Source organism: Pipra filicauda, unplaced genomic scaffold (assembly GCF_003945595.2).
Source record: "Pipra filicauda isolate LSUMZ 115617 unplaced genomic scaffold, ASM394559v2 scaffold468_size503134_pilon, whole genome shotgun sequence".
NCBI lineage: Eukaryota > Metazoa > Chordata > Aves > Passeriformes > Pipridae > Pipra > Pipra filicauda.
Window position 1 is genome coordinate 344,790 of NW_024104607.1, and position 144,179 is coordinate 488,968.

At 39.1% G+C, this 144,179-nt stretch overlaps 1 protein-coding gene across 1 annotated transcript; it reads right to left on the reverse strand.

Moving 5' to 3' along the window:
* Nucleotides 1–54,716: 54,716 nt before the first annotated feature.
* On the reverse strand, nucleotides 54,717–91,551 carry LOC113991128 (gamma-aminobutyric acid receptor subunit beta-3). Its single transcript, XM_027727219.2, has 6 exons — nucleotides 91,331–91,551; nucleotides 85,391–85,473; nucleotides 84,238–84,375; nucleotides 75,352–75,504; nucleotides 70,320–70,564; nucleotides 54,717–58,705 (listed from the first exon to the last, which is right to left on the reverse strand). Exons 1-6 carry the CDS (start codon nucleotides 91,534–91,536, stop codon nucleotides 58,355–58,357), a joined length of 1,176 nt encoding a protein of 391 aa, XP_027583020.1. The 5' UTR covers nucleotides 91,537–91,551; the 3' UTR covers nucleotides 54,717–58,354.
* Between the last annotated feature and the right edge of the window lie 52,628 nt (nucleotides 91,552–144,179).

Here is a 144,179-nt window from a genome sequence, read left to right on the forward strand (position 1 = left end):
GTATAAAAAAAAGTGTAAAGTACTTGTATCACAGGAGAGAGTGCATGGGCTGGAAACAGAACGTTGGTGAAAACCCTGTGGCTCCACAGCCTCCACCCAGGCAGCCTCCCTGGGGGAGAGGGGATGGGAATGCAGACAGCACCCAGAGGGGGTGACTGTCTGGGTGCAGTGCAGAGGGATCAACACCTCAGGGTGTGCCAGTGGACCTGTGGGGGCTTCCTCACCATCATGGAGGTCTGCGGAGTGTTGGGATCAGCAGGGATGACATGTAGCCTCTTGTGTGTGCGCATGTGAGAACTTCTTAGGATCAGCTATAGAAGGGCAATTTTAGAAACTTGTAGGTGTTTATTAACATTTTCTAACTGTCTAGTATTTTGTTTTATCTGTTACATTACCAGTACTGATTCAGCATAAATGGTTCATGGATTGTGAGTCAACGATCTGTCATTAATAAATCAATAAACTATTTAAATTCTGAACTAATTCAAACCATGGGAAATGATGTTGATAGTTTTCCTAGTGGCATCAAGAAGGTATGCAAATAAACATTTCAGTCTACACTGTCATCCTTACAATGTCTTTGTGAGCTTTTCTAAAATAACACTCCTATCTTCACAGTAAATGAGGACCTTTTCTTAAAAATAAACAGAACCCCCCCAGAAAAACCACAAAAAACCACTCAAAATAAAACAAAACAAAATTATTAGAATTGCAAATGCACCAGCCCTGCATTAGACACCGTCTACAGAGGAAGACAGTGGGCTGCAGCTCCTGGAAGTGCAAGCATGCAAGAGCATATTTATGAATGACTGGAGGAAGGTAACTCTATCTTTTTGCTCTGTGCTTCTCTGTTGGTTTGCCAGGGAGCATTTAGTACAACTAGGCATTGCACAGATTCCCAAGGACTCCAGGAAGTATTTCACCCTGGACACATTTGGTGTCACCTTGAATGACTCCTACCACCAAGCCTGGTCTGCTATCATAGAGCCATTACAGCTGCACAGACTGTGACCTTGCCATCAAAATGATCAACAAAAGCAACAGAAAATGGCTGACAACAGTTTTTTTCCATATTAGAAGACTCTGATTTGGAGGACTCATGCATATTTGGGATAGGGAGGACCCAGACACAGAGCATTTCCGGCGCTTCTGTACAGTTGCAGCATTCTGGGCTGAATCAACTGCAAGCAGAATGTCTCTTACCTTCAGTAAAGCACCATGAACAGCCACTGCTTTAACATTCTAGTTATATTTTTTCATATTCTTCCTTTCTTTCATTTCTTTTGTGATAGTAATTGATTTTGAAAGAAAAACTTAATGACAGCAGGACTCACCTTGTCCTCCAGGTATCTATAATAGATGTAAGTGCACAGCCAGCAGCTAGTCCAGCACCTCACAGATACATTAACTGTTCCAGGAAATAGTTAATCTCGCTAATGGAGTACACACACACACACACACACACATATATATAGGAGTGTGTGTATGTGTGTGGAAATACAAGAAAATTATTGCAGAGAAGAAGCTCAGTACTATATAATTGTAATTTTCAGAGGGAAAGGCTTGTGTTTTGTCTGGCACTATTCTGACAGATCTAACCTCCAAGACTATGCAAGACCTGTTTGAAGAGACTTTTTTAGAGACAACCAGTGCAATGCCCGCTCATGATGTCCCTCTTCTTCAAGTGCAGCCCCAAGAGATAACTCCAGTCTTTCACAGCAGAGTAGCTGGTGGACAGTCCCTGCACACACAATATCTACCAAACAAACACAGTGATTAGTAACTGATCCCTGCATTTAGTCAATCAAATATAAGTAGTCACTCACTTCTCTGTGCTGAGCATGTTTCTTCCTTTTTGTCCCACAGGCATTTCCATTAAAGTAGTTGCAAGACCAAGACTGCCTCTCTCCTTTTGTAGATATAACCATACTGTTCCCAGCCTCCCTACTCCTGGAAATGAACTCCCAGGTTCATTTCAGCCAGTCTAGATTTCTTTATAGCAAAATGTCACCTATGTTGTCTCGGTTTGACTGGTATCATCCAGAGCAAAAATTTATGGGTTTGACTCTAGGTGTTCCCAGAGGAAAGAGGAGGCTTCTAGCTCTGCGCAGCACATAGTCTGTACAAGCACAATACACCAGCTTCTGTTCTGATGCAAACCAGCAAACTCTGTTTGTATCAGTGCAAACTGATTTGACAGAAATACACTGCACAGTTTGTAGCAATATTTGCTTTTGTGACTGCGTAGGTTTTCTGCTACAGGTAAAATTTGCAGATGATGACATCCTGACTTTCAAATCAGAGAGGAGAATGACTTTGGGGAAGGCTGTTGAGCTACATATCTACACCATGGAGAGCAGGAGGGGGACTAAGATATGCAAACTGGAGCAGTGATGTAAACTGAAGCCCAGCTTCAGGATGGTTGCGCATCAAGAGGTGCTTAGTATTCAGACGCTCAGCTACAAAGATGCAAGGCTCATGAGGGGAGATTAGGATGTCAAAACCTGACAATTCAAACAATCAAAAGCTTGGATTATTGGAGCCTATGAAGTAAGAGGGAGGTGAAAATGAGGAGAGAAAAGAGAGGAGGAACATTTAATGATTCCTTCAGGAAAATTAATTTCCATTTTTTTTTATTGTATTTTTACCAATTTCTGGTTGACAAGTGCATGCCTAGAAAGCAGGAATCTTTTAAAAAAATTAAAAATCTTTAAAAACATTCTCTTGAATTAATATAAATGTAATATGATTAACCTCTTGTGGGCCCTAGCAAAGGTTCTAAATCAATAACCTTTTGTAAGATTGTGAGGTAAAATAGCTGTGTCTGGAGTGGGAGAAAGAATGTAATGTCTGATAAATGAGAGGAGTCACAGTACTACTTCAATTATCACAGTGGCTGTCCAACAAACGCTTGCAAAAGGTTTCACCTTGAGACACATTTGCAAATTCTTTAAAATGAGGCCTGAGTGTCTACTAAAAGTTTGTGAAATTGAAATCTCTGCTCATTTTCCTTACTGCCATGAAACCCCCTTTGATCTGACAGGTATTCCAGTGCTGACTTAAATGGAAGCAAGATATTACTGAGATACTTCCCCACAGTGAAACCTTTTTCTTTTTCTTTGCATGTAGGGTTTTTTTGCCAAAACATATATGATTTTACTAATCTAATGTCGGGTTGGTGTTGCTTTTGCCGAACCATTTAATCTGGATTTCACTGTTTGATTTGAGGATGCTTTTCCAATGTCCTCAGAGTCCTGCAGATCACAGCTGGATGCCTCAGATCCTCCTCTCCGACCTTCCAGGAGAGCAGACTCAACATCATGGGGTATTTTTCCACAGCACCTTCCTCTCACCCTCTGATTGCAGCCTTTCCACTCTGTTCAAAGCACTTGAATATATGCAGGACCATTGCCTCATGTCATGGCAGCTCTCCAGCTGGCTGCTCAGGGCAGGGGACACTGGGGACAGAGACCACCTGGGTTTCAGTCTCAGTCTCCCTGAAGAGTTACAGATGTTGTGCATAACAGAAGGATTTCAGCAAAGTGAAAAGCATGCTCCATCCCATAGACTAAGTTGTCTGAGGATAGGGCTCTTTTCCTGGAGCGTGAGTTCAGGAGAAAGGAAGATTTGTGCAGGGGAGACTGAAGAGTTTCAGCTGAGCTGAAGTTGTTCTCCTGGTTCCCCTCCCACTTGGTGAATTATTTAACCTTGTGGGCTAATGAAAAATTCACTGCTTTGATTTAACTAACAGTGAGGCCTGACTCCTGTCCTACACCAGGATAACCATATTCAAAAGTTTATAGCTTTTTGCACTTAATTTCTCTCCATTTCTCATGTTTAAGAAAAGACAAAAAACAGAACAAGGATAAAAGACTCATCCAGCAACAATTACATTCCTCTGACAAATTTTACCATGTAGTAGCTATTGAAGTGATACCCATTGCAAACATTATGTAGGGAAAGAAAAAGCCAAACCAAATATATATCTGGGGGCTGGAAAAAGATTCTTTATATATTCTTTTTATTTATGTATTTATTTTAACAACCATTTATCCCCCAAAAGGCAAAAGTCCATTTTCTGAGACAGGGAGTTCTCACACAGAAGGGAGGAATAATTAAGGATGAGGGATTCTATAGTGGAAAATAATAACTTCTCAGTGAGACTTTTATGGATCACATTGCTTGGTCTACATCCACTGTGACTACTACTAGTGTTTCCTAGTCCAGGTTAGGGTCATCTAGCTGGGTGACAGGACAAAATCAGGCACATGTACGCCCACTTGCCTCATGATGTTGGTTCATACAAGGAGGAAAGCCTAGTGGGGGGGCTGAGTAGATGCAAAGGGGTGCTTCAGGAGATCTCTGGGAGGTGGAACATATATAAAATACACATATAAACTTTCTTGAATGGAGCAGAATATAACATGCTGTCAACAGTTAAATTCTAGCCATGGAAGAAGTAGGTCACAGCATTTTTAAGTATGGAATCCTTCCCCAAAGTATGAGTGGATTAGCTGCTTTAAGAACAAGTTTTACCCTTTCATTCAAGTCACACACCAGGAAGGGATCTGTGTGCACTTGACTGGTGCAGTGTCATAGCTGTGTTAAGTTACATGTTTCACTGTCACTGGTGTTGCTGAGATAGGGATGGAAAATAAGAGCCTGCAATGTGTCAGACTGAGGCAAAGAACGTGAGAATGGAAGACTGAAGTGGAAATGTTGGTGGGTGGCTTGCTTGTAGGAAGGCCTCAGGCCCATAGGAATCATCATAGCAGCCGTGGAGAAAACAATGGGGGAAAAAATTACAAGTTATATGAAACAAAACATGTTTTGGTACCAAGGTACTAGTGAAAGGAAAAAGGAAAAAAATATATAGAGCAAACAACCATTTTCTCAGTATGAGCCTGCCAATCTCAGCGTATAGCACACGTTGTGCTGCCTCGGCTGTTTCAGACCAGGTACCACAGGGGATAGAAATATCAATGGCCAGTGGCACACACTTTTTAATTGCTGCAAGTTTTGACTTTTTGAGATGGTCCTCATTCACTGGACATATTCATGCAAAAACTTGCTTTGCTAACATCTCCCCCTTCCTAAAAGTGTTTCAAAGTCTAAGGCATCAGAAGTTGTGCCATACACCTTGTGTGGTCACCAAAGTTGAGCCAGTGAGCAGTTGAATTGGGTGAGACTGAACAATCTGCCAACCTCCTCACTTCTGGCATCCCACTATTCTGCTGCAGAAAGGCTCAGCTTGGGCTGTCCTACCCAGGTGAATTCTGAATTCCTGCTTTCCTGTGGCACAACTTTAAAAAATAAATTAGATACCACAGAGGGATCTCAAAGCAGGTCTTTCCCAAAGGGACATTCTTCTCCACCCTGGTAGCCTGGCGCCATACTGCCATTGCACTACTGAGTTGTGGGTCCAGAATTAACTATGCCTGGTGAAGGAGCTGTTTCTCTTAATATGTTTTCTTGTTTTCAGTCTCAAGGGTCATGTACCTAAGTCACATGTACATAATTGTATTGCAGCACTTACTGTGGAATATAAATCCCTTTTTCAGGGTCAGATCTTAAGAGTTTAACTGTAATTGACTTACAAAGGTACTTAGGATCCCAACAGACTATTGAAAGCTTTAATCCAACACTTATAAACCCAAGTTGTTTAGATGTTATTGAAGATGTTACTCCCAAATGTGTCTGTTAAAGTCAACAGAATCTGCCAAGGCAACACAGGCCAAAAGTCAAACCAGAAACACAAGTGTTCAGTAGATTCTTATTCTATACTGTCTCCCTTGTACTATTTTGCATTTTACTTCCTTGTAAGGCTTGATATGCACACAGGTAACCCCAGGCACCAGGCTGTGGCTAAAGTTTTAAAGAAAATTTATTTTAACAGTTGAGAACACTGCAATATAGCTGACCAAGAAGGAGAAAGCAGAAACTCATTTTGGTGCTTTTATAACACCTTTCACATGCGCTATAAAACCCCAGGCTGAGTTCTCCCCCCTAGGCTTTATGGCCTGCCTGCTTCCCCCGTGGAGGCCTCCAGGCATGTCTGTGAGACTTTTATCACTTGTAGCAAGGGAGTTACCCCTCAGCAGACAGATAAGGGGAACATCCTGCATAATAACAGATTCCTTCCTATGTTAAAACTTTTCCTGGGCAACAAAAGTTTCCTTGAATTGGGTGCTAAGCTCTCCCTCCTCGATATTTCTTCTTAATGTCTTCTGCTCCTTCATTCCCTGAGGAGAAAAATATCAAAGAAAAGATGCTTGCAGTAGCTGTTATACAAGTATATTTTTTTTTTTTAACATCGCAATGGCATTCATTGGATCTTTTTCTTTTTGTGAATTTCTCACGGCTACACTTGAATGCTCTCAGTGAACTCAGGCAGTTAGGATCTCCTCACTGACTTACAGGTAAGTTGATATTGCCAGGCCCAGAAAAAATTATAGTTTTAATTGCAAAGAAATACCTTTAGTACAACATCGCTTCACTATGTCAACTCAGGTGCACTTCCACTTTAATTGTCAGAGTTAATTTTAATGGGCATCGGATGGCGTTTAAATGAAGGGAAAGAGAAAGAGAAAGAGAAAGAGAAAGAGAAAGAGAAAGAGAAAGAGAAAGAGAAAGAGAAAGAGAAAGAGAAAGAGAAAGAGAAAGAGAAAGAGAAGGGAAAGAGGAAGAGAAGGGGAAGGGAAGGGGAAGGCCAGCAAAAATTCATAGTTAGCAGGCAGCCCTCAGAGGGAATGAATGAAATCCAGACTTGGCAGTCTTAACCTTTCATAGTGCATCTTGCTGGCCAGCCTTGACTGAACATTTTTGTCTCCTGATGAAGAAAGCCTTCTTCACAGCTTCCCTTCAAATGCACAGTCACTGTACCCATCTCTCCAAACTGCAGCTGTGTGTGTGCAACTGTCTGTACCACCACAGCTTTTTTTTCCACGATCAGGATCCAGGAGGCATCAACTGGGAGGAAAGCAAAAACCTTTATAAGAAGCTGAATTTCCTAACCCTCAAAGTTTCAAACCTGACATGCAGTAAAGGCTATATGGCCAGAACTGGCTCTGCTGTCAAGTTAAAGCTTGCAGATTTTGCTCAGTGTTTTGCATTAATGAACAGGGATTAATTCTACTGATGAAAGTATCAGTGATACTTAGGAATCTTGTTCTCAGCAAAATTCCTTCATCATCTAGTTAATAACTTTAGTTTCCTACACTGTTGACCCAGAGATATCTTTGAGTAGAGGTAGATGATGAAATTAATTTTTCTTTTAATCTTTGATTAAACATGACAATGACATACTTGTACTGATAAACATATTATAAAGGCCATGAGAAAGGATGGCATATTTTTCAGTTACAAAGCTCTTCCTTATGTGTTCACAGTGATACAAATTTCTCATTGTGTTAAGTGGTTACCGCAGGCTCTTATTCTAAATTGAATGTTAGCTTCAAGACCAAGTTTAATCAATAAACTACTTTGTCAAAGAAGTAAAGTACAGTTAGTCCTCATAAGTTGGTTTTAGTAGTTTTCTGGACTTAATACAACATAGTGTAAGGAACTTGATGAAGTTATATGACAACAGGATAGTTGTCTTCTATGTTGTCTCTCTTTTGAGATTGCCAAGTGCTAAGTTTGAAAGTGATGTGAATTCTGCTCTCTATAAAGCAGAAACAAAAGCAATTTTCTCTGGAGACAAATTTTTGATGAGTTCTTAATCTGCAAAATGTCCGTCAGATGGTAAAAAAGTAGATCATTTTACTTCTCTATATGCACAAAAAATCCCTGCGCATCCGAAATACTAAGCAGGACACTGTGCAAAAACTCATGAGTAGCAGTTCCATCTATTTTCCATAGCTTACTCTGAAAATTTATATTAACTAAAGAGTACAAAGATCCGTGTGACTGATTTTTCCTTTGCTGTGTTAGAAGCTACTGAATACAGAAACATCTGCTTTGGAGAGACAGACCATGCTGGCCAGTCAAACACATTCATCCAATAAATTTGTCATAGGGAAGAGCTATAAAGGCTCTTCTTCTCAGGGAATTCTTGACCAATTATTATTTTTCATTTTGAAATACTAAGTTTATTATATTTGTACCCTTTTTCTTTGCAATGTGGAGGAGAACTGAAAGGATGCTACAAAATGTGTCCACTATGTTATAAATTAACAGTTTTCTGGTTAGCTTCTGAAGGCTCAGCCCTGCAAATATATATTGTTGATCATACAACTTGTAATGCAGAAAAAATTGAGACATAAATCATCCCTAAATTATCCCATTCCTGGCAGTATTCAAGGGCAGGTTGGATGGGGCTTTGAGCATCCTGGTCTGGTGGATGGTGTCCCTGCCCATGGTGGGAGGTTGAAACTAGATGATCTTTAAGGTCTCTTTCAACTTAAACCATTCAATGATTCTGTGATTTTATGAATGACCAATAGGATTTTAATAACCCTCTAAAATCCTCTCTGCTTAATATTAAGGTTTGATTACTCTCTATGTGGGGCCTCTGGTGGTCTAGTGGTTAGAGTGCCTGACTCTCACCTCTGCGACCCGGGTTCGATTCCCGGCCCCCTGGGCAGGTGGAGCTCGTCAGCCTTGATAGGCAATCCACCTAAGAGAAGGTCACTCTAAACAAACCTACATCCTGGGGACCTCACTGCCACTGTCCAAGCTTTGCTCGGCCCCGGCAGATGAACCTCAGGACTAAAGGGTGGGCTCAGTTCAGCGCACGCTGTGTCTCACCTAAAAAAAAAAAAAAATCCACTGCGCAGGCTGGAAGGGTTAATGACCTTTCCCAAAATCTTCGCTCGCGAAGACTGGCCATTATATTACTCTCTATTCAATGCTCATTCAGCTTCCATAAATCAATATTTTAGTGAGACACCTAAGTGTTCAGAATCAATCCCTCCCAAACACCCAAATTTTTCCAAAACTAAAATTAAACCACTCTCAAAAAATTCTATGATTTCTGAAAAAAGGATGATTAAAAGTCTTTTATTAAGATTATATCAATAAACTTATTGATCTTTCATAAACATAAAGGAATGCCTAAAAAACCTGAAGTTCTATTCCAAAAAATTTGTTATAAGTTGCATCAATGTTTCCTTTTCTTTCTTTAATTTCAGAAATAAACTCTCTCCTGTTCTCCTCAACATAATATTTGCTTTCTGAAAAGATTCACATTAATGTTTTGTGTTATCTTATTAGGCCTTTCTTACACATAAGATTAAATTGGAATAAAAAAATTATGTCAATTAAAACTAAGGATAAGGATATGCAGAAAAGAAAAAATGAGTTGCTGATAACTTCTTAAAACATGTCTTATTTTTGTTTACAAATCACTGGCCAACACATCCTGAGATAGATGTACAGTATACTTAAAGCTGTCAGGAAAGTCTATGTGAGATAACATTGGTACAGGAATATATATGATTTATGTCAGGTTTAATTTAAATCCTATTCTATTCTCTGCTCCTAGTTCGTCTAACTGTTGTAGATTTTTGGAAACCAAAACAATGATCCATGACTAACAACACAATTTATTGGATGAACTCTGTATTAACTGTAGCAATTTACAACCTAGAAAGATCAGGGGAACAAAACTAGGGCTTGTTGAATATTCAGCAGATGAAAGGCCAGGTGAATGAGGTAGCTGCATCTGTGAAAATGTTAAAACTATGTGTTTTAATATATATGATCAATTCTTACAGTAAAACTGGAGTCTAGGAGGAAGCTTGTGAAAAGTGGAAGTATTTCAGGCATAGGGAAAACGCGTACGAATGCGGCTGAGAAACCCATCTGTTTCTGTTTTCTCATTTGTTTCCTTTCAGTCACACAGAGTTCTGTGATGTCACCCAAACAGCATTACCACCATCAAAGCAAATAAAAGCAATTCCCTTATCTGATAATTGTGGCCTTTCTCATTCCCTGCTGTGTGTGCTTCTTAAATAACCAGTGTCATTGACATCAGCAGCTCCCAGTACATGTTGTCTCATTTGTACACCACAAGGAACAGAGCTGGTAAGAAATGTTCCCAATAACTAGAAGGCTATTCTTTGTCAATTAACAACATATTTTAATGGGTTTCTTAGCAACATCATTTGCTTTAAGCATAGGCCCCTAAGGGACGTGTTCTTTGTTGTCAGACAAACAGTAAATGAGGGCAGCTATTGATCCTTACACTGTTGGGTGCTGAATTACAATACACAAGAATAACTATGTCAAAATTACTTTTGGAGTCAAGATGCCTACAGTACAAGGTGTTTAGGTTAGATATTAGGAAGAAATTCTTTACAGAGCGGGTCATCAGGCATTAGAATGGGCTCCCCAGGGAAGTGGTGGATTCTCCATCCCTGGAGGTTTTTAAGATGAGACTGGATGTGGCACTTAGTGCCATGGTCTAGTAACCATGATGGTAGTGGATCAAGGGTTGGACTTGATGATCTTGGAGGTCCCTTCCAACCCAGCTGATTCTATGATTTTCCCTACATTGTATGATGCAGTTGGCTGTTTCAGGTGGAATGCTTTTCCCACATTTTCATTGACTAAATTCAAGATATGTCAGCTGATGTTGCTTCACAGTCTCTAGGACCACCGTAAAAGAAGGTAATTACACAGATTTACAGAGAGTTATTTTAAAAGAGAGCTGTTGTTATCTACAACCAAGGCACGCAATAGTCTTCAGTTAAATAAAATTTTCATTTTAGATAGTTGATGTTATTTGCTAGATGCTTAATCAGAGGGTGTTACTCATCTGTGACCAGTGATGCTTGCTGGATCTGCCTTGTTTTCTGGGCTCATTCTCAGCTGTCAACAATGTTAAGCCTCATTTCAAATATTTCTTAAAATAGCAGTAGTTCTTTGGGCACTATTTTTGTTATGTTTAAATTGTCCTTTTGCATGAATTCTTAAAGGTAATCGTCAAACAGCAGTGAAAATTAACCATATGTTAACTTCATGTAAGTTCTAAAACAAGTACCATGGGTAGACACGCGGTACTCTTTCTTCAAGAACTATTTCTCAAAAAACCCAAGAAAGTACAATACAATTTGTAAAAAAGCTGTACAATATATTGCAACTTCATTGAAAATATGTACAAGACTTTTCATTTTAAAGTTCTTTACATGTTTCCATTTTTGTCAAGTAGGCATTTTGCCCAGGGTGGAAAACTGAGATAAAATACAAGAAAGAAGGAGAACACAGCCAGTATCTGCCTTGCTTTCTTTTAGCATTGCATTTTCTGGGCCACTGCCAGGCCCCTGAGTCTTACCCCCACAGAGGTCACTGTCCCTTCTGGCCTTCCAGGACTTCCCCTGCCCTGCCCATGGTCCAGGATGCCATGTCATTCCACCAAGGCTGTCAGCCCTGCCTCAGAAATACCACACCAGGGCTGGTCTCCAGCTCCCTGCAGCCTTTCTTTGCTTGGCCAGTGGCCCTGCCAAATTGGGCCACTTGCAGGGCCATGATCCATCCCTGACCCCAGGGGGGTGCCCAAAGCCCAGGGCTGAAGCTGCACTGGTGGCTCACAGGGCCCTGCCCCTGGTTGGGAGTGAGATGGACTTTGACTACCAAGCATTTAGGGAATTAAATTGTGTTTCCTCTAAACAATGGGTATTGTGTGGACATTTCTGCTGCCCTTATTAGCTCTGTCCCAGCCCTTGAGGACAGGGAGAAGCCATTGTTCAGTATTTTGAAACCCTGTTTCTAAAAAGACCTCCTTGTAGTTTTAGAAACTTATCTTGTTGTTTCCTTGCTGTGCAATCTATGTATGTACATGACTCTAAGGGGAAAATGCAGCCCCATGCAGGATGCATCTTCAAGATGAAGAAGGTTTGCAACTCATACCCCACTGCCATATGAACCAGGTGCCAGAGCCTTTCCCTTCTTCAGGTTGTCCAAGGCTACAAGTAAGTGGTGGATTTAGCGGCCCTTACAGAGGTCTTTGGACCTTCTGCTTCTCAGTGTTGTCTTGGTAGCAAAGGAATGGTTGCGCCTGATTATATCCAGGGAGGCACTAGGACTATCTTTCCTAAGCCTGCTTACTGAAGTGTTCCCTTGTTTACTATAGGACTTGAAGTAGACAATTATCTTGCATAACTGGTTTTGCTTATTGGATAGTCATCAGTTTTCTACTTTGTTCTTCTTTATAAGGTCCTAGAACAAGGTTTCTGTCATGTCTCTTCCTTCCCTTTACCACATCCAGAAAAACAACAATGTAGGTGTAAAAGGCACTGCAAAAAGTTCAAGAGACAGAACAGTTCAGGAACTTGATTCCACTGCCCACCCCATATCCAGCCTTCAAAGAGGTTTATGGATAGACTAGACTGAAAATGCAAAATTAGATCAGTCAGAGTAAATTATATGGCATTTTCCTCATTGGATATTCTACTATACCTCTGTGTGTCTTGATTCCACTGCTCTTTTAAAGGAATTAGGGCCAAAATAGGGACAAGGAAATGACAATTTGAAGAGGATTTTTTTATTTAGAACAAATATGAAGCAATTGTTTGAAGGGGCAGAAAGAACATAAGCTTTACCAGCCTCACCTTCCTATTGACTTGACATACCAGTAAATTCTGAACATATGCAAATTCTTCATACCACTTATGTTAATGAGATAAACAGCCATTGATTACACTCAAGCAAATGATCTCATTCCTTTGACAGTTGCTGCATTTTAGTTATCCTTGGAAAGCTGTGATACTATCTGCTGACTTGTGCTCAATAATGGACCAAGCTGCAAATTCAGTGACAGTGTGAGAACCAGAGGACATTTTGTGTAGTAATTGATATTTTTCTCAAGTCTATTAATGCAAATCTGACTGGTTTAACCCTCACTGCAGTCACTTTTCTTCAGATAGTTAAGAACAGATACAACAAAAACCCTAGGTTTGTTCCAATAATAGCACTTATCGGGAGAGCTTTGAAAGTGTGCTCTCATGAAGAAACATGCTATCACTTCATGTGCTTACTTTTAATTTCCTTAAGTATATACTTTTCTTTTCACAGAATTTTTTTGAGAGTTAATAACTGCTGTCATCCTTCAAGAAGAACAACTCTATGGTAGCACTAAACATCAAGTGTTTCTTATTTTTGCAAACTTAAGTATTCTTACCAAGATTTGAGTATCCAGTAGGGAGAAACAAAAAGGATTTGAGTGCTACTATGGACTGAAGAAATGCCTGTTTGTTTTATAGTTAAGGTAAACCAATCCACTGAAACAAGGCTATAAAAGAATCTTTTAGAAGTTAAGCATCTTAACACCACACAGAAAAGTTATCGGATTGCTCCTAAACATGTCTGGGAGGGTTCTTGTGACCTAAAGTAAAAAACTGACTTTTGCAATTTGGCAAAGATTGCACAGTGGAATTGCCACTCTTTCTGTGCGTGGATGTCTACATTATTTCAAGTGACTTGGATGATATTAGCAAGCATCAGTACACAAAGTATTTATCTCCTCAGACTATCTGATAATCGTTCTTGAAGTCCCTTTCCAATGACGTTCTCTTTTGAAATTCAGTGCCCCTGCTACAGTTGTTTGCTTGAGAACAATTCTGGAACATGCCACTGAGTTATTATTTTCTTTTCAGTTAATGTAGAGATTCTTGATATACCCAATTCTGTCACTGTGCTATGAAAGGAAAAAAAAGAAGATTAAAAATTGCAGAATTCTTTCTTTTTTTTTTTTTAATGTTTTTTATTCTCTTGTTACAGGTCAGCAAATCTCATTTCGAACAAAAAAACCTCTGTAAAAAAAAAAAAGCTTTTTCTGAAAAATTTCTTCTAAATCTTGTCTTTTAAGAACCTTCCTCGAGTCATGAACAATATTTTCTTTTTATGAAGAGATAAAATTATTCATTCCCCACAAGTTTGGTTTACAAAATGACTCTGTTTCCTAGGGAAAAAAAGAAAAAACTTTCATCAGAGTCTGAAGAAAACTGATCTTGTTCTTTGGGTTATGAATCATTTCAGAAAGTTAGAAGCTTTTAAAATTCTGGTTTCTGCCTCTTGTTTTGGATTTGTATTGCTTCCAAAGTGAATCTATATTTCCCATTTATACAATGATTCAAAAGTCCCTCCATTCTGTGCCATAATGTTTTAGGGGCTGTAACGCATATCCTCAAGAAACAGAAGTCAACATAGTTCCAGGAATGAAATTCAAGATCTATTGATTTATGCCTGCTGAGGATATGCTCATGAATGAGATAAAAAAAGGGAATATACTCTTTGAAAACCAGGAAAATCCTGTAGGGAAAACAGTTGAAGTTGCTACCTGCCAACAAAGTCCTTTTCTAAAGCATTGATGGATAACAAGTATTTAAAAGACAAAGAAAATACCACCTGGGAGTACCAGACCCCTTGTCTTACCCTCAACTCGCCATACGTATTTTCAAATATTTTTTAAATGATCCTTTGTGCCATGTGCCACATAGATTTGTGCCTAACTGGAAACATCTCAAAGGGTTTATTTTCAGGAAACTAATCTTATAGCTTGAGCCCCCATCATAAAAATAAAAAATAAAAAAATATTTTCCAAGGGTATTTCTAGATTAAAAACCTGCCTTCAGAAAATCTCGGCCATGTACGTAACCATCAAGAAATAGAAGCCTGTTGGTTTATCCTCTTGTCAACTTTGCTGTTCCCCTGAGCTTAAGAATTACAAGGTCATGGAAAGAGAATTTGGTAGTCTTCCTCTTTCCCACCAAATCTGAAGGGATTCCCTAACTCCTTTAGACCTTCAGCCTCAGTGGAAAATACATCCCACCAGCTAACTGAGGGTGCCCATGTTCAGCTTTGCCCTGCTACCTTCACAGAAGTTGCTATATTCGATGAATACATATGAGAAAGCTGAACAGTAGGAAAAGAAAAGCTGAACACAGTACTAGCCTCCTTCTCAGATAAATATATATCTGTTTCATAAGCTATCCTTGAGACTGAATATGAAGGTGAAGAGAAACGACAGAGCCTCCTGGTCATGGGATAAAAAAGCTCATTCCAATTGGTGTATAGAGAATTGGGATTGAAGCAGTTTAATTTATGGCATGTATTTAACCGATAATCAGTGAGCTATACATTCAGGATAGATATCAGCGCTAGAACAAATATAAACTGTGCCTGACCATCAATGCAGTTGTGTACTAGGACAGGTAGAAGAACAGCACCTGTTTACCAACAGGGAAAACCTCAGGAGTCCCTGAAGTAAGATCTTACTCCACAGTACTGTGCTTTGACTTCTTTCCACATGCTGTTCTCTGCAGGGTTCCTCCTGATTGTCTCATATGTTTTCCTCAGAAACAAAGGAAACAGCATCTGAAATCTGCTCAGCATGTGGAAACAAGAGGCAGTGGTGATGCAGTACGGGAGTGGAGTATGGTGCCCTAAAAATAGGTATCCAGGGGCTATTTAAATGTCCAAAGTTACCTGACTGCCACTTCAGAGTGCCATGAATCTCTTCTAGGACAGACAACCTAGGAAGGGGTTGTGTCATATCTGACAGCCCACAAGATTTCTTTACCAAATGTCACCAAATTCCTTATGGTTACATGACAGCGCCAACTCCAGTTCAACACAGGTAGTGGAGTCTGGAGACCCATTCAGCTTTCTCTGAAGTCAATGCTTACACTTAAAAGCATAGAATCATAGAATTGTTTAGGTTGGAAAACACCTTTAATATCAATGAGTCCAACTGTTAACGCTACCAAGTCCACAACTAAACCATGTCCTTAAGTGCCACATCTACATGCCTTCTAAACACCTCCAGGGTTGATGATTCAGCCACTTCCCTGGGAAACCTGTTTCAGTGCTTGACAACCCTTTCTGGGAAGAAATGTTTTTGGTGAGCTTGGGAAGAAACCTCCTAGTAATGCTAAAATAAAGAGAATGGGTTTACTTTAAATAGCATAAGATAAAAAGTCAAAATAAAGTCTAAGATACGGTAGGTGCCTTATGGTGCTAGAAACATAGCAATACAATTCCATTTAGGAATCAAATTAGTCTGAGGAAGAGGGGGAAATTGGTAAAGGTTATTCAGTATTACTGGAAGGATTGTAGCTTCAAAAGCCCTTTTGTTCCCTTCCACACTCCAAGGTAAGGGTTCCCATTTGCTGGTATTACCAACATCTTGGATTAAGAGGGAAGTACTCCTACTTGGCACAAACCTACCTTATCCTGATATAACAACCTTATTTCATACTCAGATATTTGATTTAAGTGAGCTGAATCTTCAATGATATAAACTGAGTTGCTGAAAAAGTTAATTTACCCCAACTTTGACAGCTAAACATCTAAACTGGGTACCTGTAGTACTTTTACAGTTGGTTCAAAGAAAAAAGTGCCTCCAGAAATGACTCATCTTAAAATAGTTGTCCAAGACAGATCAAGTGAACCATCTCTGGAGGTGGCCATTTTTCTCTAATAACTGTAAAAGAAGTCTGCTGTGACTGGCCCAAACTTAGCCATCCAACTTCGACACCTCTAGGACAGATTAGATGCCACCTGCCCTCACTGGTGTTGTGGCCTCTGAGAATGTCAATGAATGTCAGAGGCAATGATGGAAAAATCAGGTTGCCAAGAAAAAAGGAGTGCCAGGTCCTTCCTCCCAGTTGTCAGAATTGTGAACAACACCACAGCCTTCATTTTTTTGGAGATATTTCTATTTTGAAAACAGAGTTTCTCTGAAAAGTTGTTCGTTTTCCATTTTTCTTTCTTCATCAAATCTTCAGATGTCTTATGCAAAAGTTCCAGATTTACAACATTGTGAAAGGAGAGGTAATCACTGCCAATCTTGTGTCTTAGTCCCAGGTAGCATACACACATCATCCACAAGAGAGTATTTATTCTTAGCCTCTTGCTTTGCTAGTCCTGAAGAAAAGTAGCTCTTAATCTATTTTAGCTCCAAGGATTATAACTCTAGTGTTTCAGACTTCCAGCCTTTAAACAGTCCAGAGAGCAGATACTCATACCTTGGATCATTCTCGAAAGCAGCATTTCTTAGCTTCCTATTCCCACAAGGCATAGGTTAATTTGCCACTTAGTTTTTCACCAAAAAGACTGCAAAAGCAGTGGAGACTTGACTCCGCTCCATAAACTATAGACTAAGGTTTATATATATATTTATAACCATGTAGAAAGCCATGTATATATATTTTTTTTCAAATTTTCTCAGTTACAATCCAGATTGGGTTTGGGTGTATGAGATATTTACATTCCCAGAGTCTACTTTGTTTACAAAAAAAAAAAGTAAATAAAAAAGGAAGCTGTAATTTTCTCAGTGAGATGTCTAAATCAATTAATCCTATTAGAAGAAAAACATCACAGCATTTTGGCACAAAAATTTTCCACAGGTTATTATTGCTTTGAAATGACATAAACACAGAGACCATCACTGAAGTGACAAAGTCTCATTCAGTAAGAATCCCATGCCAAATTACAGAGACTCAGCAGACAGACTGCTGCCATGAAATATTGATTTAACAGTACATCCATATCATAGTAACTAGACAAGCAGTGGTTTTCAGAGCAAGTATTTGCAGATTCATATCTCAGGTTTCATTCAGCCTTTAACCCAGCTGTGTATCCAGTGGAAAGATATCTCTGAGAGACTAAAGAGACAGGGTAGACTTGAAGAGGACATCCCCATGTTTCAATATCTCCAAATCTGTCTTCCCTTTGCAGAGAGTTCTCCTGCTCTTGGAACTCTCCACAGCAGTGCAGAAGGGGGCCGATCCTCTCTGCAACATCTGGTCCCTTCAGAGACCTTGCAGGGGGAGTAAACACTGCAAGGGTGTGCAAAAGGATGTACAAAAGTTGAATGTATGCATCCTCCAGTGAATGACAGATAATCTACTCCAGAGGACAGAGAGTAGAGAAAACTAGGAAGAAGAGGTTACTGTATAATGACTTTCTGCAGCTTGGAGATAACAAAATATTAAACAGATCTTTGATTTGTTTGCAACTACACCTGCAAGAGCACCTTAGAACCTCTGTTATGGGGAATCACAAGACTGCTTAGATTTGAAGTAGTTTATAAGCACATTAGGAAGGAATGCTTAGGAGGTTGTCTCAATAAGAGTATATGTCTTTTATAGTCAGTACTGAAATGTGATTTAAGATATCCACTAAAAACTTCGAATCAAAGGTAGCACAGTGAGTGGCAACTTGAAAACTAATTTCTACATTTGCATCTCTTCACTGTTAGGAATTTAGTGTTAAATGGCAATGTTTACAGTTTGCAGAACTGTAATTGTGTTAACGATGAGTTTATGTATGTAAGTTCAGGCTTAGTATGATTGATATTTTAAATAAATTTGTTTACATTCAATAAATTACAGGTTTTACTTGCCAACTTTATCAATAAAATAAAACCAAGATAAGTCATTTCCCTAAACTACAGTCTACAATATGATTAAATTAAAATTTTAGCACTTTGATTCCCATCAGTGTTTAGGAAATACTTTTAACCTTTTCCTTTTGTTTTTTTGCTGCTTCTTTAGGGAAATACCTTAGAGCTAAACAGTAAGGAAAAACCTAGGCATTGAATTCAGCATCATGCCTTAGAAAAGACTTTGTAGGCTGAGTGCAATTTATTGAAAATGCTGTTCTATCAAAAGAAAGGTAAAATGGAATGAAAACAGATATTTCCACCTCTTTGGAGTGATAGCAGAACAGACAACCTCATCAATTTGGACTCATCTGAGCATAACAGTTCTTGTTCTCATCAGATATAATCTGTAAATGTGAATTTTGTCTCTCCACCTGCTGTTTACCTGTTTAGGTGAGTTGGGAAAGTCTCAAAGCTGAAGAGCTACATGTCCTAAGACCATTTTGGTGGCAGAGACTGTCCTGGTGACCCCATGATCTCTTTAGATATATCACTGCCATTTAACTGGACATGCTGCAATCTCTTTCCAAGAGCATGCAAAGGCACTTTAGTCATATCTGTGTGGTTTCTTTTAGCCACAGCTCAGTGTGGATTTGAGTCAACAGTGCCTGCAGGAATGTGATTTAAGTCCAACCCTATGCACAAGCTTGTGTCGCATGTGGGTTGCTCATATCTCAATAAATTGAGTCATTGCCTAGGTACTAAGGGAGATCAGGACATTTAGATTCAATCTAAGAAAAAAGATTACATACATTTGCAGACCTGCCTTCCACTAACATACCTGGTGAGCATGACAGGTGTTAAGATTTATGACTCTGTGAGGAGGAAGAGTAGGGTGAAAAGGTAGCACATAGCCCTTCTACACCTTGCTCATCAATTGTAACTATTGAGGTGGAGATCTGGTCAAAAGGCCTTCAATTCTTAGCAACCCCTATTCTCCCAGAAGAGGGATTTTTTAACTGATCAGTGTGCTGACAGTGGTAATTGTACTAGTGTCATGGTTTGAGATAGCCCCAAAATCCAATTCCCTAGCTCCATCCCCCCTCCCACATCTCAACCTAATGTGAGGTGGGTTTTTCCAGACAAAAACACACCAGACTTAAAGTGGGGGAAAGGGAATATATTACAATGATTGTACAAATAAATACTATAACACATTATACACACGATCATAACTATCTCTACCATGACATATAGTATTTACAATGGATCAGATCTCTTCTCCCCTCCAAATAAAAGTCCAGGAGGGAAAGAAGGACAGATCCCTTCCAGTCCTTAAGCAGCAGCATCTTCTAAGGCAGCGATCTGTCTGTCTTCTCCACATGCAGCAGCTGATATCTGGCTTTCTGCCAGCACTCACGAGGGAGGTATCCAAGCTCCCTCGGCCCCCTTGACGCAGGCAAAGGGGTCTTCCGTGGGCTTCGTAACCCCAGACAAGGTCATTTCACCACGGTCATATCACGAAGACACAGGGGGGTCTTCGTGATGGTCTGGTATCTCCAGGAGACCCAAACTCCTTGCAGGGCCTCTGTGCCCTGCCTTCAGGCTGCCACCGTGGCAGCAGTGCGAGGGGGGGGAAGCCGAGGTCAACTCCCCCCGCATTCCATCTGGCCATCCCGGTCCAGCTCTGGGACGTCTCTTGAGCTTCTCAGCTCCTCTCTCTCTCTCCGGTGCTGCATGTCTAAAACTCTTCTCCTAAATAGGAGTCCATGTCCTCCTTCTCTCTCGGAGGTCTCAAAGGAGTTTGGGGGAATCTGATATAAGTCTTACCCCCAGAACTCTGTCTCTCAGCTGCTGGCTCTCTCTCTCTCCCTTTCAAGGAGTCTTCTCTGTGGTGCTGCATGTTGTTTCTGCTGCTCCTCCGGTTCAGGTCTTTATCTATCCTGGCTCTCTGCCACCATTTCTCTGGTCAGTGCCGGCTGCTGCTCTTCGCCCATGGAGAAAACATCTCCCGGCTTAACTACAGACACTTAGTCCAGTCTAGCACTGTTCCAGGTCTTTGCAGTCCCCCCCCAGCCAGCGGCTGGGGGGCCCCAGAGGGCCCAAGGGGCTCAGAGCCCCTTCCTCGTGGCTCTACAACATGGCCACCTCTCCCAACAACAACCAAACTACAACTCATCTCTTCCGGTGAGCTTGTGGAATGTTGGCATTTTTGCAGGAGTGCCCATTGGGCAGAACTTCAAAACTTCCAGGGGTTTCCACCCCTTGGAGTCTACCACTTTTCTTAGCCTCTGGGGGAAAACAAAGTCCAAACCACTACAACTAGTAACCACCAATTACAGTGTCATAGAAAGAGGCTTTGTCACAGCTCTTCACTGCTGTTCCCGAGTTGATAGTTTTCCTGTCCGTGAGTTAGTACTTTTCCCAGCTATATGTTTCAGGCTGCTCCTTAGATCATATTCTGGATGTTACACCTGCTTGCTATTCAGAGATTTGTATGCCCAAGCTCTTCTTGTTCTCTTCCCCTTGATGTCCGTTGCACTCACTTCGCTCTCTCTCCATTCCTACTTACTAACATATTCCTCAGGCCAGGATCAGCTGCAGAGTTTACTCTCCGCAGCACAATTTCCATGGGTGAGCAATGTGAGTTCCTCAACTGAGGCCAGTACTCTGGAGAGACTCTACCATATGCTGAATTGCTTCTTGATCTACTAATTACCTTTCTTCTACCTCACTCCATTAATACTACTGCAATAGCACTAATATGAACTCCATTTGAGGAAATTATTCTGCTTCAAATGCCCCTTTAATTTCTGTAGTTGGCCTGTTTGCTGTACTTCTGCACAGGGAAGTCCAAATCCACCCTTCACCAAACATTAGAATAATCAGATGTCTCAGCCTGCTTCTTTGTGAATAAGCTCTAATAAACATCCTGATAACATCCCAGGCACAAACACAGTGACAGGAATATGCACATACTTCATCGAAACCTAACCGTTCTTGTGCTGTTGTCTGTTACACAACATCTGGAATAAATGCCTTTACAGCTTATCAACAAGTGCACAGCTGGCCTCTTCTCTGTGGAAGGAGATGTGTGACACAGGTAGTTAGCACATTATTCACAGACTGAAGCTTTTATCTAGAACCTCCATCCACTGGGTTGTTTATTAGATTGAAAAAGATGTGGATCCACACCTCTTTCCTCCATGACAATCTTTCTCTGACTTATTAACATCACCCCTACTATCTCATGAGCTCATCGTTCAGTTGTAGTGTTTTCATTTTCTAGCTTTTTGCATTCTGGCCATGGCTCCATACTGTTGATTCCTTCTGCTAAAGTTCCTTTATGCAGTATGACTCATCCAGGCTTTCACTATCTTACATCTTTAATAGTACAAAATTGTTTTCTTCTGCTTTAGCAAATCCTTCTCTTTGCATATCCATTCAGACTGCTGCTGCAAAAATGTTGTTCTATGAGTCATTAATTTTGATCATAATACTCTTGTTTTGGAAACTTTTCACTGTTTTTTTTTCAGTTCTATTCTATCAGACACAGACCACTTGTGGTATCATTCAAGGATCTTAACATCTTTGACTTTTCATTTCAGTTCTATTCACTATCAAAATCATTTCTTGCAACTCTTTCCAGTCTATGGCACCACCTGCATTTTCCAGAGAGTCCTCTGTAAATCTTTGCAAAGTTAACATGAATATTGTCCTTCAGTTCCTCCTCTTTGCTGTGAAGATAGCAAAGACCTTGGCAACATCTAGCCTGCTAATGTGCTGGAGCCAATACTTCCAGTGCTTTTGCAGTACAGCACTCTCATTTACCTGTTATGCTTGCTGTTTTTCTACATGTAGTGTGAAAACTGGGGAAAGGATTATGTTTTTTGATTTGTGCTTGTATTTCCCAGTCTCTGTAGATGCAGTCCTCTTCCATGACTGGACTTTCTAACCATTGTGGATTACTGTCAGGTGGCTATGGGATTCTTTTAAATCAACATATAGATATGCTGACATAAGCACAAATGAGAATACAACTAGAGTAGTATACTTTCTTGAATGATATAAGCAATGCTGGGATAAGTACTTGGAAAAACTGAAAATGAATCTTTTATTACAGTTACTTAGTCCAAGCTGCAAAACATCCTTATTTAGACCATCCTCATTTAACTATCAAACACTGTAAGGGTGGAGATGGCAATATACTCCTGTGAGGGGCATCAATATTATGACAATGAGGGCTAGAAAGTACATAAACAGATATTTAGTATACATGATTATACGAGCAACATAGATGTCAAATCATCCAGCAGCACTAAGAACATTTGGGGGGGAGGGTAACACACAAGATCCTCAGTGATTGCATCACCATTCATTTTTGTCAGTTCTGCTAGGACTTATTAAGTTTATTTGATCATCTGCCCATCGCTTAAGTTTAATAAAATAGATCTGTTTAAAAAGCTGGAATTAGAGTTGTAACTAGCATGTTGGCAGTGGGAGATACAGTGTTTTGATCTCTTCTAAATGTCCTAGCTGAAAACAGTGAAGACTTGATGTATCTGAAAATAAATCCCTTCAGCAGATTTCAGCCTGGTGAACTGAACTGATGCAGCAATAGGATTTGGAAAGACCTCAGGTGTAGGTGAACTTGTGAGTCTTTGTTTTCACAGGGAGAGGTCCCACCATACATCCCTGCCTAGAAGTATAGGTGGGGCAATACTCCCTCTAGATTATATAAAGTAATCAAGAAGCTAAGGCTCTAATTCAGCAAATACTCTGTTCTGCTAAACACACGTTCAAGTTATAGGGCTCTGTCTTGCTCATGTCATGTCTTAATTAGTTACATGACAAGAAATGATATACAGCAGTGATTAAGGAAACTGAGAATTAGAGACTGTCATAGAAAATGATTGATAAAACCTTCTACAGGGGTTAGTGTAATGGGAAAAAGGGTTGGAATAAAATTCTATTTAGAGCAGCAGCTCCAAGCCCTCTAATTACTTCATGTCACTTACTCTAATAGTGACATGTTTGCTATAAAACTTGGCTAAATCACTGCAGCAAGAATTAAGCCTACAGAAGTGGATCCAGAGATTACTTTGATAGTAGGATGCCATTTTTTCCCCATATACATATGACCTGAGGTAGATTATTCCTGAATCCCAAACCTTTACATCAAGGTATGTCTGGATCATTTTTTTTACCAGTCTGAGTGAGCACTTGGATTTCTTTTCCATGGACAGGTGACAAGAAGTTGGACATAAGGTGTGATGTAGGCCAAGTCACACCTGCAGTGAATCCAAGACGCTGCTGAAATGCACACCTTCATGCAAGAATTCATTAATGCAGCCATCCCTCTGAATGGAAAATTACAGGCAGCGCATATTTGCTGTGGTCTGTGGTCCTGAGCCACAGGAACCGTCTCAGCTTGTTCTTGACTGTGGTCTATGAGAGCAAGAGACCAAACACCCCTGGGTTAGGTACAGTCCCGAACCCAGCTCAGACCTACATACTTCATTCCCTCTTCCTACCAGGAAATAGAAATATTGTGTCTCTGAATCTCAGAATGGGGGATGATGTGATAGAAACTCATCGCTTCCAATATGAACTTCCAACAAGCACTTAATCAGACAGGGCTAAGTAGATCACAAAATAAAGCAATATAAAGGCAGCAGATTTTTTAACTCTAGATAGAAGCATTTTGATAGTCACATAGTGAATGGAAACTGTCCAACCTTCTTTAAGGCAGGAAAAAAAGGTTGTTTGACAGCACTACATTATTTGTTTCCTTTTTAAAATGCTGTTGTGTAAATGCCACTTGCATTATGGTCATTCACAGGAAATGTCACTGCAGCTGAGCAAGCTTATGGTTGAGGTTCTGTCATTTCCCATCCAGTTTGCACAATGAATCAGGCACGATGATAAAGGGGAGCATAAGGCAGACAAGTGAGGTAAGTGGGGAGATGGCATGCTGAGAAAGCTTGGCAAGAAAATTTTCTCTCAGCTTTAACCAAACCGATAATTGCTAAGAGAATGCCATTTACATGAAAACCATGATCAGATTGCAAATAAAGTTTGGTGATTCACAACCTGCCTCTGTCCTTCTGAAACAATATATGTAGGTCTGTGCAATATTGTATTTTCAATAAAGTGACATTTAGGAAACAATAAAATGTGGGTTTTGTGTTAAAAAAAAGCCTTCGATTTACATTTGTCCAAGGACACCCAAAAATTAGTTTGTCACCACAGTTGCATCCGTATTTGATGCCATCATCCCCTTTCATCTCCTTCAACACTGTCCAAAGCCTGTCCAATGAAATTGAAGCTCCCAGAAACTGCTGAACCATCTTCTGTGAGCCTGACATTCTGCTGAGTGAAACAGGGACACGTACGTATCAGCAAAATTACTTCAGCCTTTGCAGCTAATAGCTAGCTTGAGCATGGTTCTGAAGTTAATGGTGAGCACAACAAATAAAAGAAGGATTATAGACTGTTTGCAGCCACCCAAAAGGAGTGAGAACTGAATAAAATAAAATGCTGGCTCAAGTCTTTTCCACCTCCCAATAGCTTAACTGATGTCTCTGTAAGAAAACAGAAAAGAGCATGTGGACAACTTTATCTTTCAAGACTCACCAAGCCAGCAGGTTGGTTGATGGCTTTAGGCTTCCTTCAGTATCAGGAATTTACTGCCCATGTGAGTTAAGCAGGCCTTCTGAGGTCATGTCAATCACATGCTATTCAGCCAAGCTTACAGAGTTCCCCTGGTTATGTAGGATGTTACTACATTTCTCCCTGCAATATTGTATTTCTATAAATAAACTCTGACTTGTGGGTGGACTTTGGGGACAAATAAAGATCCTGCCATCAGCTTCAGCAAGAACATAAATTCAAATGTATGTGACACTAAATCCCTTCTCTCACCCCTGCCTAGTTAAACCATCACCCTAAATGAGATGGTGTCTACATACAGGTGGCTGGATCATCGTCTAGGACTGTGTCAAGGGGCACAGTGATGCTGGAGCTATTGTATCAAAAGCTTGGATAACAACAGTCCTGTCCCTATTTGAATATTCCCTAACATGAATAACCTGTGGGGATAGCTTCTGACCCTCAAAAGACTGAAAAAAAAGCTAGAACCTATGTAGAAAAAATCCTACAAGCTGCAGTAAGAAGTTTAGATTGGTGAATGAGATGCTGGCTTTGCCATGAGCATTCTCTGGGCAATCAGTACAGTAGAAGCCAAATGCATTTTATTCATGACCTGAGGAAAATTTATCCCAAGTATGATGGCATTTCGCTGAATGTAGTCAGTCACTGATCAGAAGATGAGATCCCACAGTGCTAAAGAAATAGTCCATGAGAATGAAAATTATGTAGACATTAATGATGTAGAGATAATAAGGACCATTTGGATTTTTTAAGGACAATATATTCTATTTATCGCAATGACCTTTAGCTTGCTCTGTTAGATGGAAAAGAAAAAAAAAAGCTTCATAAGTGCTTTAATTCCAAGAAGTTTGTTTTGTATTTCTGTAGTAACTTTTCCTAATTTAAATTTGGAATCTAACAGTATCTATAAGCTTAATTTAGTGAACTCTCCAGATGGTGATATTGCCAGGGTGAATTCAGCATATTTGGAACATACGTAATACAGTCTGATCTTCAGGATATGTACATTATTATACAACATCTGAATAAACTAGCAACTCATCCAAAAATATTTTTACTAGTAAAATCATGCCATTTTAACATACTTCATTCTCTTAAGCCAACCAACACTAATATGGGGATTATTGTCATGCAACGTGGTTGAGTTCTAAATGAAATATTTTAAGAGTGGGTAAAACAACTGTTTTGAATTTCCCAGAAGTAGAGGGTGATTGAATCTACTTTTGTATTGTCTTCGTATTACTCTTGGTTTATTTTAATTTTTTTGTGTCCTAAAAGGTGGTTAGGAAACACATTTTGAAAAATTTCCAGGTGTGGATCACAAAATTAATTCATCCATTAGCAAAACAAGTTATTTCAACAGAATCAGATACTGTATTTAGTTGTACTTCATTATGAACAGCAAAATTAATCAACCTGGATTGCAAAGAAATGTACCACTTACCATGATGTATATGAAATGCTGCATTTTCATTGGAACTTCAGGTTTCAAGGAACCTTGAGCTGTTTTCAAACTACAAAAAATTCTTTTTCTTTTCTAAAGGCAAATGTGACAGTTATAAGCACAGCCTCACAAAAAGACCTCCAACAAAAACTTGAAATAGCATTCCTAATTGTAAACATTAGGTGTCTCCAGGCCTAGTAGAATGAGATTTGCATTGTGTTATAGAAGGAATCTGGGGTTCTTCACTCTATACCCTAGAAAGCCTAGTCACAGACCTGTTACTGGTCCCAGTCTAAGTGCTTCTTGTCTTGGGCCTTGGAATATTGTGTGTTTTCTGGAAGTAAACCTACATTAAAAATAACACGACAAAACTCAAACAAGAAAAACCCAGATGACTGGTATATTAAATAAATCTCTATTTCATATTGGCATTGAATTCCAGAAATATCCCTTACAGGACCAAATCAGTGTAAAGTATGGGACAACTTAAGCTCTCTCAGAATACCAGTTGCTGAACTTGTGTTCGTTCCACATACAGGCAGTTCCTTTTACATATTTAGTTCAAGTACATGATCTAAACAACCATAATAGCATATCACAGCATTTATTTCACTCTTAAGTCCATGGAAATTAAAAATAAAACAGTCACAACCAGACGGAAGGATCTTCTTTCCTACTCCCCATCAAACCAGAAGGGACATATAAAATTCCTGCCCCCACACAAGAGAAGTGCCAATGCTATTTGGTGTTTGGATTTCCCTTAACAAAGAGAAATTATCTCATCACTGCAGAAAGAGACAGGAGTTTAACTAATTAGTCACAGAGATATGCATTTGCCCAAGGGTACTCCGTTTACCACTGCAGATCTAAATTTTACTACAATATGCATTGACTGATAAATTTTATTGAGACACCAAGAAAGATTCAGAGCTGTTTTTATCAACACACTTGTCTAGTTTTCCTCCAGGATAACAGACAGAGAGAGGATTCAAGTCTGCAAGCAAATTACTAAGTAAATTCCTGCCTTCTTGTAGCAGACTGAAATGTTGAGGCATGAGAAATGTGGGCCAAAACTAACTAAAAGCGTATTTCATAACCCAGTAACCTTCTACCTTAGGGAGGATTGCATGGATTGGGTCTTTATATCACGTGTGGGAAGAGTCTTTTTCTGGTCTTGGGCAGGAGCACATCAATGTAAATTATCAGCAAAGCAGCTGCTCAATGTCAGCTTGGGTGTGTTTCCACAACACCTGCTTCTACAACACCTTTGTGCCTGACTGTCAAGTTTAAGATACTGCGTCTATCTGAGGAAATGTTGGAGCATATTATTGAGAAGTTATGAAAACCAAGTTTCTAGTTCCTGATAAGAGACTGAAAAATGGCGGGGGGAGAAGAAAATGCCTGGAAACAACTATATCAATCATATATCAACAATATACAATTGTTGGACTTAGATGATCTTGAAGGTCTCTTCCAACCTTGATGATTCTGTTATTCTGTAATAGCACAAGTAGTTCCCTGAGATGCATAAGCAGAGTTGGTCTGATCAGTGAGAATGTAGAGGACCAGACATCAGAAAACCATCAGGCTCACTTTTGACCATAAATATTATGTGTTTTCTTGTGACCAGAAGACTCGAGAAAAGGACTTAGAGTTACTCTAGGTAAATAGTGTGAAAATGCGATGCATTGTGCTGGCCCGGGAAGACAGCACTCAGCAGTGTAACAAAGGCACATTTGATTCACAAATTAGCCTGCTAGTCCTCAGCACTATTGAGGGAGAACAAGCTCCTATTCCTACTAAAAACCAAAGTGACTCCTTCTGTGATGTGTAAAGATATAAATACTGTTCTTTATTTATTCCTCTTTCTCCATCCTCCCAAACTGCTCAAACACACTTATCTTTGTTATAGTTTCAAATTTATACTCATCAGAGATTAAGCAAACCAAAAGAAATCTAGACTTGTGGAGCTTCAGATAAGTTGTGTGGTACTTTCCATGGAAGTGTAATGTTTTGAGGTAGAATTAAATGGATATACAATAACCTCACAGTTCTCCAGCTATAGGTCTTCTATAAGAACTCAGGCAATAAGAATTAATCATGTATGAAGAGATACACAAGATTTTCTTTGGGAGACAGATACAGAAAATACCTCTGCCTACCTCAGCTCTTTCCAGCAGTCATACAACCATCCTGGAAAAATATATGCTGGATAGACTGAAAACATCTCTAAACCCAAGTGTGTAGTCCTGTACCTAGGCAATCCCCAGGATCGATACAGGTTAGGAGATGAATGGATTGAAAGCAGCCCTGCAGAGAAGGACTTGGGGGTTCTAGTGGATGAAAAGGTGTTCATGACCTGGCAATATGTGCTTGCAGCCCAGAAAGTTGATCGTATCCTTGGATTCATCAAAAAGCAGTGTTACTAGCAGGTTGAGGGAGGGGATTCTGCCCCTTTACTCCATTCTTGTGAGACCTCATCTGGAGTACTGCATCCAGCCCTGGGATCCCCAACATAAGAAGGATGTGGACCTACTGGCGCAAGTCCAGAGGGTGCTATGCAGATGATCAGAAGGCTGGAACAGCTCTCTGATGAAGATAGGATGGGGTTGTTCAGCCTGGAGAAGAGAAGGCTCTAGGGAGACCCTAGAGCAGCTTTTCCATACTTATGAGGGGCTTATAAAAAAGATGGGGACAGACTTTTTAATAGGGTGTGTAGCGATAGGACAAGGGGTGATAGTTTTAAACTAAAAGAGGATAGATTCAGACTAGATACGGGGAAGAAATTCTTTTATGATGAGGGTGGTAAAACGCTGGCACAGGTTTCCCAGAGAGGTGAGAGATGCCCCATGACTGGAAAGATCAGATTGGACAGGGCTTTGAGTAAGCTGATCTATTTGAAGATATCCCTGCTTATTAAGGGGGGCTAGAAGAGATGAGCCTTAAAGGTCCCTTCCAATCCAAACTATTTTATGATTTTATTATAAATCCTTTAATATTACTTTGACCCTAAAAGCATCTGGAAAAAATCAGTGCTATAAAAGTCCTTAAAGTCTCTTGCACATACAGGCACCATCTCACTCAGGGTGGTTCCAACATGTCTCAGGTTGTTGGACATTCTTCTGGGAAGATGCCTGTCTGCATGCCTTGTTCTTCTGCATTTGAGTACCTGTGGAGTAATATTCCTGGACTCTTTGGACTTCAGACTGAGCCATGATAGTTCTTATTCCTTCTATATTTAGGCTGTGTCTTTGTTGATGTTCATGAACAAACCATTTTTAGTCCCCATGATGTCTCCTCCTCAGGACAGCATATGCTGCTGTACAGGGACATTCATTCTGCACTTCTGTGGTTTTCTAGGCCAAAACTTTGTCACCTCCTTCCATGTCTGCCTAAGTTCCCCTGCCACAAAAACAACACCATAACTGCCAGTCATATTTGTTTTGTTTGGTAAATGTAGTAAGGAGTAAGACAGCACATTTGGCGGATGGCTGCCTGAGCAATTAGCATTACAACCTAAGCCAGCAGATGCCAGGCTTCCAGATCTCCCAGGTCCGTGTTCTTTGCATAAAATACGTACTCTGCCCCACTGCTTCACACAGTGCTTTACTTCGTAAGCATTAAGCAGTTTCAAAGCTCAGTTATGTATTTGGCACACATGTGCACTCACCAGTTTGTCTCCTGACCATATACTTCACATGGACATCTTTCCCATATTTGCAGCTTTTCTGGCTTGTAGTGACACTGTGATTCAAACTGGGGATATCTGAGCACCTTCATGATGACAGGCATACCTAAACTACTACATACTTTATCCTCTTTCTGCATTTTCAGTAATTTTCTCTGTCTGTCCCTTTAAGCCTCCTATCAGAAGGGCCACCTTCATCCTTATCACACTGTTAACATACCAAAACCCAAGAAAACAGAGAAAGGTAATTAACATACAATATAGAAGTATGAGATCATTTGATCTTTTTGTTTTTCCTCTATGTTTGGCAACAATTAATTTGACATAATTCTTCATACAAAATTTTAGCACAACTCCCTTACTTCAAGATCTTAACAAGTATTCTGATGTGAATTCACCACATCAAGGCTGCATTGCTTGAGGGAGGAATTGTTTGTCACTGATCATTTTGATAGGGGCAAAATTTGCTGGACTCGGGGTCAACAAGTGTTTATTTTTAGACCAGTACTACGATCTCTTTGGAAGCAGCAATAGTGGACACCCCTCTAAAGCCCTCCCATCTAATTTATCATTAATACTTTGACCCTTCACTTACATTTATTTTACAGTTACAGAGCCTGAGACACAGACAAAAATGCAAAACCCTTCCTGCTCCCACACTCAGTGCCTAGAATTGCTTAAGGTTAATTAGTTCTGCAACTGACCTGGCCAGGGGTAATTTCTTGGGTTACCTGCCCCTGAACCCGGATCTCTTGCTGTCTCTTGTTTTTTATTTTGTGTCTTCCTGGCTCTGTGGCTTTCCTACAGACGGCTTGTTAAAAGCAACAGCAAAAGTCCCACTTGGGATGTGTTCCTGTTCTAGGTGACCCTGCCTTGGCAGGGGGCTTGGACTAGATGATCTCCAGAAGTCCCTTCCAACCTTGACTATTCTGTGACACTATGATTCTGTGAAAGTACACAGGCTGCTACTGAGCCAACGGGACACCTGTCATCTCCTCAGCTCCTGTAGCTCCCCACTTGTCAGTGCTCCCAGTTTTTTTTCCTCAGCTCCTGGAAGCAACACAGCCATGGCAGCTATGAATTCAACAATAAATGTTTTGTGTTTCAAAACCAAGTAAATTCTTTATTCTCCATCCTACCTTATAAGCTGCAGCCAAACCCAACCCAGGAGCTTAGCTGAGATTTGAAGTTAGATCATGGCATATAAGCATTTCTGGAACTAAGGAGACACCTATGAAGATTTCAAATGTTCAGGTTGCTGTTGCTTTGTGATTGCTGACTAAACAATGTGTATCCTCTGTGGCCACACAGTCACAGGCAACATTTTTGGCAGTTGTCCTAGTGTCGTCTAATTGGTGCCTGTCACATCAACATGTCAGGTAGTATGCTCCATGAGAAAATCTGTTTCAGTGAGTTAGAACAAACATGTCAAGGGACATGTTTTCAGTGGGTTCACAAGAGGTTTTATTACCGTGGCTTTAGGCATGCTGGGGGAGAGAGGAGCAGAGTCTTGCATTACCCAGGAGAATTAGGTGTTTTGCCAAAGCTGGAGGGTAGGATTCTTTTGGTCACAGGTATTTGAAACATGGATACAGAGAGGAGGGGTCAGTTTAAATTAATATTTTCTGAAGCTTTTTGTTTAACTATTAGCTCATTCCCTGTTCTGATGTCCTCAGACTGTGTGCCTTCAACACAAGTTTCCTTTAGAAACCTTCCATTTGGCTATGGCACCAGGCGTCAGTCTCTGTCCAGCTTTCATCTAGCTCTGCAGACATAGCCAGAGCGAGCTGGACTTTGAGACTAATTTCTCTACATTTCCACCAGTAACAGGTTTGGGTGGCTCAAATGTGTAGAGACATTGGAGAAGGAATTATGACCCTGAGATTAGCTCAGCTGGTTAGAGACTGGTGCCAATAACAACAAGGTTGTGGGTTCAACCACTTAAGAGTTGGATTCGATGATCCGTGTGGGTCCCTTCCAACTCAGAATATTCTTGTGTGGTTCTGTGAGTGGAAGAGGTTGTAGAGATATAATTGCTGAGAAACAGCACTTCACATTACACTTATGAGAGCAGCTGGCTTTTTATGCGCTATAACACTACTCGTGAGTTGCAACAGGTCATGGACTGATCTTGTCAGGCAGGCACACTGGGAAAGGTCAGAAGACTGTTTCAGTCCAATGTGGGGAACGGAGAGACCACATGACGTTTTGCCTTATACATAAATCAGCCAGGATGAGACTAAAGTTCAATTATTCATCAAGTCTCCACAGATTTTGAAAAAAAATCGGTTTCCAAATTTCCAACTGTTTCTAAACCTCACAGCAAACCGCAGTTGAACCTGGAGCATAACTGAGGGAAGAGAGGTTAGGCTCATAGTTCCCTGAAGAAAAAGTACAGGGGGTGAAAACTTGCTTGAAACGACCTCTGCAAGGCAAACTGCTGTGCTTAGCATGTTGGTAGCCTTGTGAGAACCCAGAGAAGCACATCCTCAGGGTCCCTCCTGCACCTCTAGCTGCTTGTGAAGCTTTGTGTCAACACTGATTATGAGAAGAATCTGTCCCATGTGGTCAGCTTCTGCCAGACCTGCTACAGAAACTACTGCGGTTCTCTCCATGTGCTCCAGAAATCACACCGATTTATGGAAGATTTTGTTCAGTCCTGACATGCAGTGAGGAAATCAGGAGTTAATATAGATCTATAAACATGCTCAGAGGGAGCAATTACTCCTGGCATGTGAGTGATAGGATCAATATGTACACATTCGGTATAGTCTTTGCCTGTCTACTCAGTGCATAGAGGAGATTATTTTTAGCAGTGCAAGTTGTTTGCTGAGGTAGACTTTTGTACCTTGGCTAAAGTTACTTCAGCCTGGGAAAGGCCAGGGAAGAGACATCTGGTGGAAGAGCATGGATGAAGAGCAAGTCTGCTTCTAAAAGAGAGATGATGTTCATGGAAACAAACCAAAATACTTAATAGTGCCCTTCAGGATCAGACCATGCTTTGCTTCACTTCACTTCTAGCTGACTCTCCCAGTCATTGTTAAGTGCAAGCCTCCAGCTCATAGGGACATCAAGCTCATTAATCAGATTTCAGATGAGACCACATTATATTGTCTGAGTTCTAGGACTATCAGGTGTTTTATGCTGAGGACTGAGTCTAATACTTTAGATTGATCATCCATTTCTGGGCATTCGGTGGAAACTTATCTACACTTATACTGATAAGGTTTCACCAAATGAAGTATATCGCAAGCTGAAAAAAATTAGCCATATTTCATATTAGCAGAAAACATTCTGGACTAAAACAGAAGCACACTGAAAGATGTAGCATGAAAAAGGAAATTCTTGAAATATACTGTTCCAATGTCCACAAGTTAGGAACAGGGAGACTGTAATGTGGGGATGCACTAAGCTTCTTCTGAATCTATAATATTTGAGCATTAATTTCTTCAGAGTCCTTAGAAAATCTTAAATTGAATCTCCCTGAAAAACCATACAACAAAGTGACAGAGGTTGAAGACTATACTTGTTGTGACTCAGAGCTGAAATGAGTACCATGATCTCAATGACATGAGAAAAGAAGAAAAAAAAAAAAAGAAAATAATTGAAAAAAAAAATACCATCATGTTGGAGAAAAAGACAAAACTAATTCCCAAAGCATTGCACATAATAGCCGGAGTGACACACACTCAGGAGCCCAGGCTGCTGCTCTATGTCTTCCCAACTAGGTTTTCCAAACAGTTCTGCCTTTACAATACTACTCCTTAGGCCAGAGAGTGATAGCAGGAGTGGCAGCCCCCAGTATATTTGTTCACATTTAACATGACCTCCGAGCCATTCTTGCTCTGGTATTGTTAGTAATAAGAAGAGCCAAGAACATCTAGATACTCTCAAGTAAGTGATGGCACTGGACAGTGGAACACAACCACATTGGTGAGCTGAGGTAAGCATGAAATTCAGTGTTGCACCATTCACAAGAAATAACCTTTAGGCAAAATCTCTGGAAATGGATATATATGCCAGTTCAAGGTTTCTTCAGGTTAAGGAGGAGATTGTATTTTTCCTGGAACAATCCAAGGAAGTATGCAAAAAAAAGATCTGACCTTCGACTGTCACAAGGTAAAAAGGTTAAAAACCCAAGGATAGCTTCCATTTCAAAAGGATAGATACTATCTCCTTTGCTGTCTCTCTCTATTCAGCCTCAGGACTCTTGTCTCATTCATGGAGTCTGACTGTAACTAGATTAGTCCTGAACACGTACTCTGTCTGCCCTGAAATTCAAAATCTGTCTCTCCTTATGTCTGAAAGACATGATTTCTGTCATGCTTCCAAGCTTTTCAGCCAAACAAAAGAAGGTAGACTCATTTCTGGACTGTTATTTCTTCCTGGCTTATCAGTTAGCACCAAGAGTCATGATCCTATGGCTCAGCTCTTCTCTAAGCCCCTGCTGGAGTCAACCTCATTTATCCCCTCTTTGTCTTCTATTTCAAATTCCTGTTCTCCTGTCAGTCCACCTCAAACACTATCAAGGCAGAGCAGTAATTCAACAGATGTACATCAGCAGGGCACCAGAACATATTTTTTTAAGAAAGAAGCAAGAGGACTTCACAAATCTTGTTTCTTTTAGTCCACAGCTCCTTCTGAAATGAAGGAGCATTATTCCCTATAATTATCTTCCTATTTTTTTCTTTCTTTCACCCCTATCACAAATTAAACTGGAAACTCTTTTCTTCCTCAGAAATTAATGAGGAAACAAGCAACAGATTAATGAATTATAGCTCTATTTTTACGACTTCACGTGTTTCAAAGGAATGAGAGCCCAGTTCTTCATCAATAGGATGAGTTACTGCTGGTGGCACAACAGACTCTGCTAAGGCTTTGCAAACACGACTAGAAACAAGAAATCAAATGTGAGCCCTTCCTCACATCATACTGAGTCCTCTAGAGTTATTGTAGCTCTTTTCCTCTTGGAGCAATTCCTTTCTTCTTCTTTGTCTCAGCTGGATGGTTATATGGTCTATAAAACTCTGTTCAAGGGGCAAGTAAAGTGTGGGGGAAGACGCTGCTGTCCTGTTTGCAAGGTGAGTTTTTTTCCTCTGATGAAGAGGGAGTGTACTTGATAGCTCACAAAATTCTTCAGTGTGGTCTGTTTTACTAAGTATTAGTGACTTTTGGAGGCCTTCAGCAATGTAGAATATTCCATGCTCTCATGAAATTCTCATGACTTGATCACATTGTTTGGAGACTTGTTTTCTGAGGGAAAATTATACATCCTGGTTTTCTTAAGCTTTCTCCGTAACGCACAAGGTGTAGAGCCCTCCGGGTGTATCTATAAACTCAGTTAAAGTTGGTCAGAGATATTAAGACTGATGAGAAAGTTGAGGTTTGAAGCCTAGGAGTTCCCAGAGCTGGTTAGAGGGTCTGGGGCAGAAAAGGCCAACTGCCCAGAGCAGGAGACAGGGTGTCTCAGAGTAAGAAGATGGGAAGAGGGAAGGGGAGCTTACAGAGATGGAGACCAATTCAGCATTGTGGCTGCTGAATGGACTGTGGCTGCTGTAGGGATGGGGAATACGAGGTAGTGAGGAGGAAGAGGAGGTAGAGATGAAGAGGTCAGTGCATAGAGAACCTGCTTTTGAAAACAAAAACATAGTTGATAGTTTTAGGTTATGGGTTGACATATGGAAGGAGATGGAGAATTATATTCCCAAACTCTGTGTGTCAGTCTTCTTCAGTTGTCAATATTCAGCTGTGAAATGCAACAGCAGAGTGCAGGACTGGTGAAGGTTCCTGTAGGTGGGCACATGGCACCTTTGCTGCTGTGGGGGTCCCTGCCAGACTCAGGCAAAACAATTAAGAGTGCCAACCCTGTGTATTGCCCAAACCTGTATCAAAAAGCATGGTGCCTAAGGATGGAGCCTTGGGTTTCTCTTCTATTTGTGGTTCTGTTTGTTTGTTTGTTTTTTAGTTTTTAAGCTATGAAGACTTTATGCAAAACTACTGTAAAAATAATTGAAATAATGCTGTTTGAGGACATAATGATTTCAAAGATAAGCAGTGTCAAAATCAGGTGCAAATCAATCTTTGATGACATGTATACTAAATGTTGCCAGTGTCATATGGAAAAGTAGTGTCAGAACATGTAAAGATGCTCTCATAAGGCATATACAGTAGAGGAGAGGTGTTACTTTTGATTATTCAAGAAAAATTTGAGTTTTCCCAGCTCATGAGTGCTTTTTTTGGCAACAATAGTAGTGTGATTTTAGCTTCACAGGTTCCATGTAAGCCAGTGCTGAAGTTAATGAGAGGCAGTATATACTGAGCTGCATAATGACATCTATTTTTACTGTGAGACTTTGGAGCACTAATGCCCTTTAAACAGTTTATAGATTTTGCTTTAACTGGGTGTTTATAGTTCAGTTTTTCACATGTGTGAATTCAATCTCTACAAAGTCTATACAGAGAGTTTGTGTATGTATGTAGGTAAACTTATGTAATGAAACATTGTTTCATCGGCTTTCTCTAGGAAACTATAAATGGAGCACTACTTGCTGATTTGTATAGAATATATGTGAATGGCACCTGGGTACCTATGCTAAAACCAGACATATGAAGAGGGAAGGCATAGAAATTTTTCTCAAAAAATATTGCTTTTGCATTCTACTGTCTGTGTTGCTCTACATTGGGAATGCATGAATGAGGTAACATTGGGAATGCATGAATGCAGTAACATTTCTTTTGTAGCTAGGTAACTCATTTATCTATTTCCACAGCATTTTGACTTCTAGGAACCCTAATTGGTGTTCCATTAGGCACAGTGCTAGCTTCACTTCAAATAAATATAGCAAACTCTTCCAGTATGCATCATTAATGACTGCATAGCACACAAAATCATTCTCCACGAAGAAAAGACAGATGGCTTCTTTATGTTTTTAATATTGCACACAGTCAAATCTTGCAATTGCTTTTATTCAATAAAAGCTTTTGTCTCCTCTGCAGTAAGATGTATTCTAGCCTTTATGGCCTCACAACTTATTAGATAAACAATTACTGGATTTCCATCTATGACTGCAGGCACAGATATTCTCTAGATACTGATGGGATTGGAGTGTGTTTATGAAACTGATAGATCATCTTTAATCAGTGGGTTCCTGAGGTGACCTTCAGAAACATAAATAGCTACCATCAGGTGTCCAAGTCTGAAGCCTAGATTCCTAGGAAGAAAATGGAGTAGATAAGGAATGTCTGGAGGGGAAAAAAAAAAAAAAAAAAAAAAAAAAAGAGAGAGAGAGAGAAGAGTCACTAATGTGCTTCAAATTGTTCTCTGAGAGGAAGTCTACCTCTGCAGATTAGGCACAGTGCCTAGAAAAGCAGCATAAGCACCTAAATAGTCCCAAGAAATACTAATTGAACCCTCCCCTTGTCCTTCCTTCTCTCCAAGGACAGTAGCAAGTATCAGGGGAGAGAGTATCTTGACAAGACTTTGGTTATAAAACATCTTGAGCCCCAGGGGAACCTGTGTATCCCCTTCATCTGAGTTAGCTAAGGAGCACCCAAGCAAGTGCTCAGCCTCTGTCTTGATCTGAGAGATAATGTACTACTGGCTGATTCTACGTTTTAATGAGAAATCCATTTTTAATAGACTTTTGGAAAGGTATTTACAGGAAGATTCTTGTACCTGAAGATGAGGCAGAACCAGGCTGTTTATAAGCCATTTTCCCATTCTGTACCAAGCACTGGGATGTGCTAACTACATGTTAGTGATCTGCTCTAAGCTGTTCACCTAAGAGTTCCTCTGTGAGTCAATGTAGGCAGAGAAGTGATTCCTTCCCCCCAAATCAGACACTGAGACACATTGGTGAGACAGCACATGTGACCTGAAACTGAGAATGGGCACATTATGTTTCACAAGTCTTGGGTAACCTATTGCAGTCAACAGTCCATTCTCCAGACTGTTGAAGAGTACAGCAAAAAATGAATAAAACACCTTACTCCTTGACAATACCAGCAATAGCAGGAAAATGAAAGGTAGAGGTGATTGGTATCCTAGCTGAGCAATTAGAAATTGAAGTAAGTCATAGTTACACAGCCCCACTTCACAGAGAAAAGAAAACCCTTGTGAGGGAAATCTTGTACAGTCTCTCCTTTAGGCACAGGTTTAGCTGTGAAACAAAAATAGTTATTCCAAAGGGACAAATGACTGAAAGCACAAGTGTTCTGCATTGATACTTGCATCATGAATGGCCCAACTTCAACCTCAACCAGTGCCTAGAATTTCCTTGGATATCATTGAGAATAAATAAGGGCATCAAATGCTCAGTCTGCAAAGTGTAACAAAGACGTTACAAAATTGGGCAATTTTTAAAATGTTGGAAAAGGTCACAAGGAATTCACACTACTATTTATGTACTGGATTAATTTTTTTTCTGTAATTTTCAAATTAAAACTCAGGCCATCTGTACTTTAGGGATAACCTGGACAACAGCTGTTTCTTTTACATCATGAATGTTTTGTACTCCTCTGTGATTTGTCATTTGTTTTTTACTGTTTTCGTTTTTTACTACCGTGTTCTTGCCCTACTGGGTCTAATTTTTCTCTGAGTTACAGGGGTGTAAATCTACAGCGAGTGCATGGAGACAGCATTTTCTCAGTGGAAAAGTCTTTGGACATTTCTTCCTGATGCTGTCACACACTCCTCTGCAACCATACAAGAGCTGTGGAAGCTAGTGATTTTCTGAACCAGCAATTTTAGTATCTAGTTGCAAAATGTAGCCATATGGTCATTTGTGTCTTGGTCCTAAGAGTCTCTATATATTTGCATGTTTCCTCTCCAGGGCCACCACAGATGAAGAGCACCTTGGGGACAGAAAACAACAATAGCAACAGTAACACTCACATCAGCTGGGTGGGCACAGATTTGTACCATTCCCATGGTATTGTTGGGATCTTCCATTTGTTGGGATGTTTATAATTATCAGGTTATGTAAGAAGCACATGTGTGCAAAAGGGAAAGAGACATACACAGAGGGAAAAATCTGTTCAATGCCTTTGTAAAAAATACATTAACTGGAAATCACAAAAAACTGCTATTTTGCCTCAGTGGTATACGATGTTTTCTTTATCTTTAATCTACAAGTACGTATTTAGGAGTCCAAAATTTATCCGAAAGTGGAGTTGTGGACAATTTTAAGGAACATCCATTTCTTTCTGTAAAAAAACCTAATGGTTTTCATTAGCCATTCAGTCACCCTGCTACTGGCTCATTAGCATGACCTGTACCTGTGTTGGAAGCCCATTCCAAAATCTTTCTTGAGGTCAGTATTGCCAGGCAGTGTCTTCTGACACTGTATGGGTAGTCATGGTGACTGCCTGTGACCAAGAGGACTATTTGTATCCAACTTTTCTCTTTATAGCACATCCCATCTTCTTCCTATCCCTCTTTTAGATTTGATTTCTCTTTATTTACAAGTTGGAATATCTCTGTATGCCAACAGGTAAAGGAAGGACATTTGTGACCCTACTGTTTAAATTCAAACAGTTTGGGCTGTCCATAAAATTGAAAATGAATGTACCTGCAGCTCTTAAAATTCAGAGAGGGAGATTAACGGTAGGTGATCGTCTCTATCATGCTTCTCAAGTAGTGCTGTTTGCATCTATGATCTTTACTTGCCTTTCAATTGCAAACAAAAACTCATTACTGTATTGTTCTTATTCCTCACATTTGCTTCCAAAACTGTCTTTGGGTGATGCTTGATGGTTGTTCACAGATACATAATTGAAGAAAGAGAACCTCTGAGGAAAAAAGCACTTAACCACTTTTAACTTTATGAATTAGATGTGCAGGAGTCTTTGACCCTGAGGATGATCTCAGATACATCCCAAACAAGATAAATATTCAGGAAGGCTCTTGAAAGGGTTGTTTTTCTATTCTCCAGCCTTCTTGAATTTCTCTGTGAGCTCAGAGTAGTCTGTGTCACATTTCTAGCAAGTTGTAATCTCCATGGGGAAAAAAAGCACTTAAGCAGGCTGTCAGGATCTTACTTCAGTCTCTCAACAATTTTCTGCTTTCTCTGAACACTAGTGTATATATATGAGACTTATAGATATTATCTGACCAAACAAATCAAACCACCAGCAATCTCATGGGAACTCCTGAGGTGGCTTTACTTCTCTGCTCTTTGAAATGTCAGGATTTCTTTTAAATATTATTGAAAGTCTGCTAGAAATGCCATCCAAGGTAAAGTAGCTTGAAAACAATCACATGAATGTAGGTAAACAAGTTTGATAACTTTGTCCTAATTATATAGGTTTTAGTAATAAGAATTTAGAAAGGTGTATATATATAAATTTGTGAAATAATAGATACACTCTCTACAACTACTTGAAAGGAGGTTGTAGCCAGATGGGCATTGGTCTCTTTTCCCAGGCAACAATCAGCAAGACAAGAGGGCATGGTCTCAAGTTGTGCCAGGGGAGGTTTAGGGTTAGATATTAGAAAGAATTTCTTTACAGAGAGGGTAATCAGACATTGGAACAGGCTGCCCAGGGAAGTAGTGGATTCTCCATCCCTGGAGATTTTTAAGATGAGACTGGATGTGGCACTTAGTGCCATGGTCTAGCAACCGCAGCAGTAGTGGATCAGGGGTTGGACTTGATGATCTCGAAGGTCCCTTCCAACCCAGCTGATTCTATGATTCTATGATTTTTATATTATGTACACAGTAAATAAGTATACAAATATTATAGTAATGTAACATAACAGCTTATATATAGTTAGAATACACTATTTCTGTTGGAAGGGACCGGCAACAATCATCTAGTCTGCCTGACCACTTCAGGGCTAACCAAAAGTTAAAGCACATTATTAAGGCATTGTCCAAATGCCTCTTAAACAGGCACTTAACACTTGGGGTGCTGAACACCAGAAAGCCTGTTCCAGGGTTTGACCACCCTCTCAGTAAAGAAATGCTTCCTGATTTCCAGTCTGAACCTGCCCTGATGCAGCTCTAAACCATTCCCAAGTTTCCTGTCACTGTATCCCAAGAAGAAGAGCTCAGCACCTCCCCTTCCATTTCCTCTCCACAGGAAGCTGCAGAGAGCAGTGAGTTCATCCCTCAGCCTCCTTCCCTCTAACTATGGCAGCCAGAAGTCCTCAGCTGCTACTCTCAGGACATGCTTTTCAGCCCCGTCACCAGCTTTGTTGCCCTCCTCTGGACATGTTCAAGGAATCATAGAATCAAAATCAACTCGGTTGGAAAAGACCTCTGAGATCATCAAGTCCAACCCTTGATTCAACACCACCGCGGTTACTAGACCATGGCACTAATTGCCACATGCAGTCTCATCTTAAAAACCTTTAGGGATGGTGAATCCACCATTTCTCTGGGCAGCCCATTCCAATGTCTGATTACTCTCTCTGTAAAAGGACTTTCATATCTTCTCAAATTGTGGGGCTGCACACAACACTCACTCCAGGTGAGGCTGCACCAATGCTGAATACAGCGGGATAATCACTGCCTTTGACTGTCTGACTGTGCTGTGTTTGATGCCCTCCAGGATGGGGTTTGCCCCCCTGGCTGCCTGGGTTCCCTGCTGACTCCTGTTGAATTGTTGCCCACCAGCTCCCCCAGATCCCTTTCTTCAGGGCTGCTCTCCAGCCACTCTTGTCCCTGTTTATACCTATGCCCGGTATCACTTGGTACCACGTGCAGTATCTGGCATTTGTTCTTGTTAAATTTCATACCACTGATGATTGCCCAGTGCTCCAATCTGTCTAGATCTCTCTGCAAACTTGCTAATGGTGCATTCAACTCCTGCATCCAGATCGTTTATAAATATTTTGAACAGAACTGGCCCTAGAACTGAACCCTGAAGAACGCCACTGGTGACTGGTTGTCAGACAGCTACCACAACCTTTGGGCTCTGCAGCTGATCCAGTTCTTCACCCAGTGCACTGTGAACGCACTCATCCCACAGTTGGACAGCTTGTCTAGAAGAATGTTGTGAGGGACAGTATCGAAACCTTTACTAAAATCCAGAAAAACTACATTCACTGCCTTCCCTTCCTCCACAAGACAGGTGACCTTATCATAGAAGATATCAAGCTAGTTAAAGAGGACTTTCTATTTGTCAATCCCTGTTGACTGTGCCTGATTTTCTATTGTTATGTAAGTCTAATTTCTAGGAACCCTGAGAAATCTGGGAACTCTAAAGGAAAAATCTATGTGTGACCAAGAATATATGAAGTCTATCCTAAATCACACTTGGAAAAATAACAGCAAGTTACTACGACTTAAAATATTGTTAATCTATACCTGAAGTAAACTCTAATTTAGTGGATAGTCCACAGACTGTCAGGGAAAATGATCCATAGAAGAATAAACTGTCTGAAAAAGTGTACATTGATGGATGGTACACAGAATGGATGGCTTATCAAATTAATGAAAACAGAAACCTTGTGTGGAAAAACCTGTTAACCTTCACATGAAGAATCATCAAAGCAGACCATAACTAGTATTTGGACCATAAGTAATATTTTAGGTTGTGTGTATCAGACTCCATCACACAGAGATGAGTTGTGCAGACGGTGCTTTTCGTCCATGCTGGGTGTGCAGAACTGTGCATTCTCATTGCCCCTATTGTAAACCTAGCTATGTCAGTATTAGTTTAGTCATTTTAAAGGGAAATACATTTCTATTACTAGTGTTTAGTTTCATATCCCTCCCTTGTGACATGTCTGTAATTTGCATATCACAGAGGGATTTCTTCTGCATTACTTTCACAGTTCTTGCAGACCCTATGGAACCATATGCAGCCCTACAGAAATATAAAGGAATAGTCCGAACCTATTTTTCTTCCTTTCTTTTTTTCACTTTCTTTTCTTCCATGTTTTCTAGCCACCACTGAAACACAGCACATGGTTCATGAAGAAATCTTAAACAGCCTAACAAATGGCATGAGAACAAGCTCTTGATACAGTACTCTTGTAGCCGACATCTCTGCACTGGCAAGTGCTTACAATTCCTCTTGGGTGTCTCTAATTATAATGTATCGTTCATGAAAAATGACAAGAGTTCATCGAGTCTGCATTCTTGTGATTAATTGCAATGTTCTCCTAATCACTTGTTGTTATTTATACCTCTGCCTTTATGCAACTGATTATACTGTATATTTGCCACCATTCAGAGAGTAAGAGAAATGACATGAAGGATGAGTTTACATGATGCAATGAAACATTATGTAGATATGTCTGAATTACTGGTGACCCAAACTGTGTGCCAGCACAGCACAGAGGTGTACAGCACTAAAGATTCTCATCTCAGAACTACAAGGAAGCCACGCCAGGCTCATAAGCTCTGCCTCTCAGAAGGATTTGCTAGAATCTGTAAAGAGCTGTGGAATCATGGTTTTTCTGCTTTCAGTTAAGCTCATGCTGTCTACAGTTGGTGAAAAATTACAGGCAACTCAGTGCACGTGTTTCTCAGGAACTCCCTTTGAGTGTTCCTGCCTGTATATGATGCCTCTACACTTATCAGATATCAGATTTCAGCAACCAGAAGCTAAATCCTTGTTTAAGCCTCTTTAAAATACCCTAGATCCACTGACTAAGCACTGCTGTGTATTAAAAAACCTACTGAGCAAAACCTAAAAAAAAAATCTCTGCAGCTCCCATCCATCAGGAGGAAAAGAAATTTCGAGGATGCAAAGCTCCATGATAACTTGCCAATAACAAGACTGTAGCTTGATCCACAGTGAGTTTACATTTGTCAGCAAATTATTTCTGATTCTTCATGATATCAGCTAAGGTAGCAAGCAATTTTAGGTGCCTACTATTAGATATCCCAACCTAAGACAGACATCAGTAATTTGATTTTTGGAGAAATTGCGGAGCAGCTATCTCTGAAAATAAGTTACTCCCTCAGGTACACTAAATGTGGATGACTTGGATGAGTGCACTCTTCTATTGGGTAAAAAAAAACCTGGCTGGCTGGCCAGGCCCAGAGAGTGGTGGTGAATGGAGTTACATTCAGCTGGTGGCCAGTCACTAGTGGCGTTCCCCATGGCTCAATATTGAGCCAGTCCTGTTTAATATCTTTATCAAAGATCTGGATAAGGTGATTGAGTGCACCCTCAGTCAGTTTGCAGATGACACCATGCTGGACAGGAATGTTGATCTGCTGGAGGGTAAGAAGGCTTTACAGAGGGATCTGGACAGGCTGGATTGATGAACCGAGGCCAATTGTAGGAAGTTTAACATGGCAAAGTAACAGGTCCTGCCTTGAGTCACACCAATCCCAGGCAGAACCACAGACCTGGGAAAGGGTGGATGTAAAGTAACCTGTTGAAAAAGATCCTGGGGTGTTGGTGAACAGCCAGCCAAACATGAGCCAGCAGTGTGTTCAGGTGGCCAAAAGGGTCAATGGCATCTTGACTTGTATCAGCAATAGTATGGTCAGCAGGACCACTAGCTGGAAGTGATTGTCCCCTTGTAGTCAGCACTGGTGAGGCTGCATGTAGAGTACTGTGTCCAGGACTGGTCCCCTTAATACAAGAAAGACATTCAGGCACTGGAGCATGTCCAGAGAAGGGCAATGGAGCTGGTGAAGGTTTTGGAGCCCAAGTCTTTCGAGAATCAGCTGAGGGAGCTGGAGCTGTTTAGACTGCAGAAAAGGAGTCTCAGAAGTGACCTTATCACTCAGGAAAATGACCTGAAAGAAGCCGGTGGCAAGCTGGGTGTCTACCTCTTCTTGAAAGCAACAAGAAATAAGACAAAACGAAATGACCTCAAGTTGAGTCAGAATCAAAGAATATTCTGAGTTGGAAGGGAAGTTGCATCAGGGGAGGTTTAGACTGGATATTAGGAAAAGTTTCTTCCCTGAAAGGGTGGTCAAACATTGGAACAGGCTGCCCAGGTAAGTGGTCACCATCCCTGTAAGTATTAAAAAAGCTTGTAGATGTGGTGCTTAGAGATAGGGTCTAGTGGTGGATCTGACAGAGTTAGGGTAATGGTTGGGCTTGAGTCTTTTACAGCCTTAATAATGCTATGATTTTATGATTCTATGGATGAACATACAAAAACTGTGGCACTGACGTGCCAGTTCTATTTTCAAGGCATTTTTTCAGAGAAGCTGAAAACTTTCTAAGTTGTTATAGATCTTTCTTATGTCTTCTTCTTCTTCTTCTATTAGTTTTCTGCTTGCTACACATCTGCTCTGGAATTCCCCTGTTCCTCAGTTTCAGGCTTTTAGTTGCAACCTAATGCTATTTGCACAGCATTATTGCCTGGAGGCCTAAGTCAATTCTGGCAAGGCTCCCACTGGCATGTTATGTTAATAACTGATTGGTTTTGTTCTCAGCAAGAACAATATTGTTCCAACAATTGGGATTCATCCTGCTTTTTTTTAGTGAGTACAGCTACACTCTAGCACAAATATTAAAGGCTAAGATCTTTAAAAATAGAAAGGGAGGAACCATCAGCATCACTGAATACAAGCCAACAGCTGCAGGAACCCACGGAGTAGCTGCATGGTCCAAACTGCACACTCACACCCAACCCTACCATCACAGACCCTTGCTCCTGAGGACAAGTTTACATTTTCAGACTTCTGACTGAAGTTTTTGAGCATCCAAACATCAAATATTCATATTTTTAGGCAGACAGTTGTTAAAATTTTGGCCCACCCTGGCATGGAAATACTACAGGAAAAACCATGCAGATAAGGACTTGCAATTTACTGCACTAATTCATACACTGTAATGGGAATGAAGGTTGCAGAGACTATGCTTGTCCGTAATGTATTTGTTCCTCAATATGTGCAAAATACATCACTAATATTACATGTGTTTATATTTGTCACTATAAGGATGCATCTCCATATTATAAGCTAGGCATTTTAACTGCCTGGAATGTTTCAAAAAAAATAGCCCCAGACAATCAAAAAATGCTCCTCACAAGCAACGAAAAGTAGTACGTTAAAATTTGTATTTTTAAAATGTGCCTGTGAAATTTTACAGTCATTTGCATTTCAAGTCTGCAATTAAATTAAAAAAAAAAGCCCACAACTGCAGCTGTGACAAGTACTCTGTTATGTGAAAATAACCCATAAATAATCCTCTTGTCCTCCAGTAATATCTCTGATGAGAATGATCTTTAATGTAGTGCTCAACAATTGCCTCCTTGAGGTTGTTTTCATGTTTGATATGATAGAGCTGGAAAACCTAAAAGAATTGGAGTCTAAACAAGGTATGTATTTAATTATACAAATTGCTTTTGGTATTACACATGACCCTTTACAGAGCATCTTCTCAGGTTTTTGGGATGAGCTGTAGAGTATCCCCAGAGCCACAGAGAGATTTTTCCTGGCACACAGGGTGATATGACATCCCATCAGCTCCATCATTATTCAGATGAAGGGGAGATGAAGGTTTCCATGGATGGACATCCATCAGCTCCTGTGGAACTAGGAGTACACACCCTCCCAGAAAGTGGAGCCAAGGCCAGACAATTTCTTCCCCATCTTCTTCTCCTGTCTTGTTGGTAAAGACAAAGACTTTGAGGCTCTTTTTGGCAAAAAGACACAAAAGAATGAGGCTGCAAATAAATCTCACTTCTTCCTCAGATTCTCCAGCCCTCAGTACCAAAACTGGTACCTTCCTTATGGAGCACTGGTATATCCAAAATCAGGTGTAGCAGTCAGTCCATGACACCTTTGGAGAGTAACAGGTACCAGTATAGAGGGGACTGGCACTGACAATTTCATTGTTCAACAACTGCTCATGAATCAGGTCTCTGTATTAAATGCCCTTTGTCCTTAGCTTTGTCTACAGGTTCTTTTTGTCCTGTCAAACAAGGCATCTCCCTATTTCACTTGAATCAGCAGATCGTGATGGCTGTGGGACAACAACTTGCCTTGCAGCTTGAGGGGGATCTGATTTTTGGCAGGGACATTCTGGAAATCAGGTCTCCACTGCAGCTCTGAAAGTGAAATACCAAAAAAAAAAGAAAAGGAAAGGGCAGGCATTTTTAGTCATTTTAGAAAATGTCAGCTTTTGTTCAGTGGTGGGTTTTAAAATATATCTCTGCATGAACAGGAAAGCTTGTTTGGCTTTCTGAAATGGCCCTGCTCCAATGGCTTCCCAGGTGTGCCTGCAGGGCACGACACGCTCTGGGTAGCCAAAGACACCAGCAATTTGTTAGATGTGCAGTGCACTTACTCTGCACTATGCTTGATTGTGGCCATTGCTAATGATTTTCCCTGGGTAGTCCTTAAGGGCAACGTTTGTGAGCAGTTTTTATGCTTAGCTGAGATGGCAAAAATAGGTCCTGAGGTCTGACAGCCTTGTCCTGAGCACCTTGCTTCACAGGTGGACAATGGTTTCATTTTTAAGCTCCAAGATAATTCAGTGTTTAAAGTCTCTTCCTGCCAGCACCAATGTGTATGTCGTAATAAAAGTGTGTTAAGTGTGAGCCCCAAGACCTCATGGAGGAAACATGGTACCTGGGAAAATATCCATCGCCTGTCAATGTCCAGTTTTCACTGTGCTTCAAAACCTATTCTTGTCAATGGAGTTAGATGAAAGAGGTAGAAGACTTGGTCTCTGTTATTCAATGAGATGAAATGCAAACTTTCCCTTCAGCTCTAATTCAGGGTTTCTCCTTCCCTGTAATATGTGTTGTTTAGCCTGGAGAAAAAGAGGCTCATGGGGGACCTTATTGCTCTCTACAACTACCTGAAAAGACATTGTAGTGAGGTGGAGGTCAGTCTTTTCTCTCAGGTAACAAGCGACAGAATGAGAGGAAATGGCCTCAAGTTGCATCAGGGGAGGAGTAGACTGGATATTAGGAAACATTTATTCACAGAAGAGATGGTCAGGCATCGGAACAGGCTGCCCAGGGAAGTTGTGGAATCACAGTCCCTGGAGGCATTCAAAAGGTGTGTGGAGGTGGCCCTCGGGGAAATGGCTTACTGGTAAACATGGCAGTGGTGGGTTCACAACTGCACTTGGATCTTGGAGGTTTTTTCCAACCTTAATAATTCTATATGTTAACATGAATTCCTCTTCTTACATCAGAAGGGGATAGCATGGGCAAAAGTGAATTAGAGACATAACAGGCAAATGAAAACAAATGATGAGCTAAGGACTGGGCAGAGGAAGAGGTTGACGATAGTTACTGGGAGAGTGTGTTGCAAATGACACAAGAGAGGACATGATCAAGAGGAATATAGACAGTAGGAACAGTATATAATAATTTTGTCATTTATGATCCAGAAAGAGGGTTATTATTTTTTTTATTCTGCAACAGGTGAGAGAAAGACAAAGATGGTGGTCAGGGGGAAAAGGGTACAATGTAACTTAAAATAGATGAATTTGTTTCAGCTTAGCAAAGGAAAGGTTGAGAAGGATGTAGTTTCTCTCTATAAATATATCAAAAGAGTAAATACCAGATGGAGAAGGGCTATTTGAGCTAAAGGGCAATTTTGGCAAAAGAAAAAAAGGAGGGGGAAAGTCATCCATAAATACTCTCAGCCTGGAGAGCTTTCTACCCACCTCAGTGGCAAGTCTGCAGGGTCCTCTCAGCTGGAGCCACTAGGGCAATCTCTGGGATTTAAAAGTAGAGTCTGATCACTGGAAAGGAGTCAGTGACAGGGCTGTCTAGATTTGACAAGGCAGGATGCTCCTAATGTTCAATTCTTTCTCTCAAAAAAACCCAGTGAAAATGGAAATGAATGGAGGATTTGCTGGCAGCCCTTTATTTAGCAAGCAGCTATCAATAGGACTTAGTGCTCTGAAAATTTCCATGGTTGGCTGGCAGACCTTCACGCAGCCAGTCCCCCGAAGCTCTTACCTTCATGTTTTACAAACTATTTATAATGGAGATAGATGTATATCCATGAAGATGGTGCTTCAGAGGTTATCAGTAGTTTTTCTTATTACAGGTGAAACTACTAAATATGTTTTTCAAGATCATTTGACATGCCAACCAGCACTGAACTCCAAATGAGCCACCTAAATATTAGACAGATACTCTTCCAAAATTGCTAAGTTATTGGCAACATGACGGTAGCCCCCCTTGCCTTCCTGCCTTTGAGGTTCTCCTCCTTTTCGGTTGTTGTGATTTCTCTGTCCTCATTTAAACCTGCATTAGCTCACCTTCAGACTGCCAGATGGGAGTCGCTGGACAGGAAGCAGCATGAAAGTTAAGCAATGCTTTTACTTTTATACATAGGAAAGCAGTTTCTGGACAAAAATTCTTCACTTCCTAATCAGAATTGTCTCATAACTTCAACATGTTTCAACATGGTCAGGTCTAGATAAGGTTTCTTTTTCGACAAAGTATGTAATATGTCTATAGTGTGATTAAACATCAATAATACTATTATGATAACAACATTGTTATTAATAAAGAATACTTAAAATACCTACCTGTTGCAGTAGGATGTCAGCCTACCTCTGAAGATGGTGAGAGCTGTCTGATCTGCCAGAGGTGCTCCACTTCCATCTTTTAGTGGTGGTTTGGAGGTTTTTTTTTCATTTGGTTTGGCATTTAGCTGCTCGCGGGGCAAACCTGGGTTTTGTGGACACCCATGGACAAACAAAAACTCAACCTGTCTGTTTTTCACCTCACTAGCAACAATGTACTTGATTAAACTAAAATAAAAAAAAAAATCTATCCCTTGTGTCTATTGCAATTTCAGGTTTCAGTCCACTACTGTATTTTGATCTTTACTACAGATGTCTTATATTCTGGTATTTTGTGTCTTGAACTTTGTATAGTCAATTAAGATTAAATTTTCCATCAGTCTTGTTAATATTAATTTCAAATGGTATGCAAAGCCTGTTGAAACCTCTGAGAGCTTTTCTTTCTCCTATAATGGGCTTTGGATCAGGACTCATAATAGCAGTCATTTGCTTGAATCTATTCTAGTTTAATGAGTGATTAGTAAATGTTTTTTCCACTCTTTACCTAACACTTGATAAACCAGAATCTGTGAGGAGCTATGTACTAAATAATGGTATGATTTTACAGCACTCAAATAGCTTTAGAAAATAGATTTATAAATCATGCACATAAAGGCAACAGATACTGACAAATTCTCTGCTATAAAAGAGGTGGCTTGCTGTGCTTTATGTGAATCTCTCAACAATAAAGTGTTACCTACCATGGGACATTGGGAAAAACTATCAGATTTTTATATATTTTGGTGTCTTGGGTACCTCTCCTTTCTGTTCTCCTTTATTTGAGGTGATTTACATGTCTTTGGTACTCCAGTTCAAATTTCCTCTTTTTTTAAAGACCAAATTCTTGTTTAAACAATGTTTAAACAATTCTTTGTGCAAGAAGAGAGTTATGCAAAGAAATTACTTGTTGTTATTCTCTAAGTCACCTTCCAATCCAAGCAACATGTTTAACACTGAAAGATACCAACTATCAGGATTTGTTCTACTCGACCTTTCATGATATTTAGGCATCTGGCTTCCCAGCTCAAGTAATCAAAATGATAATTAAACCTACATCTTTGTGAATGTCAAAACTGTCATCTGCATTCAGAATGTTACAGGTCTGCAAGAAATCATGATCAAGAAAAATTTAACATCAGTGAGGTCATTAGGAAATTGTTCCAGCATTGGTTTCACCAAAAACTGCCTTGTCAAAGCAAATGAGATACATGGAAGCATGCTATATTAACTGCCCATACAGAATACCTAATCAGTGTTGTTATAAACTATGCATACTCTTCAAATGTTAACTGTCAACAGTATTTTAAACATTTTAAATAATGCCCAAGCAGTAGTTGCAGGTAATGAGTATCCTTTAGATTGTTCCACTTTTAATACCTTGCACAATGTGCAGTTGTATATGCATTTATTACACTGATTAATTACTTTCTTACCGCAAATGGGCATTGTACTTTTAGAGAAACCAAAAAAAACCCTTAATGCTTCACGTTAAATAATGAAAAAGTAGATGGTAATATAAAAATTAATTAATAATGCAGCTTAGAATAAGGCAGAGTCAGGACTGTTAAGTTCACAGGAAAACGTGTCTTGAAGTTGTTCCCATTTGCAAATGAAGTCATGTCAGTGACTGTTTTTCAATCCCAAAGCAATTAGAAGTTATTTTCCAAAAGTCAGTGGTTGTGAATCTTCAGCCAAAGTTGTAAGCCCACACTCAGCTCTCACTCATAGTAAAGAGAAGTGAGTGGGACTGTGTTGGTCATGATATGGGATCACTTACATCCCAGGATGCCTTCTGTTATCTGCAACTGAAGCAGTTTATTCCAAAACATTATAAATCTAGGCAAGTGTAGAAATTATTTCCATTCCTCTGGCATTATTTCTCTCTTGTGCTCCCTACTACATGCAAACTTCAAGCACAGCAACTTCAGTTGCAGAGCACTGTGCAACAGCACTGCTTGTGCACACAGTTCCCTTTGCTCAAATCTTTCTCTGGAGACAGTTTTGCAGATAGTCAAAGAAATAAACCTAAAAATGTTGGCTTGAAACTCCAAATGTGTTCTTTAAATAGCCCTCAGAATGATAGCGTGTGTTTCTGCTGGTTACGAATAAGGTCTATAATGATGGAGGGACTAACTAGATGCCTCAAATGAATGTGCTATGTGAGATGGAACGAATTCAGCCTGTGCATCCTTTGCAGTGGCAGGGGCATTACACAGATGCCTGGAGCACTTGCCCAAACAGTGCTCTGGGTCACGACCTGGGACTGTTCTCAGCTGAGTTGGGATGTCCATCAAAACCCTACAGCTGCTCAGCCAGGAAGAAAGACCTTTGAAAGCAAGTGGAGGACAAGTGCTTGACTCCAGCCTAGCTCTCAGTCTGCCTGCATGGGGAGATTTACTGTGTGCTGGTTCCTGCTCCTGCAGTTGTTTGTGTCTTTCACATTAAATATCTCCAAAGGAAAAAAGACGCAAAGACTGTTGCTAGAAATTTTTAATACCTTTGCATTTATCTGCATTACTTGCATTTTGGACTGCAAACTCTTTAAGAGCATCCCTAGCCAGGAAATTTTGTACCAAATTGCTTCTGTCCCTGTAGATTAAATGTATAACCTGAAGCAAAATTTCAGCCTAGGTGAACGGAGAGAGGTTCTTAATTGCCTGACAGCCTGCAAATTCCCCTTTTTCTAGTAGTTTTCAAAGGATGGAAAAACAGATCCCTAGTGGCAGTGCTGGCATTTTAGGAGGAGGTGTGAAGCAGCAGATAGTTATTAGACTAATATAGCGTCTGATTTACGAGAGACTTTCTAACAAGCGGAAGATATAACGACACAGCTGAGCAAGTCAGCACTTGGCAGCACACGTCTGCAGGCTTGGGCTCTCCATAACCTGTAGATGGGTGATTAACCTAGTGCAGGGGTAATGTAAACTCTGATCTGTGATACGGATGAAGGATGGAGGAAATGCCCAGAAGAGTACTGCTGAACAGATTTAAAGGATTTAGAAAAACTCCCCATGCTCTGTCCCAGACTCCCAAGTACATTCATATAAAGAGCATCAGCACCTGGAGACAAGTGCACTAACTCTTGAAGGCTAGAACATAAAGTGAAATATATTTAAATAGTGAAATATATTTAAATACAATATTAGAATGAATAACCTAAAGATTACCATGATGTATCACAGGCCAGAGTACACATGCTGTTTGCCCATGTGCCTTCTGACAGCCAGGATAACAGCTACTTTATCTCCAGTTTTTTGCAGCAGGAGCTGTAACAGCTGAAAGAACCCAACTGCTGGTGATAAGCTGGGGGATAATTCAGAGTTTAGCCTAAGGCTCCCTCTGGAGTTAAAGGAGAGAGATTGGTGCCTCCAAGAAGGGATTCAGAGCCAGGGTTGGAGTGACTTTGAGGAGCTGTCTAGAGAAAACTCAGAGAGGTGCTCTCCCTTCGCCTCACTGGAGGTATGCCAGCGCAAGCACCACTTTCTAGGTTTTCCCTTGTTTCCACGGGAGAACAAAACTTGTTAATGTATATTAGGCTGCAGTGCTGGAAAAAAGGCATACCACACAGAAGGTTGCAAAGGTAAGGGATATTGTCCAAAAAAATATTGTGCTTACTTAAGCATTACCTAAAGTTCAGTTAATTAGGCAATGATTTAAAATCTGGCTGATTTTATGGGCAGATGTTTCTTCTTTTTGTACTATTACATATCCTATCCACATGGGTTTATTTTTCCAGTATGACAAGTGGTGCCGCTTGATGTTGGGTAAGCTGCCAAAGGGTTTGATTTTCAGAAGGTGTACATCTGAGTACACAAGTCAGGCTCTCATAATCTATAAGAAACACATAAATTAAAAACCCAAAATCTGAAATAATTTTTGAAAAGCTCAGACCCTGTATCAGGAGGAGTTGGAAGGCACCTATGAGAGATTCTTTGTTAAAAACCAGTTCAGAGAAGCCTTGGGATTCCCATTGCTTCTAGTTTAGTTTTCAACTATCTGCCGTACCTCTATTAGCAGGGGGCACTTGCTGTTGTAGCAGCTGTGACCATAAAACCAACATCTGCGGAAATAGTCTTGATATTAACAGGATCATAACTATTTGAGGAAAAGAACCAATCATTTCTACTAAAAACTGAACTCCCTTGATGTAATGAGTAGTACTTAAGCAATCAATCAATCTTTATCCATACATCATCTCTAAAATACACAAAGAAATGCATCTCATCATATATTCCAATCACGAAGCTAAGTTTGCTACATTGTTAATTTTTTGTACCTACAATGCAGGTTGGACTGGAAAAAATAGATCATATATGTTACTTACGATCCAGGAAGCACTGCTAAAAGTGAGCAGCAATGTGCTGAAATCAGAAGAGCTTTCAAAGCCCACTACATCTATGGTGCTGAATATTTTATCTACTCCTAAAAGCTGTGACATATATCATTAGCTACTATGAGATTTAAGAAAGCATGTGGCAGCTTGTTCCTGCTTTCCAAATTTTCAAGGTATTTTTTTTGTTTTGGGGAAAGGAATTGTAGAACTGATGATAAGGTGTCTTTAAAAACCCCTCTTGGAATCTTGTCTGTATCCTAACTCCTAAAAAATAACTTACTAATATTTAGCAATAAGAAGTGTAATGAACACAATTAACAGTCCTGATACAATTAGCATACTGGAGAAAGTATCACGTTTGTTTTTTAAATATTTATTGCTGATTACTGAAACAAATAAAAAACCACTGTCTTGTTTCGATATCAAAAACTCTTTTGCTTCCTGGGCAGAAGGAAACCAAGGACTTTTTCATATAAAGCACAGAACAAACTTTCTGCTCTTAACTGGAAATGTCCCAGCTTGAAGACAGATTGGTTAGCTATTAAGAATCTTGCTAAGTCAGGGGATGCAGTTTTTCCCTCTTCCTTGATCTACTGTGTAAAACATGAGGAAATATAATCATTTAATACTTAAAATATCTTCTGCTACATGTGTAGTAATAAGAAAATTCTTTCTTTTTTTTCCTATAAAATGTGTAAGACTAACCATTACATGATATTTAGCATGTAATTAATATTAAAATTTAGCTAAGCAGTCATTACATTCCCTCCATCCCCAGAAAAAAGAAGCGCAAAAATTCATTAAATCCTTTTTAATAAATTAATATTCATTCATCAATATTTTCATAAAGCATCTCTTCATCATTCCATTTTACTATTCTTTTTCTTTCACTGCTGAAGAATACCAAAAATACATAGATGTGCCTTAAGCAAAAAGGACTGGGTTTTAGCTTATCTTTACAACGATATGAAATTTCTACTGTTTATTGACCCTTTGGGCTATAACAGATGATAGTTCCACTTTTCTTTTTTTTTTTTAAAGCCTTTTACAAACAAATGATGTGTAAATGTTATTTATAGTAGTGTTGAGTTACAAAGGAGTTAATTAGCTATGAAATACATAACTCTGGTGTGATTTGATTAAAATTACCATTTTTAGTCTTTAAGCCATTTATGGTTAAAATAATATATTGCAGCTAGCACACAGGGATAAAAGCCAGAAAATGGGAGGTCAAGGCAAACACTGTTCTTAACACATGGGGGAGTTGTGTGTGTGTGCATGTGTGTGTGTGTGTGTGTGTGTGTGTACGTGTATGTGTGTGTAAGAAGTCGTGCTGGGACTGAAGGAAGGGAATTGGCAAAAAAAGGCACAAAAATATGTGTGTAAGATGAAGTGCTAACCTTAAGTGAGATTTTCCTGGCTTTTTCAAGTCAAAACAAGGCTTGGATCTGTTCAAGGTTAAAGCTGTTTGTGTCCCATGGAACTCAACCAGACCAATGAATGCAAAATCTTGTGAAAAAAATGAAATACGCGACTGCCCACTTTTTGCAACAAAAGACAAGGTGGGGAGTGCAGTCCCTGAAAGGGGCTGCAGTAACATCCTGCCCTCCACTTGTGTAAAGGGTAAGAGAGAGAGAGAGAGAGACAGTCCTCAGAGACTCAGTTCTCTCGCCTATACAGTGTCCTGAAAAATCCACGTTGTCTCTTTGCTCTGGCCAAACAGTAATTTTCCATCTGCTTGGAAATTCTGGTTGAAGCCACTGGAGAACTGATTTCAGTGGGATTTGGAGTATACATTTCTATCACAACCAAAAAAAAATCACTTCTTATTGAAGATTTCTGCCTGACCACATGATTTCTTAAGGAGCTGGGGCTTGAATAAAAGACAGAACTGTCATTAAATCATGAGAGTAGGACCACTCTCTTCTTGAATCTCATTTTCAGGGTAGTTATTTAGGGCACTTACTGGAAGACTTGCTTGGAGATCATTTCAGTAGGGTAATTTTTCTAAAGGAAAGCCTACTATTTATAATTTTTATTAAAATCAGATGGTTTTTTTAAAATATATTTTGCTATTAAGATAAAAACTGGGGAAGGTTTTTCAACAATTCTATCTAATATGTACCTTGTGACAGTGTTAATTGTTAGTTACTTTGATTACAATGTTGACAATGATCTCTATAATCCCTTCACAGTTTGAAGAGCTATTAGAGAGCTTACAATACATTATGGTTTACCAATGGGACTTAATACTGAGGAGCTTTTAAACACCAAGTTTTTCTGCTCCAGCTATACAGGTTCCTTTGAGGCTCTTCATAGTGTATAGCTGTCTGCAGATATAGTGCTTAAAAACTGCAGTTCCAGTCACTTTGCACCACTGCCAAGGATGCAGCAGGACTGCGGCGCTGATCCTGCCTACACCGGCAGCTGGGGTTAAGACGACCACTTCCAGCTGGGGATCGCACGGCAGCTTCACTGCAGGGCAACTGCGTGGAGCCCAGTCATGCTCCCAGGTGGAACTGAAACACAGGCTTTGCAAACCAGGTTTATCTATGCCGAATTTCAGTCCAGAGCAAAGTTACACAGTTCAGCTGCAAATAGGGGTGGGAACAGTAATGGACCGTAATGGCAGCAACACAAGTATCATTGCTCTACTCACAGATAAATTAAGTACTAGTGAGAACACGGGTCATTACAGAGCCAAGGCAGCCTTTTGAGTTTCATCCCTTTTTGGTGTTTTTGCTAGATGTGTATCCACACATATTTTCTCCCACAGAAGTCTCTAACTATTATCCAAAGCTCTCTGTCAAAAGATCCCATCGATGTCCAGAGGAATTTCACACAAAGAGAACTGGCAGGGCTAAGCCTGTATTCTGTTCTTTTAGATCTATTTATGCTACTGTATTTCTTGTTATTTGAGAATGTACATGATAGAAACACTGTTTACAAAAAATATATCTTCTTTTCTTTAGAAAGGTTTAGTTCTGATAAATAACAGATTAAGTTTACAGATCTGAAATTGGCATACCTTGACAACTACAATCTACTAGATCGAGAAAAGTTGGAATTCCTGTGAGGGAACAAATTGGGATGAAAACCAAAGGGGTCACATTTACATGAATGATATGTTAGAACATAGTTAATGCTGAAAAAAAACACATACTCCTGTGATCTGTGATGGCAGCACACTACCCTTGGTAAGTGTAGGTGTATATACTTTCAGTATATAAATAAAATATGAAAGTGCTCCATTACTGAATCAAAGTATTGGAAGTGCTCTATTTGCTCAACTCTAGAGAATAAAAAGTTATTACATCACAGAAACAAAAATATGACATAACATGCGGTCACAATAGCAAGCACAGGGAAGAAAAATATTGACAAAATATACTTATATGCATATTATGCAAATATATTTTACATTAACATACAATGTTATAAGAATGTTAAATATGAATGCATGTTTAAAAAAGGCTACAGCTAGATGATTTCATGTTGAAATAAATAACCTGAGACATCTTCTATCCTTTCACTTGAATAACAATCTTTAAATCTATAGCAGATGTAGAACACATTGACAGTAGTTGAATTCTCAGCTAAATAATACTAAAAATGTGCTGTTCTCTTTCAAAATGACATGGCAGCTGGAATGAGTCCAAGGGAAGGAAAATGTGCTGTACATTTACAGTACTTACAGAAGATTCATTTCACTGTTGATGGACACTTAAAATGTTTGTTTGAAACATTATAAACCTGTATATGTCTCCAAAGACCTACAACACTCCCATGATCAGCTTGCTTACTGCAGAAGAGAAAGCCAGAGATCATTAAAAATGATGCTCATTCAGAACTGGGAAAAAATGCATTATGATATATATGAACCCAAGAAATTTTAACAAAGAAAAATAAATCTGGTTTGATGAAATAGTTGATGGATCTGAAATATAAATAACTTATTTTAAACTTACCAGTGTAACTACTGCTTTATGATTGGTGTGTATGGCAGCATTTACAAATGATGTTACTAAATACTGACTTTATACATGATTACAGCTGTTTGAAAATTTCTATGACAATCAAAGTTTTGTGGTGATAATATACAACACTTTCTCACGGCTTGTTGCTTTGACAACACCTGCCTTTTGATTTAAAAAGTTCCTCTGAGGTGCATTCTATGTTGAAGTGTCCATAATCTCAGAATGAATGTGTTCATGTGTGTGTGCATACATATAATTTTGCTTTGCAGCATGTGCTTTAAAGTACACACAATTCTTTGCTACATGTATTCACACATACATGAGTATGGTCTACATAGTAAAAGTTCATATATATATTTTTTTATATATAAATATATATATAAATATATATATAAACTCTGCAGGCAAGTAGTATTTCACTTGTTATAACTGAAGTCCTTTAAAAAAACTCAGTCATTCAGTTAACATAGTATAGCCAGTAAATTAAGTTGAAAAGAGAAAATGTGAATGGAAACACCATTCTTGACCATCTGTCAATGGCATTTACATCTGTTAGATCGGGGATTTTTATTTTCAGTTGCGAAGACCTTCTTCGTAAATGGCCCCTCCTGCTATGAGAGCCTGTTCTTTCTGAAGAACGCCTTCCAAAGCTTTCACGATGTGAGCTTTGTTTTCTGTACTGGATTCCTGAGTTGTCAAATGATATCGTTGAATTTCGGGCTTCCGTAACGCTGGTGGTGACCTCGTTGCTTGCTACCTCATTGTGAATTTCAAGCGATGTTAGCAGAATGTTTCCATGGGTGTCCACCTAGAGGGTAAAAATAGATAGATAAATTCTTTCAAAAGACTTGACACCAATCAGCAGAATGCATGTGTATGTAAACCTCCAAACCTGTACATGTTTTAAAAAATAATGTGTGAATTTTAAGCATGTGATAATCTTAAAAAAAGTGGCACGACCCAGCTTCTTAAAATTAGGCAAGTACTTAAATACTTTTACAAACTATCTGGGATCAAAAGCCAGGTAAAAATAAGTGCCTGTGAAGTTTGCTAAAATCAAAAAACCAGTTCTGATGCACTGAACTCTTTGCATTTTACAATCACAGAGCTTATTTACAACTTATCTCCTAAGTTTTTCCTTCCAAAGTCATTTGCACAATTTTCCAATTGTGGCAATGCTTAACTGTGGGGCTTTTCTGCCTGGGTGAGTGATCTTAAAAAGCAATGAACTTAGACATAGAAGAAAGCTGCTCAACTGAGGAAATAGGTGGCATTCTTCCCTTCCACCTCCATATCCCAAAGGCAGTAAGTACAGTAAGTACAGGTGAATTTTCAGAATTAAGAAGAAGGTTCTGATCATTTAGTCTTTACCAAACTCTGGGCCAGACTCTCCAGTCCTCCTGAGTAGCCAAAGAGGAGCAGCACAGAGTTGGGTACGGCTCCTTTGATTCATAAAAACTTCCAGTTCCTGCGAGTGGCACTGATGAGAAGTTCCAAGCAATGCTGTCTTAGTATTCAGTAGCTTCAGTGGTGGGGCAGCACATTCCCTGTGCCCCACGCCCTGCATGCTGGAGGATGTGCAGACAATGCAGGTGATGCAGGAATCAGCTCCAACTTTTCTGCAAGTTTTGGGGCAAGGAAAATGATGGCTGAAGGTAAAAGAAAGGCTCCGTGCTGGGTACTTTCAGACCGTTAACGCACGTGTGGTTCTGTTCAAGAGAATTTAGTTCTTCATGTCAGAAATAGATAGTGAATCATGGAATACAGGATAATTTCCAGTTTTACATATGCAATTTATTCATCCACAAGTCATCCTGCAATTAATACATTTTTCTAGCCTGCCACATTATCTAGCTGTGTTAACTGTGTAGCAGTTGAATATTTCATCCTGGAAGCATCAAAAGTGGTTGTAAAAACAGACTATTGTCAGGGCCTTTTGAAGTTTGCACACTCATCTGATACCATGTCCTTTGCAAGCTTTGTGTGATGCATTAAAAGTATGCAGTTACGTGTCTATCCATATGCATTTAACTTTTTTTCAGTCTTGTTAAAATTCTGTGAAATGGATATTTCTTTCATCAGTTATTGATGCTTTGGTTTATCTCTTCTCAGGGAAGACATTTATGATAGTGTATCAGTAATGCTTTGCCAAGCTGTTGGCAAATGTAAAAAAAATATAAAATACTATGAATGATATACAAGCAAGTAGAAAAAAAAATCCTAAGGTGTCTAAAAAATCCTGCTGCTGTAGGCCATGGCATATTATGCTGATGAGTGCCTATAAACAAAAATAAGTTACATGAACCAAAATACTTTGGTGGAGAAGCCTCAGTGTTGATTAAGAAGAATTTATTTTCTCCATGGCAGAAACCCTTTGGGTACAAAAGTAAGAGACTGAGGTATGTAGAAAGGAGTTCATGCTGTTGAGCAGGATCTGTAACCAGGGAATAATCAAAAGTGTAAAATATAGCCATGGATATCATCACTACTTATGGTGGTCTCTGAAAAAAAATTATTCAGTTTCCTCTGTTATTTTTTTCCACAAAGAGGACAAATTATGATCAGGATTTTTTTTTACACGATGCGTAAAATATCTCCACAACCTGTATTTTCCTCATGAAGCTTAAAACTAAATCTCTCATCTGGACCTCCATGGTGTCACATGTCATCTCCCTTCCCACCTCCTCCTAGGTTTTGAGAAATGTCCTTCAGCTTTCTAAAAATGCCATAGCAGAGACCGTTTTGCTCAGCTTCACCCTGAGAGCCCTGCTTTTCCCTTGCAGGTCTCTACTGCTTTTCCTTCCACCACCACATATGTCAACTACTCTTTCCCTTAGGACTTCCTGATCTCTTCTGATTCTGTCTACTGCTACTTACACACAGGCATCAGCCCGTCCATGGGTACTTTGTCCTACATCAAGCCTGGATTGTTGTGAGCTGTCAGCTGAAAGCTTGTATTATGGAGGGTACACTTACGTATTCAGGCTTCTCCTGCTCAAGGTATTAATTTCATTCCACTTACTTCCTTGCATTGCATAGCCTTCTTCACCTTATCTGCCAACTTTACATGCCACCCTAACATAGCTTCTGCCTTTGATATGGCAGTGATGCTGCTATTTTTAACTGCTTGTCACTGCATCAAAAAATCAAACCGAAAGGTGGTCAAGAAAGTGGCAATGTTTGTGCAAATTCTTTGTCTGAAGATACCATTACGTCCTATGAAGCTCCATGACAGCATATATTTTCTCAAAATTTCAAATGAAACATATTTGGAAACATACTTTTGAAATGCATCTCTTTGTTAACGGAGCAATGGGCTTGCATGTCAAATACAAAGAAGGAGCAGATGGAGAGAAGAAGGGGTCTGCAGAAAGTAAATCAAGCTCTGGTCCACAGATACTTTTCAGATTTATTCCCTCAAATTGATTCCTTCAGAGGTTTTGGATAAACCATCTAAGGCCTCAACAACATTAGAGCACTATATGCTAATACTTTGTGACAATCTTAAGGCGATGTCTTGAAGTATGAATACTTAATGCATGCAGCATGTTAAAAAGTATTTGCACAAAAACATGACTTCTGAATGATTTAAGCAATGATTTAAATTACTTTGAAATTAAATTACTTTGAAAGGTACACAAGCTCTCTCAATGAATAAAGAAGCATACCAATAATGGCAGGGTATCCTTGCAAGTCGACTCACGTTTGCCTGAATATACGGGGAAGGTAAAATCCTCTATGAGTGAACATGAGTGTTGCTCAGTGGCTCCAGGGAAAATGTTACCCCAGGTATATACATTAAGAAAAGCAGCTGAACGGATTACAGTTGGTCATGGCTACACATGAAAAACCAGGCCAATGTCTTTGATAAAACTTTAATTTTACTCCTTAGAGTATAATTTTATCACCTGCCTCAAAAATATCACTGTGTACTGGAAATTCTCCCCAAAATGTTAACATAGGCTTTACTCTCAAACACTCTTATAAACTTGAGAAATGACATTGTGGATTTGGCCAATTTCCCCTCAGTCCTTACCATCCTTCTTTAACCAAAATATTTCTCTTTTTTTGACTTCTCTGCCAACCTTGTGCTTCCATTCTTCTTGTAGCCTCCTTTCTGCCCACTGTAGCTCCACCTGAAGCCATTCCTTCCCATTTCCCCACTGTGGTCTCTTGTTGGTTCTCACATCTCCTCCCCAACACAAGCAAGGGCTGGTTGTTTCCATGGAGTGTTTCCCAGCGAGCTCATCAAAACAGATGAAAACAGCTGAGTACCAAATCATCAATTAATTCCCTGCTGAATCAGCATGGATATAAATATGCTAAAGTAGTGCCATTATTTCAGATTCAATTTTAATCAAATGCCATCCCTCTCACCCCTGAACAATTACAGCTCCTGCACCAGGGTGAAGTGACTGAATCTCACATCATTCCATTTGGAGGCTAACAAGCAGATTCACTTTTGAATGTTCACTATTTCTGAACTATACATACTACAGTACAAACGAAAAATTCGAAGAGTCCAGCACTCTAATGTCATTACATAAAAATGACCGTAACCCACCTAACTGAAGCCAGAAAGAGAAGAATTTAGATAACATTCACAACGAACCAGGTCCTTGCCCTTGGAGGAACATCACATCACCAACTGGATTGCATGTTATAGGTCCAAAACTTTAACGCCCTTTAACATCTGGAAAGTCCTGAATTCTTAATTCTACCCAAGATCCAGGCTCATTTAGATGTTAGGTATTCTGTTTTTAAGAAATAAAATACAATAGCTGCTATTGAATACCTTTCACCAGTCAAGATGCTTGGAAAACTTCAGCTTTAATACCAATTTAATACCAATTTGAACACACTTTACTAGGGTCAGGAAACTACAGTAAGGCTTGATTTATTATTAGGTAGTGTCTGCATTGTTTCATGTTCATTTAGTTTTCTGTTTAATATTCCATAAATTTTAAGGAGCATGTTACAATAAAATCTCTTTTTCCTCGTAAGTCTTTCACTCTACTACACAAAAAGAAGAGGAAACGTTGTGCTCAAACCCCATAGGTATGTTAAGTAGTTCATCAATCTCGAATTTTTAAATATCATGTAAACACTTCCCATCATGTGCAATATAAGTGCAAATAACATCATGAAAAGCTGTCTCTGTAGTTAGTCTTGAAGTATTTTACATCAAAATTGGTATTCAAGTACATACAGAATCACAGAATATTCTGAGTTAGAAGGCACCCACAAGTATCATCAAAGTCACACTCCTGGCACTGCACACAACAGCCCCAAGTGTGCCTGAGAGCACTGTCCAAACACTTCTTGAACTCAGACAGGCTTGGTGCTGTGACCACTTCCCTGGGGAGCCTGTTCCAGTGCCCGACCACCCTCTGGGTGAAAAACCTTTTCCTAACTTAAGCCTCCCTTGCCACAGCTTCAGGTCATTACCTTGGATCCTGGCACTGGTCAAGAGAGAGAACAGATCAGTGCCTGCCCCTCTGTTTCCCCTCAAGAGGAAGTTGTAGACCATGATGAGGTCTCCCCTCAGACTCCTCTTCTCCAGGCTGAAAAGACCAAGTGACCTCAGCTGCTTCCCCTCAAGGTCCTTTGTAGTCTTCTCCACCTTGGAGGGAGTCAATTTTGTGTCCTCCCAATTTTGTATCCTCCCAATTTTGTATCATCTGCAAACATAGTATCCCTTCCAGTCCCGTGCCCAAGAGCACTAGTCTGCAGATGGAGCCCTGCGGAACCCCACTAGTGACTGGTCCCCAGCCTGAAAGCAACCCCATTCACCCCTTTGTGCCCAATCTGTGAGCCAACTGCTCACTCATTGCATGATGTGTTTATCCAGCTGAATGATCGACATTTTGTCCAGAAGGATACTGTGAGAGCTGGTATCAAAAGCCTGACTGAAATCCAAAAGATTATATCAACTGGTTTTCCTTGATCATCATCCCACAAAATAGATCTCCACTTGAGATTATAATAAAATGGGAATTATTTTTGGTATAAATTGTAATCTAGGCTCCAGCTACCTGATTCTCACCTGATTTGCTCTGGTGCAAGTGTCAGGGGTTTTGCAAGGGGTAAACTATGTGATAGTTTTCATCGTCTTTACTTATGCATAAATGGCTTTCCAATATGTAGAAGAGTATGCAATCAGGCTGCAAGTGTTATCTGTGCTTAAAGCTAAATTAATTGACCATATTATGTCCTGGTTATTTTAAAAATAACTTAATACTGCAAGTAAAACAAAAATTATACTGCTCTCCTTGAGTCTAAAAATTGATACTTCTCTCACTACCATTTAAATATATTGATATTAATTAATTACCACCAAAAAAATGAAAAAGATAATTATGTTCTACCAGCCTAGTAGATGAGCCCAGGACACCCAGCAGAACTGGGTATAGAAAGATCTTGAAAAACAAAGTATGAAGAAGAAAACTAATGAGGAACTTCCATATTATTATCACTGTGTACCAACTAATAATGAAGTTTGACAATTAATCTTGACGTATTAGAACAGAGGAAGAAAAGGAAATAAATGCATGGCCCTCCCTTGCTCTGTATTTCACATTGTCTGGACTCTTACAATCTCTGGGCTGTACTGTGAATTGCACATACAATCCTTCTTTTACTGTCTCTGGATTTGAACGATTCATATTTGTACTAAGTGGCTGCAAAACAAAATTAATACATGTATGATTCTCCCAGTGCACACTGAATGTCCCCATCATAAGCTACAGGATTGTTCCCACAACTTCTTCCCACAAGAACTGTGCTCATCACCCTTGACAGATATATTTCAAAATTTGGCACCTACTCATCACACTCATGTTTCAAAAATATCCCACTGCTCAAAACAGTAATGAAAAAAGTATCCAGGAAAGATGAAGATGCACAGGAGAATACTGCCAGCTTTGCTATTCTCATACTTCCCAATTTAAACTGAGTGATAATTCTGCCACAGCAGCCAAGATATTAATTTTCAGAAAAAAATCCCACCTATGAGAAGGGTTGCTACAATTAACAATTCTTTAAAAGTGCTAAGTAGATGTAAGTGCCCTGAGCCTCAATTCTCAGCAATGCCTGGCAGGAATCTGCTGCCTTGGCTGACAACGGAGGTTTGAGCCAGGAATCTCCAGAGCTAAAAAAAACATGCAGACACTGCCTGATGAGAAGGTCCTTTTTATAAAGGGTTATACATTGTTTTTGTTTAATGGAAGCTCTTCCCACATGTCTAACAGCCACGGGGGGGGGTTGAAACTTGAATGAGCTTGTGTGATAGTTACCCTCCTGATTGATATTCTGGGGCTGAAATTTTGGTCCCACCAAACTGAAAACGTAAATTGCCACAGCTTAAACTAAGAAGCATTATTTTTAGCAGGGGACTGGAACATATCACAACCTCTGTGGATTGGCCCAGAAGGAGCAATGTCCAAAACACATGCTCACCATCTGCTTATACCAGCAGCCTCTATCACAAGAGTGAAAAACAAGTGAGAATAGGATTGCCTTAGAGCTCTCTCACGCTGATTTAGTTGTAAATTAGGCTGTATCTGAGCCTTACTTAAAAGAAACAATTTATGTATCAAAACTGAAAGTTTTGAGAGCTAAAAATGAAGTCTGGGTCTGCCAACACAAGCGAGAGAAACAGAACTGATTTGCAACAATGGTGATCAATTTTCAAGGGAAAACATTTTTAGAGGTCACCCTTTCTGACAGTTTCTCCACAATTTTAATTTCAGCATCAATACCATAGTCAGAAGAAATATTTTATGAAAAATCAAAATTCAGTTCTTCCTTTATCCTAGAGCTTACCCTCATATATGAAGTAGACTATCAAGGTTTTCAAAAAAGAGTTTTCAATCCCAAGCTGGTACATGTACGAACACTGGTTATACGCACAAAAAAAGCAGTATTCTATGTTTGTCTCCAGTAGCTATGGTTTACTGGGATAAGCTGGAACAGTTCAGTGAGGAATACTATTTACAGTACATTATCTGAAATAAAATGTGATGCAAAAGCAGTCAAAAGAAGAGACGGTTAAGTGTGAAATTTTCTTTGTAGTCAACTGCTGATCCACAGATGAGTCATTCATAAAGGCTCACTCATATTTCATCTCATCAGCAGCTCTGAATTTTCTGAAACCTTTTCCAGATATTCAGTTTAGAAAGACGTACTTCAGTCATCATGCCACCTTCAGCAGTGCTACAACCAAGAATACAAGGTAGAATTTTCCTCTCCCCACTGCTTTTCTTTGTCAACTCTGCAACATGAGGACACTGCTGTGTCATTTCCATGCTGCAGGAGCTCTTTCTTACACCTGGAGCTATTTGGCTTGTTGGCTTCAACACGCGGACAGAGCTGGACAGCAAACCATAATGGGAGCAGTGAAGCCAACAGGCCGCTCAGCAGGAGCAGCTGGTGGGGCCCTCCTCAACACAGCAAGCCTTAGTGGTATGTATCAGGAATAATTCAGAGAGAACTACCTAAAAGTCTGGCAGTGGTGTGGCACATCCACAGCAGTAGCAGCAGCAACATGGGGGGTGGCTGTGCCAGTTTTGGCTTTTCAAATCTGTAACTTCTGATGCAGGACCATGCAAATGCATGCATTAGAAAGAAGAGTTACTGAGCAGGAAGAGTGACTGCTTTGCAAAGCAATTATCAAATAAAACACAAACATACCCATATCTGTGGGTTTTGTGGTCTAGAACATTTTTGTTACTAAAATGCCCCTTCTCTACAGTGAAATAAGACTAGGAAAGCATGAAAAACCCTTTTGCTACTATAAGAGGAGTGTTTATAACCAATGCAAAGCACTGTGAGGGCTTCTATGGGGAAATGAACTCCATCTCAGCCTGACGCAATGCAAGAGACTGCTTCAGCAGCACTCCCAGTCTTGGGAACCATAAGAGCAAAGCTTAAACTCAGGGCCTGAGCACCAGAAAATATGTTGAGCTGCCTCTGCTCTGCTAGTGCTGCCTCCCAATACAAACAAGTGATTTCCACAGCACCATAGCCCCTCCTGACTCAGGCTAAACCTGACACAGCACAGAGTTGTCCTGTCACTACTCCCACAAGTTACAGCATCTGATGTGGACAATAAATGGACTAATGTTTGCTTGTTTTCGTTTTCATTTGGTTTGATTTGGCTTATGTTTTACTTTGTTTTTCCAGTGCCCTGAGCTAGCACTCTAAATCAGTGACAGGGAGCTCAAGCACATGGTTCAAATACAAGCAAATTCAATTGCTAAAACAAAACAACAACACAAATCAGTCCAAAATAGCAGTCGGAAAGAAACTAATAATAATACCTTCTTCCAGTTTTATATTTGAACCCTTTACAATCTTCTTTCCAGCACAGCATACATTTTGACAGCCATGAAACAGTGGTGACAGCTGCAAAGAGGGCTGCCTGCTTTTAGGCATTCTCTCTTTCTTTAAAAATGTCACTCAGCCCCAAATCACATGAGATTTTAAGTATTTCCCAGGATTAGAACCCTTCCCTTTCTGAATGGAATTACACTCCATGGAAGCCTGAAGCCTCACCAAAATCACAAACTTGATAATTTCACAGAACTTGCACAAAGTAATCTTCATCTGTGTCTCTGAGCCACTCTTACTGCGCGGTATGCTCTCCAGTCTGTGAGCCTCTCCCAGAATATCACCACCCAACTCTAAAGCAAGAAGCAAGCAACTGTTATTTCCAACAGATTCAGTGATTTGCAAGAGCCACCAAAGGAGAGATTGGAAGTTAATCCCTCTTTACGGACCCTGAAGAGGTCTGAACCAAGGTTGTAGAGCTTTCAGATACTGTCTTCCATAGAAGTATGTTCAAAACTCTAGCATAACCATCTGTCCTGCTACATCCATGGATATCCGTACATCATGGTGTGTGGTTGGCATGATCCAGAAGCATGGAAACCATTTTCATTTTCCTGCTCCAGGACTCCAGTGTCTTGAAGCCCTGGTAAACTTTGTCTGAAGTAGATCTGCTAGATGCATTTTCCCTGAGATGCTCATACTGAAATCAGTGGGACCTCTTACCTGTTCTGACCAAATGCCTCTGCTTTGCATTTGCCAGTGTTTCTGAAATGCGAAATTCAAATCTGACATCCTACATCCACTGAATCTGCATGTTCTGTCTATGCTTTGTTTCAAAGATTTCTTTCTCTCTGTTCCTGTTGCATGCTGGCACTGCTTCTCTAAAGGCACTGAATCCAGTAACTGCAACAAAGCTGTGTTCATTTTACCAGCTGAGGCCTCGGGGCAGAATGTTTTCTACACAGAATGGGACCATACCTCATTGTTTATCCTGTGTCATTTGAACAGTAAATATTCACAGTCAGTATGAGTAAATATGGTTCTACAAAGCATACAGAGTTCCCTTTTGCAGCTGGGACTCCAAGGGACAAAGTAACACACTCTTCTTTCAACTCTGGTGTACTGAATTTCTATCCTTATTTCATAGAATCATAGAATCACTTAGGTAGATAAAGACCCCTAAGGACATCGAGTTCGACTGTTAACCCAGCACTGCCATGTTAACCACTAAACCATGTCCCCAAGTGCCACCTCCATACACCCTCTGAACACTTTCAGAGATGGTGATTCCACCACTTCCTGGGGCAGCCTGTTCCAATGCCTGACTCCCTTTTCTGTGAATAAATGTTTCCTAGTATACAGTCTAATCCTCCCCGGTGCAACTTGAGGCCATTAGCTCTCATCCTGTCACTTGTCATGTTGGAGAAGAGACTGACCCCCACTGACTCCTACCACACTACAACCATGTCTCTAAGCGCCACATCCGTATGTCTTTAAGTATCTCTAGGGATGGTGATTCAATACTTCCCTGGGCAGCCTGTTTCAATGTTTGACAACCGTTTCTGTGAAGAAATTTTTCATTCACGCACGGTTGATATTAAACCAGCAGAAAAATCAGAACAGTTCATGATATTGCTTAGCATGGTCCAGAAACAAAAGAAAAGGTTGTAAGTCAAAAGCAAGGCAAAAAAAAGGGTTGATATATGCTACGAGCAGATCCAGCATATAAAGTACTATGAACTGGGTATGAAAAGCTATATTTTCATTAGTTAAGATTGTGATTACTTCGACAATACAGATGAATTGATCTCAAGATAGAAGAGCCATCAGACATAGGGTGATATTGGGCCCATTAACAAGTCTTGTACTGAATTATGTAAATCATTTAAATGGATGAGATTCACCAGATGGTTTCCACCAGGAGATCTGAACCTTAGTGCATACACCTGCATTACCTGCTTGCAGCTAAAATCTTTTCCATATCTTTCAAATTTGATATGCTTTTATTTCCCCATCTGTATTTTTTTATTCTTATGACTACTTATTTTTCCAGGAAAGGGAGTTCATTCTTTCTGATATCTTAGTTCTAAGCAGTGCTGCCAATGTGATGAGACTTTGGTTTCATAATATAGTGGACAAAAATGCGTTTATTGGTTCAGAATTTTTTCACAGATATGAGTGCCGATAATTAGGTGTAGTTCTGCATTAAATTTACTATAGCAGACAGAACCATTAGGGTGAAAAAATATAGCTTGAAATTACTTTTATGATACTGGTTTTGATAAAGAGGTAGTAGTTTAGTCCCTGTGAACTCTTCTAATTTATAGCTGATAGAGAAAAAACAGTCTTACTCAACAGAACTGAATAAAAAAGCCTCACTGGGAGTATTTTAGTCTAAAAAAAAATGTTCTATTCAAACTGACATGGCTTGTTAACATCATAGACTATTAAATATCTTGAATTTTTCTTCCAGAGATAAAAAAAAAGGTATTCACTGGATGAAGTAATACCCCAGGCAAGGAAATAGGTTGGAGTGTAATCAGCACTGACCTTGCCAATACCATGCTTCAGAAATCAGTCTGAAAGTTTCTCTAGGACTTATACTTTTCTGTTGGTCTTAAATAGCAGCAGATGACAATGCTGCACACAACGTTCAACTATGCTGGCCAATTAATTATCATGGCAGAACTAATCCTTTATCTGTTCTCTCCCATGGTAAATGCATCTGCTCTAACTCAAGTGAGAAAAAGTGTGCTCAGATCTTGGATTCCCCCATGTAGGTACTTCAAATCACAGTTAGATTATACTTGATTTAGACAAATAAATGCCTTTGGAGACCTGAGCCTTTATTTTCAGGCTAGCTGCACTCCCACTGTCTTCTTACAGTTACTTATACAGATCATACTCACTTCCATGTCTGTATACCTAAATGTATTCTTCTATGTTGGTTCTTGAAACTAAAAATGCCAACTTTTGTCCACAAAAAGAAAATGTGGTTGGGGATGTGTTTAAGGAGCCTGTTTGGTTTATTTCATGCCGACAGTCTTCATAATAAAAGAATAGAGACAATATATATAGATTAAGAAACCTACCCGGCTGCCTTCAAATCTTGAGCGATCATTGTTTGCCTTTGTTGTTTTTTCTGCAAGTTTCTTCTGCCTTTGAGGGCCTTTCCCAAAGAAAATATAGTTGACAAAGGCGTATTCAAGTAAGGCCAAGAAGACAAACACAAAACAGCCCATGAGATACATGTCAATGGCTTTAACATATGGAATTTTAGGCAAAGTCTCTCGCAGGTGAGTGTTGATTGTTGTCATTGTCAGCACAGTTGTAATTCCTACACAAAGAAAAAAAGAGCACGTCTTACAACTCCAAGCATACCATGTTTCAGTTTTACTTTCCTTCTTGACAAATATGCCTTGTCAGTGTGAAGAAGCTTAAAAATTTGTGAAAGATATCCTGCAGGTAACATTACTGCAAATGAAAGCAAAATTAAAGCTTGATGCATTATTATTCTGTTACAATTATTTCCTTCATGTGATCAGGGGGAACAGCTAACAAGGGGGTCTGGCACCCTTGCTGTGAGTTAAGGTAGCTTCATGGAAGGCAGTCTAGGTGTACTGGAAATCTCTTCCATGAAGCCAAACAGGAAGAGTGTTCATATAGATGGTGAAAGGCTTCTCCCACACAGATTTAAATTTCTAAGAGTTAAACAGTTGGTTGACCTTGGCTCTGTAAGGCCCCCCCTTCAGCAGATAGAGAGAAATAGGCACCTTTCTAGAGCAGTTTATCCCTTCTATTTTAGACATCTATTTCTGGAAGGACAATATATAAGTGGAATTTGACGAGCAGTTTGGAGCAGTAGGCTAGTTACATAGAAAGAAGTGAGGTCAGCAGTGAGAGGCAGACAGGTATATGCATTTGTGGAAAGAAAAAGGAATAACAGCAGCATTTTTATAGTGACCAACTGGACAGTAATAAAATATCCAGAACAATCTGTGAGGTTTTTCAAACCTCCAGTTATTTATCTAAGGATGCACATAGCACCTGAAAATATATTACAGAGCACTGTTTTGAAAATCTGGAAAGAAAAGTGAATTTATTGTCAGTCTGCCTGAATTCACAATAAACTGCAGGATCTGTATCTCTGCTGGAAATTTTATGGGAATCACAAATCACAGGTTGCTGAAAACACTGATTTGTGGAATAAGTCTACATTTCAAGGCAAGCCATTCTATTAGGTTCCCTCCATTACTATTTTCACTGATTCCATAATTATACCATCAGTTTGTAAGTAATCACTAAAATGCAGGCAGAACAAAAATAAAGGATGAAAGAAAATTGCTACCATATAATAAAGCACAGTTTCTTTTACCTGAAGAGACAGAAATAAAGACAATACAACTCAAAATCAAGCTGTCAGTGTAAACAGTGTCACTCCAGGGAACTGTAGTAGTACCCTATGAGATTCTGTAACATATATTTTGTATATTTAGTAGGTCAGCATCATGTGGTTTTCAGTGCTTTTCCTCTAAGCTGTGAAACAAGTGTGTGTTGATGTCAGATGTTTGCTGATCCAGAACATTAAGCACAATGAACAGAAAGGTGGCTATCACTAACCAAAGGGAAATATATTCCCTGGGAGATCCTGAAACCCTGCAGGCAAATGTCCTTCTGAAGATCAATAATTTATTTGAAAGCACAGCATCCCTTATGATAAAAAAATAAGATAATCCTGTGATTACAGCCCTTCCCATAAGTGAGAAATCTAGAGATTATTTTTCTCCTCACTCAAAGGACTCCATTTAGGAACTTCTAAAGCTAACTAGCAAAAAGTTGAGAGTGCAGAATTGATAGGTTTGAACATTTCTCTTGACATTAGCCCTGTATCAGCATCTACCTGCAGTGTCCATAGCACACAGTCTCTGGAATGAGCTGACCTTTGCTCCATACCTCGGCTCCACTCTAGAGGCAACTGTTTGGTTCAGAGTAGCAAGGGACCAGGGACAGGAGCAAAACATGGAAGTGCATGAACCAGAATCAGGTTCTTGCAGAGAATACAGGTTTCCTGTAGGGGTTGAGTAAAAGCTTGTCTCTCTGTCCCAAGAATTGCACAGGGAATGCTTCCTCTAACAAATACCTAGGCCAGCAGGTATACCTTCTCTGTAATGCACTTTTCAGAGCCAGCTACATACATCCAAAGGTGCTGTATTTCCTTTAATACGCTTCATATCAGCTTCAGACTTATAAGGGGGGTTATACAAACAACCTAGGATAAGACCCATGGTACTGAACTTTATTATACAAACATCACAGACATAATCATCAATGCAGTAATTGTTTTTCAGAAGAAACCATTAGATGGATTTTCATCCTCTCAAAAGGACTATCAATCAAAAATAGAACATTTGGTCTCCTGAGCTTGCCTTGTACTCTCTGACTTTTTTTCTAATAGTTGTCTTACAGTACTTGATGAACTTGTGCTACACAGAAATTGGCCACAGGAGACAGTCCTGTTCCTTAAACAAGGAAAAATCTTAGGAACCTATTATAGAAGGGCACGGAATGTCACTGGGTTTGGTAACTTCTGTCTAACCATCTGTTCTCTGCAGTTCTGGCCAGTATGTAAAATCTAGATGCTGACTGATACGTTTGAAGTGCTCCCCTCACTTGGTCATAGTGTCTCCAGTGGAACTCTGGTATCCAGTTCATTTATGAATATATCAGAGATGTTTGGACTGTATGTCCCACTTCCTATTAAGCTACTACTTAGCTGCTGAACACACCCGACCTGCTGAGTGTGTCATGCCAGACTGTATCATGCCCATACATGCCCAGTTAATCCACAGTATCTGCAGTAACTGCAGTTAACCTAAAATATCTTCAGCTACCCAAGTTCAGATGCTAGGATGTAATATGATGAAGCACAGAGATATAGCTGTCTACCCTGCCTGCTTTGGTCCGTGGCACCTTGGGAGGTATGGGGTACAGGAATGGGAAATCATATAGGCATGGTAGGAGTTCGGGTTTGCTGTGGTACATTACAGGAAAAGAAGGGAACTAGGGAATATCTTCCTGGTTTAAGAAAATAAAAGAGTACTTCAGGAAGTTAGCACAGACTTAGTGACAAGCTCTGGGTAGGAAGAATGTGCTATTAGGAAGCATAGAATCTGGGACAACATGAGAGGCAGCAGTATTCATAAGGATTTATAGATCTATTTAATCTTCCTTAGCTATAGCTATGGTTGAGTATGCTTCTGTAAAAGATTAAGTATTTGCTGTGAGATATTGTCATAGAATCTGTCCTGGTTCTGGCCAGGACAGGGTTAATTTCTGCAGTAGCTAGGAGGGGGCATGGCTAGGACCAGAAGGTTATTCTATACCACTCACTGCTGGGGGGTGGGGGGAAGGGATTCTTTTTCCAGAAGGAAGGGCTGTCTCTGGGTTGAGGTGGGGTGGGATGGGTGCAGTTGGGTCGCGAGTTCCCCAGTGAGCATTTTTGCATGTGAATCAATCTCTCTTTGTACACTTTTGTTAATAATATTGTTGCTGTTATTAATTTTATTTTCTCATTGCTGTTTTTATCTCAACCCATGATCTTTGCCTTCCGTGCCTCCAGTTCTTCTCTCCAGCCATCCACAGTGAAGGAGGAGGCAGAAGTGAGCAGCATTGTGGTTTTCGTGGTAGCACTAAATTGGAGAATACCATTCCTAAACCATGACAGAATCACCAAATGGTTTGGCTTAGAAGGGACCTTAAAGACCACCTAATTCCAACCCTGCTGTCACGGGCAGGGACACCTTTCATTAGATCCGGTTGCTCAAACACACTTCCAACATGGCCTTGAACACTTCCACTACTTCTCTGGGCAACCTGTTCCAGTGCCTCACCACCCTCACAGTCAAGAATATCCTCCTAATTTAAGTCTACTCTCTTTCAGCTTGAAGACATTCCCCCTTGTCCTATCACTACATGACCTGGTACAAAGACTCTCCCCAGCCCTCTTGTAGGCCCTCGTCACGTACTGAAAGGTGCCATAAGGCCTCTCTGGAGCCTTCTGTTCTCCAAGCTAAACAAACCCAGCTCTCTTGACCTGCCTGGAGAGGTGCTCCAGTCCCTTGATCATCTCTGTGTCCCTCTGGACTCACTTCAACAAGTCCACAACCATCTTATGCTGGGGATCCCAGAGTTTGATGCAGTACTCCAGGTAGGGTCTCATAAGAGTGGAGCAGAAGGACAGAATCACCTTCCTCAAACCCGCTGGTCACACTGCTTTTGATGCGCCCGGGATACAAGTGGCTTTGGGGATTGCAGGTGCACATTGTAGGGTCATGTCAAGCTTCTCATCAACCAACACCACCAAGCCCTTCTCCTCAGGGCTGCTCTCAATCCATTCTCCCCCCAGCCTGTACTTGTGGCTTGGGATTTCCTGACCCACATGCAGGACCATTGACTTGGCCTTGCTGAACTTCATGTGGGTCCACCCCTCAAGCTTGTCAAGGTCCCTCTGGATAGCATGTCAACAGCACAATTTTCTAGTCACCTTCCCTTATTTAAAGGATCCTTTGATCTGAAAAGGTCTTGGACAGGGATCACCAATCTGTACCAAATCCATGTTTTTCTGTCATGAGATAAATGGCATTTTAGGCTTCATAAACACGCACTTAACCCACCATTTTTTCTGAGGGTTAGCTGGAGTGTTATAGATGATGTGCCCCTATGTGCTGAACTAGCAATGGTTCTTGAAGTCTGTTCCTGCCAGCGTCAGTTAAAAAACCCAGGACCTCAGGAGGAGGCTTGGAGCCATATTTGTCTTCCCACGCTGAGTTGGACTACAAGCCCACGCTCAAGTATGACTGTGGGGCTGGTCTCCTAGATGAAGTTACTGACAACAACATTAACTTTGATGAGAACAAGTCTAGGACCTGTCAAGAGATTTAGTGGTAGCTTCATTCTTGCATGCAGGGGAAAACTTATCACTTTTGAAGCAATACTGGATGACATGATTTTGACGTAAATTATTCTGGAATATCAAAACACTGACATCACACTGTAGTTTTTAACAACCTCTGAAGGCTACATTCAGTATGGCATTTTAATGTCCCACTCATTCTTAGCACATACCAAGGGCAACTCTTGCTGCTGATGCATCATAATTGATCCAGAATGACACCCATGATAAAATGGTAATCAGTATGGAGGGCATGTAGGTTTGAAGAATAAAGTATCCAATATTTCTCTTCAACCTGAAGCTCAGTGAGAGTCTTGGATAGGCACCTGAGAAAAGAGAGGAGAAAACAGCAATTTTTTATACTGAAGAAAAGACACTTGTGGATAGTTGCCTTCAGTTTCTGCAGAAACTAAAGCATGCACATTTTATGAGTTAATATGACATCTGCAGAACACTACGGAAAACACCTTCACTGTATTACTCATTGGCATTAAAAGAAGCTTTTCAGTGAATATAGTGATGTCCAAGTAATTTGTATTTGGGAAGAGACAGAATAAGTTACTTTGGATTACTGAACAGATGGGTGAGCACTGGTTAGTTTTTAAAAATGAATGTTTAGGTCTCCAAGTAAAATGCTTATCCAAGTACAGTTTTCTGTATAGCATTTATATTGAGAGGATTAGTAATGTGCATACTTTTTTATTTACAGTGAAGAGTTCGTGAGATGAGACTTCTTAATTACATTTGAACTATGAGAAACATGTTACATGTGGTGTTAAAAATAAATTGTAATGAATCCCAGTGAGGAAAAGACTTCAGACCAGATCCTCTAACATCCATGAGAGCCAGACAGAATTTTTCTTACAAAAATATTTCAAGTAAAAAAAAAGTTGAATTTATATGTGTGTGTGTGTGTACATACAGGATTCATGGATTGTTACAAATGGAGCAAATAAATAATGAAAAAATAAGAGCCTCAATGTCAATGCTTCAAACAAAACATCTTATTACTTAACTTCAAGTTGGTGTACATCAAAATTGATGTTAATCTTACTGAATATATTTTATATATTTAGAAATCTCAAATGGTTAAAAAAAATTATGATTTCTTTCACCCAATGCTAAGATGATTAAATCTGAGTACAGCTCTATAAGAAACAGGTAGTCATTCACACAACATTAGCTTCATGATTTCAGTGTTTGCACTACCAGTCTTAGCTATGATACTTCTAACAGCTCATCTAAAAGATCTATTTAGTCAACATTCTAAAAAACATTTCAGCACATGTTGAGAACCCAACTAGATATTAGATCAGTTCCCACCCATTCTAATGCAAATTATGAGCAAGATATGAAAGATTACACCTAGAGACAAATTAAAAATCACAAACTTGTCTTTAAATTATGTTTATATGCTTGCATATGAGCTTAAGAAATTGTAATTTGCCCATATACACAAGAATGATGGATTTCCTAAGAGAGAAAGAAGGAAAAGAAAATTGTAGATTTCTCTTCATCACATTCCTGATAGTTTGGTATACTTCGAGCCATACTACAGAAAAAATGCTATACCGTTTCTAGGCAGCAGAAGCATCTAGGGACTATCAAACTTGTGCAAATATCCTTAACTCTTTTATCAAACAATCTCAGCACAACTATCACTGGGAAAAGAAATATCTGGTAATGTATCTGATTGCTATGATTACTTCAATCAGTAATAATTTTTTCCAGGATGAAATTTCTTCTAGTGTCACCAAGAGAAGTATATTTGGTGGAGTCAGAAGAAGGTATTTCATCACAAAAATCAGACTAAGGTTTTCTGCTAAAGCAGTCAACACAATTTCCAGCAAAGAATAATTTATACTGCAGCTTGCTTAATATCTTCATTTTCCAATGAAAAATGTTTCATTTCAAAAAACAAGTTCTCTCATTGAAACCAGGCCTTCTATTTTTTATTACCAGAGTTTAACTTTTTCACTGAGCTTCTTATGAAAAGGTTACCATGGCCTTGTGTCTGCAGACTATGTAAATAAAACAGGAGCATACCCTGCCATCATGAAATACATTAAAAATGCAGTAGACCTGATCACCTTCTTTCAATAAGAGTAGAGCACGAGAAAGAAATCTTCATAAAACTCTGTTGACAAAAATTATTTCATATAATACACCACTCACACAAAATCTCCCATAAAATACTGATTCTATGATTAAATAATATGAACTGAATCACTGAATCATAGCATCTTTTTGGGTTGCTCGAGAGCCAAGGACCCTCGATGCACTGGGTAAATTCAGAGAAAGAAGAAATTTGCCATTGATAAAGCACAGAAAATGGTGTAGGTGAAAGAGGTGTGTGTCAACAGTGGAGACAAGTAACGTGTCACGCATGTCAGTAATGTTCAGTAACAAAATCCCAAACTGAGAAACAGTATACTGGAGTGAACTTTGGATATTTATCTTGAATGCTTCACCTGTGACCATTATCCATTACCTCATGACCATCTCTGCTTAATTAGGTAAACTAGTGAGACCTGGCCTTAAAGGTAGATTCCACAGCTGGTCTCAAGGCCAGAGATGTCAACATAAAGATGTTTCAAGCACCAGGTTCTTTGTCCTGAAGCTAGAACCCTACGAACCATACCCAGGGCCAGGGCTGTCAGTGCTTTCTGTTCTCCTGCTCTAGAGTTGGACCTGACTGTAACAGAGAGATTCAGTTGTGAATCTGACTGTGCACTGGTCCTTTTGAGGTGCCCTATGACATCTCAGACACCAGCAAGCAGTTGATGCATACGATATACTCCCTACATCTTTTTGATCAGCAGGTGGAGACTAAGAAGACTGCACTATGCCCTCTCAAATAGCAGTTGATTAAGCAACACACTTGAACTGCATACACATGAGCCTGGTATCTAAGCTCCAGTTCATTCAGTCAATCTACCAAAGGAAACCTAGAAAATTATCCATCTCCTCCTAAAATGGACTCCTATGGGTGTACTGAATTTGTCTCCACACTCCACCGCCTATATGGAAAAGATTCTGATCAACTAGGACACCTAGTTCAAATGTAGACAATGAAACTATATTCATGATAAACCAGAGCAAAATGAATCCAAGCCCTGCAAGTCTTAGGGTAGATTTTGATGATTTGAGGTTTCTGGGCAACCTAACTAAAAGTCTTGCTGGCATTACAGCTGCTTACTGGAGGTGACACATTGCTCAGTTTCACAGCGGTAAATGGAATGTCATCCTGTTTTGTGGTAATTTTACAAGCTTGAATTTTATTGGCAGATCTGTATCTCAGAAAATTTTGAAATAATTTAGTCTTATAGAATCATATCACAGAATCATAGTTAGGGTTGAATGGGACCTTAAAGATCATGTAGCTCCAACAATTCCCTACATGGGTAGGGAAGCTTTGTATAGTTCAGTTTGTATAGTATACTTTTATACTATATGATCTTATAAAGTATAGTATAGTCTTGGTATAGTTCAGGTTGAAACTGAAGCATGAACTGGTAGCCTTGTTTTTTTTCATACTATGCACTGAGGGTTCTCCTTTAGGTAGCTCTCCCTGAGACTACAAAATTTGTATTACTTTCATCTGTATTGCTCTTATGTCTTCATAAATTATCTACTGGCCCTGCCTCCAGCCTGCCATCTCTGCTGTAGTATTTCACCTCCAGCAAAAAGGCCACAGCAATCTGTGGCAAAAAAAAGAAATAAAGAAGGTCCATTCTTTATTTCCCCTACTTAATTCCACCTCTTTTCTGGATGGCTAAAGTTCAGGGAAAAGGATAGGTCCTAACCTTCATGGACTGTAAGTCCAGATCTTTATCTAAGAAGGACTCGTCTTGTAAAATTTATTTAATATAAGTTGATTTCTGAGTGAGCTCAACAATTACACTGTTACTTGCCTAATTATGCTTGGATAATGATTTAGCAATTAAGGCTCAGTACATTTAGAGATTAATTACCAGGAAATTCTGGTTGCTAACTTTCCATCAAAATTTGGGTTTCTTTATCTTGTTATTTTGTTTAGCCTTTTTATTCTTCCTCCCATCTTATATCACATGTTGATGTCTATAGGCTAATTTAAATACTATAGGAATAACAGAATTTGAATGGAAGTATTTAAATCTAACAGTACTGAGAATGCAGGCATGAAAATAAATACTTAAACAACAACTGAGCCCCAAATATTCCTCTTTCATATATTTGGGCACTTGGTAAAAAGAGATTACTTGTTACTGTTCCAATTTCATTAAAATCTAGCAAGCTGAAATATCTGGCTTCAAGGCTAAATTAGTCTCTTGCTGTTTTATCTAAGTATGAAACAAGATAACAGAGTTGGTCAGTTACAGAATTCTTATTTTAATATGTTCTTCTGGGAAGGTTCTTTGGCTAATTGGAAATGCACTTTACAGACTGATCTTTCAGAATACAGCAAATATTTAATTTTCAAATCTTTTAAGATTACCCTCCTTTTACCAACAAGTTGCTAATACGGCTTTGACTGCTACGTGACTTGAAGATTTTAGGTGGTGTTTTACATATCCCCATTCCTGTTTAATATCTCAGCATTTCTGGGTAACAATCATTTAGGAAGCAGATTCAGTTCACAGGTTTAGCACTACATTTCAGGTGTTTAAATGCAAATATTTGCACATGGATGGAGCATAAGCTCTCAGTGCAAAACCATGGAGATTTAGACTTACAGCCAGCTGATTCTAAGGATGTGATTTGCCAGCTGATTCTAAGGATGTGATTTAATTGCCTATACAGAGATGCTTAATGCCATTGGAGATGTGATAGGCTAGAGAAGAGCAGAACATAATACTAGTCAAGTAATCAATACTGAATTACTCGACTGTGGACATAGGACACAAGGCTGTAAGATTCCAGAACAGAAGCCTAACTGCTAACCAGGATGCTTTACAGCTTCCCCAGAAGCAACAGTGTAATGATTTGGTCTAGGCCTTCTCTGGCAACCAGCTCAAAACCAAGGAAGTACCTATGTCCCAGTATTCCATCCTATTTTTTACGTAAGCAAACGTATAAATAAGAAGGGGAGAGGAGGTTCTTTCTTCCTCTCTTCCGGCGTACTTGGAGAGAGCAGCTCTCCCTGCGGGTCCTCCAGCCGTGGGGGTGTGGGCCTGTGGTCTGTCGAGAGGCTGCGGCCTTCTACCTGAGTTCAAGAGGCAGATGCAGTGACTGTGGACTGAGACGTTTCTGCTTTTCTCAAGGAAAGTACTGAGATTTCGTTTGCTAGCTCTTATTGACTGTGTATATCTGGGGTTTTTTTTTCCTTTTTCTTCTTTTTGGGGGTGTTTGGGGTTCTCTTTTATATGTATATAGTATTGTAACTGTATATAAATGTAATATATGCAAATATATATATATATATACTGCTTTGTTTTGTCATGTCGGGGTTTTTTTGTAGCTTTTCTTTTCCAATTCCTTTCCCTGTGTTCCTAAGAAAAGGGAAGGGGGAAGGAAGGGCTTTTGTTGTGGTGTTGTGCACTCAGCAGGGAGCCAAGCTCAAACTGCCACCCACCAGATACTTATGTTTAGGCAACTGAATACCATCTTAAGAGTATTCACTTTACAGAATAGTTGTTTGTGAGTTCAATAGCTCTTCAGACCCCATTAGCAGCACTGATTTGGTATTATTCGATTATGGGTTTAATTCAGTCACTGACACATGGGGATCCAGTGCCTTTTTAGATATCTTATGGTATCCTGTATGGCCTTCAGCTGGTGTTAGAAGGATAATCAAACCAGATACTTCTTCATAGCAATTTAAAAACTACTTGCCCTCCATCATGAATAAAGGGAACAGGCTACTGTGCACGGCTTTGCAGATACCTCCTAGACACTTAAAAATTTTATTTAGTTCTCAACCAAGTGTTCTCCTTTTTAAACTGCATGACCATACCTGTTTGTCCACTAATCTCAGATATGCCATTTTCTAGACTTTCACTGACACTTGCTTATTTTCCCTAGACCCTCTTTGATTGCTCCACAACTGTCTTGAAGAGTGCTACCCTTGACCACAAATACTAAGCTCAAGCATTACCAATGTAAATCAGACTCTTTTTTATTACGTGATTCATATTTTTGTTGTTTGTTCCCCCCCACCCCCCCCAAAAAAAAAAGATGTTATTGGCTCATGTTCAGTCTGAGATCAACAGGAACCCCAGATTTCTATGCACAGATCCCTGGTCTAATCTGGCATTCCCTCTACTGAATTTGGATAGGAATAATTAGTTGTACAGATGCTGTATTCTGCATTTGTCCATATTGATTTTTATACCTTTTTTCAGATGCATTTTGCTAATTTGGCAAGCTAATTTTTAACTTCCATGCTATACTTTAAACAGGCATACAGTTCCTCCATTAATCTTGCATCTCTGCACAACTTTCTGTCATTATCTATGGGGGTTTTCCCATGCTTTTCATTGCTTCTCAGTAGTAATTATGTGAACAGATTTTTCCTTTTCATAAGTTACACAAGATTATACAACACTGTTCCTCATGAAGATAGGAGAAATAACTAATCCAAAAGCTGTTTATGGCATGACTCTGAAGTCTTCTTTTAGTTTTATTCAATCAAAGCACACTAGGACTGAAAACTCTGAAATGTTCACTGAGATACTGCGCTCAAAGAACTAATATCTTCTCTTGAGACTTCAGTAACCTCAAAGCCAAAAGCATGCCTGACTTATTTTCTGCAAAAATGTAGAAACTGACCCTAATTACTAGGACCATAAGAAAGTCTTGAGAAGAAACTTGAAAGGAATCTGCTGACTTTATCTATTGGATTCACTACCATGCTTCAGATTTAGATTTAAACATGGTTTTGAGAAACAAATGTGATGTTTCCTCTGCGTGCAAATACTTGTCACAGAATTTCATAACTGATAAACTACCATTTTCATAGTGTCCTGTACCAAAGTAATAGTAAATTCAGTATTGTGTCTTCATAAGTGACAAAAATTATATGTTCCAGAAAATGGTACAAGAAACATGGAGTAATCCATTCTCTGTGACTGTGCCATTCTACTCCCTAATGCCAAGTTATCTCAAACCCTGAAGCATGAGACTTTTTTACTCTTTTCACTAGTTTTTTTGAAAGAACAGTTAAGATTCTGAAAATTGGTCAGTCACAGAAAAGTGTACTCCTAGTTTTTACGCTCTTTGGTATTTGTCACATATCTCTTTGGATTTCTCATTTTCTTGTATTTTACAACTCTCTCTCATCTCTAAATTACTAAATCATGCCTTTACTGAAATATTTCATACTGAACTAAAAGGTGGCCTTGGACTGTCATAAAAGCTTCACAAATAAATTCTCTGTATTCTCCTTGTTGTCTAAAAGAGCCTTCCTACAAAAGTATATCCAGTCCTGTGGAGGGGCAGGTAAGCCCTGGCTGCCAAAGGTGACAGTAGCTGCAGAATGTAAGGATGTAGGATGAGAGTATCTGATTCTCTATAGAAAAAAAACCCTTCCATTCACAATGATAAACAAGAACAGCAGCAGTTGGCAAATCTCCTCATACTAATTTCAATCCCAGCAATATTTACATTTTGTTCTGAAATACAACTCATGTTTCTGTGTACTTTGAAACAGATGCTGTGTCCAAAGAGTGGGTGAAGTGATGCTTACAAACATGATTGAGCTGTGCTTCATTTGTTCGAGTGTGCTGGGACAGATGGAACAGCACACTCCTGTGGTCTGAAGAGCACTGAAAATCTGAAGGTCCCAAATAATGAGTCAAATAATGGCCCCACATGTGCTGATGGCTTTCTGTGTTGCTTTGGTCTTGTCAAACATAACAACATTTTCCTATACGGGTGTCTAATATCAAATATGTAAATCAACACTGCACCTTGTCATCTGAAGACATGCAATGCTGTGACTTACTAATAACTTTTTTTACACCTTCAAGCAAACAAGCAGGAAACACAGGAATTTCATTTTAGCATCTTAACTATGACGACAAACACACTGGCTATGTATACAGTACTATATACTCATCAGTACAAATCAAGATAGAAAAGATATTACATTCACTATACAACAATAAAACAAACATGCACTGATAAGTTGCAGGGAGGTGTTTATAAAATTGGTAGGTTTTTGACCTATATGTTTATCTGCATAAACATATTTATGCAGATCAGTAACCCTGTAAGGTATATTTAAACTCATGATTCAGAGGGGAATGACTTCCTATTTATTTAGATCACAGATATTTAGATGTCTAATTAAGTATCACATAAACACACAAAAAAGAAAAATAAACAAGAAATCACAGAATCATAGAATGGTTTGGGTTAGAAGGGACCTTAAAGATTATCTAAGTGGTTTGGGTTAAAGACTATCTTAGTGGTTTGGGTTAAAGACTAATCTAGTGGTTTGGGTTGGAAGGGACCTTAAAGATTAACAAAGATGTCCCTGCCATGGGACTAGCTTTCTCAAAGCTCCATCTAATCTGGCCTTGAACACTTCCAGAGATGGGGCATTCACAACTTTTCTGGGCAACCCAGTGTCTCATCACTGCCCCAGTAAAGAATTTCTTCCTATACCTAATCTAAATCCACCCTCTTTCAGTTTGAAGCCATTCCCCCTTGGGCTATCACTAAACATTTTTGTAAAAAGTCCCTCCCTAGTTCTCTTCCTGGCCTCCATTAGGTACTGGAAGGCTGCTAGAACATTCTCTCTTCCAGGCTGAACAACCCCAAGTCTCTCATCCTGTCTTCATCCGAGAGGCGTTCCAGCCCCCTGATCATCTGTGTGGCCCTCCTCTGGACTTGCTCCAACAGGTCCATGTCCTTCTTGTTTTGGAGGCCCCAGAGCTGAATGCAGCATTGAATGCAGGTCAGGAATGACATTTCATGGGCTGCTACCTCCAGGCTTTGTCAAGTAATTTCTTTAGACAAACATGCAATACAGACTACATATCGTGATTGGTAATAATGATTAATTATTATAAATACAACAGTAATTTTCAGACACAAAGGAATTAAACACTAAATGAGCAAATGGCAATACTTGCCTGTGGCAAAGACAACATTCTTTGACACCAGTCTGTATTCCACAATAGAGAACTGAGGAAGTTCAATCCTCTCCACACCAGTGACTGCGTTATCTCCACCTCTCCAGTAGAACTCTATGTCATCAGTTGTGTAGCCATCTGCAGGCAAAGCACGAGAGTAAGTCAGAAATAACAGCAGACTCAAATGTAGCTTCAAACATGCAGCCTGTCATTTGAGACAATGAAAAGAACTGGAACAGCTGGAGAGCTGTATCGTATTTTGCCTGTGGGAAGGCCTCCTGAATAGCTGTGCCATTACAGTCTGCCCAGGAATTTTAAGCAAAATACTCTGTTTTCATTTTATTTATTTTTTTTATCACTCACATAATATTCAGGAATGGCCACAATGAGAAGAAAACACTATCCATTATTTAAGACTAATTTATTATTTAATTCTGAAACCAATTGTATATTTACACTGCTAATCACCAAAAGAAGACAGATTATTCAGTGAATACAGAGAAACACAACTGAGGCAGACCTTTTCCACTCACACTAAACAGTGTGAGTTGCACCATTTCCATTAGCTTCTGTAGTGGAGGACTACAGCTGAATATAGAATATATATACTAGCATTTCCTGTATACAGCCCACAATTTCCAGCCAACAGCAGAAATGGAGCAGGAACTCCTGAAGCGCAAATACACATCTGTTGGGACACAATCTGTTTGGGACACAATTGCAAATCATAAATGGGGTCAATCTGAAGGCTCAGGGGGTGTCCTGCAGCAAGATGATCCATGCAAAATAAAGCATACTGAAAGAAAATAGTATCGCAGTGTTTGCTCTCTTGAAAATGAATCTAGTTAAAATACAAATATTCATCTCTTCTATCAAAGATAAGCATCCAGACCTCTGCCGAGTCAGGCAGGAATACTAAATGACTTCATTCTGTCCTAAACTCATTTTTCTAGGATGCATTAATCTATCTAGAAATGGGTGAATCCTTATATTTTTAATAAGTCAAATAAACAGACAAACAAAAAATCCAAATGGTGATAATTACATGATTCACAGTGTTTATAGACACACGTGCAAATATTACACAGTTCTATAAAAGGAAAACTGCCATGCACTTGAACTAGATTTTACACGCATTTTTTTATGTACGTACAGCTTTCTATTTCCAGAGTACAGTTTTGTTCATCCAATGGGTATCTTCTCAAGTCCATCATACAAGCAGCAGTGGTTGTGATTCTGAAATACAAACATCAAATACTTTTACTATATAGTCAGGAATCCAGGTTTCGGTGATGGTGTAATCTTTCAAAGTGATGACTCTCTGAAGAATAGCTTACAATAACTGAGTATCTGGTCCATATTTTTCATTGACCAGCAGCTTAATACAACAGCAGTTACAGTGACTTTCAATGGAACAACTCACTGTGACTTACCCTTACACAACCAGTCCCTTTGGAGTTCAGTGGACCTATTCATATATGCAAATATTACACGAACATTTACTGAGATTAAAAGATATGATTCTATAACAGAAAACGTGAAGTGAAAAAGGTCTGCTACAAATGTCAAAATGATTAGAGCTGTGTGAATAACTGATTTCTTGGTTTTGTGGCAGCTCTAGAAAAAAATAATTCTGAAACGTTGGAAAATAGCTTTAAATCCAGGAGAATGCTTTGTTTCAAAGTTCAGGAGACTTGTCTAGGTTTCAAATTTAAAGAGGATTTTTTTATGAAGCTCTGTATTGAATTTTAAATTTTCTCCTAAAATAACAACACATGTTTGCTTCTCTGCCTCTTTAGCAATTTAGCAGCCTAAGGATGACTTTACAAAACATTTCACTATTGATGAATCAGCATTTTTCACCCTCTTATTATCAGGAGTGTCAACAATACACATGAGCAACCAGAACAACTATATTAACAGCTTCACACAGCACTGGCACTTCATTTTTAAATTAATGGATTTACGTGTTTGTACTATCTTTTAGACAGATATAACCATATGTTCATAATTAGTCTGCAGTGTATTTCAGTATTTTTCTGAATCGCAGTCCTCATCAAGAGTATGTACATTATTATGCATCATTGTCTTTATAATGGTTTTATATAAATTTTACATTAAATTATCTTCTGAGCCTGACTAGGTCCATTCCTTACTGATCCTTTTTTGATATAAACAAGACATGGACCTTGCACACAGTTTGTTCCTAAACAAATAATATTCTGGTGATAATTTATGCTAATAATACAAGAGGGGAAAATGCCCTGAATGTACCTCTAAAAGCTGGAACCTTCAATTATAAGATTTTGTTTGTGTGTTTTCTCTGTTTTGAAGTTCTTCCTTCTATCCCTTAATCTTTTCGAATTAGAGAATCTAATCTTCTAATCTGGTAAACTACTTTAAAATTCTGTGGCAATGTTTCAAGAGAAGAAAAGTAGTTAGGTGCCTTTCTTCATCTCTTTTACACTAAAAAAACCCCACAAACCCATGTTGTTATTATGAATGTTTTATCCAATCTCAAAGAAAAGGAAGGAAAGAACTCTTATCCTTAGCATATAGATCATTCCAGATGAATAACCACGTAATATCTAAAGAAAGTGATTAAGACCACTATAACTATCTCAAAGGACAACAAAGGCCACCCTTCTCTGACCAAGAAGGTGCTTTTTACAAGAAAATATTATCATTTCTTTGCAGAGGGAGAGACATTTGTACGAGCACGGAGGCAGTGGATGAGCTCAAGCATCTGTCCTCAGCATATCTTCTCACTTGTGTTCCTACCATTAGCCACTGAGAAAGGCACTGAGAAAGCTGATCTTTGTCCTTTCCAGCCTTTATCTATGGCACAATCATGTTTTTGTCACTGCTGATCCCTCTGACTGTCCTCTGAATACCCTTATGTTAGTTCCACGGGATTTCAGGTACTAAGTATTGTATCACAAGAGGATACTTAGGTCAACCTTCCTACAGCTGCTATCTGGGAGTGGCTCTGGTTCCTCTTAACACAAATCCCTGGGATTTGTGCAGTTTGTGGGTTGGAGCAGTTTACAAACAGCAGTTCCTTTGCTGCTCTGCAGTTTAGGGGGACATCTTCTCTGCAACCAACATTTGCAAATGTCCTTCTGGAACCTCACGCAAGGGGCTGGATACAGGGTTGTTAACTATGGAGATGATTAATCATCTGGGTTGTTCAGCCTGGAGAAGAGAAGGCTCTGGAGAGACCGTATAACAGCTTTCCAGTACCAAAAGAGAGGCTACAAGAGAGCTGGAGAGGGACTTTGTACAAGGGCATGTAGTATATAGGAAAGGGAGAATGGCTTCAAACTGAGAGTAGGTTTAGATTGGATATTCTTTCCTATTCTTTCCTAAGACAGTGGAAGAGGTTGCCGAGAGAAGTTGGAGATGTCCCATCCCTGGAAGTGTTGAAGGCCAGGTTGGATGGGGCTTTGAAAAACGTGGTCTAGTCAAAGGTGTCCTTGCTCATGACAGGAAGGTTGGAATGAGATGATCTCATTTCTGGGAAAAAGCTTTCTATGACTCTATGAATGTCTCCTCAATATGATGACAACTAATAGCTCCAGCTAAGCATATAAAACCAGGACTAAGCATAGGGTCTTAGAGGAGAAAACTTATTCTTAAATCTGTGTTTATTGATAAACAAGGTCTTAGCAGTGATCAGTTTTACAAAGCCATACTGATTGCACAATGACAGGATCTTGCTCCTGAGCCACCTGATGACTGTGCTCAAAGTAAAAGTAGCAGGCATGTTTGGAAATTGCTGATATGAGGGTTCTCTCCCGTGCTTTAGTACATATGCCTACACTGACCTAGGTCTCATTTGCCATCCTGCAGCATAATCCGTATGAGCTAAGTTGATACAAGAGGGAATGTGGTACCAGGATCTTAACTATTATGTTGTATAACTAGCTTTAAATGCCAGCCATACAGAACATATGCACTTACAAATTATTAATTTGATAAAATTATAAAAAATTATACAGCTGGCAAACTTATACTCAACTTATTAATTGCATTTTGACTTTTTAAGGAATGTATTTTTAGTTTTGTCTGTTCACATACTGTAGTGGTTTTGTGTTACAAGTTCCAGCACCAGAAACTGCATATTCTTGCTCAAGTAATGTTTTACACTATAGAAAAATGTGTAGTTTTAATTTAATAAATATCCACTAGAAAAGAAGATACAGCTAGAAATAGATAGAAACAGATTTATCTCATTTACTCAAAGTAGAGTTGAATACTCAGAGGTCCCTCCTGAATGAACATTCAAGCAACCAAATTTAACTTGCACAAATGCACACCAAAAGCAAATGTTAATTACTCAGGCTTGTGCATGCTCCCAAAAAGAGCAGGTTTATTTTTTATGGGATGGGAATGAAGCAGTACACAGACACAGACACATATACATTCTGAAAGCAATGACACAAAGGAAATATTTTTAATTGTTTATAATTTCCTACTCTAGTTTCTTTCCTATGGATATAGAATTTTATCCTTCTCTGATACTTTATTTCCAGGTTGATTGCCTTTGTCTATATTGAGACACTGTATAGGAACCCCACCTGTGATGTGCTGAGAGATGCTGCATGCACAAGTGACACAAGGATATTTTATGTCCACAAGAAGTTTATAGTGTAAATCAGTCTAAGCAATATAGGTACTTCTTATGTGAGTAGGTCACAATACCAGTGGTTAACTTAATCTTCTTTTCATATTGATACAGAAATACATTCATTCAACACAGAAGTGCAGTTGCCTTGTCTGACTGATTACACCTAACCTTTTAGCCATGAAAACATTTATGTTTTATACACAAGTGATAATTATGTGAGTCCTTTCAAATAAAACACATACATAGCTCCACACCATTTATTTGTAACATTTAGCATTGTACTGCCTGAGAACAAGAGGTTTATATATGGCAAACACACAAGCAGTCAGACTCTGTTTTTGATCCCCAGACTATAATGTAATTTTTTTTGGTCTATTACAAAAGAAGAGCTGTTTATCATAATTTGTCTTGCATATTGTTCTGAAGAAGGTAGAACAAATGCAGTGTGTTGCCCAAAGAAAAAAATTCCTCAGAAATGTGCTGAACTTCAAACCATTGCCCCACTATCATAGACTTCTGCTGCAGTAGCAAACTGCTTTCTCTAAAGTAGAGAGGAATTTTGGATGACTGAAGTCTTTCAAAACTATGATAAATTCCACATTGTTCAGAAGAGAAAACAGAGCCAGTGTGGCCTTGGGATCACTTTCAATTATATGTGTCGAGGAACTGCTTTGCTCTGTAGATGTTCTGTAATTGGTTGCAACCCTCCAAAACGTCCCCTATTATTCTGAGTGACCCTGTGCTTTATGGCACATAAAACTCCAAGTTCTGGCCTCAACTCACACTGCCTCTGGATTGCAGCTTGAGCCCAATGCCATTGTGATGCTTTGAAGCCACAACAGAGGAAGACAGGGTAGCAGTAGAGCAACACAAAGTACAAGTCTTTAAATCAGCAGAGCTAAGGCTCAGATATTCCCTTCCTTTTGATCACAGTGTCCTGTATTTTGCCAAGATTAATTTGAGACAGTCATTCTTCACTATGTAACTCAGTTGCTTCACACTTTGGATATCTGACCCTGGATATTACATGCTTTCAGAGAAAATGAATGGAAAGAACTTTGTCACACATGCACAATTGGTGAAAACCCTGCTAAGCAAATACTATTATGTGAAATGCAGTCTGCCTGTGGACACTTACACTTTGCAGAAGAGGAAGCTAACTTATTCAAATACACTATTCTATGACAGATAATCCTCACCTGAACGACTCCAAATGTTTTTAGAGTGTAACAGAAAGACTTCTACATATTATTAGGATCAGAAGAGTTCTAATCTCCATTACTTTTCTATTATGTTGTGGGGATGTTTCTTGGCATAAAGAAAACAAATATATTTTGGATCATTTTTTTTTACATTTAACCACTTGTGGAAAGAATCCTAAACCTGTAGTGTTCCATACCAGGTCAATACCATGCAAGACGAAAGCCTCCTTTTGCTAAAACCAGTTAATTACAGAGACAACATTCTAAACTTCTTTAAAGTTTCATAATGGGTTGAGTTTATTTCTGTCTTGTCTATAAAGATTCTAGATCCAATTCTACCCCATACGTGATATGTAATAGAAGTTGAAGAGGTGAGGGGCCAAAACTCCAGTCAGGTAAAAAGTTCAACTGTTGATAAAAAACAGAAGCAGGTAAAATAATTATATTAGACATATAATCCACCTGCACCACTTTTCAGAGCTCATTCATTTTTACACAAGGGACTCTTTATCCTGCACTACTTATATGCACCAATCTCTGCTTCAATATACAAGAAACTTCCAATGATGGAAATGGAGCTTTCAGACTTGTTTTGGTGGTTTAAACTGCTGGAGCAAATGGAGCAACGTATTGAAAGAAAGCAGGTTTTTGATACTACTGAGTCTTTCACTAAGATCTTCGCTGGTGTAGTTAAGTTTATTAAGGAAAGGATATTTTGGCATTCCTAACTCTAAAAGCTATGACAGAAAACAAAGAAAACACAGGTGTCAAAGTCACACTGTACCTCTGGTTTGAAATATAACACATTGCAGTGCTGATTCCTGCTTGAAAAAATCACTAAAGGTACCCATAGTCATGTTCTTAGCTGTGGCTACTCCACTCAACCAGGGTTACTTGTGGCTTTTTTTTTAATTTACTACAGACACACCAAGAGACAACATAAGCACCCACATTCAATCTTACTGCCTGTATTTTAGACAAAATTTTCAGGTTTACAATTAATATGTGCCTTTCTGCTTCCTATAGCCAGTGGGCTTTCCATATATGGTGACTCTACAGAAACAGATAAAACCTGACTGAAGGCGCTTCTGGCAAAATTAAGAAACATCCAGTGTGTCATTTGTTTTCTACGGGCATCTTTCAGAGTTACAGGGAAGGTTACATAATACACTAGCCAATGCTTGTAATAACCTTGTACCAGGAAGAAAACATCAACAAAACATAACAGCAGTGATGAAATCTTCATTGTGGAAGCACAGACCTGAGGCCGTAAAGCACTGTTCCATCCGGGTGAAGGCGAATCATTCTGTTCTTCACAGTAACACCATGCACAAATGATTTCTTGTCGTTTAAGAAGTAAGTGTCAGGCACCCAAAGCTGATCTGCCACCCGGTTGTCAAGTGTGAGGTTGAGAGGTATCCCAGCATAAGCCAGCCTCTTATCTCTCCAGTACTGTTGAAAATACATCGTCAAAGTGTAATCCTGGTGAGGAAAAAAAAAAGAGAAGCACAACAGTCAACCATACTATGTGTAACTGGGAGAATAATTTTTTTTCCTGTTAATAGTTTATTTTGCTGTTGATTTGATTTAAATTTAATATTTTTAAACACTTAATAAAAATTAAATATTCGTATCACTTAATCATCATGGCTAGGCTTCGCGAACAAAGATTTGGGAAGGGCTCTACCCACATTTGCTACAAGCACGCTGGTGGCTAAAAAGACCAATGAGAGATAGACAAGTCCAGTTGCAAAAGGCACAGCAGAAAGACTCCTTAGGTGGTATCAGCAAGACACAGTTCTTTCTGCGTTGTCTTTTCTCCTCGAGAGTGATCCTGCGCGCTTTCTCAAAAGAAGCAGCAGTGTTACAGATGGTGTGTCTCCAGACCTCCCGACTGGAGGCCAGAGTAGACCAGTGATGATGATCACCATCGCTGATCATTATCACTTAATAAACAGTTCATATAATTCAAGTATCACTCTAGACTAAGGGACCATTTCAAATTCAGCTAGTATCAGTATCTTTTGTCCTGCTCCTCCTTTTTTCTCATGTAGTTCCTGTGACAACTACCCAAAATTAACATGTTTGTGGAATGATAAATGACATAATAGGTAAATACTGCCATCTTCCCCATTTTTAAAAATTATAGATGAATGGAAAAACATTAGAAGTATTTTGAAGCAATATGTAAATAGCTGTCTGAAAAAAAACCTGTGAATATGTTGATTATACATGTGACTTTGTGTGAGACTGCATCTTGCAGTTACATAAATATTTTCTCATCAACAGGCTACATTGGTACCTAGAAGAATAGTAAATTGTAGTAAGATCCCACTAATGTGAATGCTTGGTTTTCATAATTTTGTCAGTTTTAAGGTTTATGGTGTCTGCTATGAACTGTGATCACTAATGTAAAAGCCTAAACATGGATACAGAAGCCTAAAACATCCATTTTAAATTTATTTATTCATTTCAGAGTTTGCTAACCTGACTTCATGTCATAATAACACTACATTGAAACACTTTGAAAGCTTAGATGATAGGCTTCATTCATTAGCTTCATGATATTATAAAACATTGAAAAAATAAATGTCTGGGAACATTTTAAAGTTATGTGCCAACAAAGCTGAAAAAATAATCACATGAAAAAAATGACACCAAAAGTACAGGCCATTAAAACTCTGATTTTCAAATTACAGAAGTGCTCTAAACAATAAAACCCTTCATGAAATTCTTCACTAAACCCTGAGAAATTTATGTGATCTCCAAACACATTTAAATATTTAGCAGCAGGTGTGCAAGCCACAGGATACCTGCATTTGCATCTGGTTCTACAAACTGGTGATGCAAAACCCCTCAGGCTTGCTGCTTGTTTGGGAAAAGGATGCTCAAGCTTTCTAAGCACAGCTTTTGAGAACAGTCCATTCTTGTAATGGGTTTCATGTGGAGACAATCCAATTTCAGGCAGTGCTCCTGCCCTGCTTCCCTCAAGCCCTACAGCCTTTCCTTGAAATCATATGAAACTTTCACGCTCAGAGTCTTTGCATTTTTGATTCAGTGACTCATTCTCTTTAATGAGGGAGCTGCTATAGTTTAAAGAAATCAAATTTAATTGCTTAGAAAAATAAATCATTATAGATATCAAGGAAAAGCTGTTCCCATTTTAAGAAACTAATAGGAGATCTTTGAAAACAAAAGAGCCCCGTGATGGGAGAGAAGAGCCCACGTGGAACTGCCTGGAAGGAATCTCATCCGTCAAACTTCAAATCTGACATGACTGCTCAGGAGAACCGTGCTCCATTTTTGTGCTCCACTTTCTTCAGTGGGACTAATGGTCCCTGCTCATCAGTGAATGAGGTGCATGCTACACTGGGTGCACCTGCCTCACTCCCATTAGCAAGTCAGGGAGACCACCTCTCTCCTCATGTTCAATGCAACCAGTTTTCTAATGCTAATGCATTAGAACAAATATCCTCTACCCGCTCTGTTTTGCCTTAATTAAAGCTTGTTTCTATTAACATTCAAAATTTGCTATGTGCCTGGCTTCTATAATGGTTTGCACATCAATGTCAAGAAATTTGGTATTATAAAAGCTGTGGACACATGAGCAGTACACCAAGAGCTCACCATAGGTAAATGCACAGTATATGCACAAAATAATGCTAAAAAATGAAATAAAGAAAAGTGATGGCACAGTATAGCATTGAAAGAAGTGAACTGGTCAGCACCAAAATATAAGAGGAATTAATTTGAAAAGAAGAGAGCTTCAGGCTAGCTAGCTTCCTTTTTCCTTTGGCTTGAGACAAAATATATGTTAACATCTAATGAGTGGAGTAATTAATTAGCTAAGTAAAACATATGTAGCAATACAAGCACTAATAGTCTGTTACTTTATTTTTAAATAATAACATTTACTATATCAGGGAACAACAGAGAAGGAAGTTTTCAAATTACACACAGAACCAGCAACATCCGTCAAACATCCGGAACTTCCAGTGTCTTGAATGAAAATCAAACTTCCAAAACATATCCTCTAAGATAAGAATTTCACTAGTGCTTCCCCTATTAACCCTCACTTCTTATAGCATCTTAATTTTAAATTAAAATTTAAAAAAACCTTGTATGTGTCTACGTATATGACTATATTTGCACGTACTGAAAGCAATGATACCCCAAAAACTATTTTTTCAAAAAAGAGTAACCCCACTGTGCACTTCAAACAGAAACAGAGTACCCAAGAAAGCACTTGTGTTACCCCACAGCTTGAAGGATCACTGTACGTTTGGGCTCTGTCAGCCTCACCTGCTCTGAAGATGATGACAGAAAAAATTAATATGAACCATGCTTGGTTACCATCACACTTTTTTCAATCACCTCAAAGCAAAAAGCAGCAAAGTCATATTAGAACTGCACTGAAACTGCTTGGCTGTGCAAGGAGCAGTAAATGAGCAGGAAAGGCCAGTTCCTTAGGGTGGCTCTACCCAAATCACTACCTGCAGAAAGTAAGCTTATTAAAACCCATAAGGATGTTCTAATTCTTTGATTAACTAATTTTCAAGACTTTGTACCCATAAAGGAAGTTTTTCCCTATACTCAAGAAAAATGCAAAAATGGTTTGAGCGTGAAACGGAAAAAACTGCACTAGGTATTTGTCAGGTAAAATGAGAAGATGAACTTTTACCTCCCAGTAAGTAGTCTACGAAGTTTATTAAGTAGTCTACGAAGTTTATTAAGGCTCACCTCCCTCCAGGGGAGCTTACAATGATACAGAGGTCAAGAGCTAGTCTAAAGCTAGAAAAGATTAATCCCACTACAGCTACTGCATTAGGGTGTTGTCAAAGACAACACAGAGCTGCCAGCTTTAGGAAATTCTAACTACTGCATGGAGCACTGGACAATTTTCTCAGCATCAAAGACCTCTATAAAACATATTTTATTCCCCCAAACAATACCAGGCAACATTCAATGTTTCCCCTCTCAAGCTGTTCACAGTAATAAGATGTTTCAGGTCAAGCATGGTAAAAAATCACTCAAAGCCCTGACGGGCAACATACAAAGTGCTTCTGAAATACAGGAGAAATGTCCTCAAAATGGGAAAAGCTGAACTACACAGGCAACACGATCTTTCTTTTGTGTATTCAAAGACCTTGGAACATCCTACAAGGATAAAGGACAGTGACGAGCATCCTCGAATTTTTATCATGGCAACAATGCCACTAATAGAAGGAAAGGAACACAAAAAGGTGTGATGGTGTTTTTTTCAACCTAGTTTTCCCTGGGGAAGGGGAGTGGAAAACTGAATTAAAAAAACTCAAATAGTAGATAATACTTTGGAAGACATTTAGATATGACGATAAACAGGCTGATATCACAACTGATATATCATGTGTATTGTTTGTGATTTTAAAACATCTTAAGCAAGAATTATAGAGACTCACAAATACTGTATATGCTAATCATGTACAAAGAAATTTTTAAGCATTGCCTACATGGTATTTGTCTCTCCAGACACTCTCATGGAGTGAACACACCACGTAGGAAGCACAACTAAGCCGCTCCTACAAAGCCACTTCAGACAGCTGATGTACAGTACCTAATGCATTGACTGTAAGACTAGTGAATGAGAAATACTAAATGTTGTAATACTAAAAGCAAACAATTTGTTTTCTATTACAGGGTTTGTTATCTTTAGCTTTTCTCTCCTGCACTCAATAATAGGGAAAGAAAAATTTTAAAATATAGTTTGCTCATCCAAATAAAATTAACATAATTACAGCAGCAACAATGCTCTAAAATTGATTATCAGCTTAGAGTCTTACTTTATTATGTATTGAGGATGTTACAAGTTTTCCATTAGCTGAAGAAATGTGTTTTTTCAAAATTACTGCTAGGTAAACACTGCAATTAACAATTGCGATGGAGTACTGTTAACATGACAGTTTAGCAAAAGAAGTTACTCATGCAAAATTAATAAATATGTTGAAAATTACTAGAAATTTCACTGTCTCGGAAGACAGCCTTGTGTCGACTTGAAATACAGATTCCCATTTTAAATTTGCATTTGGATGTAAATTCACATCCTTGTTTTCTTGACCAACAGATAAATGAGACTATTACCATCAGCTTTTGGATTATTTAATTTTGATTAATTAATAAAGTAAATACTCATTCAGTGGATAAAACAATATATTGAAAGTCCATGCCTTAGACTCTAAAACCTCAAAGTCACTTCCCTCACCATCCATATAATTTCAAAAATTAGATATGGCTGCTGTAGTACAAGGAGCTATTTCTGCAGCATTGATGATTTATATTCTTCCCAATAAGCCCAAAGTGAATTGCAAAGCCAAACTCATGAAACCTATTTTGACAAAATGTCTGTAAAATCTGTCCCCCTACCATACATGGAAGAGACCTGAGAAAGAGATTCATGTACACATTAATTCAGATAGCTAAATATGAATTTAATAAAGGTGTATTCAGAAAGGTTAACCTTAGGAAGTCAGAATTTACCAGCACTGCTATTCAGTTGTGTGAGATGTTCACACAAACATTTTTCTTCGCATTCAAAATTCTCTAATAGCTTCAGCAACTTTCATATTAAAGAAAAATTTTATTAAAGAAAAAAATTTATAATCACAGTATCATTAATGTTGGAAAAGACCTCTAAGATTATCGAGTCCAACCATTAACCTAAACACCACCACGTTCACCATCAAACCTTATCCCCAGGTGTCACATCTACGTGCCTTTCGAACACTTCCGGGATGGTGATTCTACCCCTTCCCTGGACAGCTTGTTGAGTGCTTTAAACCTATATTTTTACATTATATTTTACTTGTTGACATTTTGATTTGCCCAATGTCTAACTATACACATACATTTAATTGTCAGCAAATAATTAAAACATACATTCAATTGTCAGCAAATGGAGAAAATCACCAAAGTCTGCTGCTCTGCAAAGTCTTTTACAAGAAAACTGTCTGATCAGAACCTCTCTGGCTTTAGATGTGGTTCCTGAACAGCCTGAGTGAAGGAGATCTGAGCACGCACACAGAAACACACACATCCACTCTAGTCCACCAAAGCATCTTCCTCTAACACTTCTTGGTCTATCTGCTGCTATAGTAAAGATTCATCTCACCTGTAAGATCCTGACTCGGGCTTCTCTCTGCCACCATGCAAAATCCCTACAATACTGACAGGTTGAAAACATAGCACATGTTTTCCCAAGCATGCAGCTACAATACTCTTATGAAAATGCTAAGGCAGCTCAGTCACACTGATTTCAGTGTGACCCTCCATACATATATGTTGTCTTGGTACCCTTTGTACCAAATTATCACTATTTTTCCTCCTCTACTGAAACACAAATGGATGGTGTTATAAATAGATCTAAGGAAATAAGACTCACTTGATTCTACAGAACAGTTTTCCAAATAAATGTATGATTGCGTGGGTTTTACTTGCCCTCTCATACCCTTTGGCACAAGAGTTTCCATCTCTACTTAAACCACAGTGCCTTCTCCAAAAAGCCTGTTCCCCATCGAGCATCTCTGGGTGCTCCGAGGAGGGTTGCCATACCAACCAGTGCTTGGCGTTCTGCAGGTAAAGGGAGCACAGTTGACATAGCAACCAGCCAAAGCAGTTTCTTCCCAGCTTTTCGGGGACAAGTGGTGGTCACTGGCACAGAAGTGAAGCTTCTCAGCAGAAATGAAGGGAGCAACCAGGCACTCTCAGCAGGTACTGCCCCATGGCACTTACTCTTCAAAATCTGGGTATTGGCTTTTCCCTCTCTGTTCCTCTGCCCACCACAAACTGATGGGGATGCCTTCCTGCTCTTGGGGTATTCTTTCATCTGAACATCAGAGGACATCAGCTAACAAGGAGGTAATTGCTTGGGCCAAGCTTTGGAAGGCAAATACAGAGAAAGAACAAGTTCCTGCAAATATTCCAGTTCAGGGACATAAGACGATAAGAAGACAGTCTGAGCTATTTAATCCCTGACAAATGGGGATGGGAGGAGAATATTTAAATATACCTTCTCTAATTCAGAGTATCACAGGTATTACAACATCATAGGCTTCTCAGTATTCAGGAATTTCTATTCCCAGGAACTGATCAAAGGAAAAATAACATACACCTTTATGCTTCACAGGTGTAATACTCTCTGATCTGGTAGAAGAAAGTTAGCAAGAAGAAGTATGGTCTTTCACTACAACCCTGAAGATCTGCCTATAGATTGTGTGGTAAGTTACAATCAAAATCCACTTGCTGATGGAACATAAAATTCAATATTTGATAGGTCCCTCCTAAAAAAGAGGAATACAAATGTCAAACGTATAGATGCTATACTTGAAAACTCTAAAAGAGATCAAGTCCGAAAAAAACACCATCGAATATCCTTAAGAAAAAGACTTACACAAAAGAAAATGCTAGGCTCAGTGATGAATTTCCTTCATGAAGCACAAATTTATTTATTTTAGAGCTGACAGGGTCTTAAGAAAACAGCTACATTTGATTGTACTAATTGAAATCCTGCTAACAACATACAGGGAAGAAAAAATCAACCTCTATCAGCCATCAGCTGGTTCCCACGATGGAGGCAGCTGACCTTAGAGAGATGGGAACTGACAACTAATGGATGTTGCCTCCTACGCAGTAGCAGGATATGCCACCAGCGAGTTGGAGAAATGAGCTAGTGTCCTAAAATCTTAAAGCTGTAGGATTTTTTTTTTCAGCTTGGAGATATGAAAATAGATTAAAAATTTGGGATCTACCAGTGCCCATGAAGGACTTCTCACACTTCTACTTTGCTCTTTCCATAAATATATAATCTTACATCTTTTCTTTGCGTATCTTGAATGATCAATAAAAATCTGGAAGAAAAAAACTCTCAGGAAGCCCTATAAATTGATATTATTTGTCATATTTGTTCACGTCTTCCTATTTCTTACACTATTGAATGCATAAGTCTTTTAACATCTGCAAGGTGTTCCAGGACAGCCTCCAAAGCTGGGCATACACATATTTGTTTTAAATACTGCGACCATAAATATACAGCTCTATGTCCCTCTTACTTACTATGATTAAATATGGAAACCACTCAAAACAATTTTCAATAAATCTGTATTTCAAACTGAAAAGTCTACAGTCTTTTTGTCACCACAGAATTGTAAAAAGACCTTTCTACAGGCACTCTGGAACTTGTAGATATTTTTTTAATCACTCCACAGTCCACAAATAAAACAAAACTATATTTTGGAACAGAATGTTGAGGGAACCATGCACTTGAACGAAAATGAAAATAGGTGTCTGCTCACATCCACACTTTCAGGTTAAAAAAGGAATATTTACTCCATCGTGGGAAGAACTTCTTAAATTTTCTCATCTCCAAACCTATTGATTTGCTGACTCTGGGAGCCAGCCAATCTCACTGGCACTGGAACAGCAAGACTGACACCCAAAGTTCTACTTGTTGTCTGTGATTATCTGAAACACCAGATATTCTTATAGGAAAACTCATTCAAGACAAATACAACGAACAAAATGCCCTTTCAGAAAGATACCAAGAACACACTGGCCATCAAATGCTGTAGATATGCATAACTTGAAACATAATCCGTGTATTTTTCAGTATCATGGTAGACACCATTTGGGTGTGCCAGGCCTAGAGGGCATCCCCACACGTCATGGGCCCTGATGGACCCCGGGGCTCCCCCTACCCTGCTCAGAGACCCAGAACTTCACATCAGCCCCTGCCCCACTGATGCCACAGCAGGGCTGGTCTCCAGCTTCCCACAGCCCTGCCCTACCTGGCCTTGGACCCCACCAAGCTGAGCCCACCTGTGGTTCCATGACTCATCCCCATCCCCAGGGAGGTGCCCAATATCCAGGGCTGGGGCTGCCCTGGTGGCCCCCAGCTGCCCTGCTCTGGGTTGGGGGTGGGATGGGTCCTGGCTGCCTGGCTGCCCTCCATGGGGATCCCCCACCACGGACACCCTGACAGTGTGTTCACAGCAACTGCGGCTCTTTACATGTAAGAGGGTATTTCATTTGTACCAGGACTTTATCTGTTCATTTTAGAGTAAGGAAATAAACAAGAAGAGATTTCCCTGCAGTGGCTGGGAGTTGCAAAGGTGATGTATGAACTGCCCTCTGCTGCCTCTTCCCTTCCCTCCAGACACGGTACTTAGGCTGCCAGCTTCCCTTACGTCTTCCTTTCACTCCATCAGCAATGCTAAATCCAACTATACATCTTGCAGTAACAAAACTGGGATGCACGCTAAGTCAAAAGGAAAACAATGCATTTACTAAAAATCATTACTGTGGGTAGGATAAACTCACCTTGTGACACAGTAATACTCATAAAACTCAGTAAAGTACAAAATAAATAAATGGGCAAAAAACCCAAATGCTGCATCCAAGAGGAAATATTACATGCATACATGATATTCAACCCCCACACAAACTTCTTGCTGTAGAGAGACTGGTGGAAGAAGTAGAAGAAGGTATGTCCTTCTGATAGTGCCCTTTAAAAAAAATCAGGCTGTGAGTGATTTTAAAGGGAAATGTCTTGCTGAAGGAACACTTTTGCATGTGCTCTGAAAACCCTGCAAAAATCTGCTAATAGCTTTTGGAAGGGAATCAAAATGTGTAATTGCATAAAGAAAAAGGAGGAGGGTTTCAAACTGCAGTGCTACCTAACTCCTGAAATGGTAAACTGAACAGTGTCAACAAGAGTGCAAAACTGATGCTGTAGTGGATAATGTGTTGGTTACTTTCCCCTTCCTGTGAATCTCATGAAGTTCAGCAAGGCCAAACGCATGACCTTACACCTGGGTCAGGGCAATCCCAAGCATAAAACTAGGCTGCAGGGAGAATGGATTTGAGCAGCCCTGAGGAGAAGGACTTGGGGATGCTGGTGGATGAGAAGCTGGGCATAACCTGGCAATATCCACTCACAGCAAAATTACTCATATACATCTGGGCTAGGTGGATACACCAATTTCAAAGACACTCTGTAAATTCAGAAGTAAAAACAGAGACAAGTTATTTAAAGAACTGGAGTTATCTAAACCACAGGTACAGCCTGTAATCACTGCCCAATTATTTACCTAATTCATCTACTATTGTGAAATATCTTGGAAGCAGAAAGTGCATTTAAGAGGCAAGAAGTTCCTTTTTCCCCACAAGGCCCTTGGGTGGACAAAATGTGTGAGTAAATCAGCATGAGCAAGATACATTATATGCCATTGATTTCAGATAGACAGTACTCTGCAGAGCACCTCAGCTAGGCTAAATCAGATGGCCTCCTCAAAGACAAAATTATATCCTTGTTTGTCTATCTACCTCTATCTACCTCTGCTCTTGCTCTGGCAGTGCTTTTTCATGCTGGTTTCAGACAATGGAGTAGGAATGAATGGTTTAGACTCATCAGGAACTGGACAAACTTTGTACAAGGTCTGTACGGCAAAAATGAGGCTCAGGTAAAGCTGCTGTAAGTAAAACAGGGAAGTCACCAAAGAAGGAGACTGAATTAAAGGCTATAGGAAAGCTCACAGGTGCAGAAGAATATCTGGATTGGGGATGAATCACAGAGGGGTGAAATTAAAAGAAAGCTTTATAACCTTGAGAAAAAATGTAAGACAGAAGCACATAAAACTCATTTAGGACACAAGTTAAACTCATTCTGTGCTCAAAAATAACATTTAAAGACAGCATAGAAAAATAAACAACCAGATCAAATGCATACATGCTACTATTGAAATGCTGCAAGTTCTTAAATTAGATAAAGGAACTAAGACATCTAATTTTAAGTGAGAATATTGACCTAACAGGAGCATCAGAGTCTTGATGGAAAGAAAGCAGTCAGTGGAAACCTATAACACAAAACAAACTACATAGGCAAGAAAAAAAAGGGTGCAATGTATGTTAAAGAAAGCTTTGCATCAGATAGATAACTGTTCTGAATGTTGAACATTATGGACTAAGACACCAGGCCTACATAAGTATTAGAAAACGCTGTCACTGCCTAATCAGGATGACAATGGTGTGAGTGAGAGAGATTTAAGAGATAGAAAGAAAACAAATTAGTAATCAGAATCTTCGATCACCCCCACACAGACTGGGTAAATGTCAGGTTGGGGTGTGATGCAGAGACTAAGTGACAGCACAAATGACTGATTCATGAAGAAGCTTTCACTGAAAGTTGAAACAAGCCAAGACACCCTTGACTTGGTTCTGAGCAATGTGCAAGTCACGGGTCAAAATGCTGCGACAGAAGAACTGCTCAAAAACCCTGACGGAATCGGGAAATTCTCTTCTAAAAATGAGAAAATTCTAAAATAACATAAAAATAGTATTTCATTTCAAAAAATAAATTGTATAAAAATGAGGTTGCCTGCTTCCAAGTTGGAGAAAAGATTGTTCGTAATATGAACTTCTGAATATCAAAAATATTCTGAGTAACAAACAAATAAACCCCAGAATGTTTAAAATTTTCAGTAAATAATTTTATTGAAACTAAAAATATGTACTTTAAAAATAAGAATTCACATTCAAAGGAGAATAAAATAGCTAATAAGATAAACATAGAAAAGCAAGACAAAACCACATAAGTAGTAATTTCCTAAAGGCATAAACACTTATTATACATCATCAAACGATCTTACAGAAAGCTCTGTAGAACAAGAATGTAGTTCTTGCCATGGATTAATACCAGATATAAGACAAGCAACAAACAGAGCAGTCAGTCTTCACAATAGCGGGAGGTCACTTGCAGACCTGAACAGGGATTTGTGTGGTCATCATCCCCATAAATGTCATAAACAGAGGATACCCACTGAGGTACCTATATTTGCTACATTTCTTTGAACAGTAAAAATGAAAAGCATGAGTGTGAGGAGGTGCAGAAGGACAGCAGCATTCTGAATGTCTGAGTAATAAAACAGAAAAAAAATTCAACGCTGATGCAAAGTAATGCCTATGGGGAAGAAAAAGCCCTAACTATGGACTAATTGGTAGGTTGTGAGCTAACCATGGCCACTCAGGAAAAAAATGTTGTGATATTAACCAGATTTTTTATGAATAAATCAGGTCAGTATTCTGCAAAGTCAAAATAAGCAAACTGAACATTAAGACTATCTGGAAAAGAAATACAAAGGCCTGTTCGGATGGGGCCCTGAGTAATCTGGTCTAATGACTGGCACCCCTGCTGACGGCAAGGGGGTTGGAACTAGATGATCTTTAAGGTCCCTTTCAACCCAAACTGTTCTATGATCCTGCAAGTGTTCAAGAAAAAAAAAAATCATTGCACTGCATCATTTTTGTACTTACATATTGAACACTGTGTACAGTTCTCGTCCCTGTCCCCAACAGGGCAGAGCATAACAAGGTACCAGGAACTGCACCAATGTGAAATGCACAGAACACCTCCTGCATAAAAACAGACTTAACATGCAAAGACTTTTCTGCCTAGAAAAGAAGTAACTAAGAAATATATTGTAGATATCTGTAATAACGTTGTGGAGGAGGCCAACAGCTATTCACACCTCCTCACTTGTAAGAAATAGAGGCCAGTAAAAGAAATTACCAGATGTTGGGCTCTAAACAAATGAAATGGTACTCTATTTTCATGCATATGTATATAGATGTGCATGTTTAAACCAGGTGGTTCTCACCTACTGCTTGAAACCAAAAACATGCAGATGCCCTGGGAAGTCCCTGAGCTATTTCATAGTTTGATGCTGGGAGAATATTAGAGAAACACTGCAACATAGTCTCATTCTACTTTCATACTATGCTAGAGCCTTCACCATTGCCCACAGCAGAAAATTAAACATCAAGTAAGATGGATTTCTGGTCTAATTTCATAACACTGTTTTCATGTTTTTATCTCCTCGGAACATGCTATGAAGTCAATTAGGACTCTGCAGTGTTGTTCATGAACTGATGTGACTGTCCTGTGTTGTTAATAAGCATCGCTGTCGGGGCTGGCAACTTATCTTTCCCAGGGGAAAGGAAGTAGAAGTTGTGACCTGAAACACACAATTCATTTTTGATTCAATTGCATATGAAGACAATTTCGAACACTTATTTTTGCAAATAGCACAAGTACGGCAATGTAGAATATTTCAGCAACAGTCAAAATTCAGAAATTACATTGAGTTACTTCAATGATTTTGAGTGATAGTTATGTTCAATTTAATTTGTCTAGCATCTGCTCCTGGCAAATGTAAGCAGATGTGTCTAATTATTACCTTTTGATACTTGTATATGCACAGCATGAATAAGATTATGAAGAAAGGAGATTTTTGTGATATAGAGGTAAAATGCCTTTGAAAGAAATGACATGGCAGTGAATCAGATACTAAAATATCTATTTTATAGTTGGGAAGTTAGCAAATAAACACAAGCAATATATTCCAAGTGAAAACATTGTTTGAAGATGATAGATATATTTAGCCTATGTAAAATTTAAATTAGTTTGAAGCTTGAAATCAGAACTGTGTTCTTTCCAATTTGTGCTCATAGAATCATAGCACATCCTAAGTTGAAAGCAACCCACTAGGATCATCGAACTCCAGCTCCCAATGAATTGATTGATAGGAGTAATATCCTTGACCTTACTTTCCAACTGTGACACCATTCACATTTTATTTGAGGGTTTTTTTGCATGTTGAAAGATTTTAAATTGGTTAAAACCCCAGTTAAGATGGTACATTTGCCCTTTTTAACACAACACAACAATTACATAGTTTTCTGGTCTATGTCAGGAGACAGAAGTTTAACCATAAATCCCCTGCAGAACGATTCTACACTTGGTTATGTCTGTCTCCTTAGGTTCGGACCTCTTAACTCATAGCCCCTTATGCAGCTTCTCCACCACCCTCATGTACATCTTTAGCCCTGAATTTGAGTCACTTGTTGACAGTACAGCTCTTGGACTTGCTGCTGTGTCCAGGGAAAAATTGCTGCCACCCAGCTGGGTGCTGCCTTTGAAGCCTGCAGGCATGCACTGCTGTTTGCTGCTGTGCAAGGGAGTAGCTGCCAGCTTGATGTCTGTGTTTCTGACAGACCGCTGTCTGCCCAGTCCCTGGTGAGGCTGCTGCTCTCCATACAGCACGCTAGAGAGTGTCTGGAATCTTTGGGGTTATAAAATGTATGGCAGAAAGAGGATGCGATGGGTTTCTAGGGTGATATGATCAGGAAAAGCTGAACTCTGATAACTGTTGCAAAAGCAACATAATCTCAAATCAAGGAGTCATGCTATTCACGCCAAATGCAAAAATGGTCATGTTATCCCTCTCATACACAGAGCACAGATCATGCCAGTAAAGATAGAAATATATATGACTTGAAAACATCTATTCAAACCACAGATAAATTCTTTTAGCAATTTAAATTTTAAGAATGTTCGTTTCACTATTAAATCATTTGGGTTTATCCACAATATGCAGACAAAATTACTCTGCTATAACCAAGTATCAAACTTTCTAGATGGTACAAAACCTGTAAATAGTTCAGATTCTGCTAGATGAGAAAGATATATCTAAACCCATATTTCATGCCAATATAGATAAGTGGAGAATTATTCATCCATCTTAGTGTATTATAGTCAAATTTGATTCTGTTCCTATTTATGCAGATACTTTTCCTATTCTACAACTGAGTCCTTTTTGTGACTACTATAGTAAGTTTGTACCTTCTTCCAATTAGAATCGCAATTATCAGCTACTAGCAGAAACAGAATTACCTAATCGTTAATTATATAAAGCAACAAAAAGTGGACATATGAACCAAACAGCAGACCCTATCTCAAGCTCAGAAATTAATGTATGTGTGATATAACCTAGTTTTACATTGTCTCTTCCATGTTTGTCCAGGTTCATCTCACAAAGAATTCATTCCTATATAGCCAGTTTTTCTCCATGGTCCCAAATCCAGCCTTCAGAGTAGAAGCTGCTGGATGCTGAGCACATTAAAACACCTGATGCTCTACTAGGAAAAGAGATCTTAGAAATCTAGCCCTAATGATGGAAATGGATGCATTTGAAAAACACGGTTGATTTATTACCTTTTATAACTAACTGTAACAAATGCATTTACACTAATAAAAGAATTTGCTTTCTTTGAATTCAGACTGTTCCACAGCAGGGCAATTTATTCTATGCTTAGAAAAAGGCCTTTGCTCGAATTATTGACGTATTATTATTACAATAGCATGACATGGTAGACATATTGCAAATGGATTCATAAACTAGGTCCCTGATAATATAATGACTGAATAAAAATATAAAGCATTTATATTTCCTATTGGGTACACAGATTATGCGAGCATTTGTATGTGCAGGCATGCAGACTTTAAATCCTGGTTCTGTGCTACTGTATATGAGAGACACACAGTGTCTTCTTGTCACACTAACTCACCTTTTCAGTAACACAGCTCCCCTACCTAGGCTTTAAAAAGGTACCGGGTTATGTTAACATTACTATTACAAAAAATGTAATTTGTGGATCATTCACAGGCCTCTGAAAGACATGAAGGGTTGCTGCTTGGAGCTATTGTTTCAAAACCTTTACCTGAGGCTATGAATTCTAGAAGGCAAATTTAATTAGAAATTATTTTAAAAATATCACTAGGTAATATTTCTTCTTATTGAGAAGTAGTATTTATTTTGCATACTTCATGTTTTCAAAATCAATTGACATTTCTTCGCAGGAATGTCTTCAAAACTCTACAAAATGTAATGTCATTTGGATTTTACAGTAAAGACAAAGGAAAAGTATACTGAAAACTGTGGAAAACTAGTCCCTGCCTTTCACAAGGCTAGAATTTGACTGACATATGTTCTGGACATACTCCAGCTACTCCTATTAAGTTAAGGGAATGAAACTATTTGAAATTGGGGAACACGGAAGAGGAAAGTCGTGTACCCAGGGACTGAAAACAACAGTAGCTGATCAGTTGGTAGGAATCATAGATGATGAAGCTGGGTATTTTGGGTAGTTACAAGAGCACTAGGAGTAACAGTGAAATGCATATGTGAAAAATGCTATCGTTATCCTAGCATGCTGCCAGTGATGGAAGTAGAAGTGCTGCTGCACAAGTTATCAGTTAAAATTTCCCTAAAATACCCTGAAAATTCTGGACACCCTTCCTCAAAAACTTCAACTGGAAAAGGTGCAGCGAAGGGCTAATGAAAGCCCAAGGGAAGAGAGAACTTGTCTTCTGAGTGAAACACTGGCTTGTTTAGCTCAGTGACATGAAAAACAGAGTGTACTGTTATTCTATCCCTGCACTACACACACTGTTTTCTTTCAAGCTGAGTAACAGGAGATGGAGCGATGATGTGCATCTACAGCTTAGCAAAACACGCTGTCAGGATGCATCTGCTTTGTTTACTTTGATCCAAGGAAGGAAACACTCCATGTTCAGCTGTAATCTAAGACAGTGTACAATTGATTGCCTCAAGAACCACCCAACCACAGTTCATCATTTAGCATTTCACAGAAAGTCCTAAAAGAACTCCAACTTATATAAAAAATAAGCAACACGTCTTTTCTTTTTCAAAGGTGCAGTTAGGATGTAGACTTCTAAATTACTTAAGATCTTAAACTCCTTACCAAAGCTCCCTACAAATAAATTGTTCAAACTGTAATGGAAATGAATTAGAATAAATTAATCAGATTTTTTCTAATTTATTGCGAAAAAAGCATTAATTATATTTAGAAGCATCAGTTGCCAAATTAATGTTGATCTGATTTGTTGGTTGCTGTCATCGATTGTCACTAGAGATTCAAGTTGCTTATTTTAGGTGATCTATAGTGCTAAAACCAGAAAATCTGAGTAAACCCGAAACTGTGGGACTTGTCCAAGCACACTTAAGGCTAAAGTCACAAAGCTACTTACATATAGCAATCCTATTCAGGTGTGTACTGCACACTGCACACACACAGCAGTGTACATTTGGAAAGCAAAACACGCACCTCAAGAGCAGTGAAACCATGTGCACAAGGTCTACTGATACTGGAGAGATGACAGTGATAAGCTTCACCTCTGCAGCCTATGGAGATGCCTAATGCCATCATTGGCTGCATCACCAAAAGGTGACATAAAGGCCCAGGATTATGAGCAAGGGAGACAAGAGTCTGCTTTGAGGGTGTAGTTTGAGCAGTACGAGTCGTCAAGAAATAGGAGCTGTGCTCTTGTGATTTGGACTTCGGAGTTTCCCAGGAGTGGACTGATGCCCCAGTATTAGGATCCAAGTGTGACTGATGCACAGGGAAGAGATCATGAGAGGCTGATGAAAAAAGAAGACAAAGCAGGGGTAATGCTCTTCTTTGGTACCCCGACACCTGGCAAAAGCAGGGTGTAAGTTACAGTCCAGGTATAAGCAGTTTCTTCTTTCAGACTGTTTCTATAACGTCATGTTAGCATGTTTTATTTTAAATATGCTTATTCTTGCATTCAAGGGTTATGTTCACTTTTGACTGAAAGGAAGTATTAAAGGGAGAAAGCATTGATGAAAACCTGGAACAACGGTGATAATGTGCAGCTTACATGTAAAATACAGTTACTCTTAAGACAGGATGACAACATATTCACAGCTTTAATGCAGACCTACGGCATGTCCACGCCCAGATAAGCATTCTCTAGAACACAGTCATAACAGAAAAGGTGCACATTTTAAAATATTTCTGTTGTGTGATTCAGATTCTGGACTGAGCTCAAACAATTTACAGATAATGGGCCAGATTCAGCTAATGTAATGCTATCAGAACTCTACAGGTTCTGATGGAGTTGTACTCCTGTGAAGGAGTTGTTCATTTCTCCCAGTAAAGAATAAAATAATGATTCATGTAGAATGCTATGATGCAAGACTAACTACAATGCAGAATTAAACATACATGCTTCCCTCCTTTCAGAGCAAACACTGGCTTTTTCTGTTGGTTTCTGCCTGCTAGATATTTCTTTCTCCTTCTATAAACTGAGTTTCTGTTAAGGCAAATTCTTCATTTATTGATTCTTTTTTTTTAGTATTCAACCTACAGTCATCTGTTATATGGTCTATGTCACTGGAGCTTTATCCTTTTTGACATATGTTTGTTTCTGAGTTTATCTGATTCAGTCCATGCTTTTTTAAATGCATTCCTCCTTCCATGGAAATCATATTTCTTCCTCTAAATGTATTCCTCTATACTTGTTTCTGCCACTATGTGCTTTTTAGATTACCTTTGTTACAGTATTATCAGACCAGAGCAATAGATTCCTCCTTATTTCTCTGCTGTGGATTTAGACTGAATTCACACAGATGTAACAGTGCAGAAACTGAAATAGAACATTTTAAGGTGTTGGAATCAATCTTTTTCCACAAGCCAGTACTTGTATTTATGTGAATGGGTTTCAATATTTCTACTCCTTCTACAAGTGCTGTGAATAACAAGCAGTCATGCAATCCTGCAGGGCTGGTCTTAGGAACTTTGCTGGTTGCTATTTGCTGGCTTTTGCCATTTTTCTTTCCATCAACTGTGTTTATTCACTGTTGGATGCAACCAGTTTAGATCTTACTAATCTAAACCTCTCTAAATCACACAGGTAGTAAATATAACTCACTGCCTCGGAAAAAATACAGATCATTGAAGCCACCTAAAAATTAACCATTTTTTCAATATGCTTAGGTTTTTACATATGATCTGAGTCACATACTCAGGGGTTTACCAGGCCCACAAATTCAAAAAACAGAAGGAAGAGGAAAGCTAAAAGACTTCTGAAGTTCAACCAAAATCATTCTGCATTTTGTTCTAAGATCTATATGCATGTAAAAAAAGGTAACCGGCTACCGATCCCACTCTTTCTGGAAGTTTCCATGGGCTGATATTGTTGTGTGTTTTAATGTTGCACTACAAAGAAAGGGTATTCACTGGTTCAGTCAGGTCTAACTACCTGGATATTTATGCATACAGCACTAGGGAAATGGCACTTAGTAATTTGGAGACTTTTCTTTGAATTATATAGATTTCAAATCAGTCCTTTAAAAGGATCTCAGGACAACTATTGAGAGTAATTAAAATACGCATTAACAAGGAATGAATCACAGTAGACTGGAACCAAACTAATCTGATGCAGTCATTGCATTTCCTTATTTATTTCCCTCATAAACAATAAATATCACAACTTTCCCATGATGCTAAAACTTCCTTCAAATTAGTCAAACTATTGGATTAGTCAAACTAACTGGATTAGCCAAACTATTTCTAAGCAATTTTTAAAACTCCCTTCTCAAAATAATTAATTCTATTCTGAATATAGCATCCCTACTGAACATTTTTCTTTTACTCTTCATATGTTGCATCTTTACTGAACATTTTATACTTTTATTCTACCTATGTAGGGAAAAAGTTGACACCCTTTACTCAAAACATACTCTTTAAACATAATACTTATAAAAAGTATCCTGGAGTCCACACACTGTCCCCTCACTGATTTGTAGCCATTTGCACAAGCAGAATTTAGTTACAGTCCAGAAATAATCCACGCACCAGAGATGGAAAAGGTTTGGAAAGACAAATGTTCCATTGCAATGAAGTCAGACAGGTTAGCTTGAGGGGTTGTGCTCTGTCTCTCATTTGGAATAAAAGACACAAATATTTTTATTATCTAGTGCCATCACGACATAGTCACTAGCTGATAGATTTTAAATGAGTATAAATGAAAGGAATACAGAATGATACTACATGCAATAGATATTGACACTAGAAATATTTATGTAATATGTTTTCACTGAAGCCAGAGGGAAAAAACCCAAACCCTAATGCACTTTCCTTCAGAAGCCCTGCAAGTATTTCAGTCAAATGGAGATACAGTGTTCTTGCAGTTATGCTTTTTACTAGAGAACCCAGACTTCCGCCGAAAGAATAGAAAAAGTTGAAACACTAGGACAGCACCTTCCACATGATTCAGCTGAGGAAGAAAAGTTATGTGTCATACCAGTGTCTGAAGCCAATTTGAAAATGCAGACATTGGAGATTTAGTATCTTTATAAAGAGATATATGAAAGGCAGAAAGGACCAAAAACCTATAGAATCACAGAATCACAGAATAGTTTGTGTTGGAAGAGATCTTAAAGATCGCCTGGTTCCAACCCCCCTGCCATGGGCAAGGACACCTTCAACTAGACCAGGTCATTCAAAGCCCCTTCCAGCCTGGCCTTGAACACTTTCAGGGATGGGGCATCCCCAGTTACTCTGGGGAAACCTGTTCCACTGCCTCACCACCCTCATAGTAAAGAATTTCTTCATAATATCTAATCTAAATCTACACTCTTTCAGTTTGAAGCCATTCCCCCTTGTCCTATCACTACACGCCCTTGTACAAAGTCCCTCTCCCACCTCTACCCTTTAGGTACTGTAAGGCTGCTAGAAGGTCTCCCTGAAACCTTCTCTTCTGCAGGCTGAACAGTCCCAACTCTCTCAGTCTCTCCATAGGAAAGGTGCTCCATCCCTCTGATCATTTTTGTGGCCCTCCTCTGGACTCACTCCAACAGCTCCATGTCTTTCTTGTACTGGTAACCTCAGAGCTGGATGCAGTACTCCAGATGGGTTCTCATGGGGACAGAGTAGAGGGGGAGAATCACTTCCCTCTACCTGCTGGTCACGCTGCTTTTGATGGAGCCCAGGATATGATGCACTGGTCTCAATACTGACCCCTGAGGAAGGTCACTCATCACTGCTCTCCATTCGGACATGAAGCAGTTGAGTGAGACCATCCCGCCAATTCCTTACCGACTGAGTGGTCCACCCATCAAATGCATGTCTTACCAGTTTAGAGACAAGGAGGTCAAGTGAAACAAAGTCAAATGCTTTCCACAAGTCCAGGCTTGCACTTGTACTATCAATAAGGAGACCTCTGCTTGTGCAGTCCTGGTAGAAAGCCAAGACCCATTGACAAGGTGTTGGGTAGAGTGCTTATGACCTACTTATTTCTGAACACAAGGGAGGTACATCTTTTATATGCACAGTGTGACCAGGAAAACAGGACTTTTCAAATACTCTTGCTTTTGTGTGTTTCCTTTGTAAATAAGCACCATGGCTGGACCAAATAACATCAAACTCATTCACTTCCCTTTGTCACCAAAAAGGTAACAAGACCCTGTATGCTCTCACACTGCGTGAATCTCAGCACAGTAATATCCACATGTGCTGCTGCGGTTTCAATGATTAACTAATATTCACATACCAAATTTCCTAATTTAGCATTTACAAAATTGATTCGGTCTGGAATACACATTATGAAGAATCAGATTAGTGGAAAAGATTTAAAGAAACATGCTCAGGGGCTTTTTATATATTAATGTATTTTAATATACCTGAAATAATTTTTTAGTAAAAACTACTTTTCACTTCCAGTTTTGAGACTTAAACCACTGATGAGGTAGATGTAATTGACACCCTATGGAGGCAGAACAAAGAAAGACAGTTTTTACTTAATACATACAATATATATATAAAAAAAAAGGTAAACAAATGAGTTCCCAATTGATCGTGTATTGTACTCAGGGACTGAGTCAGACCATTCCTAGATCTGTGCTACCATTTCAGTGCTTCCAATTCAGCAAGACATCAGTTCACAACTAACTAGAGTATGTGGTTAAAATCCAAGATTTGTTCATTTCCTGCTCATAGAAAATTATATTATCTTAATAAATGAAATTAATTTAAAAAAAGAAATAGCAAGCATCTTCAGCTTAATGCATTTGCTGGGGGTAGCAGGTGAAAACACCTCTTTTTTCAGAATAAGTGACTGCCATTTCAGGCTGCAAAAAATAAAAAGCAGTAAAATGTCGGCTGACACAATGAGTATCTGTATAAAAGCAATGATACAACTTGGCTCAAGCTAGGGAGATGTATTTGATAGCTGAGGGCAGTAGAGCTGTCAGCCTGCTATGCAGACATTATTGTATTTCTTATTAAAAAAAAAAGGTAACACCATTTATATTGTGCACTACAGATACAATATATTTGCATTTGTTATTGCTCACCTTTTTACTTTGTCACCAGCATAAATCTGCAGTATTAGCAACCACAAAATAAAGGTATGCAACAGGACGTAATGACTTTGTCAACTGGTATCTGCTTGTCTGCTTGTTCAATTAAATCAGGTCAATACAAGTATTAAGGCAAACTTGATCAAAAAGTAATCTTAATTACTTAGATAAACAAAAAAATTGCATTAATCAAACTAGAGTGTCTGCCAAATTTCCATTATGTCAGTTTTAGTGAAGAAGCAACCCAAAACTCCATGGGCAGCCACTCTGATGCTTCTGAGGATATTTGATGTACACAAGTGCGCACCACTTGCATCCCCATAAGCACGAGATAAACATATTCCTTTTTTGCATCTGTCCTCTTTGGTAGCTTTGGACTATTATGTGATCTCCTGCTACCAATATAATCTGGTTGGCACTAATTCAAAGAGTTTGTTCCTGCCAAATAGTTTTTCCTAGGACAAAAACGCTTCGTACTTTTCCTTCTGTACTCCCACACATATTTGCATCTATCTCTGATAGCCTGTGGACTGACAGGTCTTAGTAAACACTCAGAAAGTCTGCAGAAAAGAAACTGTTTTAGCTGCAGAAAAACCATTTCAGAGTATTTTTACTGTCTTAGAATAACATTTCAATATTCATACTGTTCTCAGCTGTTGGTTTGCTGATGTTGGTCTCATTGCCTCTTGGCATAAAGCCCAAGAGCTCATCAAAAAGAGGACAAGAATAAAAAGAGGAGTATCTAAATGCCAAATAACTTTGGAACCAAAATGCATTTTCCTGGTATACAATGTTGATGTGACAACAGCTAAGAATAGTGAGACTAGTAGTAAGTTATGTAAACCACTTACTACTGGTACCAGTACCAGCTCTTCCTTTGTTTTTCACAAAACAAATGACAACATATATAAACAAGATAGAAAATCAGTGGCAATGACTAGTAGGATATTTAAGTCCCTTTTTTACTCTTAATGAAGAGACAGCACACAGCAAATTATAAATGAAATATGACAATTCTACCCAACAGACACCGCTTACTTATACTCTAAGAATTTAACATATATTCAACCAGATCTATAATTCTTGCATTGGTGCTCTGATGTCTGTGTGTACACATTGCTTGAAACAACTAAATAGTTTTTCTGCCTGAAATCTATAAAGTAGTCATGGAAGCATATTTGTTCTGAAATACAAATATTACAAGTATAAAAAAGCCTGTCCAAGTATAGGAATGTAAATATTGATTATGAGATAACTTAGATAAGTTTGTGGTTTTTTCCTTGCATGAACAAAATAAATGGTATTTATTTTACAAGGATCTCTTAAGATTTTTTCAGTGGCTCTTTACAAAATAATTCTAGTCCACAATATAGTGTCTTTCAGTGTGTTACTTATAATATACTCATTTAGTGCTCAAGGTTTTGCTGTTTCAGAGCTCTTAGAACACCACACTCTGATCTTGCGATACAGTAACCTATCTCATATCTTTTACGAAAAGAACATTTTCACTCTACTGGGTACTTTGACATAAGCAGACTAAATGTTTGCCAACTTCAGGCAACCAAATGAAAACACCATTTTCTGAACCTTCTAATAGCTCGTTGACTACTTAATAATAAATCAAAATTCCCCACTCCAAGCCATTGCTTCTTTTCCTTTACACGTCTTTTTCCTCTCCCTTCTTCTTCCCCGCCCCTTCCCTAACATCACCTCTCCTTACTCCACCTCTTGCCTTCTAATTTTTCTCTTATAAAAATATAACAAAGTTCATAATTTGAGACATCATGCAGTAAAGTCAATGAAAAGAAACTCAAGTTAATGTTGGACGACAACACGAACGGTACCCCTTGAGCTTACCCAGGATAGTCTGTATTTTAGTGCTAGTCTATCACATTCTTAATTCTCCAGCTCTGGACCCCTCCTTAGCAGAGATGCACACGACCATTTCTCAGCAGAATGATGTGATTGCATATTTCAGTTACAGTTTCCATATTCAGAACACTTGTGATCACTGATCACTGAAAAACTCCTTCACAGCCAGTAATACCATATATTACTGGGCATTAAAGAGGTAAAAGCTTCCAAGCAAAGAAATATTACACTCTATAATAAACTTCTGAAACAAAGCCAAACTTGCATTTTGTTGTGGGAACAGTGATTCTCGATACAGGCTATATGACGACCACATTTTCTTTTTCACGAATGACAGGAACAAGAAAAAGAAAACAGCTATTAGTTCTTCAGAGACCATTAAGTCCTTAGGCCCAGGTTCATCCTGCTGTATTTTAAGCACTTACATGAGTGAGATACGTAATTGCCGCAGACCAGTGGAGAAGGATATTTAGATCTTAGGCAAGATGAAGCCTCTGGAGGGTCATTTCCCTTTCCATTGAATGAATATGCAACCTAGGACAAAGGCACTCAAAATTTAGCTGCCCCATATGAACCCCAATTTAGATTTCACAGGCAAGTTACTCAACTTGGACTAACTAGGCTTAAAACAAAGCCATCTCTGAACTAAATACCACAGAATCTGAATCAAATGTCTATTGCAAATGCAGTTTTCGATTTGCTATTCAAATTTTCACCACGTAATTACAAGCAAATCTTGTCCATTTCAGCCCCTCCTTATATTTCTAGAGCTGAAGAGCTAATATTTGTTTATAATAGCCTTAGAAAAAGCTTTATATTTCACTTTCCTGCTGCCTCTAAATTTTATTTAACAGGAAGTATTGTCACTTACCAGTCAAGAAAGTAAACAAATAACTAATGTCTTCAAGTACAGTATTATGTCTCTATAAATATTTCACAACACATTTTGTTGAAGAAATAAAGCAAGAAATAACACACCCACTTCCACTAGAATTGGTTTTGGCAGTTACACTTGCCAGACAGACTCAAAGACTACTGGACAAATATCGGTGTGTGGCTTTCATCTTACATATAAACTCTAAATTCCAATCCCAAAGCTGTAAATAAATCATTTGTACTTACAAGCATTAGCTTAATTTTTTTAGACTATCTAAAGTTCTAATTTAATATTTATGAGAATTTCTGTTTGTTTGCACATTTGTTTTTATTTACTGCAGGGAAAAAGTAGGTAAGTGAACAAACAAGGATCACAGAATCTTTTAGGCTGGAAAAGACCTCCAAGATCATTAAGTTCAATCATTGATGATCAACTAGACCACAACGCTAAGTGCCACGTCCTGTCATTTCTTGAACGCATCTAGAGATGGTGACTCTATCACCTCCCTGGGCAGCCCGTTCCAATACTTAACAACCCTTTTTGTAAAGAAATTTTTCCTGGTGTCCAACCTGAACCTCCCTTGGTGCATCCTGAGGTTTATGTCCTCTTATCTTGTCACAAGCTGCCTGGGAAAAGAGACTGACCCCCATCTGGCTACAACCTCCTTTCAGGTAGTTGTAGAGAGCGATAAGGTCACCCCTGAGCCTCCTTTTCTCCAGGCTAAACAACCCCAGCTCCCTCAGCCAGTCCTCACAGGATTTATTCTCTAGACTCTTCACCAGCACCGCTGCCCATCTCTGGACATGCTCCAGCACCTCAATTTCATTCCTGAATTGAGGGGCCCAGAACTGGACACAGCACTTGAGGCGTGGCCTCAACAGTGCTGGGTACAGAGGGACAATCACTGCCCTGCTGGCCACACTATTCCTGACACAAACCAGGGTGCCACTGGCCTTTCTGGTCACCTGAGCACACTGCTGGCTCATGTTCAGTCAGCTGTCCACCAGCAACCCCAGATCCTTTTCCACTGGGTTGCTTTTCAGCCATAAAATAATTACCATTATATAAAAAAAATTTGACTCAAAATCAGACTCTAAGACCAACTTAGCTTTATTGTTATTTCCACAGAGAAATAAATCTTGATCTGAAGGACTTAGTAATCACAAAGCCAAGCATGTATTTCTGTATTAGAGGCATAATGTGGGGAAAAAACCTGTCTGCCAAGCAATTTATTACAATAGGTGTAAATATATAGAGGTGAATGAATCCCTGACACTAAAATTCATCTTCCTGGAGCCTACTGCATTTCTGCACTCTGGTGGCTCTGTGAGATCTTGGTGTTATCCAGTCCTGTGCTTCACAACACCCTGTAGCAATGCCTTCAGCTAACCTGGAAGCTGATTCACATGTCCCTTTAGTACCTGTGAGCAGGGCTGAGTTACCAAGACATACAAACCTACTCCTCTTGGATAGCTAAAATTTCTGCACAAGATTGCAGATGGGACATGTGACTACCAGATGACCCACTCCCTTCCTGGGACTGTACCGGGATGCCAGACAGAATAATTGCAACACCCAAAGGCACACTGGCTACCTGTGATTGAGTCAAGGACTCCAACCACTCCTACCAAAAAATTAAGAAAGATTAAAAAAAAAAAAAAAGAAGAAGAAAGAAAATAGGTGACCAAAAGTTACAAAGACATTAGACTGAAATAGCTGACCAAGTCAGAAGTAGCAGACAAAAGAAAAGACAAATTCTGATGTTAAACAAATTTCATGCCTCCTGCATAAATTCTCCCAGTTTCTGTTCTATTTTGTTAATTTAGTCACAGAAGTCCCATGCTGTTTCATTTTTTTCTTTATAAATGAGTCAAAAGAGAAATGAGATATAAGATGACAACAAATACTTAACTGATTCAACTCCTTTTCAGTCCTCTCTGTGATGTTCATTGCCAACTTTTCCACCCAGACATTCTCAGAGTAGATTACCAGAATGGGAATTTCAACTCTCAAATCTGTAATAACCTCTAGACAAACAATGTTTGAAAATAATGCATTGACAGGGTAAATACTCACTTTCCTGAATGGCTCATTGCCAAAGTCTTCAAAGAGGGCAGGATTTTCACCTTGAGTAAGCAGACATATCAGTTCCCAATATCTCTATTTGTACAGGAAATGACCAGCTAGAAACAGTATCTTCAAGAATTAATCTTGCTGGTGTAAAATTTGTCCTTTAGAATTATGTGCCTGGCACTTGTGCTTCTGGTTCAAGCACTCTAGTTTTTTCCAAGTACAAAGAGGAATAAAAATATAACTTCATTATACTAATATTAGAGTTGCTACCTATTTTATGACCTAAAACAATAAAAGGTGTTAAGTCTGAATATTCAAGTAAACGTATGTATATTTCGAGAATACAGGAATCTTTATATTCTGTTCATCTCCTGTGTACAGAAGTAATCTTTGAAAACTTACAGAGTCAACAAGAACAGCAGGAAAAGATTCAATTATTCGTTCTACATCAAATTAATTAAGCAAATGAATAGCAGAAATGTATCTGTCAGACATCACTCATTTTACAGTCATTAAAACTCAAGGTAAGAAATACTGGATGGAGAGCAGAAGAACTGTAAGAGACAAGCTTTTAAACAGAAGGACAAAATCATATTCCATGCAAACTGTTGTCCAACTAAGGAAATTTTACATATTATTTATTTTTTTACAATAATTATTGAAGAACTGTTGACCAAACTTTTGGGATTTCAAAAAGGCAATATAATTTAGTTCTGGCACAAAGTACGACCCATAATGTATCATCTGCATTCATTCTCTTGAAGAAATCTAGTGAGAAGAAATAAAAATAAGCCTGTCCTTCTAAAGGAGTTTCCTTTAGAAACTGGGAGAAGACATTCCTGGTATTTCTGAGTATGTTTTCTGGAGAAACTTGTGCAAGATAAATGCACCGGAAGGATACCTCTCTGTTACAGAAGATAAGCACGAAAGAGACCCCAAGCAAGCTGTAGTACAGACCTTCCAAAAGACTTTGGCTTGCAACAGGTTCAGCACCAAGTTGATCTCTTCTGGTGGCTGCCAAGAGACTGAGAGATGGGGAGAGGGAAGGTGGGATGGAAGGCAGGAGCTTCACTATGATTCAGGCTGTTGTAGCCAAAGAAATCAGAAATTCCAGTAAGAATGCTTAAAAGATTCCAAGTAATTCCAGTCCTATGGATGTAGGCTGAAAATAACACTGCCTGATTTGGTGCAGCAACAGTATAACTGCTGCTGTACAACACTACCTATGCTTGACACAGGTAAGGGGAGCTTTTACTAGTTCTCTGGAGAGACCAAGGACTTAGAGCAAGTTGCTTCATCTGAAAAGGAGCTATGCATGGCGTGTATATGCCCAAGTGCAGGGCAGTCCTGAAAGAGCCTCCAAGGGTAAGTCAAACATACACCTGACCATCCCTGTGCTTCTGCCCCCTTGCACAGGCTTCCCAGGCTGTCTGCAGAGCACAGAATGGGCTGGCAGACACACATCTGGAACACTGCTGAAAAAAAATGCAGGTGGTATAGATTGCATCAGAGCATCTACAGATAGGGACAGCAATCCAAGAAATTGAATCTGAATTCTACCCATGTTTTCAAACACACAAATAAAACCAAGACCAGCATAAATACCAGCAGATGATATTAGGAGTGAGCATGCAATTTTACCTCCCTAGGAAAAGAGGTAAACATCAGAAGGCTTGCTGTACTGATGCCAGATAGACTTTTTCAAGCATCTGCAGATCAAATTGAAGTCTTCAGGCAAATCAGAGACAAATACATGTCAGTGTTCATGACCCACTCATAAACAGTATCAGGGAAAACCAAATCAACAAAACAAGTAAATGCAAACAAACCTGGAGGCAGAACTTTCTATGTTTTAGGCATTAACTGAGAAGTGTAATATTGTAATTTCTTTGTGGTCAGCTACTCCAACTCGGACATAAGGCAAAATCAGTACAGCTAGGCAGGACTTAAAATAATTTTGACAGAACTGTGCAAACTATATGATCAGAAACACTATTCTTTTAAGTAAAAACTTTGATTTGTTTACACAGACATGATTTATAGACATAATCAGAAAACTGTAAAATTCTAAGTGAACATTTTTCTGCTTGGATTAGCCATGCTAAATGGGTGATAGTTTTGCCCTTTCTTCCTTTTCTTCTGATAAATACCAACATTTTGGAAATGCCAAGATGGTACTTCAGAGCCATGCTTTGCCGTTTTTCATGGTCTGTGCATAAGGTAGTTGTTTCAGTCTCAGGAAACATCCCCACATATCAGCTCCAAATGAAGAGAACAGTGAGTCTCAGCAACAAGGGATCTGCTGTATGCATCTGCTTCTTCGTCCTTCTCCTGTGCTCTGTGAGCCAGATGCCTGGGAAGGCTAGAACTGGACTTCTAGACACAATCTCTTCACTCATACTTGTGTGAGAGAGCAAGAGCCACACAGGCCTTGCTCTGCCTCTTCCTCTATTCCATTACCAAAATATATGGGAGAAAGCCCATGGCAGCATCTACACCAACAAGTTACATCTTTTCAATTTCCAACCAGGATTAATCAAATCAGCTGTAAACTATCCATTAGTAAGGACGCTAATAAGACAACAGTTAATACCACCATCAGTTTCCAACATTTTAAATACAATCACAATAAAAGAAGCAGAAAGATAGACTTTTAACTACTCTCAGTACAAGACAGAAGGAAAATAATTCTGAATTCTGTAATTCTGAAAAGCTAAGTCTTCTTCATCTCCCAGTTGCTGCAGTAAAATATAGTACTTATGGAATCTCAAATAGATTCTCCAAGGAAAAAGATGTTCCACTTTCATGCCAGCTATGGAAATGTTACTTCATTGGTTGTTTTCCAATGACACAGTAATAGTAAGTCCTAAGCATGAGCCTTGCATAATCCTGCAGCTCACTCTCTCTTGTTTGTGGATTTAATTAACGACAGATTAGGTATTGCCCAGATAATTTCAGATATAGAAGAAACAAATTTACAACAATTGACATAATAATTAAATTTCCCAGTGCAAATGTAGGCTGTTTATTTCATTTGTTTAAAAACATATGCCAAACACCTTCCCTCTAATAAGCATCAACTAACAACAGAAAAGCTGCAAAGCATGACAGTTATGCTGAGTACTCTCTGGTGGAAACTTTAATTTGTGTGGAAGTCCGTGTGAATCCTTGGTGCATGTTACATAAAATGAGTGTTGAAAGAATACACAGGGCACAGGGAAGGAATGAACTGAGGCTTCGTGATCAGAGTTAGTTGTTTATCTCTGATACTTTGATGATGCTACGGAGTTGTTATAGCAACAGGCCAGAATCCTCTTGCACAGAAAAAAAAGGAAAAAAAAAGCAAACTGAAAGAGTTTATGTGACATGCAGGCCACTTTCCATCTGTTTTAATTGAACAGACATGGGAAATGGACACTGTCCCATTCCAAAACCTCTGTACCGGCTTGAATTTCTCCATTTGTTTAACTTTGGACTTAACCATCCATTAGACTCTACAACCAAATGTGTACATGCTTCTTTAACCTAAATAAAACCTGAGCTGGTCTGGTCAAGTAGAGGAAGACACATGAGGATATTACAGAAAACAGAGAGAGAGAGAGAGAGAGCAATTTTTTTCCTGACTGTTTCACAACAGCTCTGAAATTCCTTAGATTTTCCTCTCCTGCTATTCAAGCCTTTGCCTTGCTTTCCTGCTTTTGTGACCATCAACAGCAGCAACTTGTAACGTAAGTGGTTGGTGAGGATGTAAGGATTAGTGAGCTAAGGGAGTTGATCTAACTTATATTGAACTTGGAAGCATGGAAACTATTGAACTGCAAACAATGTCAGACTCTATCATTGTTTACTGCTATGCCTGTCTGCCTCCTTGCTTACCTTTGCTGGATTTTGAGACAGTCACCAACACCTGACCATTCCTAACAATTTTCTCTTTCTCAAGAATAATAATTAGTGTCTGGAAGTTTCAAGCAAAAATTTTTCATTTTATTAATATAAAACACTAATAAGGGATAATTCCTCATGATAGGTCTATTTTTAATATTAAAACTATCTAGATTTGTTATCCTTAATTTTTTTTCCCTAATTAGGTAAGAAAATCATGGGGAAAAGTTATTTAGCAATGCATCACAGGAAGCATCAAAATTCTGAATTTTAGTATCTTCACCATCTTGAATACAATTGAGAGAATGAAAAGGATATTTCAGAAATGCAGTAATTCTAACCATTCAGGTCAACTTTGGTGCAGGGCAAGTCACCCATCACCTTGATGTCGTATAGAAGACAGATTATAAAGAACCAAAGTAACCTAGACAAATGCTCCCATCTCGGTGTGTGACATGTAGCATATTGTAGTTTTTGGTTTATATTGTCAAATGTAGATACAGGAAGGGTAACATCAATTTATGACGACTGCATTATTCAGATACAGCAAATCTAAGTTTCTAAAGCCTTCAGGGCTCTACAGTATGTCAAACACAGTTACATTCTCATGTTTAGTGGCCCTTAAATGTGTATCCTAATTATGTAAATACCTACATTTTACATAAAACTCCTCAAGGACTACTGGCAGGAAAGGGGACACACCTTTTGGGTACACCAACATACACCAGAAAAGTGGGGTCCCCAATGTTTCGGCTCTTTCTAACCCAGGACTAGCGCAGGACTGGAGGAAGATGTGAAGCGCTTCAACAGGCATGAGGAGAGAATGACTTTTCACTGATGCTTTTCACCCACTTACCAAATTCACATAGGACATAAAACGTAACTTCTTGCACCAGCCAGGAAGCTGTGTCTGAAAACATATCCAGTTCAGCCCCAAAATAAATTAGCTGCTGTACATTCAGCTACATGGGAATGTGTGCTGAGGATGACTAGCCAGCTGAGGATTATTCATGGCTGTGAAACCTGCTCTCAGCATTCACAGCCGATAAGCATACAGTGCATGGCCTTTTGGCTGTCTATATTTGTACCACTCCGCTTAGAGGGCTTTGCATTCACTTAGCATTGGTCAGGTCATTACATCAGGCATCAGTGCTTCCCCGTAAAGCAGAATGATTGCCTGAAGCAGTTTTAATCAGTTTTTAACTGGAAATGTTCCATACAGGTCAATGGCTATCAGTTGTTGGAGTGTGCATAATGTAATTAGAATAGGCTACAATTGCTATTTTTTATTTAAGTAAGGGCCTTTTTGCTAAAGCCTACAGCTTTATCTGAATACATACTGAACTCTCTCTTTCCTGTAGAAGTGGCACTGTCCACAGAGACTTCATTTTCAAAACCACGAAATTTGGACTGTTTAAAGAAATCCGTTCTGCATAAATACTACTGAAGGGTGAGGAGGAGGAAGGACCTTGTTTGGCTTTCTACAAGTCAATATTCTGCTGCCCTTGCTCTGCAGAATTTAGAAGTTGTCTTTCTCTTATTAATCAATATAGAACATGTACTGATTAATACATATTGGAGGGAATGAAAAATGTACTGCTGTTACCACATACCTTGTAAAGCCCTCCATAGATTGTTCCCTTGCATGTCACACATTATTTACCCGATAGCAATTTTGTCTTGTAAGTCTTTTGGACTCAGCTGTCATATTTCAGCAGAATCTTGGAACAGTAGTTTCTCTGCTCCTACATGTATACAGGCCTAAAAATGTTAGTGAACTAAAAGGTCACTACCTTTTCTTCAAGTTCCCTCCAAGCTTCAGGAGTTCCTGCAGTTCATCCTCAGCTAATCAACTGGCCAGTTTCTGCAGCACTCTCCTGTGTTTCTAGGTATTCTGGTAAGTTAACAGACCTGGCTTTGAGAGGCAGGTCATCCAATCATTCTGAGGCAAAAGACAACTTTTCCAGGCTACTGATAGTGGCTAATGCCCTCTCGTTGCATTTTACATATTTAAAGCCTAACTTTCATCACAAGGTAAAATTAGCACTGAAGCAGATAATTTTTAAAGCATCAATTTGTAATGTTAAACAGAGCAAGTGACTTTCCTTTGAATTTGCATGTTAACATTCATCCCCGTAGTCTATGTGTTCCTTGTTTTAAATGGTAATAGGCAGAAAAAAACCCACAAAACAGGGAGGCAAAACAATAGCAAGCAGTAATGGTAAACTGAAATTGTATTTAGTGCTACAAAAAGTTTCCTTTTATTATTATTAAATAACACTGTTTAACACAGCACATGAATGTTTAGCTTGTATTTGGTAGCTACTGCAGAGAACAGTCTTCATTCTGTACAGTTTATGCTCAAAAAGACATATTGAGATGCAAAAGGATGTTTGGGAAGAAATATAAATACAACCAATTCTCTGATATACTGTCATCTTTGAATATTAAAATAATAGTCAATTGTTCATATCCCATAATCCTCTCAATGTACTGGAAAGTACTAAAATTTAGAGGTCTGTCACTGGCATTCCAGAAGAAATGGGTTACAGGGAGCCTGAAACTTTACCTGCATCAAAAAAGGTGTGGGGATTTTTGTTTCACTAGCAGAAGGTGAGGAAGATGAGGACAGCTCTCTTTGCAGAGGCGTAGAGAGCAATCTCATAAAATACAAAAATGAACCACCCAGGAAATACATAGTAGTTTCCAGAAAACATAAAGCACAAAACAAATGTGATGGAAGAAGATGGGGAAGTGCAGGGATTTCCAGTGTGAGAGTTTTGAATCCAAAACCACTGGATAAAAAAATGCTTGAGTGTCTGTACTTAAAAGAAGAAGTCAAAATGAGAATGCATGAGTAAAAACAGAAAAGGAAAGGCAGTGTCACTAGAGGACATGGAAGTAAGCTTGGATCACACAAGGACATGTTTTAGAAAATTACTGTAGATATGCATTAGCAATTACAAGCAGAAGGAGAAGAAATAAAATGAGTTGCAACCTTAAACAAACAGGGAATATGAATGGAAAGACAAGCCTGGGGTTACGTATTTGCCTACGTATTGTTGAATCTTGATCAAGGAAACCAAAACCCTTGGATTCAAATGATGCCAAAGATCAAATAAAAATATACTGACAATAGCTCTCATTCATACCTAGGCTAGAGAACTCATGAGAAGGTTTAACTATCACATCTCAAAGGGAATTTTTTGGTACCAGTTAGGGAAAGAAAGAAATTTAAGCATGGTAGCTTGTCTTAATATAGCCAGTGGTGAAGAAACCTTTCTAATCACATTCACCACAATTGAAACTTGGAGACAGGGGTGTTTGTTTTTGTTTGTGTTTTGGTTTTTCTAACCGCTATGTCTGTGACATGAATATTAATCATTCAATGCAGGGCTCTGTTGGAGAGAAATGCCAGTCTGCTTCAGATGACCGGCTGCTGGAATCACAGACCACCGTTAATCATTTGCTCATCCTGCTTCTTTGCAGCCTCAGTCTAGTCCCTCTCCATGATCTTTGCACACTCCTTTCACTGCTCCCCTCCTGTCGTTCTTGGCAGAGAGGTGGACATTTTGAAGGACAAGCATGAAAGAAAGCAGGAGGAGACTACTGTGAAGTCCTTCCTTCTCCCCATGCTAAGTTCAGCAGACTTCTCTACCTGCAACTTGGGGTATGCTCCCCTGTTTCTGGAAGTTAGAGGAGAGGGAGAGAGCCACTTGGATTTGTAATTTGTGCCCATTCTCCTTACCTGTTTGGAGACAAGGGTATCAACCAGTGCAACAAACTTTAGAAATGTTTGCTGTTCATTGACTTCAATATCTGTGAGGACTAAAAAGGGGATCTGAAGAGCATTTCTACCCAAATATGTATATCGATACTTTGTTTGGGCTTAAATTTAATTGTAAACTTTTAAAAATCTAAACAAATAAACTTCACTTCCTCTTCACAGTAGGGAGGCTTCATGGGAGTAATGACTGTGCTCCAAGATATCCTTGGTTATAAACAAGACCAAAATACTAAGCTTCATAGCCAAGGTCTATTATGTAAATTAACTTTAATAGTTCAAAATGGCTTAATTTGTATTGAAAACTTCCCATCAGTATGTACATTCTTTAAACAAAAAGAAATCTGTATACTAGTGCAGGGTGTATTTATCTGTATAATTAGTGTAATTGCAATAGCTGCAAAACGAAAATCTGTAGACACTCTCACTAACTGGCTGAAGAGTTCCCTTTTAGACCCCTTTAACTGTGTTTAGTTCTAGAAAGGGCATGAAAGGTCCCAGAATCACAGGATCACAGAATGGATAAGGTTGGAAGGGAACACCACTGGGGTCATCTGGTCCAACCTCCCTCCTCAAGCAGAACTGTCCTAGAGCACAGGGTTGCATCCAGATGGTTCTTGAGTATCTCCGGTGAGGCTAAATCCATCACAGGTTACAAGAACTAGACAGTCAGTCCCATATCAAGTGTGGTTTGCAGCTTACATGAAATGCTTCATTCCCCTTGATGAAGTCTTAAAGAGTACATCACAAACATAGTTAAGGAACAAATGCTGAGAGCTGATTAAGAATTTATTTTTTTTAAGCTTTGCTAAATAAATTCATGTTGTTCAGAACATTTTGATACATTCCTAACTTTATACCTGGGCAGAGATCACGTGGAACCAGAGGGCATAACATGCATGGTCCAGGTTGACCATACACCAAATTGAGCTGTTGAATAAGATGTAAATTACACCCTTGTGAGGAAGCTTAGTTGGGAGGCCAAAGTCATAGACAACAAATTACAACTTTGTCTTCAGATATTTCTTCCTCCAAACACAAACAGAATTATATTTCCCCAGGGGGCTGGGGAGAATTTTGCATTGGTGACAAGATAGGTGAAATTTTCTATCCAGTCTAGGGAGAGTGATAATATAGCAACCCCCTTCAATTACCCTGGCTAGCACTGCAGGAGACCTGGGCTTCTGAAATGAGTTTCTGAGCAGATTTCAGCCTGGCTCTCCACCTTCTGTGCAATTATGCAGCTTTTCAGGATGCTAATGTCACTGTCTTAAACTAAAACTTGAAAATCCACAGATGAAATGCTGAATGTGAATTTTATTCTGGATTTCAAGGGTTGTTTGCTAGCATTGGAGTAATGTAGGAGGGTAAAAACTCTCTCAGAAGAGCAAGATAACCTCAGTTAATAAGACCTTTGGAAAACACATACTATTCAGCTGAGTGTATAAGAGCTAATGATATAATTCTCAAGCAGAAATGATTGAATTGTACTTTGAGACAAGAGTGTCACTCTATTGAACACTTTTCCAAGCTAGTTGTCTGTTTGTTATGGTGTACTTACTCAACTGATAGGGTAATCAACAAACAACTGTTGCCTTGTCTCTGAACTGGGTTCCTTCGGCTGCTGATGAGTAGCCCATAGGTCAGCCCAAATCTTTCCTACCTAAGATGAAAATATTAATACTTCTATTATCTTTGAGAACCAGGCTACAGAGCTCCCCTGAGGAGTTTTTCAAATTATTTTCTGCACATTGTACTACTGGATTTATATTTTAGTAAAAAAACAAAGCAATTTTTTTCCTAGCATGCTCCAGCTTGCAAGAAGAGATCAAGCACATTATGTGAACAAGAATTCAGAGAAAAAGTCTAGCTGTTTGAAATGATAATTTACCACAACAAACAGAAAGAAAAAACATTTGGCAGGCAGTGATTGACTTAGCAGTGCTGCTAGCAAATTTTACTTCACTTTCAGTAAGTGTATGTTCGCTGCATAGTAACCCTGAGTTCACTTTGCCAAGATCAGTTGAGAAACATCCTGTCAACTGCAATAGATGCAGTTGGCTGCAGGTAGCTGGCCCAGAGTACTCAGTTTTGAAGTCGTGAATGGACAAGGCTTGTCTTCCATTCAGGGGCACTGGACAGGGCACCACTGTTCACAGAATCACAGAATCAATTAGGCTGGAAAAAACCTCTGTGATCAAGTCCAACCTATGACCAAACACCACTTTGTCAACTAGACCATGGCACTAAGTGAAACATTCAATTTTTCCTCAAACACCCCCAAGGACAATGACTCCACCACCTCCCTGGGCAGTCCATTCCAATACCTAATCAGTCTTTCTGTGAAGAATTTCTTCCTAACGTCCAACCTAAACCTCCCCTGGCGTGGCCTAAGACTATGTCCTCTTGTCTTGTCACTGGCTGCCTGGGAGAAGAGGTTGACCCCCACCTGGCTAGGACCTCCTTTCAGGTGGTCACCCCCGAGCCTCCTTTTCTCCAGGCTAAACAGCCCCAGTTCCATGAGCCACTACTCATAGGACATGCACTCCAGACCCTTCACCAGCCTTGCTGCCCTTCTTTGAACATGCTCTAGCACCTCAACAGCCTTCCTAAATTGAACCATTCTGCCTCCAGCCTGTAGCATTGCATGGCGTTGTTGTGGCCAAAGTGTAGGATCTGCCACTTAGTCTTCTTGAACCTCATGCCACTGGTCTCAGTCCATCTATCCAGCTTGTTGAGATCCCTCTGCAGAACCTTCCTACTCTCCAGCAGATCAACACTCCAACCCAACTTGGTGTCATCTGCAAATTTGCTGATGGTGGACTCCATCCCCTCATCCAGATCATTGAAAGAGATATTAAACAGGACTGGGCCAACACTCATCCCTGGGGGACACCACTAGTGACCGGCCGCCAACTGGATCGTTGGTAGCACCGTTCACCACCACTCTCTGGGCCCGGCCCTCCAGCTGGTTCTTTACCCAGTGGAGAGTGCACCAGTTTAAGCTGTGGGCTGCCAGCTTTTCCAGCTGCGGGAGACAGTGTCAAAGGCTTTGCTGAAGTCAGGTAGACTACATCCACAGCCTTCCCCTCATCCACCAGGTGGGTTACCTGGTCATAAAAGGAGATCAAGTTGGTCAGGCAGGACCTGCCCTTCCTAAAACCATTCTGGTTGTTCACAGTTGTCTTTGCCTCTACACTACGGGCTGTCCTCTATTATTTACATAGGGCAGTAGTCCTCTAATTATATCTGAGCATTTATGTTCAGTGAGGCCCACGTTGTTCCTTCCCGTACATCAATACGTGTAATTTGCAAAAAAAAATCCTTAAATGAAAAATAGAAATAGGAAATGAGGGTTGAAGAGAAGGATTACAGATTAAAAATTAAAAGAAAAAGCACAGAAATATGGCTTGACCATCTAAAACAATGCCTTAGTTGAGTTGCTCCCTTGTATTTTATAAATCACTATTGTGTTGATGAACAGTAAGCAATATGTTAAGGTCCTAGAGATGTTGTATCTACATCAGAAAGGAATGGCTCTATTTTTAGCCACAAACATGGTTCTTCTGGTTAAAGAAAAGCAAAATAAAGCCATGGCAATTAAACCTAATAGCTGCGCACAGCAGTCCTGTCAGGCTGCCTCTATAGGTGAATGGAAAATGCAGCAGGACTAAAAGCTCTGTAGCTGAAGGAAATTGCACAATTAAGATGCTTTTCTGATTTGGTATTTGTAATCTGTTTTTTTAGGTGAGAGAAGCCATGCATTTGAGATTTTCTTCTAATTATAGGGAAAACATTTAAGTGATATTTGTTCCTTTGATCCTATACCATATTCCTTCCAAGAAATCAAAATAAAGTGATTTCCAATTTCTTAGATCATGTTCTGTTATAGAAAAGAGAAATGAAAAAATGAGAGGAAGATTTAATCATTCACCATTTGGCTCCCTGCTTTCCTTCCAGGATTCTCAACTTCGCCTCTAGTCTTTAGATCCTTGAAAAAAAAACACAAAAACAACCAAGCAAACAAAAAAAAAATACCCCAAAACCCAGATGCAAAACCCACAATCCCAAAATACAAACCCAAAGGAAATTCCTAAAACAACAAAATATTTTTTTATTTTTCAGATATTGCAGATATTTCTCATCAGCCACTGGCCCAAATCTGAGAGTGCTTGGGTAAAGCCACTTGTAAGATATGATACTCAGGATAAACAGGTGTTAATTACGTTTTGAGGAGTCTCTTAGCACTTTTTGACATGCTGCATCTCCAAAAATTGTCTCTTTTGGAAATTTCAAATAAAGCTCATCTGAAGTGAGATGTAGCTGAAAAGAGTCATTAGAAAGGCAGGAAGGCATTCTGGAACATTATTTGTTGGTAATTAGGAAAATAAGAAGAATCTTAGGAGCTTTGAAAGATTTTTAAAGGATGCGAAATGACTAAATAAATTTTGGAGTCCTAATCATTATGCTTAACTACAGGTTTTAGAGGAAAAAAACGAGTAACAAGATTGTTAAAATGGTGGAACTGAGCTGTCTTCTACGCTGTTGAGCGACATCCATTTTTCATGGCATCAGGCAAAGAAGTTTTACAGCCAACAGTGCCTTAAAATGAGATTTTCAGGATGACACTAGTGCCTGAATCAGAGAAGCTCCCTTCAGGTTTGCAGTGGAAAAACATAATCCCACTGAACTGGAAAAGATTTACCATGTCGAGGCTTGTGCGCTACACTGCACGGGGTATTGCACATCTGGCCCTTTGCATCTTATGTCTAACTAAATGGACTCAAGAGCTCTTCCACATGATGCTACAAAGACCAGAAAATAATCACAGCATTTGTCTACCAGGTCCCTGAACAGGACGACGCTGGGAACCAGCGTTCAAGGCATGTCTTGGAGTCTTTTCGCTGAGGATGAGGTATTGCAGTGCTTCCGCTCACAGGCTGTGATAAGGGTCAGCTGTATGTGGAAAAAAAGGTTGATAACTGGCACATCTAACTGAGCTTGCAGCACCTGTGACAGTTTTTCCTTTTTGGGAAACTGATCAGTAGCAGACGGCTTCCCAATGTATGTTTATAGGGATGCTGGAACCAGATATTTACAGAGTGGAAAAAAAGGATTTCAAACCACAGCTAACACAAATGTACAATCTTTAAATTTGCACATTAGAATTCCCTCTTAAAGGGTCAGAACCCATTTATGGTCTCTGAACAAACCTAGGCTCTTTGAGAGTCTCATGCAGTCATTTCTTTATACAACTGCCCACTTCTTACACTCCAGCCCAAATGAGCTTCACAGGAAGAAGCACCATTTCATGTGACACCGTCTTAGTCAAATGGTTCCCTTCTGAATTGCTGTCACAAAGATTTCATTTTTGCCTTCTTAAGAGGGCATATGCTCCTACCAAGTCAAACCCTGAGTCTGAAGTATCTCTTCATCTATAATAAGGGCACATCACAGCACTTACAGATACAAATGCTGTGTCCATAAACACCAAGGGCCACAGCCTTATTTGTTACAGCTTTGTATCTCTGAAGGTCTGAAAGGAGGGAAAGCAGAAATCAATACATGCAGATGGCAGGAATACTGAGTAACTGCCAAGGTGGACAGACACAGCTCTCCAAAGGCTGGAGGAGAGAAATGGAAAATCTTGAAGTAGTATAGAGAATCCGCAGACCCAGGAAAACTCCTCTTCAAATATTTTGAACCTGTGTCTTGCAGAGAAAATAGACAGAAAATATATTTCGAGAGGAAAAAGTCTGTATTAAGCTAAAATCATAGCTCAGAACATACTTTAATAGCTAAAGGTAATACAAAAGTATTTCACCTGCAGTTAAATAAAATAATCATAGAATCATAGAATCAGCTGGGTTGGAAAAGACCTCTGAGATCATCAAGTTCAACTCTTGGTTCACTACTATCCTGATTACCAGACCATAGCACTAAGTGCCACATCCAATCTCATCTTAAAAATCTCCAGGGATGGAGAAGCCACCACTTCCCTGGGCAGCCCATTCCAATGTCTGATTACCCTCTCTGGAAAGAATTTCTTCCTAATATCTAACCTAAACCTCCCCTGGCAGAGCTTAAGACCATGCCCTCTTGTCTTACTGAGAGCTGCCTGGGAGAAGAGACCAACCCCCACCTGGCTCCAAACTCCTTTCAGGGAGTTGTAGAGAGTGATGAGGTCTCCCCTGAGCCTCCTCTTCTCCAGGCTAAACAACCCCAGCTCCCTCAGCCTCTCCTCATAGGACTTGTGCTCCAGTCCCTTCACCAGCCTTGTTGCTCTTCTCCCGACCTGCTCCAGCCCCTCAATATCCTTCCTGAACTGAGGGGCCCAGAAGTGGACACAGTACTCCAGGTGTGGCCTCACCAGAGCTGAGTACAGGGGAAGAATCACTTCCCTGGACCTGTTTAATCATTAAAAGAGGAGGAAACTGAGTGTTAAATACAACTAAAACTCAAACCTCAAAATTCAAAAGCACTGAAATGTGTGTTATCCAAACACCTGTGGGTCTCTTCAAAAGCTATGCAACAACAAAATACAACAACAACAAAAAAAAACAGTTCAGTAACTGAGGTATCCTTTTTCATCAGAAAAAAAATGGCTTCACTTTCATCAGCAATAGAGCAAAACAGAATTATTTAAATTCAAGTTTTAAATTTTTATATGAATACCATCCTCTGGGATCCACAGAGCTCAAGACAGAAGTTGTAGCTTAGTGCTGTAACTTACATCAGCCTGAGTAGGGCAAAAGACAGAAGTCCACCTTCAGCAACGTTTTACTGTGAACCCTTCCATTACGCTACAGAAGTTCAGTATGTCACAAAAAGACACAGCAGTTATATGAAAAAAGACTTGCACATATCTATAAAGCAGCAGAGGGAGAAAGAACCTGATCTTAAACTGCTAATTTACAAAAACACAATTGTGCTTTTCAGCCTGAAGCCAGTGTTACATAAGTACAGTAATAGAGAAAAATGGTTTCCATGCAACATAGCCTGATAATCTATCTGAATAAGAAGCTATTTTTAGTTTTCAAGAAAAATTACTTCTTCAGATGAAAGCATCACTTCCACTATACTCAAAAATTATTTCTCGTCAAACACTCGTAAGTATAATGTGTACCATCTATGTTTTGCGTAGATTTGATATTTTACCTGATACATTTCTGAAATGTTCAGTTATATTAAAATACATAAGATTTAGTAGAATATTTTATTCCAGTAAATTATTTTATTAAAATGATAAATACGTTTTTTCTTGAAGCCAACTGCATTGTTATGTGCTGTAAACAGAAGTCAGTGATGTTACTGTGATTTTTAAAGACACTGATGTAATTTTCTTGTAAACCAGTTTCTCACAACAGTACTGTACAACAGCATAATAAAGATTTGGGGTTTTTTTCCCCAGCTTATTCTTTGCCCATTTAAAAGTTCTCTCACTCTGCTGGATGCATGGCACTTATATGCAATGCTTATCATGACAGAATTCAGAAGATGCAATTAATTATGTCACTGATTTATATTAAGGCTGTACTACAGAATTAATTTAAAACAGGACCCCATACCAGAAGTCTCTGATCTAGTACCTAAAACAAAGGACTCACCATACCAAGGAAAGTTGAAGAAAAAAAAAGCAGAGAGGAGAACATGACATTGACAGGAGTCATGTTAGTGTCACAGAGAGTGCCATGTTTTATATATATATACCTAAGGCAGGATGACAAAAGAAGTGGGAAGGCAAAAACGTCAAAGGAGAGGGAGCACAATAGGAGAAGGAACAGTAGAAAAACCAACATATTAAAAGTTCAGCAGAGAGTTAGTGGATGGACATATGATCACAGGTAGCTAAAGTCCTGTGATTCCAGTTTTAAGTCTGCGACTCAACAGTGATTTCTCAGCCCAACCCACCAGGGAAATAAAACCATCTAGGGCACCAAGTAGATGAAGCTGACTTCATGAACAGAAATGCAGGATCCTAAGTACAGTCACTTGATGCTGAGGTATCATCTGGCTTCTCATTTAGTGAGAGCAGCTCTGTATCCTCAGCAAGAGCAGTTGTTGGTTGTCTGAGCTGAGGGCACAATCACCACAGGTTTGCTCATGTACAGTTGTGTTTACCTTTACCAGGAGCTATTGATGGACACCATGATTGTTCAGATTCATATTTCTCCACGATGATCAGCATGTGTATGTTAGGAAAATCATGTACTTAGTTCATATATATTCAAAGATAATAATGCAATTAGCACTAACATCTTCATCTCCTGGGAAAAGGAAAAGTTATTTAATGTAACTACTTTGTTTACAGCCCAAACTCAAAACTAATGCTGGCTAGCAAGCTGACAAATGCCCAAAGCATGTTTATCTGACAAAGGAAAACTCCCCCAAACAAGGACAACACGGCAATGAACAAACAAATTATATTTATTGCCCTCACGACACTGTAATTAGGATGGGATTTAAACATGGAAATACCCTTTAGGGAAAATATAAGGGAAAACTTAAATCAAAGCAGTCACTATTTCCAGAAGGAAAGCTAAAAACCAGAACTCTAAAAATGGTGGATTGCAGTTCTGTTAAACTTTCAGAAGGTTTTGCAAAGTCAGCAGATTGTTCTTTCATGATAACTAAAACCTGTCAAAAAATGATAATTGAAGTTGTCCTCCCATACACCTATAAAAACTCATTTCAAATGTCTGTATGTCAGACATATTTCTGTATCATTGCACACTGTTCCTTGGTTGTGCCAATGCCACAGATACAGAGCTTCTATGTGAATCGCATTAATTGAAAACATAACTGACACAGGTGGACCAAGCACTGCACTGCCAAGGCAAGAGAAGCACTTGGGGCTGCAGGAAGGAGAAAGCAGCAAAACTATCTTTGCCAGTGGAGAAAATATGGCATCCTCAGTTCCTGTAGCAGTGAGTACCCTTCTCCCTGAAAAAAGATGTCAATGCACTGCCCTTAATCTCTAGATCTTTTGTGAATTCTGGTATTGGTTCACTAATACTAAATTCAGAAGGGCAGTATATATTAAGCAATCAGGCCTTGGCTTCCCTTGAATGGATTACTAAGATAAATTATTATTTTCAAAGGTTTTGATATCAAAGACACAATGGAATTTTTTTTTAAATCTTTACATTGTTTCATGTATGTTTCACAACAAAAATTCCTAGATCATCAGAAAATATCACTGATGCACCAAAGCATCACAACACTTGTATAACAGCAACATAATAAAATATCTAAGATATTTTAAGACTTTGAAGGGAAAGTAAGAATCAAAATGAATAAAAACACATGTATTCATGAGTAAGTGGAGGAGAATAAAGCCTAAGGCTTTGGAGTTGGTTCTGGTGAATTTTTTTTTAAATTTTATAAAATAGTGATTAGAAGAATAAATAAGACACAGATGAAATGTGCAGAACAGATATATTATCACATCTGAAATGTATTGCCTCTAGAGCCTTATTTTTAGGCATCAGTCTGGGATGAAGGATGAGCTCGACAGAGGATATGTAGCTCTGGAACACAGAAGAGTTTGACTGTCACCTGAGACAGCAAGAGCCCTAACACTTCTGAATGTGTAATAGGGAAACTAGTAGATGGATAATGTGCTGGTCACCAGGGAACCCAGAAAAATTTGATGCATCTTTGTGGATCTTTTCCTGCAAGTCTTTTGCAAAATTCAGAGCAAGACACTCCATCAAGAAGTGTGTGTCCTTGTGATATACACAAACAAAACTTCAGATAGTAGCTGTAAATTCTTTTTTGACTGCTAATATTATGCACCAGGTCTTTATTTAAGGGGTTTCTGTTTGGTTTAATACCTTTTTTTTTTTTAAATTCAAACAGTACATTATAGTGGTATTTCAGTTGGGGTTAGCCTGAACACTGCTACAGCAATTGCTGGCACAGTTCTTGATCAAACGTGTTTGGACTGAGACAACTTGGTCATTTAATTTAATTAAATTCTCTCCTCCTCTCTTTTTCATCACAAATAATTTAAGCCATGTGTAGAATCTTAGATTAATGCAGCAGTGAGAAATCAAATCTTTCTACTGACAATTTCTTCAAGCAAATCTTACAGTTAATAAAGTGAGTCAGGGACTGAATGAGAACAATCTTACTTTTAATAGTTTTTAAAACATTGCACGTTTAAGGAATACTAAAAATTCTTAATGTCAGTATGTCAATGGTGTTAGTTCATACTATATACTCTTCAGCTGGCACAGACCCAAGCATATGCTGACAAAGCACAATAGCTGAAATCATTACGCCACTTACACACTTAGGATGTTGGACTAAGCAAGCTGATTGCTGTTATTAGCATTTGCCTTTTAATGCAAAATAATAACTCAGAATATAATTCACTGCTAGAGAAAAAAATATTAAAAAAAAAAAAGAACCAATTTTACCCATGGCGCAACTCCAACGAATATATACAAGGAAGACTTTGGAGCAATTCATCAATGAAATCTCTTGCATTACATATGTTCACTTAAGGTACCATGACTTTATTTTTAGAAGTGCTAAAGTAGCACAAAATACGCAATGAATCTGTACGCAGCAGAAATTGCAATTATCTGAGGTACTTCTTGAAGCTCTAAGTCAATCTTTAGCTGTCATAGAGAGATCATCATGCAGGATTTTTTGACACTTTTTTCTTTGTAAACTATACCCTTGTGGGTCCCTTCCAACTCAGGGTATTCTATGACTCTATTAAGGCAGACTGTGAGGTTTTCTGCTTGTTTCCCTCCCTGGTTTTGAAAACTTCTATGTTCTAAAATATTACTAGTCTGTTGTGATGTAAAAGCTTTGCCAGTTGCTACACTACTATGTTTTGGATTCCACATTTTAGTCTTGCAGTAGTCACCATGTAACTACCTAGCTGAAGTACGTATTTCTGTTGAATACTGAGAAAAGTCAGAGCATGCATACACACTCCTACATCACAGTAATCACAACAGCAATCATTTTTGCCCACAACAAATCTTCTAGGGCCAGTGTTGCCTCATTGCCTCCCATTTTTAAGGTTAGGAGTAAATTATAAGCAGCATTCTGCATTCTGGCACAATTTAATTAGAAACCTACTGGCTTCCTTGCAACCCACAATTCAACAAGGTACTCAGGTAGCGTAGCCAAGGCTGAAAGGATGTTCTTACAGTCCACTCAATTCCCTTGTTCACACATGTAGCCAATCCAAATCTACCCTTTAAAACAAAATTAAAGAAGAAAATGATTAGTCAAACTTACACACATACTCATTTTAAGTGGTATAACAAGAGGAAATGGCTGCAAATTGCTCCAGGGGAGGTTTAGATTAGATATTAGGAAACAATTCTTCACTGAAAGGGTTGTCAAGCACTAGAACAGGAGGCCCAGGTAAGTGGTTGAGTCACTATCCCTGCAGGTATTTAAAAGACATGTACATGTGGCACTTGGGGACATGGCTTGGTGGTCAACCCATGGTGCTAGGTTAACTGTTGGACTCATCGATCTTAAAGGCCTTTTCCAACCAAATGATTTTATGATTTGATGACTCTATGAATGTTACAGCAAGTAGAGGAAAAATCCATGAATAATGCTGAATGTTTCCTAAAGTACATCGTATATACTATTCTATGTATTTAGCAACCTAAAGGATGTTTAAAAGGAAAAGGATAATTAGGCACTGTGCATTTACAGCATTAAACAGCATCATATGCACTGAAAACATGACAGCTCTGAAATGGGGAAAGAGCCCAAAACCAAAACTGAAAAATCTCATCACCCATGATCTGACAAGCCTAGAAAATTTAGCAGCATCGTATGAAACTCTGGTGCTTTCAGCACAGATTTAGAAGAACTTATGTCTACCAGAATGAACTAAAAAATAATTTAAAGTATTACTGTGTCAGAAGTTTCCTACTTTTCATGCTGTTGATTAACTTCTGGCAAAAATTAGTTTACATGTCTTGCATTTTTAAGAGAGATCTATGTCTGCTGCCCTCTGGACAGCCTGGGTCTCTTAAATTACATCTACTGACTAAGAATTTTAATAACTGTTTCAGTGATTGGTACTTTCTGGATAATTAAGAGCTGAATACAAAGAAAGCAGCACCTCAGTGATAATTATCAAGTTGTGGTTTTAGATAAACATCCAAAAAGAGAAAGACATCTTCTTCAGCAGGAATGAAAGTATCTGGGCAGAAATCATTTTTTTTTTTCAATAAAACAGAACTTTCCTAATGGAATTTGGAAAAACTCTTAATAGAGAAGGACAGTCAGGGCACTCTTAATATTCTGAGCATGAAAAGCAAGCACTGACTATTGGTCTGATTTCTTGATCCCTAACAAGTGCAGTGTTTGGTTGTAAATAGAGTTGCAGTAGATGGTTGATATCAGAACAGAAATTAGACCATTTTAACCATGGTAAGCAGAGTCAGGGAAAGGGAAATAAGAAAAGACAGAAAAGTTGCAATAGATACTCCAGCCAGCACAGAGCGATGGTGATGGCAAGGGTACATCTAATTGCAGTCCTTACTACTTCAAACATGCACTAGAGGACATAGAGAACTGAGATTTCTGGAGCATAATGAAGCTTGAGAGAAGCAAAATCTGTGATACAACAGTTCTTCTGCCTGACGTATATATCAGAAGGCCCTCTAGAACTTGAGCCACCATAAATATCAAAATTACAAGGTGATAATGCTGAGGTAACAGATACACCAAAAAGCAATCCCTCAACATCACAAGTACTAATCAGCAAAATACCCAACACAAATTCCAGCACCCTCAAAGAAAGGCAGTCTTGTGAAAACCTGTGTTTCTAATTTGAAAATCCATTTTCATTTGTGCAACTGCTGAGCTGGCACTAACCTCAGCACTCCAGCTGGAATGGATGGGATGCCTGAATCACAGAAGAGTATGATTTACAGATTTCACTTATTTGCTGGGTAGCCACAGAATTTCCCCAGCTAAAATACGTTCTTGATCAGGAAACGTGGGCAAGGCGAAAGATGCAGCAGCACACAGTGGTTCATGCACTACAAAATGTTCTGCACAAACTGTTTCTGATACACAAACCTGTACAGATGTCTGTGCATCTCATCAGTTTGACTCACTAACTGCCACATGGGCACTCTCAACAGCAAGCAGTCAGTATACAAACATCATTGCTTACAGTTCACCCAGTGTTCATCTGTGGATTGACCAAGAACACTAGTGGAAGTATATGTTAATAAAGATTTGTTTCCCAAGCTGTACAGATCAGCCTGATAAGCCAAAAAAGCTTAGAATTGTTTCTGGAAAGGAAAACAATGATTTGTATGAGATGAATGCTGAAAAAAACCTGGGGTTTCCCTATACGGCACAACATAATGTGTGAGGATAAACAATATGTAGATAAGAAAGCCTAGCCTAGGTTATTTTAAGATTACTTCAAGGCTCTAGCTGCAGTTACAGGACTGTCTGTCCAGGTTGATTTAACCTGCTGACGTTTTGCTATGAAGATATTTTCAGTATTTCGGAATTATGAGTTGCATGGGTGAAAGAAACATTTTTTACAAGACACATCAATTAAGCAAGATTAGCAAATTTTCAAATAATTTCAGCCTGCACACTGGTCTGTGCAGCCCTAGCCCTGAACATTAAAATTATTACTGAACTCCTTACTGACCACATCGTTTTAACTTTATTCATGTTGCACACAAGGCATGGTAGAGTCCTTTAATCAAGACATAGGTGAAATGCTGGCTACATTTAAATAAAGCCACTACAGATTTCTAAGCACAGGAACAGAGAATGGGAAAGTACCATAAAAATTACTAAATGCTATCCCTTGCAATGGCAGGATTAGATGGAGTCATAATTCCACCCACTATGAGAACCAGGAGTAAGTTACTAAAGAGTAACATTAGAAGGGCAGAGGCAGACTCTTAAATTGAGGTTCACAAGCTGAAGACTGGTGGACATCGTTTTTCCTACTGTATTACTAGTCATTATGTAAAAAGTGAGACTTCCAGTTTGCAAGCTTAATATTCTTATGCCCAGGGCATTTTTATGGGCAAAACTTAAATTGCTTCAGTGCTTTCAGAAGGCAAACACAGCAGGAGTATAAATGTAAGCAATGCCTGCTCAGGTAAACAGTACAGTGCAGTAAACAGTGCCTTCTCCAAAATCTCAGAAACCTCACTTCTAATTCTTTTTGCCATGGGATGGAATAACCAGCCTTTGAGAGTTATTTTAGATACCAGCTAAAATGCATCTTGTATGAGCATTCCAATGGACAAAAACCCACTGTCATTTTCTGAATAAAGGGTCTTGCACAACACACAAACTCTTTAGACATATTTTGGGTAGGCATCTCCTACCCTCAGCTTCAAGACCAAAATGATCCCAGATTCATCTTCTGATTGTGTGCCAGTGCTCTGTCTTTAATATCCAGGTGGATAATCAGTGAAAGTTGACAGATAAAATCTGGGAAATCAAGATCTGCTTGATTAGGTCATTTTAGTATCTATATACAAAGTACTGCATTCTTATATATTGAAATTATGAGCGTTGTTGGAGTAAGTCTGCTTCCAAAACTAATCTGATGGACTGCAAGAGAGAAGTTGTTTAAACATGACAGGTTTTCCTGTATGGGAGGTAACACACAGGAGGATTGAGTAAATCACACCACACAAATGAAAACGAGAGCTGAAACATCCCACTCATGCTCTCATGCTCATGGCACAACATTAGAATGGCACCATGGCACAGAAGTACTAGCCAAGTCCTGAAAAGACATCATCTGTAGGAGGACAATGACACCATTGCTCTAATAAGCTCAGCCACCACGTATTTTGATATGCCCTTGAAAGCACCAGTCCTTCTGAGAGTAAACTTCATGGAGGGATATAGCCTGCTCCAACCTGTTTTGGTTTGGTTGCCTTGAAGAAGTTCACCATAGTGGATGACTGCAAACGTAGCACAAGCTATTTGCCCCCCAATTTTGTTTCTGGATGTGGGGCATTTCCAGAAAAGGGACATTAACACTGTCGTATCATGGTGTTGTTCAGAAAAGTGAAGTCTGACAACTTCGAGTAGAATAATACTCTGGTATTTTACCAATAGGGAGGGAACTGAAGGAAACAAAAAGCAGAAAAACTGCACTCCAGAAATGTCAGAGAAATATTCCAGTGAAAGAATGTGAATGATACAAGAAGGCAGAGGCGGCAAAGAAGATGAAGACAAAGATGAAGCGAAGGGGCAAGGGGCCCTAGGATCACTTTTTAAACCCAGGTTTTGTTCATCACAGCAGAAATAGAGGTGATTTGTCTTGAAACTTATCTTGTGAATCTATACTACTACTGCACTGTTCATTTTGGGGATCCTCTAAGCCAAAAGCTGTTATGAGTGCAAAACAAGAAACAACATCCCATGGAGCTAGATAGCTGTATTTCAGCTGTGGAGGAAAATACTGGACCTTTTTATAATTGCATAAAATTTAAAAGGGTTTTTAGATTTTTAGTACTGTAAAATAGTGGTCTGCACATAGTATTGACAGCTGAGAACTTCCAAGTTCTAACACAATATTTACTCCATTTCAGCAAATGTATCACTTCAGCCAACATCTTCCTAAACTGAACAGAGCTAAGAACTTAAATATATTTTTGAGCTCATAGATAGGGGGTTTGATGGCTCTCAGCTGCAGTTTGCAGCAAAGTAAATAAGACCTGTTAAATAAAAGTTAAAGCAAAACTAAACATTTCAGGAAGAAAATATTGTGGGATGTGATACATCAGGAGAACCAAGTATGCTCCACTTCATGGTCCACTGCCACACTGCTTGGAAAAAAGCAGCTCAAGCTGGACATTTCTGAAGGCAAACATTCAATACTTAATTACCTTTTATAAGGATACAAATGGTTGTACCATACCCCAACATTACTAAAAGGAGTACAAACATTATCAAATCATCTGTACAACTCTAAGCACTCAATCTTCATTTTACATAATCTATTACAAAGGCAAAGTAGGCAAAGAAGATAATTTCACCTTAACTAACCGGAATTCCGACCTGGCATAAGCAGGGTAAGTCAAAGCATTCTTTCCATGCAGCCATTCAATAAAAGCCTACTATACATCTCAGTATCATAATGGAGGGCAGAAGAAGGAGTTCTGTACTTAAGATCAAGTTTAAATATTTGCTACATTTAATCCAGTTACAATTTTTTTTAAATAATAACTTGTGACAGGTATTATCATTACAGAAACCATAAAGATAAAAATAGTATTTTTATCTGTATTAACTTTTCTTGAACTCTGTATGCAGAGATATTCTTTTTGTTCCTTCACCTAAAATATTCACTATCACCAAAGTAAACAATTTACTTTGTATTTTCAGTATATTTCTGTCCTAAATGTTGACTTACATGTTTGTTTACCAGCACCTTCTCCTCAAAGTATTGGTGTTACAGAACATCAATGTTTCATAGTTATAAGCACAAATAATTAAGGTTGATGTTTGCTAAGTGGCCTTGTTCACCTTGGCATGTGAAAATCTGAAGTGGGATTTGTGACCTATCCCTTGAAAGCATGCAGTAGCACTGATCAGAAAAAGTAAAGAAAGTTCATTTGACTTTAAAACCAGAGCATCAGTAATTGAGGCCCATGTTCAAATACCCTTCCTTAAACTGCAAAAGCAGCCTCAGTTCTGTACTCTCATCACTGAGAGAACACTTCAGCAGTTGATCAGCTTAATATGTAGAATCTCACAAAGTTTAAGTTAGATTTTTCCACATTCTCCAAACCAAACAATTTGTCCTAAATACAATCAATTAACTTAATTAAATACGCTAGGATCTATCAGGCTGCAAAGTGGTTTGGCAGCAGTTTCAAGTAGAACTGAAGCCTCTGCAAACACCAAGCACAATGTTTAGCAAATTTCCAGAAGCTTTTTTCATTCCATCCCTTATTTTTCAAAGAAATGGGGATGGACATCAAACAAATGGTTTGAAATAGTCCTGCTAAAATTATACGCAAGCTCAAAGTTGCAGACAACCCAGGTCACATTTGCTCTCTCTCATCTTAAGATTTTCATTATACAGCAAAATTTTTCCTTAATTAAAACATGCCTTGCAATCCTGATTCAGTTTAATTACGCTTTAGCTGTTATCCAGCTAACTTGAAATAAGTGATTTTGGAGATAAACAAATGCAGTAGGACTACAATCCACTTTCATTGTATACTGTATCATTTCAAAACTGTTCAATAAATACACAGTTAATTAAACAACTAGCAGTTCACTGAGTGGACAAACACTGAAGGCTAAACACTGACTCTTAACTATGCATGACATAGGCATTTATCAGTTCTTAATCTGGCTTCGTTGTCTGAAAAAAAGGGAGCCTATTGCACATACCCAAATAAAATTCTCAATTATAACAAAACCAAAGTATGTCATGTTGTAGCCAGGTTTCAGGTAATAATAACACTAATTATGCTGTCTATACTCTTGATGAACACCATGTAAACATTACTACTACTCCCTCTAAAAATACTAAAACAGTGGGAGAATTATTTTTTTTTCTCAATAATATATGGGTCAAGTGATTTCAATGCAACCTGTCTTCTTGATGTTTCCTGTGAAGTGTCTCAAAATTTAAATAAAATGGCTGAGGTTTAGAACTGTCTGACCCGAGAGGTTTCACTGGGAGAAGGAATAATGAATCATGGTGTCTTTCAGATAATTTGCACTCCTTCCTTCTCCAACATTTTCAGATATGGTTATTGTAGATATACAGCTAGAAATACACCTGAGAGCTCTGGGCAAAAAAGCTGGTAAGTAAAACAGCTATGAAATTAAGAACTATCCACTTCCATAATCAAATCTTTCCACTCCCTATCAGAAGTGAAAAAAGAACTTTGCATTACATACAAAAACCTAACGGAGACTGAAGAAACTCAGCTTTTATTTTAGAGTCTGTAATGCAATGTGTTTCTTTCAATCACTTACAATTTACTCACAATATTCCAAGTTCACAACATGAAAGATTTCACAGGCCCCTGCATAAAGACTTTTTAGAGGACCAATCTCATGGGAGAAGAGCAAAAAATAATGTCTACTTCACTAAAAATTCAAGGAAAAATACATCCTATCAAATTCCTGTGTTTTTTTTCTTTGTTTTTTGATGTATGATGAACCATTCCAAGTTCACTCCTGAAATTCTGCTTTTAAGTCCTGACTACCTCCCTCTGATTTCTTACCCCATTTATATGGGCATATAGTCTTCTGGACTAGAGAAGTTCTGTTCAGAGGTACATACCTTTACAAAGGAACCCAGCATAAAAATGGAAGGTATAGGAAACAAACGCTGGTTTCAGTATCATATAAATTAAAGAAAAATCCTATGTTTTTTAGAGGTTTCTAGCCCTAGTTGGGTAAAAAAAAAACTTCAAGAAGTGATTTCTCATTGCTCAAAACCCAGAAAACAACAAAATGCCTTACAAATTGGTTTTATATCTGACAAGCACTAATACAATTCAGCTTTGTAATAAATTTCAAGGTGCAACAGACATTGTTAGACATCTGGCCACAAAAC

Excerpts from the sequence above, each read along its gene's own strand:
- LOC113991128 (XM_027727219.2), bottom strand. The coding sequence starts at position 91,536 with ATGTATTTTCAACAGTACTGGAGAGATAAGAGGCTGGCTTATGCTGGG. Across the intron at positions 85,474-91,330 it reads ACAGTGCTTTACGGCCTCAG|AATCACAACCACTGCTGCTT; the intron begins GTCTGTGCTTCC and ends TTTGTATTTCAG. Across the intron at positions 70,565-75,351 it reads AGCAGCAAGAGTTGCCCTTG|GAATTACAACTGTGCTGACA; the intron begins GTATGTGCTAAG and ends TTCTTTGTGTAG.